The sequence below is a fragment of the Ochotona curzoniae genome, unplaced genomic scaffold (assembly GCF_017591425.1).
Source record: "Ochotona curzoniae isolate NIBS_2020 unplaced genomic scaffold, NIBS_Ocur_1.0 contig_908, whole genome shotgun sequence".
Classification (NCBI taxonomy): domain Eukaryota; kingdom Metazoa; phylum Chordata; class Mammalia; order Lagomorpha; family Ochotonidae; genus Ochotona; species Ochotona curzoniae.
The window spans coordinates 4,975,313-5,117,922 of record NW_024466607.1 but is presented as its reverse complement, the minus strand read 5'-3'; the positions used below and the strand labels follow the sequence as shown (position 1 = coordinate 5,117,922).

At 53.2% G+C, this 142,610-nt stretch overlaps 1 protein-coding gene across 1 annotated transcript; it reads right to left on the bottom strand.

Annotated features, from left to right (window-relative positions):
- Window positions 1-27,725: 27,725 nt before the first annotated feature.
- SLC6A11 (solute carrier family 6 member 11) lies at window positions 27,726-123,169 on the bottom strand. Its single transcript, XM_040994889.1, has 14 exons — window positions 122,875-123,169; window positions 119,845-119,979; window positions 119,598-119,738; window positions 116,213-116,303; window positions 95,389-95,521; window positions 71,614-71,748; window positions 47,516-47,619; window positions 43,499-43,623; window positions 36,166-36,278; window positions 33,950-34,087; window positions 30,915-31,017; window positions 30,254-30,354; window positions 29,538-29,708; window positions 27,726-27,897 (listed from the first exon to the last, which is right to left on the bottom strand). Exons 1-14 carry the CDS (start codon window positions 123,107-123,109, stop codon window positions 27,736-27,738), a joined length of 1,887 nt encoding a protein of 628 aa, XP_040850823.1. The 5' UTR covers window positions 123,110-123,169; the 3' UTR covers window positions 27,726-27,735.
- Window positions 123,170-142,610: the final 19,441 nt, after the last annotated feature.

The following is a 142,610-nucleotide window of genomic DNA, read 5'->3' as shown; positions in this document are numbered from 1 at the left end:
GTCACTGTCCTCCACTGGTTCCTTCTCTGCAGTCCTGGATTCCCCCCTCCTCGCTCTGTCCCATGCTGCCCTTAGCTGGTTGCCTTCCCCTCCCCGTGGTGCAGCCCTACCACCTTTGTCTATTCTGGGGTTCCCCGGAAAGGTGGTCCTCAGGGCTGCCACTCCGAATGTTCACTAAGCTCCTCCTGTGGGATCTGGGAAGGACAGGCCTGGAGCCAGGTGGAGGGGTGTAAGGCAGGCTATCCTCAGACACCCTCTCAAGCCATGTGTGCCAGGAGCACACGCACAGGGCAGCTGGGGTCAGTTGGAGAAGGCTTCCTAGAGGAGGTGCCTTTGGACACCCCCCTCCCTGCCCCATGCCTCCCTGGCACTTGCATGTCTGGCTCTCAGCTTGATACTGCACCATGTAGAAGAACAGGAAGAGCTAGCAGCACTGAGCAGTTCCTGGGGCTCTCGTCCAGGGCGGGGCTGCGGGCTTAGGGTAGAAGAAGCATCGAGAAAACCTGCACAAAAAATCACGAAAGAAACCCATTGTAAGACCGGAGGGGAGGACGGACGGGAGGGAGGGAACTTGGGGAAGGGCAAGGGAAACCCCTGTGCCTATTAAACTGTACCATAAAGCAATTAAGACAGAGAGAACCTGCACAACCCCGTGAGTAAGGGTTGCACTCACCCCCACCCCTCAACCTACATCCCCAACCTGCCTGCTGTGGATACCTCCCTGGATAAGTCCCAGAACCTGCCCATAGTCTCTGGTTTGTGCTCCAGTGTCTTTAACTCGGCACCACAGCCCTGCCTGAACTGAGAGCTTGAAGCCCAAAGCTGCTGCCTGAGCAGTCAGCGCTGTGCACCAAGCTTGTCCTGGTGTTTGCCTTCCCGGAGGCTTATTTCTGGCAAGTAGTACTGGCCTTCCAGTTCCACAATGATGTAGAGTTTCCTTCTGAGATACTCTTATTTCATCTAAACAGAAAAAATATTTAGGTAAATAAAAATAGACACTATGCATGGATGTCTGGAATGCAGATGACTGAAGCCTGAGCAGCCTGATTCATCCGCGTGTTCATTCACACCACGGATGTCCGCCGAGCACCTGCTGAGTGCAAGACGCACAGCACGGCCTGCGAGGGATTCGGCAGGCACTGGGAGCCACCGAGTCAGGCTGGCCAGGTGTGCAGGTGGCTGCAGGGGTGGGGGTGGGAATGAAGGCTGGGCCAGTGGCAAGAGGCGGTTGTAGTATTGTAAGAATGAGGCAGGAAGAGTCTACAATAGGCATGCTCCTCTGAAACACTTCTCGCTGATATCAGTATTAACTTGACTTGGCGGAACTCCTTGGTTATTCACTAGGCATGATTCTTGAATGTTAGTTAAACCCTTTTGTGGGTAAACTGAGGCCTGGAGAGAGCAGCCACTCACCCCAGGCACCGTGCCAGGAAGAAGACGCCCAGCAGTTACACTTCTGATCTCTCACTGCAGGTGGGAAGCAGAGGCACCGGCCTGGAGACGCCCAGGAGAGGAGCTAGCTTGGGGCCACTGCTGACCTGTTCACTTTGCCCAGGGCTCTGTCACCAGCCCAGTTGGCCTCTTCTTGAGCCACAGGCACTGCTGTGGACTTACCTGGGCTGACATCCTTGTCTCTCAGCCTTGGCTTCCTCACCTGTGTGCCCTTTGCCCTTGCTTCTCGGGTCAGCAGGCTGCTTGGCTGCAGCTCAGGAGATGGTCCTGCCCATGTCTGCTCTCCTGCCCTTGCCCTAGAGCCTGGGTGGCAGGAGGTCGGATCTGCCTCTGTCTCCATGACAACACACGGTTTCACCTCTGAGCTCGCCAGGATGGCAGCAGGCCCAGGAGATGCCCCTGTGTCTTCTGTGTGTGTTTTCAGAAAGAGCTACTTGGTGCCTTCACGGCTGCCCGGGCACCTCACACTCCTCCCCTCCCCATTAGCAGGGCAGTCCCTACAGTGCAGTGTGCCGCCACTCACAATAAACCGCCTGGGGGACCACAGCTGCCGTTGTCATGCTGGGCGGATTGTTTGCAGCTGCCTACTTGCTGGGTCTGCAAGTGTTTGTGCCCACGGCTACAAGTGCTGTAATACCACTTCAGGCTGACCCCTGCCGAGGGGCCAACGTCCCTTCAAGGGATGGACCAGGTGCAGCCGCAGGGGCTGAGCCTGCCCCACCTCCCAGCCCCCCCCCAACAGGTGGCCCAACAAGCACACGTCTTACACAAGCAGCCCCGTGTTTTTTGAGCCTTGTCTGCAGAATGGGAGTGCAGATAGGGCCGCTCTTCCCTGGTTGCCAGGAGGAAGCCCACGAATGCCCTGGTGGGTGTGTGGCAGCTGCTTGCGAGCTCTTCACCGTGTTGACCACACCTGCACTCATCACCGGGGGTCCAGCATGGAGACCCAGGGGTCGGACCAATGCCGCCACCTCTGAGAACACTGTCAGCATAGAGTCCCGCTGCCTGGAATCCATCTGCTCTGGAATCCCCTCCCATGTCTTGCTCCTGCCTCTCCAGCCCCTCAGTTCCATCTCCCTGTTGTCCTGCAAAGCCTGGCACGTGGCAGGGTTCAGTGCTTGACTTCCTGCCTGCTCCCACACCCAGCAGGGGATCCTGGACCCTGGATGCCCTACATCTGGCCCCACCTCCCAGGCTCCCTTCCCCTTCTGAGGAGCTGCTTGGAAGCTCCCCATCTCCAGTCCCTCACGCTGTGTCCTCTGCTGGGGACACTGGCCCTGCTCCTTCTAGCTCTTGCAGACTCAAATGACAGGAGCTCTGGGGTAGTGAATTTGGCTTCATTCTCATTGTCAGTTTGGAAAGATCAGCAAGGTGCATGCCTCCCCCCCGACCCCTGCCTCGTTTCCTTCAAAGCAGTGCGCACACACACACACACACACACACACACACACACAGCCTTCTGCTGTCACAGGGAGAGGTTGAGAGCTTACCTGGGGTCAAACTGACCCTGCTGCATCACTAGTTGGGTCTGTACTCAGAAGTTACTTCAAGCACATGAGGTTCATGGGTAGGCCCATCCCGTGGTTCATCTCAGGGAAGTGCCAATGCAGGCTAGATCTTTCAAGCGGAGCTCAGGGGCAGCCACCCTTCACCGTAGCGTCCACTTTGAGGTTGACCTGGATCCGGCTGGCAGCAAGTCTACAACAGGAGCTGGTCACTCCTCTGTGCACATGGAGAGGCTGTAAAAAGGCCAGGGAAAACTGCTCTAGGTCCAAATGCCACTAATGACATTGAGCTTCACCTAGTTGAGGCTTGCAAGAGAACTTGAAGCTTAGAATGTTCTGTAGCCACAGCTGCCATCTGGACATCAGAGTGGGGGGGGGCCTCCTAGGGAGGATAACTTGGGTATAAGCCATGCCAGGAGCACCAGCAGGGATGTGGAAGGTGAGCTAGGACGGGGAAGGCAGCTGGCATGAAGGGGATGGGCAATGGATTCAAACCACATGAGTTCTACACACACACACCAGGTATGAGAGAGCCAGCTGCACAGGTGGGCAACAGAAGGGCAAATGCTGGGAGTCATCCTCTGAAGAGAGAGGGCACTGGGGTCTGGGCACCCTTCTTGCCAGCCCTCAGTGATGGCCACCTGCTCCAGAAGGCAGGGGTCTGTGGAACTGTACACTCCCCAGTGGGCTGGAGTGGGCAGTTGGGGCAGCTGACATGACTACCTCGTTCATTTTCTCAGTACTGCTTTCCAAGAGTGGCGGGCTACTGCAAGTGAGGGGTAGGGTTCATCCTGAGACTTCCTGGCTGGGCCCTGGTCTCTTCTGCTTTGTGGGCATAGCCACTACCATGCACCAGAGTTCACAGGAGGAGTGGACGTTCCCTGAGGCTGTGGTATTCTACCTGCCTTGGCTTCAGAAAACCCAGGAGCCCCCAGCGCCTGCTCCGTTTTCATTGGCAGCCATTTGAAGAGCAGCTAATCCCGGCACTGGCATTTGCAAGAAAGCGCAGGCTGGCACTTGTATCCCAAACGGAAGCTATTGACCTCCCAGAATAGAGCCCAAGAGAGGGAAGCCCAACGGGAAGTGCTCCTTCTGAAACAATGGGCAATCAGGGGCAAGGGAGCAGTGCCAGCCCTGAGGTTCCTTCTGGTCCTCTCCAATAGGAAGCTTGGGGGAGGCGACACTGGGAGGAGAGGAGCTGAAACATGCCAGCCTGGTTCTCACAGGGCTGGGCCGGCTACAAGTGCAGGAACAGGGCACCCACTCAGGGCATCTCTGCACCTGCTGGAATCTATCCTGCCTCATCTCTTTCTCCCTCCCCATTCCTCATTTCACTTACCTTGCTCCTCATCTTCCCTCTTCCACCGTGTCCTGCAGCCCCCCAGCCCCCCAGGGAGCTCCCCGTTGTGAACCCACAGTCCTGAGGCAGCAGCTCCTCTGGGTCCTCGCCTTCTGCCCTCACTCCCCAGAGGGGTGGGCACAGCAAGAACAGTGCATGTACGCCCTCCCCAGCTTGGGGCAGCCAAGCGTGCTGCTGTCTATGGGTGTGGGCAGCACCACAGCCCAGGGCCATGCTACCTCTCTGAGGAGATCCGCATTCAGTGTGGCAATATGCAGACCGCTCTTCTGAACTGAATGTGTGTGCTGTGTGCCCCCATGGTGGGTTTGTCACTGCAGCCCCTCCCTGCCAGAAGGCACTTGGGTTTCCAATACTTTATTTTTAAAATATCTGTATCTAGTTATTTATTTGAAAGGGAGAGGTGGGAAAAGAGATTTTTCTCTCCAGTGGTTCACTCTTTTAATCCAAGTAAGAGCTGGAGCTGGGCTAGGCCAAAGCAGCAGCTTGGTCTCTCCCGTGGGTGGCAGGACCTGATTGTCCAAGTCACCACCGGTTGCAGACAGCAGGAGTCAGCCCTGGCTGGGATCACCACGGCCTTGAGGCTACCCTGGACAGAGACAGCAGGGAGGGATTTTTGCGATGGCCAGAAGGTGACAGGCAAAGACCACACAGGTCTGTGGTTTTCTATTCTGATCACATGTGTGTGTCGACAGGGGTTGAATGGGACTCGAGTGATGCCTCCTCCATGCCTGTTCACAGAAGGGGTGCCCTCTTCTCTTCCTACTTGGGCCTGTATGCCAGCCCCTTGCATCCCGGACTCACTGTCAGAGGAATGGGCCACAGTGGAAGCTTAGAGGGGTCCCTGCCCAGCCCCAGGGAGCAGGTGTGATGGAGACGGAAAGAAGCCTCCTCCTGACCCCAGAGAGCCTGCCATGAGCTCTAGCCCAGCAGTGTGAGTGGCGCCTGGGGACAGCACCTGGAGCTCAGGCCTCTGCAGGGACAGCTAAGGAAGCCCCTGGAACAGCAGCAGGTGTGGGTGTAGGAGACAGTACATTGGGCATGACAGGGGGCTGCCCCTCGGAGCATCAGCAATTCCCCCTTGCAGCTGGCCTTCTGGGGCTGCCACATCTGTCTGGGGGTACTTCTCAGTGAGTCAGGGGACTATGGGAAGAGGAGGCAGAGTAAAGGGGCAAGGAATTCTGACTGTGACCAGGGAGGGTGGTCCTATACATGCCATAGTGATGTCAATATCTGTATGGATATTTATAGTTTAGTGACAAAAGGGCCCCCAAGTGCGCCTCTTTCTCCTTCGGTCTCCCCCCTTTCCATCCTGTTCCTGCCCCGCTGAAATAAACCTCCCAAGATACCTCGTTGTGTCTGGTGTTTTCGGCTCATGGTAAAGAACCTGACTGCGGGTATTAACTATGCACAATAATATCGTAATAAGTAGAACTTAAACTGTTTTAAAATAACTAACACCTCCCCTCCCCACCCCAGCTCTCTCCACCCCGCAGCCCACCAGGGCCTCTGAACTTGCTACTCATTCACCACAGTCCTTTTCTCATGGAGCATGGCATGGCTACTTCCTTCCCTAGGGGTCCCCCCAACCGATTTCCTGTTCCCATGAAGCCCCAGGCCAGGCTGCTCCAGGCTACTTGTTAAGAAGGTTTTCTAGAGGAGGTGATCTGAGTTGCCTGGGCCCCTTTAAGATGGTAGGATCCCCAAGGTTGCTGTGAGTACCCCATGCCTCAGTTTCCCCATGTGTTAAGCACAAGGACTGGTCAATGGGGGGGTTGTGTGTGAAGGCCCAGCTCCTGAGGGGTAGTCACTCAGTGCTGACCAAGGACCAATCTGTGCTGGCTGACCACAGGGACAGGGGCGCAGCCTGGGATTGGGGGTGTGTGTTACTGGAGGTTTGGGAGGTCCACAGTTCTTAGAGACCCCCAAATCCTCCTTGGAAGTGTGTGATCCTAGGGGCGGCTTGGAGACCGGCTGCAAAGCTGGCCTTTGAGAGCAGGATGCAGCCTCCCTGTCCTGCCTTTGCAGTGCGAAGCAGGCCAGGTGGAGCCGGGGAAGGTGACAGATGGCCACAAATGAGGGGTGAATGAGCCGCTAAACCATCAGCTGGGAAATTGAGCATCTCACCTCCTGCGGGCCAGGCTGGCTCCTGCTCCAGCTCAGAGAGCCATGCTGGGGCAGGGGAGGGGGTGCAAGCATGCGGCATTCAGGCAGCCCCTGTGGCTGGGGAGCGGATGTACGTGTGTGTGTGTGTGTGTGTGTGTGTGTGTGTGTGTGTACACGCAAACCCTTGCTTCCTGGCACACACATTCACCCCCCAAGGCTCTTGACACACACAGAAACAACAGCCTGTGCCTGCAACGTGTAGGACAGGGAACCCCTCGGGCAGCTTGGAACACATGTTCTTATGCTCCCCTGCCCCAGATGCAAGCACACACGTGAGCTGGTTTCTCAGGTGTACAGAATCCCAGAGGGTGGTCCCTAGGAGACCACACTTGCCACGCTTGACTCCTGGTCTGGGCCAGGGGTCAGTGCTGTCCCGAGGACGGGAGTGGGAGAGCTATGCATCCTATGGGCACGGGCTTTGTGTGCCAACCTGGCTCTTCTGCACTCTCTCTGCCCCTTGCCACCGTGGGTAGTTGTTCCTGTGGGTCCTGGGGTGCAGGTGACAGTGGGCAGGGCCCTGATGTCCACCAAGTTCACCAGCACACGCTCAGGACTAATCCTCACTCTGTGAACCACCAAAGCCATAACCACTGCTTCCTGCCAGTCTCCTGCCCTAGAGTTTATACAAGCTGGCCTGCAGACTCACATCGGGTATGTGCACATGTTTGCTCACACGGGCATCCACACACTTGTCCAGCCACACTTGGCTGGTTTGCCAGGAGCAGGCAGGGTACAGGAGGAGCAAGCAGACAGGGGTCCCTGCTTCCAACACAGAAGTCTCAGGGGGAAGGATTCCTATCATTTCATCATTTGGGAGGGAGCTGTGAGGACATCTGAGGCCACAGGTCAGGGACAGGGAGGACAGGAAGGCTCCCTGAAGGGTCAGGAGCGGGAACCTCGGCTGTGAGACCTGCCCTATGGGTCCCTGTCAGAGAGGGGACGGACTCTGAATTCACAGCAGGCAGCAGGGCACGCAGCAAGCAACCCACAGCAGCTGTGCTTGGTGAGGCCTGGCTGCCTCCATATCCCTCCTGGAGTCCTCACACGTGTATGCACAGCTCCAGGTGGCTGAACCCCCGTCCTCCCTTTGCCTGGTCCTCCCACCTCCCCCAGCCCTCCACCCAGGAACACCTGGCCAGCACAACCAGAGGTACAATTGGGCGATGATTATAAGCAGTGAGTTCAAGTTCACTTGACCTGGCTCAAGTCCCAACCCATGTCTCTGGGGCTTCGGCTTAATTTGACTGGGCTTCAGTTTTTCTCATCTGTAAGATGGGTATGGTTACAATCAGGTGAGGATAAGAGGAGACGATGCTTGGAGCTGGTCCTAGGCAGGACCAGGTCATGCCTTTTCCCAGGGCGCCTTTCTTGACCTCTTCTTCCCCCAAACTCACAGAGCACTTGACACCAGATGAAAACATCTGTCCCCATGCTGGCCTGGCCTGCACCGCATAGCATATTTCTCTGAGTTTGTTCCATGTTCGGGTCAGCACCTATCTGGAGCAGGCCAGGAACTATAAAGAACAAGATTGTTGCCTGCCCAGACGGGAACTCGCATCCCTGTCCTTCCTTCAGCATGAGAGGAGCCCAGAGCCAAGGCCCTTACCTACCCTCAGCCGCCAGAGGACCCGGCCAGGCATCGCCTGAGGAGGCCAGCCTTTCTTCCGAGGCTTTAAATAGCACGTGGGGCCCATCAGAGGCTGAGCATTAACGAGCCATTGAGTCAGAGCCAGTTTTCCAGCGTGCTGCAATTTTGATGAATTAATCGCTTGTGACAGCGCCAAACGCCAATTCCACGCTCTCCCTGAGCGAGCTTGAGGTACCCAGTGGCTGTGCCAGCCCCCACTGTCCCCTGAGCACATCCAGCAGCTCGGACCAGGCTCTTGGACTTCTTCCTGGGGATCCAGCCTCTCTCCCACTCCCCACCCACCCATCTTCCCTGCTCCCTAAGCCACGCCCATAACACCCAATCTTCCGGCCTCCCTAGCCAGAGCGGTGGCCTGGTCCTCTGTCCCTGTCCTTATCCTCTGGTCACAGCAAGCTGTCCCTCTCTTGGGAGATGGCAAGAGAGGCAGTCAATCTCCCTTTCTGTGTGGCTGAATCTGGGGACCCCTGGGGATGAGGTATCCCCAACTCAGGGTGCAAATTGAGTTCAGAGCAGAACTGGTTCAGCAGCACCAGGATGAGGAGGAGCATGCGGTCTGCGCTTGCCCCTCAGCCTCTGAGCAAGCCCCCAACCACACTGTGACCTACAGGCCCACAATAGGATCAAAGTGACCCAGACCACCTATTTTGGCTTGAGCAACATCTAAACTCGGCCCCATAGAGGCTCCTATGCAGACCTGTACCCTGTCCAGGACCCAGGGGCATCCCCAGTTCCCTGTCCAGGTCCCCAGCCTGACCCAGCTCATGGCAGGGTGGCTGGGGACAACAGGGCACTCAGGGCTGACCAGGCCTGGCGTTCAAAGACAGGAGTGGCCCAGGCAGCCATCCCTCTCCCAGGCACCAGGGACTTTGGGCCACCCACTGATGACCCTGCCAGGGACTAGGCATATAGGCATAGCCAGCGTGGGAACAACTGAGCCCTGCTCTGTCATTGCTCCATCCAGGGAGCCGGGGCCAAAGGCAGCCCAGACCAAGTCCATCTTAAAATCAGACCTCTGCCAGCACACACACACTGAGCCAGAAAGGATGCAAGTCCATTTCTAGCAATATCTGCCAACAGATGATAAGATCCAGGATTCGACAAGAAACAGGTTGAAAAGTGACCCTGTTCTCACAATAGCTAAATGTGTGGCCCTCAGAGCAGGGCAGGCCTTAAGACAAGCTAGTTTTCCAGCACCTGCTCTCCTTCCTGGGGTCAGCCTGCCATGGTCTGGGATGGGAGTGGCAGCCCAGCGGATGGCAAGAAGATCAGAGGAGCTGCCTGGGGATGGCTGGGGAGGGGAAACAGCTGTCACCGGGCTCTGATCACTTGCCCCATGTGAGCCATTGCTGGCCTGGCTGTGATCTTGGCAGCTCCCTGCCAAGCCTCAGCTCCACACTACAGGAAGTGGTCAAAGTGAATTGGTGAGATGATCCCAGGCCGCTCGCCCACCCACTCATCTACTCCTTTCTCTCTTTCAGAAGACTCACTTGCTTACTTGAAAGGCAGATTGGCAAAAAGAAAAAGATTTCTTGTTTTCGTTTACTGATTCATTCCCAAATACTGGGAACAGGTAGGGCTGGGCCAGACTGAAGCCAGAAGCTCATGTGATTCTCCCTGATGGGGAGCAGGGGTACAAGTACTTGAACTCATTCCAGGGATATCAGCAAGAAGCAGGATCAGAGGTTCAGGTAGCCAGGACTCCAACCAGGCTGTCTGATATGGAATGTGGGACTGCTAGGTTACTTAGCCTGCTGCACCACACGCCTACACCCCAGGAGTGCCAGGGGAGGGCAGCGGTTCCCTGTGGCCTGTGAGCACCACCTCAGAGCCAACCCTGTGTCCCCAGCCTCAGCCAATCCCTCTGACTGCTCATGTCCAGGCACTGCGGGCAGACTCTGGCTCCAGAACCTGCTGTTTCCTCAGTTGGGGCCACGAAGACCCTTCTGCCTCCTCCCCATGCTGGGTCGCCCACCTGCTCAGAGGGGAAGTGGCATCTCCCCAGGGGACAGACAGCATGAGGTATCTGCAGCTCAAAGCAAGCTCAAAACCTTGGGCTTCAGGCTTCAGCTCAAAGCCAGAAACCCCTAGAGAGGGGGCTCACTGCCACGGGCACGCCACTAAGAGAGCTGACACTGTGCAGCAGTGTGCAAATGAGTGTATGGCTGTGTGTGCATCTGCTTACATGTGCATACCTCAACATGTGTGCATGTTATATGTGTACATATCTTTGTGTGGTTGTATTGCATGTATGCATGTGTGGGGTTCCTGTGTTAGTGTGTGTGTGTGTGTGTGTGTGTGTGTGTGTGTGTGCTCACATGCATGCCAGGGGAGGCCTGTGGTAGCCTAACACAGTAATTAAAAGAGCTTGTCCAGAGGTCTAGCACAATGGCTCAATTGGCTAACTCCTTACCTTGCATGCCAGAATTCCATATGGGTGCCAGTTCATATCCCAGCTGCTTCACTTCCCATCTAGCTCCCTCCTTATGGATTAGGAAAGCAGTGGAGGACAGCCTTGGGACCTTGTACCCATGTGGGAGACCTGAGGAAGCTCCTGGCTCCTGGCTTCAGATCAGCTTAACTCTGTCCATTGCAGCTGCTTGGGGAATAAAGCAGTGGATGGAAGATCTCTCTCTCTCTCTCTCTCTGAAAAAAAAATCTGCCTTAAAAAAGATGAGTGTTTGTCCATTGGAGCCAGGTGACCAATGGTAGGAGCCTTCTCTCAGCACTGACCATGCACAGGCACTTTGCCACCATCCCACTCAGCCACAGGTCAGGGCATCAGGCAGGGATGGTGCTTGTGTCTGGGAGATAATGCACATTTCACAAAAGGTGCCACCATCACCAAAGGGCAGGGAGGCATCAGTGCAGCCACCCCAGGTCTGGAAGAACCGGGGAAAGAATTCTCACCTGGGTGGGGGAGGGAGGTACATGGTATGAGGGCAAGCAGAGCCTGAGAGACCATGACTTCCTTGGAGGAGTGTGGATACCTGCAGAGACCCAGCTTGGAGGGAGAGCAGGTCTTCTGCCCAGGTCTCCCATCAGACACATCAGAGGATATGGTGTGGCCTTCCCAGGGCCCAGGGTAGAGGGCAGACCTGGAAGTGGGAAAGAGGCACTGGTGGTGAGGGGGTGCTGCTGTGATTTTGGCAGTGTGGGTGAGGGCATCTGCAGGGCCCAGAGCATCAAGTAGATGCCAGCCTCTCACTCAGAAGCGACAGAGGATGCCAGGGCAGCAACAGAGCTGCAACCCAAGGGGATAGAGCAGGTGAGGCAACTCAGGAGCTGTCCAAGGTCCCAACACTGCTCTACGTTTGTAGGGACCTGCGAGTCCAATGCCACCGTTGCTGGCAGGGATTTAGGGACGTCCTCAGCTGCTGCCTCCCTCCTCCGTCCCTAGGGTGTGGATTTCTGGGGTGTTATTCTTGGAAGTCTCAGAAGAGATGAGCTGAGCACAGAAATGAGGGTCAGGGCACAGGGACAATGTTGGGTGGTACTGACTGCATCTCAGTTTATCCCAATCCGATGGCACCAACCAAGCACCTGGGGCACCTCATCCCTGGTTTACTAAGCACTTGTCAGGAGCAGCTACTGCATAGTTCCTCTGCTCAGCCAGGGTTGGCACCTCCCTCACCAACAGCCCATCATGGGTGCCACCCATCAAGCCAGAAATGCTGGCCACTGTCAGGTAAGGGCTGAGCCCAAGTGTCCTCACCTGAGGTTGGGGATAACTCTACCAGGTGTGTTCTACCTGGGCTATCAGAACCCCCAGGACCACCATCCTGCTGCCCACAGGGAGCCCTGGTTCAGTAGCCCCACCTCTTCGTACTCATACTGTTGTGTTCCCTCCCATGCTGCGTCAGGATCGGTCAGCGGATTCCCCCAGGCTCAGCAGAGTTTCATGAGAGACCCTGAGCCAGGACTTCCCCAGCTAAACCCCTGACAGATTCCAGTGCTCTCGGAAGCTTCACGTTATGGTGGTCTTAAGTCTCTGCACTTAAGATACTCTGCAATTGGCTCTGGAACAGCTGATTTGAACTTGAACCTTTTGTTTCCAAGACAGCTTCCACACTCAGACTCTGGACCAAGAGTGCGCCCACCCAGTAAGCAGCAGTACAGGTGCAGCAGTCCCATCATCCTTGACTCTCAATCAGTTGCTGGCAAGGACGGGGTTTGGTTCCCAGTTAGCCTCAGGCCAGGCCCCTTCTGGGGGCTGGGTGCTCGGACCCCACCACCCGGGAGATATTGACTCAGCTGTGTAACGTCCATTTCTCCCCCTGTACCATAGGGCGTGTTTAGAAAGGGGTGTGGTGTGGTGGGGGGTAGTGTCAGGGTACTGCCATGCACAGCAGGTGCCTGCGATGGCTGCTGCACTAGCGGCTCAGCCTTTCTCAGGGTCCAAGAGCAGACACTGCTGCTGGCCATGACGCGAGTCAGGACTCTGGGCAGCCTGACAGATGAGGTCCCCCTCCCTCCTGAGGCATGGAGCTTAGGCTGAGCTCAGAGAGAGGGGAAAAATCCTCTTTGGCAGTAGAGTGGAGGACCAAGGGCTTTGGGAGAGAGGAGTTTTTTTTTTTTTTTTTGGCTGGGAACACATGCTGGCTGCCTTCCCAGCAGGTGCTCTGTAAATACACATCAAAGGGGGTGACTTGGAAAGATGCCAAGATGAGCAGTCGCCGCCTGGAAAACTGGGATGCATTGTGCATAAACTGACATCTCTGGGGGCCACACAGCCCCTCACCATGCACACACACCCCTCCCTTTTGACCTGCAACCCCAAGTCCCTGGCTGAGTGGCTGTCTCTACAGAGTCTCAGAACGCACCTTCTTGCAATGCACCCCCCCCAGAAGGGGGAGGGGACTCCAGGTCCCTTTATTCTCTGATTATGCTAACGAGTTTTTTTAAATAGGAGACAATTATTCCCTTCAGCCTGACAGTTTCTAATGGCATTAGCACTCGCAGCTGCTAGCAGCACGGTGTCATTCAGAGAAAGACAATGAGCGACGTGCAGCTCCCGCAGCCTCCCAGCAGGGGAGGCAGAGGCAGCGGTGGGTGCTCTACAGCCCCTGGCTCTGACTGTGGGAGCAGAAGGCCCCGGCCTGGGTGGGTAAGCAGCTGTGGCTGGTGCCTCTGAATGACAGGAGGCCAGCAAGTTCAGGACCATCCCACCTGTCCTCTCGGGCATTTCCCGTGGGGTCCCAAGATCCAGGTGAAGCTTGCCTGGTACCCACAGGCCTTTGCCCTGTCCATGTAGCTTTCCTTGGTCCTGAAACACCACGCACCAGCAACCCAGAATTCTAGGCTCCTGAATCCTGGGACCTGAGGGCCAGCTATTACTACAGCTCATGGTGTTGGTTTGCTGTGACACAGCTGGTTATGCTGCCGACTGTGACACCACCATCACGTGGTCATCGGTTCCTATCCCAGATGTTCCTCTATCGCTGTAGCTCTCTGCTAATGGAGGATGGCCCAACGGCTTGAATCCCTGCCGCTCACACAGGACACCTGACCCAGAAGAAGCTCCCAGTTCCCAGCTTTGGCTTGGCAGAACACTGGCTTTTGCAGCTATTTGAAGAGTGAACCAGCAGATAGAAAAAGTCTCTATGCTTGTCTGTCCAATAGATAAATCTTAATAGAATAACCTGTTGTTAACATAGGCCTCCATGTAATCACTGCCTGACAACCCAGCTTCTGTGCTCCGACAGACCCTGGCAGGTCTGCCTCTGGACACCAGCTTCTTTGAATGCTCCCCGCCCAGACCTATCAGACCCCATGAAGACGCACCCCTTCAACCTCCCAACCACCTGTGGAGTCTTCATTGCTGTGCTGGTAATCTTCATTTCTGCTTCCCAGAGGAGGAAACGGACAGTAAGCCATAGGTGATGGCTGGCCATAGACCTGGCTGCATAGCTTGGATCTCATTACTCTCCCAGACACCCTCAATCTCAAATGGCCTCCCTGCTCTGTGCCAGGGTCAGTGCATTCTGGCCAATTTCTGGCTGGGCAGCTTGTGGCCCGCAGCTAATGCAGGGCACTGTCTGGAGAAGACTTTGGGAATGAGCTTATTTCCAGTACTGCGATGGGGGCAAGGCCCTGAAACCCTTCCTGGCTCCTTCCATCTGCCCCCAGGCAGGGCCTTGCCCCTCAGGCTTGGGAGAAATGGTGTCCATATCTTGGACAAACAACGCAGCCCCAGGGCCTCTGGGGCTTCATTTGGAGCAGCTGTGGCAACAGAGCTGCTAGGTCATTGGGAGCTAGGACACAGGCCAAGCCACAAGTGTCACCGCCTGCTGCTGAGTGTCCTATTCCCTGTGGCCTCCTCTGAGGCACAGCTGAGCTTATCAATGGGACGAATGGCAGGGGGACGGCAAGGGGAGGCAGCCGACACCTCCCTTTGGGTGAGGGAGGCCCAGCACCCTCCACTGGACTCCTCTGGTAAACAAAGGGATTGGACTAAGCAGGTATTCACCCTGACATGGGTCCTGAGCAAGGAGGGAACACCCTGTGTGGCCTGGTGTCCTTACACCCTCTGCCTGGCCAGCTCCCCATGCCTGGCACACGGGCATACACTCAGACAGAAACACTCAGTTCACCATTTACGGGGATTGCTGCCTCGATGGTGCTTGCTGGCACCGTTTCTTGTGTGCTGGGCTCTACTAACATCATCTCACGGTTGGCACTGCAGCCGTCCATCTCACAGGTGGGGAAGAGGGGATGCAGAGGTGGCATGCAGCTGTAGGGCAGAAGGGACAGAGCCAGGTTGGCCCCAAGGCCTCTGCTGCTCTGCAGTGAGCCTGCATGGGCCTGGGAAGGTTTGAGCAGAAGCGCCTCACTGACTGCACCTTTGCCACAGCCCTCGGTGGATGAGGAGACGTGGGCGAGGAGGGCGAGGAAGCCCCCGTGGCCGGCAAGGGAGGAGGGTGCTGGAGCAGAACTTAACCTGGCTGCCCAGAGCCTGTGTCATCCTCGCCACACCCCACTCCCCCTACCCCAAGAGTCCCTGCTTGAAATAATCAGGACAGATGAGGTCCTGCCTTCCTGCCACATCTAGGCCCAACCGCAGGCCCTTCCCCTGGCCTCCAGGCTGCCCTGGGCTACCCAAGCCTCTTCCTCCCTGCATGGCTGGCTGGCCAAGGGCTGAGCAAGGGTAGGGTGGTAGCATAGGGGACTGGCTTAGGCTGGAGGGCCTGGGGGCAGGGCTGACCCACTTTGGAGTACCAAGCCTCTCTCAGGCTTTGCCTGGCACAAACATTAGGTTGGGAGAGGGATCTTATACCCCTCCCTCAGGGGAGACAGGACCCCAGGCATGTGCCTGGCGCCTGGGCCATGGCCCGAGAGACCTGCCCGAGAGATTCCTGCATGCCTGTCTGAGCAGGAACAAGGAGCAGCTCTGACCAGCAGCTCGCCCATGGCCTGGTAGCAGCTGCTGGCCGGTGCTTCCTGTCATCTACGAGAGATGCTACAACCAACCGTGGCATCACTGGCCACTGATGCAGTGGCTGCTGTGTGCCAGGGCTCGGTGCCCCTTCTGAAGAGTGCACAGTGAGCAGAGGATGGAAGTTGGAGCCGATTCCCTGTGAAAGCCATGGAGAGGGGAACTCAGGCTCACCCAGTCATACCGTGCTTCCACTATGGCTTAAGCCTGTGTTCCTGAGGGCCTGGGCTTGGAATGCCCCAGCCACTGGCAGAGTCAGGACAGAGCTCTGCCTCCCAACACTGGGCTCCACCTGCCACCTTCCAGGGGCATCCAGCAAGCACTGGGCTGTGCCCCTGCATTCCCCCTATTCCTGCGTTCATACAGTAACAGTGAGCACCGGCTCTGGGCACGTCACCAAGGGACCTACTGTGTCCTTTGGGTGAACACAGCCACTGAAGCCCTCTCGCCCTAACCTTGTCTCCCAAGGACTCCTGCTGCTGGGGAGATGGGTGGAGCCTGGTAGAAGGGCTCAGAGCTCCGGTGTGGTGGGCAGGGTTGGGACTGAGGCAAGCGTGGGTGCCTGGAGTGCTGATAAGGGTCAGGGGGAGGGGAGAGTTAGGCATGAAGGGAAAAGGGGAACATGAATGCCTCTGGAGCAGGGACGCTCCAGCACGGGCGTCCATGTGGGAGGGAGGAGGCAGAGAGGACGATAAGGCTGTGGACGTGAACCTCACAGCCATCTCAGTCCTTAGGATACACCCGGGTTGACACCATTCTGGCCAAACTAGTCCTGGGGATGACCCAACTGAAACCGACCAGGGATCCCTGGCTGGGGATGCCAAGCCCTAGGGACACTGGAGAATCCCACTTCACTTTCAGGCACAAGGGTCTGGTCACCAAAGCCACACAGCAGGACAGCCCAGAGCTAAGCCCCGAGGCTAAGTGGCTCACATCTCATCTCCCAGTGATTGGAGCAGTAAGAAATAAAAAGCATGCCAGCTCTGATCAGCTGTGTCAGCTGCCTGCATTATTGTATTACCAAGAGCACGGTCATTGTTTAGCCATGTCTGTCCTGGGCTCTGTGGAGAGCACGGTCATTGCTTAGCCATGTCTGTCCTGGTCTAAGGAATTGCGGACATACCTGTGTGCTCTGTGCCTGCTGGCTTCTGTGGCAGTAGGCTGTTTAATCCCCATCACTAGTGACCTTGTGCAGACTTCGGCCGGTCTTGGAAGCTGTGATTCCCCTCTTGACTCGGGAGCAGTTTCCACGGGCCTCCTTGTGGGGGACAGAGCCAGCTGCTGCTGCCGCCTCACCCTGCTCAGCCCCGGCTGCTACCTCAGCAGCCAGCAGCCATTGCCTAGCAACACGGGTAGTGGTGAGGGGGCTGCTAAATGCAGGGATACGGGCAGACATCCTGTCTCTCCTCCACCTTGGAGCCCCTGTGCCAAAACCATGAGGGTGCCCAGAGCTGGGCCTGATAGCAAGAAGCCAATGGCCCCTCCTCTGAGACCCAGCCCTAGCCCAGCAGGAGGAACTGCCAGGCCTGGGACAAGGGGTGCCCCTTCTGTGTCAAATTGCGTAAATCACCCCAACTTGGGTAAGAGTGGAAGCTGAGGATGAGGGAGTGCGGGGGCGGGGGAGGATGAGGGAGTGAGGGTCCCCTGGGAGCCTAGACCGAGCCAGGTGCTAAGTACCTCACACTCACAACCCCTAAAATAATCATGGCCACCCTGGGAAGCAGGAGTTGAGGCCCAGAGAGGCATGGGATTACAAAGCCAGGCAGGGACAGAGTCAGATTTAGACTCAGGCCTGTGTGACTCCAGAGCCTGTGGTCTCGCACCAGGAAGGCTCCTCCCTGTACAGGGCCTTGAGGTAGACAGGAGGGAGGGAGGGAGAGAGAGAGATTTGAGCAGACAGGGGAGAGGTGCTCAAACAGGGAGGATGTGCAGAGGGGATGGGAGCCGAGGAGCCCACAGGAATGGGGGTGGGGAAGGAGAGGGAGGGGCAGGACGGGGAGTGGACACGTGGGAATGGAATGAAGACTAGAGGTAAAGGGAGTGATGAGGGGTTGGGGTCAGGGGTCTCAGAGCCGCTGAGAGACGAAGAGGTAGAGCAGAAACCCTTGGGAGCCACAAAACCCAGCGACCAGGACCCTGGGCAGGCGATTGTTCCACTTCTCAGAGCTGCCCAGCCTAGGGCCAAGCAGGAAATCCACCGAGCATTCCGGTCTCTGAGCCAGCCCCCGGAAGCCCTACTGCTGCCAGCAGGCTTGGCTGAGGCTGCCGGGGACTCTGGAGACAAGGGCCAGGTCCCCACGGCTAACACTCCCCATACCCTCTGGGGTACAGAGAGAAATCTGGGCCTCAGGCCTGATGCCCACATCTCCCCCTGTGACCTCTTTCCGGGGGAAGGCACAGGGTTTTCTTGCTTTCCTCTCTGCCCAGGGAGCTCACCTCCTGCAAGGCAGTCCAGTGGCCCCTAGGACGGTTCTGGAAGTGAAACCTGATCCTGGCTTGTGAAGGCAGGAGGCACATGCAGAGTGGCTGTCTTCAACATGGCTTGGGAAACAAGACCAGAGGCTGGGACACAGCCACAACAGGGATACAGATGTGAGCCACAGGGAGCCACGGGTAGTTTAAGTGGGAGCAGGGGAGGGCTGCTGCTCTGATCTGCATTGAGAGATTTTTCTGTCTGCTGTGTGGAAAGTGAGGCAGCTTCGGGTTGGGGAACAGGGACCTGGGACTGTGGCTTGCAGGCAGGGAGGGAGCTTTCCCCGCAGAATGCCCACTGACCCACTGACTCCTGACCTCTGAGAAGGAGCCCAGAACCCTGGGCTTCCGGGTTATCCCAAGAGTCAGATCCTCCTGCAGGGCACTGGGGCACCCTGAGCGGAAGCAGTGTCCCCAGGGGTCACATGAGATGAGCACAGTCAGGCTCAACCGCACTGGCAGCTGACAGGCAGAGGAGCCTCAGCGAGCTGCTGGGTGGTAGGGAGCATCCACTCCGGCTGCACACTGACCTTGGCTCAAGTCCTCCCATTGCCACACTGCCACGGGGCGGCGCCAGGCACGCGCAGCCGCTCTGGCAGGTGCAAGCGGTGTGCCTCTAACATGTCCGTGGGGTTTGTACATGTACGAGTGCCCATAGCCAGTGTCGGGCTCAGCAGCAGGACGCCGTGACTGTGACGGCTCCTGCCCACCCGCCGAGGGCAGCTCCCGGCACAGCCAGGGGCATGAGTGCTGTGTGCACATGCGTGTTTCCATGTGTGTGCACATGCATGTGCTCCTCCTGTCACCGTGATGCCCCGTGATGTCCCCTCACGACGGACCACCGCACGTAAGGGCCATCAGTGAAGCCACATGGGCCTACTCCCTTCATCCTGAGTCTAGAAGGGAGGGAGGGAGGGGAAGCCTGGGGAGGGAGTGTGACCTGCCTGGAGCCCAGCACATGGCCTGAGCTGGGAACAGAGACAGATGCTGGCCCTGGGCTGCGCCTCTTGCCTGCTCCTGCAGCCTCGGGGTGACAACACGGGGTGGGGACTTGGAGGGGGAGCAGCTCTGTGCAGAGGCTGGGGAGGGGGCTGGGTGGTGCGCTTGCGGTAATCAAGGCGCAATCAGCACTAATCAGCGCGTTCTTGAAATAGACCCAACTGGATGGGGGAAGCGGGCAGCAGCGGCTGGGTTTGTATAGCGGCAATCAGAGGAAGGCGATTTTAGATCCGCAGCAACAACAGCTCTTTGTCTGCATGCCCAAGGCCTCCGCGGAGCTCTGCTGAGGAAAGAAAAACACCCCCTTAGGCCCACAGCTGCCCTGGCTGGGAGGGGTGTGTGTGTAGGGTCCAGCCGCATGCAGGGTGACGACCAAGCCTTTGGCCCCATGGCTGAGCAGCTACTGCCTGCTGGGTGCACCTCCTGCTGGGAGTGGGCAGCATTAGAGCAGAGGGGCTGGCCACAGATCAAAAGCCGAGAAGGGGTACAAGTCTTGGCCCTGTCTGGTGCTCTAAGGGTTGTGGCACATGAAGTCCCTGAGACACTTTCCCACACGACAGACAGATGTTAATGGACTCTCAAGTCTTCCGTAAAATCTCCAGGCCCGGGGCTTGTTGCTCCTGAATTGTAGAAGAGGCCCAGCAAGGCTCCAGGAGGTCAGGGGACTCACTCAAGGTCAGTCAGAGGGCTTGGGGCAGAGGTGTGACATCACTGAGCTGTGAGCTTCCTCAGGAGCCCAGTCTTGCACTTACATCTTCCTGTCACCCCCTGCCAGCGGCTGCTGGGGGGTTTTGGTGGTACAGCCCCGAACCCCTCCCCCTTCACAGTGACCTCTGATGAGGCTGGGGCTGCTTAGGCTGCTAACAGGTGGAAGATAAGAGTCATAGGTGCTGGTGGGGTGGGCACTGCAAGGGAGGTGGCGCGGCAGGGGCGGGGAGGCAACGGAGGGGGTGCAGAGACTGGGGATAGAGGTGGGGTTGCCCCAAGAATCAGAGGTGGTGGAGGAGCAAGGTCCAGCGACAGCAGTGGGTAGTGAGACACAGTCTTGCTTGGGGTGTCTGGCCCCATGCGTCACTCGCTCTCGATTCCTCCTCATCAGGCCCCTTGCTTCCGCCAGAGAACCACACAGTAACAGGGAGGGTTTCACTAAGGTCAAGGTCAGAGCATGTCCCTCTTGCACCCCAATTTCTGTCCAACTGACCTCATAGTGGTCCCAGCCTCCGAGGACTTCCTGACCTGCCCAGCACTGCTGTCCCATCCGCCACTAGCCCTTGTTCACCTTGCCTTGGCCCTACTGGCTTCCCAATTGTGCTGGGCATGCTGCAGGTCGGAGCCCACCCCAGGACATTTGCACATGCTCCCCCCTCAGCTGCCATAGCCTCTCTAAGACATCCCTTGCCTGCCTGGTGACCCCTACTCCCTCACCCCAGTTTACTTTCAGTCTCATTATTTCCTCATTTTCTGCAGTCCCAAAGCATGCACTGTCTTGTCTCCTTTCACTGAATGCCAGCTGCCAGGGCAGGGCATTGGTAGGCACTCCATCAAGGTGCCATCCATTAAGCCAGGGTGGAGGTGCACTGAGAGGAGCTCGACAGGGCAGACTAGAACCAACAGCTGGACATCCAGAGGGCAGTCAGCCAGGCAGGTGCATGCCTGCTGTCCTCATCTGTACACCAGGCTAATCCTCCCAGGTCCCTCAGTGCAGGAACACGGATAGAAGGACTTGGGGGACAGGACTGGGCCTGCTCAGCCACTGCCAGGGGGTGAGGGTGGCTCCTGGCTATGTTGGCATCCTTTGCTTTCCCTCCTCCCACCCCTCCCTTTCCTGGCACCTTCGCTTTAACCAACTTGCCAGTGGAGAGGACAGAAGTTTTCAAAATAGCTTCCCGGGCTTTGCATTGGGGAATATGAAAGCGAGAGATGTTCTTTGTTGAGAAAATAATTAGATGGCGCAAAGAAAAGAGCAGAGGATGAAAACGAGTCCAGATCTTCTCCCGCGCGGGGGAGGCAGCGCTGCCAGCAGACAGAAGGTCAGGGAGAGGCTGGAATTTCGACCAGTGGTCCTGTGGCAGTGTGGGCATAGGGGCCTATGCTATGGCTGGCCACGTGGTCAGAGCAAAGACCACAACCTGTGCCAGGTCAGTTCCTGGAAGGGCTGGCATCCTGGTCCTCAGGTCGTGCAAAGAGCCAAAGCAACTTGGCCAAGGTGCACCAGCGAGCTCAGAACCAACTGTGAGTCTCCCGGCCACCACCTGGAGTGTGTGAGACCAGGGCCCCAGTGTCTCCTTCGTCTTCTTAGCATCTCTGTCACACACACTGGTCTGACCTTGCACAGGAAGAAAATGGAGTCAGAGTGGTCCCTTGCCCAAGAGCATAAGGTCAGTGAGTAGCAAACTAAGCCCAGGGCTGTCTGGCTCTTAACCGAGGGCTAGGATAGGGTGAGGACAGTTGTCACCCTTTTGTCCCTCTGGGCATCCGAGATGGGACTTTAGGCTCTGTCTCCGGCTTAGCAGCGCCACCTAGTGGCAGATCCGCTGCTGCCCATGTGCACAGGACTGTGGGCCCCTGAGTGGGCAGCGATAAGGCAAAGGGTTCCAGCAGGGCTTCCTTGCTGAAGTCCGGGGTTGAGCCCAAAGCTGCCTAGGGTGGACACCAAAAGGACTCCAGAAGTGGCAACCCTGGCTTTAAATCCCAGGTCAGACTGTGTGACATAGGTGTGGCTAGGCCACCGCCTGAGTCCTTTTGTTCTATAGATAGGCTCAGTGGTTGAGACTTTTTGGGGAGTGCCTGAGCTAGGGGCTCAGCAAAGATGTTCTGGATGATCAAGAAATGACCCCCCCCATCTTCACTTGCCATCTGTTCCCTCTCCACCCTCTTCCCAGGGCTCTCCCCAAACCCTCCACCATTAGGAGGTCCAAGCTCTGCTCAGATGGGGCTGCAGGGGCCTCATCACTCCAGGAACTCAGTTTCAGCAAGTGGTCCTGCACAGGGAATTTCCAGGAGGACAGAGAGAGCCGGTGGTGGCCAGGACCTGGTGAAGGCGTGACATGCCAGGTGGGGGACCAGGCAACCGCTGTGCTCAGACCTGTGACTCCCACCTTGTTCTGTGCCTCTCCCTTTCCTCAGAAGCAGGGGGTCCGTCCAGTGTCCCCAGAGCTGTGGGTGGCCGTGAAGTCCTCCTATAGGTAGCGACCAAGGCCCCAAAACACAATTTTTAACATTTGAGGACCCTCAGAAACACTGTAGGTATCTGTGAGGGCGTTTCCAAGGCACCTACAAGGGCGTTTCTGAGGCGTCTGTGAGGGTTTTTCTGAGGCGTCTGTGAGGAATGTCTGAGATGGTCTGTGAGGGTGTTTCCGACAGTGTCCCTGAGGGCGTTTCTGAGGCGTCTGTGAGGGCATGTATGAGGTGTCTCTGATCGTGTCTGTGAGGGTGGCATCCTGAGAATGTTCTAACGACCTCCATGAAGGTGTCATAGGACAAGCGGAAGGAGTGGCACGGGCGTGCTCCCTCTACTTATGCACACCCGCCTAACACCCTGGGACATGAGCACTCCCAATGTTAGGCCTCCAGGCCCTCCTAGGTCTCAGATAGACACAACTTAGTGGCCACTTTAACAGTGACCTGATCCCTTACAACCACTCCTGCATCTCCAGTGCATGTCCCATGGACCCCAGGTCTGGAGGTGTCTACCTAATGCAGCTGTTCTGGAGACCTGAGCCCCAGGGCAGCCCCTGAAGTGGCGGAGGACAACACTCAGGAGAGGCCCTGCCTGGCCAGCCACACTCACCCCTTCATGGCTCCTTCATTCCTTTTCCCATGCGCCTCACTCATTGCTCATGGAAGGCCCAGCCCTGGCAGGGCCTGCTGCCCTGGGGCTTTCCCCAGGGAGCATGGTGTTCCTGAAGCCAGGCCTAACAGCAGCTGGAGCTACACATGCAAGGGGGATTCTGGCTTCCGTCCTGTTTTCCACCGTGCCGTCAGCTCCTGCATCTCCATGCTCTACTCTGCCCAGGGTGGCTGCATCCACTCTGGATCAAGTGCCTGACTATAAGGCTACACTCTGATGCAGCAAACTGGGATCTAAGCTACCTCCACCTGCCATAGGTGTGCACCTGGCATCTTGGTGGGCAAATTATTTGTAGTTTTTCACTCTGGCTTCCTCACATGAGAGATGGAGTTAGTGCCACTCACCTGTCAGGTTTGCTGAGCAGCTCTGATGGGAATAACATGACAGGACACCTGGAACACAGCAGGGGACTTCACTGACTTGGGAAACAGCGCAATTACAAGGAGAGTTGATGCTGTGTGAAAAACTCCTCACTCACGCCCAAGAAGGGTCATCGGAAAGTTTATGGAAAACACTTGTTAAGGAAGAAGCATGCATGGATTTAAAAATATTTTTTGCACCAAAATAAGCTTCTCTTGAAATTTCTATTCATTTCAGAGGCAGAGAGACACAGAAACAGATCTTCCATCTGCTCGTTCGCTCCCTAAATGCCCACGAAGGCTGGGCTGAGTGTCCGGGACTCGAGTACTTACGCTCTTCCTCCCTGCTGCCTCTCAGAGTCGATCAGTAGGAAGCTGGAACAGGGGTGCAGCCAGGACTTGAATTCAAGCAATTCAATATGGGATGTGTATGTCCTAAACACCTGTGTACCCCAAATTTTTATTTTGTTAGCAATTTGAAAAAACTACTTGTATTTGAAAGGCAGAGTTACCCACACATGCATGCAGAGGAGATGCTGCTTCCCAAGGTGCATTGTCAGGGAGCTGGATCAGAGGCAGGGCCTTTGGGGTTCTAACTGGTGACCACGATGGGGGCAGCTTTACCTGCCATGCTCCAGTGCCGGCCCCTTAGGATCCTCCCAGGGTTCAGGCAGCAGTTCTTGTCCCCGCCACTGGCACTCAGCAAACACTCAGCCCTTCAGGTCTACAGCTCTTAGCTCAATGCACTGCTCATTTGCATAAGTCCCTTCTCCTGCTGGGGCCCCTGACTTCACTTCTGAAGTGGCCTCCTCCTCTGCTTATTTGCAGTGTCTCACAGAGCTGGGATGTATGGCCATAGTTGGCCAGCAGGGGTCCCTAGCCCACCTGCATCCTGTGGGGTTACTGAGGACAGAACTCTCCCCCTTAGCAGTTTCCTGGGGTTTCTTAGCAGTTGCTGCTAACAGCTGCTTAACACAAGGTCCTTTCAGACACCAAAGGGAAACTGCATGTAACAGGTGACTGCTCCAAAGCCTGTGGCCACACGACATTCCACATCAACCAGGGACCTTCTGCAGACCACAGATTTCCTGTTTCAGGACTCTGTGGGCTGTTTTCCCTGGAAGCAAACATTATCACCTCAGAGAGGGCAGAGGCCAAGGCAAGTTCAAATAGATCCCAAAACAAGGAATTTTCAGGAGAGTCAGTCAGATAGGGATAAAGACAAGATGAGAGGATCCTATCGTGCCACGGACTGAATCCTGAGTGACACCAACATACCCCCATGGGTCTCAGAGCTCACACACTGTGCACTGTCACCCTGCACTGGGGCAGGTGCTGCTGTCCCCATCTTAGCATCGAGAGAAGCAAGGCTGGGGGAGCAGACCCAGTACTGTTCACTCTACCTCCCCTGTCGTAGGCCTGAGAGTTTGCCCACTGGGAGAGGGCCTATGGCAGCCATCTCCGCCCCCGTGAGGTGGCTGTTTTCTCTGGGCCTCAAATTGTAAGAAACATCAGGGTACAATGGATCCGGAGGTGAAGCTTTGGGGTCACACAGACCCGAGTTCTCGTTCAGCTGTGTGACCTTAGGCAAGCTGTATCACTTCTCTGGGCCTGTAGAGCAAGTGAGTAAAACAACAAACTTGGTGGAGTGCCCATTCTACAGAGCTGTGATAGCTGAAAGACACTGAAAGCCTTTTTTTAAAAAAAATTTAAATATTTGAAATGTGGAGAAACGGGGGAGGGTCGGGAGGAAAGGAGAAGAGATAGATATGGGAAGGGGGAGAGATGGAAGAAGTGGACAGATGAAAGGAGGCAGAGAGTCTTCCATCCACTTACTCGCCTAAAGGCCAGGGCTAGGTCAGGTTAAGCCAGGAGCCAGGAACTCTGTCTGGGTCTCCCACATGGGTGGAAGGGGCTCAGATGCTTGAGCCATCTTTGCTTCTTTTTCAAGCCTGTTAGCAGAACTGGATCAGAAGCAGAGCCACTTGAGTTCAAACTGGCACTCTGATGCAGGATGCTAACAATACAGGGGGCAACTTAACTCACTGTGCCACAGGCCAGCAGTAGCCTAGTTATTAAGGTCCTCACCTTGAACACGCCGGGATCCCATATGGGTACCAGTTCTAATCCCAGTAGTCCCACTTTCCATCCAGCTGCCTGCCTGTGGCCTGGGAAAGCAGCTGAGGATGGCCCAAACCCCTGGGACCCTGTACCCATGTAGGAGACCCAGAAAAGGCTCCAGGCTCCTGGCTTCGGATTGGCTCAACTCCGACCATGGCGGCAGCTGCTTGGGGAGTGAATCATCGGACAGAAGATCTTCCTCTCTGTCTCTCTTCTTTGTATATCTGCCTTTCCAATAAAAATAAAATAAATCTTTAAAAAAGAAACAAAAAAATTGCATATTTTCTAAAACTTTTTCAGGATCTTCTCATGTGCAATAAGTTCAAAATTGTTTTGCATGAAAATCAATCTATATTTTACTTGAGTTTTCCATGAACTGTCTTAAGTGCCCCCAGTACCAGGCCATGGGGACTTTGTGCGCCAACTGCATGGATGGTGAGGACAGAAGGAGACTGGGCTGGGGCAACATTGCTGTCTTTACTTTGTTGTCACTTGCACTTCACCACCACACCTGGGGCTGAACTGGCTTTGCAGCCACAGCTTGAAGCTAATACGACGCACAGACAAAAAGCCAGCCTGCTAGGCACGACCACAGCATCATCACTGGCTCATTCCTTTAAAAAATGGGTCGGCTGGCAACCCAACGCCCTTTGTCCTTAGGAAAAATGCCCATTATGCAAAACAGTACAACCTTTTTTCGTTTTTTAATAATGCTGTAAATATTTCAGAAAGGATGTATTGTTTCTAATGAATATCAAAAAAGTCATCGTGATGACGAGTTCCTCTCCCCCCCACCCCCCATATGACCCTCCCCGCCCCCAAAGTTGCCCAGATCCTAGTAGGAAATTACAAAACCCCTGGGTGCAGTGCTCCGCCCTCTACCCGCCCCGGGAGTAGTGTTAAGTGCATCAAGGGTTAAATGTCACGGCCCTGAGGACAGCCCGTCCGCCAGGGAGCTGGAGGTGGAGATGATCCTGTAGCAGCAGCAGTGGTGGAATGATGGGATGTGTCCTTCCCGGCACCTACCATGAAGACAGCAAGTCCAGGTCGCCAGAGGAGGATGTTGGCAAGTCCCCAAGGTGCCAAGCAGCCTTGGACTGCGTGTGTGCCAGGGTCCAGTCTGGGCACCCTGGCTTTACCAGGAGCATGAGGCATCACTCATAGCAAAGGGGCCGGGGCAGGGGAGCTGGAGCCTGGGAACTCTTGGGCGAGTCAAACACAAGGGTTTCCTATCTTGGTTTGGGGAAAGCTCCTGTTTCCATACAATAAAATGGGGACCCCAAGAAAAGGGAGGAACGATGCACCCCACTCCTCTGAACAGCTCAGAAGCCATGGTGGAGGCTTGATACAAAACCCAATGAGAAAGGAATATGAGATATCAGGGGGAGAAGGCCAAAGTCAGGCTCAGGGGGACAGTGCCAGCCAGCTTTCTTGCAAACCCTGGGCTCCCACTCATCTAGGGAGCAGCCCCTGTCTGAGACAGGTGCAGCAGCTCCAAAGGACCGGGAAGAAGTGCTCAAGGGACAGACTGAGAAGGAGCAGGGAGGGTAGGGACATAAGAGGAAGAAAAGGGAATCAGGCCGGAGGAGGTCCTGAGAGAGAAGTCAGGGCCCTGGCCAATGGAGGCCAGCTGAAGGAAGACCCTCAGATGCTACAGGTAAGCTGCAAGGAGCAACCCCACCCAGCCCACAGGGTCAAAGATGGCTTGGGAGGTCAGGGGGCAGAGGGCTGGCAGAGGGCCCTGGCATGGTGAGGACCGGCTGCCTCCCAAGCACTGGCATCCCTCCCCTACCCCTTGCCCTTGTAAAAAATGAACTTGGCTTTCAACAAGCATGGACCGGCAGAGGTAGCTGCCACAGGTCTGTAGAAGAAACCAAGATGAGGGGTGGTTCTGCCAATCAGCTGGCCTGGTAGCATTTCTCTGTCATGCAGACTTCTTGTCTGTACACCCAGCAGCCCCTGGGCAGGCAGGCAGGATGGTGGACATGGCAGCTGGGAGTTGGAAGGTGGGAAGGCCAGTTTGAAGGTGCCCAAGGGGGACAGGGGACAGGTGTGACTCCCTGGCTACCAGCCCATGGCCCGAGTATCCAAGTTGACAGCATGATACTCAGCTTCCTAATGCCTAGAGAACAGGGGTTAAAGCAGGACTGCGAGGCCCTGCCTGTCACTGTACAGGATTATCTCATGGTGGCGGATACTTCCGGGGTTGGCGGGCGGGTCTATGGCAGAGTGTATGGTGGCCAGCTGTGAACTACCTTGTTAATATATCCTGTGCACACGAGCAAGGCCCTACCACTAGGAGAAGCACGCGTGTCAGGGGTTCATGTACGCACATGGGGAAGGAGCGAGAGGGGGTACACGGCCTGGCTGTGCCTCAGAAGTGCGTCTCCTTCTCTGTGATGGTGGTGATGGAACCGATGGAGCCGTCGCCTTTGAGCTTAGCATCACAGTCATTAACCATCACCGTCCGTGGGCCTGAGCCAAGCTTGCCTCGCATCTTCAGGTCAGCGCTGGGGACCGTCAGCTTTTGCAGTTTCTGGATGGGGTGGAGTAGAACAGCTGCCTGAGACGGGTAGCCTTGGCCTCTGCTCCCTCCTCCCTGGTGGACCCCTTGGAACCCCAGGTCAGGGCCCAGCCCACTGACCACTTACAAAGGTACTTGGAAAAGTAAAAGGAAAACCGAATTTATGGGATGCTTATTTGGGGGCAGGATATTTAAAAATCCATGTACATCTGAGGGATCTTCACGGAAAATACATCCTGTGGAAAAGCTACATGTGGATTTCCAAATTTTTACACTGAAATAAATGTGTCCTTACGTTCCATTTTCTGTGAGTTTTCTAAAAATCCTACTTTATTAGCTAATTAACTTGAAAGATTTCAGAGAGAGCGCTCTCACCCAGTGATTCGCTCCTTCAAGGGCCACACAGCTGGGATTGAGCCGGGGATGCCACCAAAGTTCCCCATGTGAGGGCAGGGATCTCAATACTCGAGTCATTACCGCTGTTTACAAAGGGTCTGCATTAGTGAGGAGCTAAACCGCGAGTGAGTGCTGGGCACTGAACCCCAGGACTCTCAGGACCCAGGCATCTTAACTGCTGGGCCAAACACCTGCTCCTCTATGAGCCTCCTGAAGTCCCCTCGTAGCACTGTTCCTGACGATACAGTGACCTTCCCTTTGGAAATGGGGAATACAGAGCTTCCAGCCACAGTGTCAGGAAGCGGCAGGAGAGGGGCAGAAATGAGGCCAGATCTCGGCCGCACTGGTGTGCTGCTCCAGCTTCCCTGCCGACAGGTTGTTCTTCCTTTGGGTTCCTGCCCCACCCAGCAGGCCGACCCTAGTGTGTCTAGGGAGGAGTAGGTGCCTCGTAGCCAGGCTCCTGATGCAGGTCAGGGCTTAGCGCGTGGGCTTCCGAGTCAGGTGTCTGCCTCTGCATCCCAGCTCCACCACTAAACTCACGCCAGAAACCTAAGCTCTCGTGCCTCAGCTTCCCACTTGTGAAGGTGGACAGCGGTGTCAGCAGCCCCCAAGGGCTGGCCTGTGTTCAGTACTGACGTGGTGCCTTCGGTCAGGGTAGTCCCAGCACAGAGCTGAGCTCCTGGCCAGCGACTGGCCTCTCCAGAGGCCTCTTGTCCTCAGCAGCATCCCTGCGGGGGCTGAGGCCCACCATGATGAATCCACGACTGTGAGCACCCGCAGGAACCGGGGTCTGGAACTGGGTCACGTAAGGAAGAAGTGACTCAAACCCCATGGCAGATGGGGAAGGGGTGCAGAGAGGCTGAGTATGGCAGGGAGCGGGGTGGAGCTTGTGTTAACACCCAATGTGCCACTGAGCTGCCCGGTCCATGGATAAGCCCAGCACACAGACTCCAGGGGCACAGCAGTCAGGGTGAGTGGCTGACCCCTGGCTACCCTCTGGTCCATGCCTCTGAGTGCTCTTCCTGGACCCTCGTGGAGCTCCCATGGCTTATCCCACTTATTAATGGCTGTTCTCCCATTTCACAGACAGGGAAACGGAGGTTCAGCTCACAGAGCCCCTATAGTAATGAGGTTTGCCCACTGGAGAGCGACCAGGGTATGTTTCCATTGTGTCCATATATAGTGGATGAGGAAGCTGAGGCCCAAAGAGGGTCAGGACCTGGTCCCTGCTCACCAGCTCACCCTGGTGGTCTCACCTCTGGCAGCGAGCCCTCCGTGTTCCACACCTTGATGAAGATCCAGAACGGGATGCACAGCATGGAGGACAGGGCCATGAGCCAGCCGATGCCGTAGCCCCAGGCCGGGTAGGTGTACACATTGTTGTACTTGAGCGGCTTGTACTTGACCAGGAAGAAGATGAAGATGCCCTGTGGAGCAACAGAACAGGTGTCCAGGACACAGCTCTCAGCCCCGCAGAGTCAGGCTGGCCCAGTACCCGCTGTTAGGGCAGCCGTGATTGGGGCAGAACATCCCAGAAGCCAGGGGCTTCCTGCAGCCTCCCCTCTCCCCACCAGGCACCTTCATCGTGCAGCCTCGTCGAGGTCTGACCCAGCTATGGTAGCCTGTGACCCTTGCTCTGCCAAGACAGGCGTTGGAGGGGACAGGCTGAGCTTCCCAAAACCTCCCACTTGCATAGGGTCCTCCGGGTCTGATGTCAGGGTCAAAGGGAGGCCCGAGGGAACCCTGGCTCTGCTGCCTGCATTGCCAACAAAGAAGCATGTCCCATCCACACAACCCTTGGCCCCGGACAGAAGCTGAGGCCTGGGGAAGAAAGACACGCATCTGTGACCACCCAGCAAACAGGCAGCAGGGTGGAGGGATCCTGGGAGGCCTCATCAAGCCTGGAGCCCCAGTGAGATCCCAGCTTCCTAAGCCAGCCTAGGCTGGGGATGACTCCCAAGTAGGTCCTTACCGCACAGATTCCAGGGGTCACAATCTTCCAGCACCACTTAATGAGTGAAATTGGTCGATAGCCAATCATGTCTTCGATGTTGTCGTAGAACTGATTGCTTCCTGTTGGAAACAACGCAATCACCATCTTCCTGTCGGAGACTTCCACAGGAAACATGGGAAGTGTTTGCCTTCCCCTCCCTGGGATGAAGCACTTGCTAAGAGGATCAGACTTGACCTGTGTGAGATCTACTCTCAGGGGAAGGTGCTCTCCCGCCCAGGGCCAGCCGGGGCCGGGGATCCACTGGAGATTCTGCAGCAAGGCTGGCGTGCTAACTCATGGGGCCGGGGTCCTGGCAAACGCCTCTATGGTGAGCCTCATCTATTGGATGACCATGAGCAGCGGTCAGTTAAGGGTCAGACCCCATGCTGGCCACTTTGTTTCCTTCCAGGAGCCTCAGTGGACACTTCTCCATTACCCAGTGGCTCGCCAGGAACGGGGCTGACCCAAGGTCACAGCACCAGAGTCCCGAAGCCCTCTCTGACATCTGACAGCAGTGCGGGAGTGCGGTAGGCAGTCCTTGACGGGAAGAGGAATAAACGGACACAGACAAGGGTCGGGACCCACCCAGGTGCTGGGCACAGAGCTGGCACCTGGGGGTGATGGCTCAGCTGCCACTCACCATACACCCAGCCAATGCAGACGCACTCGAAGATGGCCACGAAGAGAAGGCACATCCCACTGGCAGCGTAGGAGTCAAACAGCTGGAAGACGTACATACCGCCCTGTGGGACAAGGGGAGAGTGACCACACAGGGTCAGCCAGCTGGGCTCGGCAGGGCCCCTGCGCTCTACCCCCGGGAACCCCTGCTGCCACACAGCAGCCTGGCTCCGGACACCCCGACACCGACACTGTCACGGTTCTCTTCCCTTTCCCCCTCCTGTTCTGGCTCCCCCAGGGTCACAAATGCCACAGAAAATGAGAGCCCTGAGGGTGGGCGGCCTCAGCCCCCATTTGTCCCTGGCTGGGCCATCCTTCCTGCCTCCAGGCTTGGGGAAGCTGGCTTCTTTCTGAACATGCGTGTTCAGTCAGGGCCCTCTGCAGTTCAGCTCCCACGCAAGTCCACGGCCTTCGTCCCCGACCACCCACCCGCCAGCACTCCTGGATGGACAAGGAACTGTGTCCTCTGACCCTTTGTACAGACAGTTCAACCCCCACATTTACCATTTCCAAATCCCAACTCTCCTTTGAACTCCGGGCCTCAACACTCAATTGTCCTTGGAAGACAACTCGCCATGAGACATGACTAAGCCATCTTGCTGACATTTAAAGTGTATGAGGTGCAGGGTCCCAAGGCTTTGGGCCATCCTTGACTGCTTTCCCAGGCCACAAGCAGGGAGCTGGATGGAAAGCGGGGCCGCCAGGACATGAACCGGCGCCTAGATGGGATCCTAGCACGTGCAAGGCAAGGACTTTAGCCACTAGTTTATCACACCAGGCCCACAATGAGATTCTTTATGGCACAGCAACGGCATGGAGAAAGAGAAAGGGTGGAGTGGGCACAGGTGAGGAGGTCTGAGTCCAGAACAGCCTCCTGAAACCCCTGTGAACACCTCCTCCATGCTCCCAGAGTCCCCCGGTGCCTCCTGTCACACACCATCTCTGGGGATAGTTTGTTTTGTTACTCAACTAGATCAGGTAAAGGGGCAGAAGCAGGATACAGGGAACAAAGTGGGCCAGTGTGACACACTGCGAGAGCAGGGAGTGGTGCGGGTTGCAGCCAGTGGGAAGTCTAAGGCCCACACCACAGATGCAGGCAGGGTTGGGAGACCTGGGTACCCCTGTCACCATAGCCCTGGGCTTGGTTTTCTGAGTTTAAACCCAAGATCCTCCTTGCCAATTGTTCTCTTGTCATGACCATCACAGGCTAAAGAAAGAATAAAGACAAGCCCAGGGCTGTTTTCACTGTCCCAGCTGTCAGCCCTGCAGGTCCTCACAGGGTATCACAAGGCAGGTGCCAGGGACATGGGGAAACCGAGGTGAAGCCACTCCTGTGCTGTCTAAGGTTGCTCCCGAGAGCCCAACTTTAATCCTGTAGAATGAGGGTGGATGCCCTACAGCAGTGACTGGAGCATCTGAGCTTCCCCAGGCACCTGCTCCTGGGTGTTCCCCTGGGGAGGCGGGACGAGGTTGGCAGGGGAAGCCCAGAGTCTGCTGACTCCTGGTCTCTGTGGCCGGAGGTGGGAGAGGACCATCCCAGGCCTCTGGCAGAGGGGGCAGGACAGTGGGAACTCTGAGCCTGGCCCCCCCCCCCGGGAAGTCCCAGATGCTCCAACCAGCACTTGCTGTTTCCATCCCTGCTAGGCTTTCGTGTGTGACGACAGCCCTCAATTTGAAGGTGACACAAGCCTCTGCGTGGGAATCAGTGTGCTTCCCGTGGTCCTGCTGCTGCAGCTCTGGTCCCAGCTCCCCTGCCTGGAGAAGTGGGCTGACAATCAGGAAATGCTGCCCCATTTGCTCGGATGATCACTCTCATTAGTGTGACAATGACTGGGAGCAGGGGCAATGTCATCCTGGGGCGAGTTGGCTGGGAGGACACAAAAGGACAGCTCCTGTCTTCTCAACTTTGACATCTAATAGGTGGGAGAGGATGAAGTGGGACAAGGATGAAGCTGAGCACAAGGTCCTGGGGGAGTGGCGAGGGGTGGGGGTGTGAGAGAGAAGGGGGAGGCAAACAGAGGGGATTCCCAGAGGAAGTGGAGGCCAAGGCAGCTTCAGCCCAGGTGGGTTCCAGGCTACCTCCCTGTCTGTCAGCTGTCTCCATTGATTCCCGTCTGTATTACAAACCTGCTCCCTGTCCCCAGGCAAGGATTTTTCTTTGTAAATGATTTGATTCGGGGTGGGAGAGGAGAAAGCTGCCTGGTCCCGGCTCTCCCAGACCCCTGAGAGAGCACCTGCTCAGATGCAGGAGACGTGAGTGCAGTTTTGGGAGACTCTCCCTGCAGGAGTCGTGGGGAACATCCCCTCACACCCCACCTGCCTGCAGGGATAGGAGGCCAGGACACACTGAGGCTCAGGGGCCACCCTCCAGGGCACCGCAGAGGAGCCCGCTCAGAGCTGGACACCAACAGCAGGAAGCCAGCCGGGCGCACCTGGGGTTGGGCTGACGGGGGCGCCCAGCATCTACTCCAGCATTACTCCAGGCTCAGAGCAGCACGCTCTGCTCCGGGGCGAAGCAGAGACTAACACAAACCATTTTGCCTTTTTGAAAATAAACACTTAAGAAAAATTAAATTTATTTTAGACAAATGGAAGGATGGAGACAAACAGAGGTCTTCTTGCCAAATGACCACAACAGCACAGGCTGGGCCAGACCAAAACCAGGAGCCAGAAACTCAATCCGGGCCTCCCACCTGTGTGGCAGGGAACCAACGACTTGCGTTACCAACTGCTGCCTCCAGGGTACGCGTTAGCAGGAAGGTGGGGTCAGGAACGAGCCAAGATGCACACCCAGGCACTGCAGCGTGGCAGGAGAGTAACACCCCAAGTGACATCTTCAGCACTGCTGGGTTACATGCCACTTCCTCAGCCCAGGGAGAACTCTTGTTTGGTTCTCACAGTGGCCATCAGGGAGAGGAGAGCCCAAGGTGTCCAGGGCCTGCTGGCTTCGGAGCTGGGGTCCGTGTCAAACCCTCCCTGGTGCTCTGTACCACTCACCTCTGTTAGCATCACGAGGCCCAGAAAGTAGGAGACGATTGACAGGGCCAGGATAAGCAGCTCACGCCGATAGCCCCTCCGAAAGACCTTGGGGTACATGTCCACCACAGCGGTCACCAGGCTTTCCACGCACACAAACTGTGGGGGGATGGATTAGGGCAGGAGGTCAGATGCAAGCAATAGACAGCTGTACATGTTTGCAGGGCCCAGTCCAGCTGTGCAGGCTGTGATGGCTCAAGTGGGACCCCTGAGCATCTAAACAGTGAATGCTGAGCTGACGGCCAAGAATGCATTGTCCATCTAGCTCCTACCCACCCATCAACACTCAACCCAAACAGCCCCAAGCCCCAGGCACCCCCTCCTCTGGGTTCTCACCTCCTGTCCCTCTCCTCCACGCCGTAAGGACACCCCTCACCCGGGGAGCCTGGCTTGCTAGAATAGTACAATCAACTAGGAGCATGAACAGAAACCCACAGCATGGGTTAGGTGGCAGGTTCTGCTGTGAGGGATGACCACGTGCTAATTCGTCCAGCCTCTGCATGGTGAACTCGGTTCCACTGTGCATGTGATGACACTCAGGTGGAGAGTGGCCGCCTTGCTCAAGGCCACAAGTAGCAGATGGCAGAGTCTGATCTGGCTCCAGGCAGAGTTACTGCAGAGACTGAGCTCTGACCACGACACAATACTGCCTCAAGGGAGAGAGGTCAGAGGAGACAGGACTCTGGCTGGGCACTGTGCTGGCAGGCTGCCCTACCCAGAAAACCCTTTCGGTTCTCTAACTCCTCGGGAAAGACAGCGCCATCCTCGCTGGACAGACGAAAGGAAACAGAGCAGAGACAGGTGACGTGACTGCCCCAAAGTCTACCAAGAGCACACAGCACAGCAACCCAGACTGCCCTGCCCATCTGTTCTCCAGGCTGCCCAGGGTAAGGGAGCTGGTTGCTGCAGAGATGGGGCAGGCTGGCCAAGATTGGCCTCGCTGTGCACCAGTGAGTCAGCCTCTCAGAGCCACAGTCTCTACAGAAGTGGGACAACAGAAGGATTCCCCCGGGCCTTGTGGTTACTCTGATGATGGACTGAGACTGCACCCAGGCACACAGCGAGTGCAGCAGGCATGGGGGTGGGCAATGCAGCCATGTGCTAGATCTCTGCCCCGCTCTCGTGCCAGCCAGCCCTCAGTCCAGGGACTTGCAGAGGCTCCCTGCTCCCAGGCCAGCCTGCCTCTGCCAGGCACGAGCTGCTGATCCTTTAAAGTCTCTGCCTGCAACAATGGAAGGGCAGATTATCAGCAGAAGCAGCTGGTGATGAGCAGCTCAGCTTAGCAGATTCTGGGAAATAGCTCAAGAGGAGAAACTAGATGAGGATGGGCTGACAGACAAGCCAGCGCGTGGCTCCAGGCATTAAGTAAAATCACCCAAGGTCATGGGTGGCATTAGCAGGTTCCAGGCTTGTGCAGGCACTATCCTGAACAGGCTCAGCCATCTCTGCCTCAGCTATGAGGCACAGGGGCCTGCTTCCTTCCCCTGGACCACCCCCAGAACTGGATACCCCCTTCCCCCCAGGGCATCTTGACTTCCTAAGAAGGCTCAGGCTGAGGCATAGTCGCTGGGGTGGCTATAAGAAGCTCTCTGGGTCTCCAAGGTGAGTTGGGCCAAGGCAGGATCTGAGACACAAAAGGAGAGCTAGAGTGCAGAGACAAAAGGCAGAGGAGGGCTGGAAAACCACCGCTCGCTCATTCGTTCTGGGGCTGCACAGGGACGGCAGCTGCCCCGTGCAAGGAGGGCGATAAGCACAAAGGCAGGGGTGGGTGTGGGGAGCAGAGCAGGGGGAGCCTGGTCCCCATGGCGGTAAGGTCAGCCCTGAGTTAGGAAGTTTCTCTTCCAGTCCTGTGTCCTGAGCAGTGTGTGGGGGACCAGGACCTGCACGCTGTGGGCCTCAGCCTTTCCCTGGACCTTTCTGCGCTTGGCCAGGCAGTACTGCTTGGTAGTAGTTGGGCAGCAGAGACAAAGTCCCAGGCACAGCTGTTGAAACTTGAACAGAGGGACTGGAAACTCCTGTTGGGGGGCGAGGAACAGAAGTTTGGAAAGGCATGAAGGAACCCAAGCAGACACAGGATGGGCAAGGCCCTGAGTGAGAGGGGTCCCTCCAAAGACAGCATCTGCCTCCTCAACCTCCTCTGGGAAGAACCCCCCCAACCCTGGCCCCCAGTCTCTTACCTGGCTGTCCAGGCCCAGGAAGATGAGCATCATGAAGAATAAGGCGGCCCACAGTGGGGAGAGGGGCATCATGGTGACGGCCTTGGGGTAGGCGATGAAGGCCAGGCCGGGGCCTGCGGGGAAGCAGACGCTGCTGGGTGCTGCCAGTGCCGGGTCCCAGCATTTACCCAGCACTTCCTGTGTGCCAGGTGCTGTGCCTGATACACTCTCACATCACTGAATACTCCTGGGAACCTGGGGCACTTGGCACTGTTCTGATGCCCACTTTGCAAATGAGTCAGTGGCGGCATAGAGCAGTGGAGCAGGGAACCCAGGTTCCACTGTACGCCTAAGCCTCAGGGGAACAACACCCACGGGGACACCTTGATAGTCGGTTTTTACTTTTAGAGGCAGCTTTGGCAAAGGATAACTGGCACACAGCCAACACCTGTTTTAAGAGTACACTTGGCGAATTTTGAGAATGCATGTGTACCCACTCACCACTGCTGTCAACCCAGGGGACATATCCACTGTCCCCTTGGCTGCCTGCTGTCCACACCTCCACCCTGGGCAGCCACTGATGGGGCTCTATTGACCTTGGATCAACTTTGCTCATCATCCAGGACTGGAAAAATGTGTCAGAAGACCACCATGCATTGACGATTCTAAGGCCAGACTGATTTTCAGAACTGTGCCCTTCCACAGCTCCGCCAGCTCTGAGGTTGCCAATGGCTCCAGACCCTGGCCAACATCTCAGCTCTTTAAATGATGTCAAGACATTAAACCATCACCATTTTAATCTGCGTTCCCTGGTGATTAATTCAGTATCTTCATACTTAATGTCCATTCATCTGTGTGTGTGTGGAGGAAGAGGGGAGAGGGAGGGTGACAGAAGAGAGAGCCTCTGCTGATGGCTTAGACTGAGGCCACGAGGCAGGCACTCAATCCAGATTTCCCAAGTTGGTGGAAGAACCTCAACTATTTAAGCTGTCACGTCTGCCTCCCAGGTGTGCCCTGAGCCAGACACCTACCCCAGTCCTTTCATTTCCTTACTGGTGTCTTGTGAAGGACAGAAAAACTTCTCCAACTGCTTGCTGCCAGTCTACATAGAACACACTTGTGCTTCTCAGCTTTTTATCCGATGGCCTTACTAGGTTTCCTTAAATTTTTTAGGTTCCTTGGAATTTTCTATTTAATCATATTGTTAGAAAGACAGTTTTTGTTCTTTTCAATCCTGAATTTCTTCATTCACTCATGTTTGGCCTTGCTGCGCTATCTGGGAACTCCAGGATCAAATGAACTAGAAACAGAAACAGGGCATGTTCCTGCTTTGTTTCTGACTTTTGGGAAACACAGTGAATGCTTAATAACTGGGAAATTAACACTGATTTAACTCCAGATCTCATTCACACTTTTCCCATCTCCCTCCACTTGTTCACTTCCGGCTCTGATAGACAATTTAGGAGTCCACACTGCATTGAGTGCGTGCGTGTCTGTATTCTCCAATCTGTGATCATCTGTCCAGGATCTTCCATGAACTTGACATGTGTGAATAAGTTCCGGTCATCTTTCTGCAGGATCTCTTTTTAGCTGGGTCTGTCTCATGTTTTCTTCTCCTGGGACCAAGGTCATGCATTTTGGGGGCATGAAAGCCGCAGAAGGGATGCCACGTCCTGCTCGGTGTAGCACTTGTCAGGCAGTCTCATCCCTGAGGATGCTTCTCTGGCACGCCGAGTCCAGCAGGTGGCTGCCAGCCCTCTTCACTGTGAAGCCACTGCTTTTCCCTTTGTCGCTATCAGGTATCTTGGCGGGGAGTGGGGAGGGAGGGGGAGTATTCTGAGATGATGAAAATATCTCCATTCTCTTCAAACTTTCACCCACTGAATGTTGCACCCAGCTTGTACCTACGCCGATTGCTGTCTGCCTGACGATGAGCTGGAGTTTCCTGCATCTCTCCCACAGTTACTGATGAAAACTATTCTGTAAGGGTAGCTGTACACTTCGGCTTGTCAGTTGTTCACTTGTATCAGTAAGACTCTTGGTGTTCTGCTTAGGTCACAAGGCAACATCAACATTATCGGTTTTGTTGGTAAAATAGCTCTAACAGTGGCTGTGTGTGTACGCGACGTGTCTCCATTTTTCTCCATGTCTTTCTCTTTCATTTTTCTCTTTGTGGTTACCCCCGACCCCCGCAAACATCCCAGCTACATGGGTACCATCCTAGCACCAAAATCAGCTACTTCTCCAAGGACTTCTGGTTTCTTCCTTGGGAGAAGGGTGTTGGAAACCAAGATGCAAGAGCTGGGTGTGCTCACAACACAGGGTGTCAGCACCCAAAGCCAGGACACCCACGCACATATTTCTGTATCTTGGTCTGTACGTGTGTTGAAACTATAAGCACTGATATACCGTTAACCCCAGTTGTAATAAAGTACATTCTACTGTTTCCATTCACTTTACTCATCCCTTTTCAGACACATGAAAAACTGCTCTACATCTGCCCACTTGTTCTATCCTAAAAACCAGACAGCAGCTACGGAATTGCTATGCCTGGCCCTAATTGCTATACTAACAGCAGTACGGTGCAGTTATTTCTGTCCTTAGCCTTTCTAAAGGTTACTGGTGGCAGCTTCCTCCTGCAGTTCCTCCAGTGTGATCACATTATCCACCAGTCATGCATGCGGTTGGGACTGCTTGTTACTGCTTGTACTCCACGTGGGGTTCCGCTCAGAAAAGGGGAGGCCAGTGACACATAAATAACCAAGATGGACTGGAGAACTATTGCTCTGGGCCCAAGCCAGCTCAGCTACTCCTTCCTATGCCTCCCTCTTCCCCGTCTTCTCCAACTGCTGTGGGGGGGTAGGGGTGGGGACACCATTCTTTTTGTTTCTACTTCATCCTTTTCTTATTTACCTTAGTATCATCTTCTTTCTCATACGATCAGTAGAATAATAAAGATATTTGATTTTTAAAAATCTTTGTATACTCATACCCCATTAAAAAATGTCCTTGAATTTCTACTTCATTTTTTAAAAGCTGTTAATTGATCGTAAGTGCTGTTGAAGACTTCTGCAGAACCCTTGGTGTGTGTGTGTGGTGTAATCTTAACGATGTTTGGGCTGAATCTATGAATGAGGAGCATGACACTGATGTATTTCCCAGCACCAAGCTCCCCCGACCCAGAGCATCCCTTCTGGGGTAACTCTTTCCCAGCCACGTGTGTGACCTTCTTCCTATGTGTCTGCATTCTGTTTGTTGATTGTCTACTTAGTGTCTGTGCTTCGGGGTGCAGGAGTGACGCTGGCCTACGGTATATACGCCTTTACCCTGGTGTATCTGTTTCAGGCATGAACGCTGTGCTTCCTGAAGGCAGTTAGGGGCTCTCTCTCCTGCTCAGCACTTCAGGATGGCTCACTGAGCTCAGGGACAATGTGCCTGCTGGAGGCGACACAGAGCCAGCCTTGGAGACACTCGGTGCTTTCCGTGGGCTGGGCCCTGAGGAACTCTGTTCCTTCATGCCCTCAGGAGTATTACAGCCTTCCAAATCAAATCAAGCAGTCCTAACGCCACACCTCTCTAGAAAAATATTCATCTCCCCTAAGTTTTCAAATGGATGTGTCTAGAACACTGTTTAAGTGCCTTGGGATTTAAACAAAAGTCTTCCACTCCCCTTTTCATATCTTCCTTATTTAGTTAAATTCTTGATCATCTAATAGCGTGTCTATTTTAGTTTAAAACAGGATTTAAATTTGTTAATGATTTTTTTTTACTATTATAAAGTGTTCCTCTTCATTCCAAGTACACTCTTTGATTTAAATTTTACTTGCCTAAAACTAATACAGCTAGCAACACCAGTTTTCTTATTCTCAGTGCTTGCATGGTCCCATATTTTCCTTTTCTTCTATACTTTATCATTCTCTACCTTTAAACATAGAGTATTTTCTTTACACATCTTATGGTTAGGTCCTTCTCTTAAAACCCAGTCTGGGCATCTTGCCTCTTAACTGGCATATTTGCCCTATTTCCACTTCATATAATGTTTGAAATGGCAGAGTTTAAATATACTATTTTGGGTTTGTTTTCTTGCTTTTTGTTTCGTTTAACTCTCTTATGGGGCCCGGCGCGGTGGCGCAAGTGGTTAAGTCCTCGCCTAGCACGCCCGGGATCCCATATGGGCGCCGGTTCTAATCCCGGCAGCCCCGCTTCCCTTCCAGCTCCCTGCCTGTGGCCCGGGAAAGCAGTCGAGGACGGCCCAAAGCTTTGGGAACCTGCACCCGCGTGGGAGACCCGGAAGAGGCTCCTGGCTTCGGATCGGCATAGTATCGGCCCGTTGCGCTCACTTGGGGAGTGAATCATCGGACGGAAGATCTTCCTCTCTGTCTCTCCTCTCTGTATATCCGCCTTTCCAATAAAAAATAATAAAAATAAATCTTTAAAAAAAAAAAACTCTCTTATGGCTTCCCTGCTTTCTTCTAGGGTAATAAATAATTTATAAGTAATTTAATTTTACCTACTGGCTTTTGAATTTTACTTCTCTTTGTCACTGACTAAGCAGTTGAGGCAGCATATGCATACATCTATAACCTAGGAACATTTGCTGAGATTAAAAAATACATCACTCTAAACTTGGACCACATTCCGCTGACATCTGCATTGATAAAGGCTTCAGGAATTGCCCACATCAGTCACTGTGAAATGCAAACAGACAAAACATTCTAATTAAAAGGCAGAGATCATCAGACTGGATAAAAGAGAAAGACTCAATTACAAGCTATTCCACTTCCCTACCCTGACAGAGAACACCATGATTGTAATGAGTATTGAGGGACACATAGAAGATGGTTGGCAATTCTTGGGCTTAATGCGAGAGCCCAACCAGCAGTACCTTCTGTATCCTGAGCCTAGTTTCCAGGGTTTGCTGGGAAGCACCAGGTCCTTCTGAAGAAGGTGGAATGGCTATTCGGTAAGATGTAATCTGGATTTTTTTCTAAATGGCAAGGATCCCTAAATGGGTCTTGGTACATTCCACAGGACAGAGATGCCTTCCCCTCTGGGCACCGGGAGTGACACAGAAAGATGAGGCAGAAGAAGCCAGATCCTGACTGTATCACCAATGGCTGCACATCCACCCTTCTGAGCAGCAGGTCTTCATCGTCCATGGGCATAGCACACCCAGGGCTGATGTGTGGTGGGCAACTGCTGCAGCCACACAGGGCACCGTGTGCACGGCCATGAGAACTCTGCCTGTGTAATACCAGGGAAGATGAGATTCAATTTAGACCATAACATGTGTAGCTACAACCCACACATGAAAAATCCTGGCAGGATAATCCCAATGGACGGCATGGAATTTGGCTGGACTTTGTTCTAGTTTGGTATTTCTGCTTTTTTCTAACACGAATATATCTCCAATTCAAAGTAAAATCAATAAAACAAGACTGCCTTTTGGGACATTTGTCCTTTCCATGTAGGACTCCTCTCTGAGGTTTACATGTAAGATGAAAATTACAATAACAAGATAGGGCTGAAGATATCTTGGCTGTGCCCACCCTAAAGGTGGGAGTTAGGGTGTCCATTTCACAGAAGAAGAATGATTCTCCAAGCCAGGTAAGGCAGCCCTAGAGAAGGTACTTGTCCCTCCTTCTAAGACTGCAGGCATGATCTGTGAAGGGCCACTTGCTCCGGTCATGGCGGGCAGACAGATGCTTTGGTCAGCACAGGGGTGTGACAGCCAGTTTGCCTGGATTAAATCCCAGCTCTATCACATCCAGCCCAGGGGACTCTGGAAAAGTGACCTCACTCTTCCAGGTCTGTTTTTATCCTTGGTAAAATGGAGGTAGCAATTGTGCCCATTCTGAGGACTCAGCTGAGGACCACATGAGGTCAGGTGTGACGGCTCCTGACTAGAGCAGGCACTGGACTCTCAAGTGTCTTGCCACACTGCTCTCTTTGGGTCCAGCTCGGGTCCTGAGGGATCCAGGGCCCAGGAACCAACACCCTCCTCCTAACATCTCCTCATGGCCTGCCACATGTGACAGCCACACTCAGGCCAGTGCTGGCCAGGGCTGGCCTGAGTGTGACTGACATGGAGCAGGTGGGGACCAGGATGTGTGGTGTTGTGATGGGATGTAGCCATTGTCGTATTCCATCTGCCTGTCAGGTTAATTGAGAGTGGACAGGGACGGAAAAAGAGTTTACGCACCCCACCCTTCCTAACCCCTCTAGCACTATTCAAGTTAATTAAGTCTCGAAAAGTACGTCTCGCCCCTCTTGCCCTCCGCACCATTCAGAATAACTGACAGCGTGGAAATCACTCCGGAGGCTCCACGCACCTGGTCCCTCCTACTTGCTACTGTACTAGATTAGGGTAACTATAGGAAAACTTTGGGCTCTGGTAACTCCTGTCTTGCCTGCTGCACATGGAAGTTTTGTTTGTACTACGTGGCTCTAATCTGATAGGAGCAGAGCTTAAAAGCCCCTGACTGTGGCGACTAGACCCAGTGGCTCCTGGAGTGTAGCAGGAGCTGCTGTCACCAAGCTTGGGAAATAAAGACTCCTCCTAACATCCTACAATTAGGCCCAGTATGATCTCACACACGACAGCTCCCTGGCCTTCCCTTTACCAACTTCCCACTAGGCAACCTTGTGGGGGAAAACAGATTCACACACACTTGGCTTAGATCCTAAAGATCACACAAACATCAACCACTCTAGCAACCTTCTCATATGTGGCAAATCTGCCCAGGATCCCGGCACCACAAAAATCAAGGGAAGGAGTTCCCCCATTACACAAATCCATCAGCAAGGGTTGACGCTGCCCAGGAGGGGGTGACACAAACACACGATGTAGATTTAGAGTGGGGCATGTGGGGTTCCAAGCAGTGGGCCTAGCACACTCAAAGGCTCTGTGGTAGCCAGGAGTGAGTCATGTCACACAGGGGAGGGTGCCTGCTGTGGCTGCAAGAGCTGAGCAAGCCAGGGCCTTGGGGCTCTGCACCGTAAGAAAACAAGGAAGTAGCATCACTAGAGATGGACACACTCAGATCTGCAGGGTGAGAAAACCACCCTGCAGAGGAGCGGGGGAGGAGTATAGCAGGTAAGAGTGGCAGCAAGGGTTCCACCGCCATTCTGGTCAGCGGCAATGACAGTCCTCCGGGCTGCTGGGGGGGCAGTGGACCCCATGGTAAGACATTAGGAAGCAGGCCCTCCAAAATGTGGGGCACTTAGGACCTGAGAGAGAGTGATGTCAAGTGGGGCACTCCGAGCCCTGAACCCGGCAAAGGAGCCTGAGTGGAGAGCAGATCCATACTGCAGCCCCCAGCTCCTGCGGGTGTACCTCCTCTGGCAAACTCACCTGACTCGGCCACCTCGGCGATGGGGACGCCCTGCTCGAATGCCATGAAGCCCAGGACGGAAAAGATGGCAAAGCCGGCCACAAAGCTGGTGCCACTGTTCAGACAACAGAGCATGATGCAGTCCCTGGGGGAGGCAGCGGGAGGAGAGGAGTCAGAGCAGGCAGGGCAGGCTCCATGCAGCTTGGCCTGAGTGTGCCAGGGCTGGGCACTGGGGGATGGGATCACGGCAGCCTGGAGGTCAGAATCAGCTCTCAGTCTCCCACCTTCAGAAGACAGAGCAGGTGACAGACCAAAGGCATGGAGAAGGAGAGAGAAGGAGCGAGGCAGGAACACGAGAAAACGCAATGAAGACAAAACTGCACTGTCCCAAACCTCTCGGGGGTGGCTCGGGGGAAGCCCAAGGGGTGGACTTCTCAGGAGGTCAGAGCAAAGCACCCAAGGGAGGTGCTTTGAACCTCACACCCTGGCCATGCCACCCACAGTTGCCCGCTCTGTTCTGTGAGTGTGCAGCCCCTTCACCTCGCAGGGAAAAGTGGGAGCCATGATTGCCCCTGCTCCGGGAGACTCGTCAGCACGGAGCCACAGCCCAAGGAAGCCCAGACCACACAGGACAGAACCTTGTCAGGACCGAGAAGGGGGTGATCCATGTCCCAGCCCCACCTATCCTCACATTGCTGGGCAGAAACTCAGCTTCTAGAAGCTGTGTGGCTGTACCATGTGGACTCGTGCGTTATACACACGAGTGTCCACGCTGCCCTAGCTGCAAGGTGCCAGCAGAGCTTCCCCAGCCTTGTGCAAGGGGCAGGACAGCCTGGCCAGCCACCCTGCCAGTGATAGGCCAACCTCTCGACACATCTGGGAGAGGAGCATGCATGCCCTTGGTGGACGGCCAGCTCCCTCATCCTTGCCTGTAACATGTGACATACCCATCCTGGCCCATCCTTACAGCAGTCACCTGCAGGGCTGGAACTCAAGACTCAAGACTAGAGCAGGGCTCTCTCCTCTTCTCTCAAAGCCATACAATGTATAATGCAGCCAAAGCAGGTGGCCCCTGCTGGCTACCCTGCCATGATCCTGGGACAGTGGACGGAGCAGGAGATGGGCCTCAGCAACCCTCACTTGCTGCATCTTTCCGTTGGGCCTGAAGTCATGGCAGCAGGACACAGCCCTTGGCTAGCAGGAGTTCTGGGCCTGAGCTGATCAAATCCCTCTGCCATGTACTCTCCTCTCTTCCGCAGTCCAAGACTATCTGCCTCTGCTGACTTGGGCTTAGCATCCTGCTTGGCTTTGTACAATGCAGTGCTAGCAGCTGTTGCACGGCACAGGTCTCTCAGCCTGGACCCCACAATGTACACACAGGGAGTGCCTTGAGCCTGGTGCTGACCAGGGAGCGGCACCTGGCCCCTGCCAAGCTGGGTTGGCAGCTTCCTTGCTGAGAGGCAGCCCCAGCAGGCTGTCTGTCACGTGAGCTCTTCCATGACTACTGACGGCTGCTGCAGACCCCTTTCAAGCACCCTCCGGGTGCTGGGAATGTCGGTCAGACTGGAGACTGGGGGACCCTGTCTGTGGGCTTTATTTCTCGGACGGTGGTGTAAGGGGCTCACTCTGCATGCTGAAATTTGCTGGCCTCAGTTATTAGGGTCCAGCCATGTGCCAGGCATTTCAACGACCCCCCAAGAAGCTTGAGAATGCGAGTCGCACACCCAAGGCCTCACTGACAGATGCTGGCTGAAGCCAGGGATATAAATTAGAGCCCGAAGCCCATGCTCTGACCAGGTGAGTGTCCTGAGACCCGAGACTCCCAAATTCTGACTGTAGGGGCAATATCCACAGCCGTACAAACCCCCTTGTTCCACGGCAGCCTGCAGGCAGAGGGACACAGGTGTGCCCAGCCCTGTGACTTGGCTCTGCACCTAGGCGGGCACTGGTAGCAGGTCTTGTGGCGTGGGGATTTTCCCTGCCTGCCCCTCCAATCTGCCCCTTGATGGGTGCTGCACCATGCAACTGAGAGGTTCTGTGAGCAGAGCTTTGAGCCCAGCAGGAGCTGGCCAGGCGCGGCAGGCTCCACAAGCCGCTGAGCTGTCTGGAGGGAGCGTTAATTTACTCCCAGTAAAGACCCACCCGCAGGGAGCGCCTTTCCGGCCTGCGCTGTCTCCTAGGGGATCGGCTTTTTTCTGGCAATGGCAGGCAGCAATCAACTTCTGCTCTTGGACAGGGCAGCGGAAGGGATCCGAGGCGGTGGGCATCCATCACTCTCACGCTCTGTGTGGCGGAGGTGGCCCTGACACGGGCTGGCGACCAGGCCTCCTGGGTCGGATCCCCCTCCAACGCCCGTGGCTGGGAAGCAGACATTCCTGGCAGCAAGACAAAGGGTGCAGGAACCAGGGAGACGCAGGGAGAAAACCTGTCACCAGCAAAGCACGCGCACGCCAGGCCCTCTACCTCCCTCATCTGCACACGCGGTGCTTCCTTTTGTAGGGCCCTGAACAAGGAAGCCAGCACCATGGCAGGATGCGAGGAGGACAGGCTTTTCCTGTCTCAACTGTCCGGCGGAGGTGATACAGTGCTGAGAATCCACAGTGAATACCAGCTCCCTGTGCAGCGGCCATGAAGCTCACAACCAGAGGCCTGTGCTGGTCCCCTCCTGGAACCTTCCTCTTCCTGTGCTACAGCCAATAGTGCCCCTCCCCCACACCCAGACCCATTTTCTCTATGAGCCCATGAGGTGTAGACTCCCGGGGACCTGCAAGCATCCCCAACCTTCTCACAGACACTGGAACCCCCGGCGACACAAAGGATTCTGCAAGTTGTTCTCCCTCCTTCCTTCTCCCATCCCTTTTCTTCACTTATTTGAGAAACAGTGAAACAAAGATGCAAAGACAGCTTGTATCTGCTGGCTTGCTCCAAACTGTGCCACGCTGAAGCCAGGAGCTAGGAACTCAATCCAGACCTCCCACGTGGCTGGCAGGGACCCAACTACTTGAGCCATGGCCCCTAGGACCTGCGTTGGTAGGAGGCTAGATTTGGGATCAGGAGCTGGGAATTGAACCCAGACATCTTAAATGCAAGAACTGACATCCAGCCCGGGAAGGGGGCTTTAAGCAAAGGATTTCGAGACCACACACACATTCAGAGAAAACATCCAGACCTTCCAGCCCCACCCTGCACACTCAGCTCAGGGTGACATGTGTCACACTGATAAAAGAGCTACACACATTTGGAAAGGCAACTGCCCTAAGGCTAGGAATAAAAAAAACATTGATTTTAGAATGGAAGCAAATGCAGAAGACACCAACAGCAAAGATCAAGAATTCAGAAAGGGATCAAGAGAGAGGTTGGTTCATAGCAAGATGTGTAACTTCTAAGAGGTGAAAGAAAACCCTAGAATGCCACCCCTAAGAGCTACCTGAGGAGAGTGGCACTGGGGGAGGTGGGGTGAGGCAGGGGGAGGCACCCCGCTCCTATCCACCCCTCCAGGCAGCTTGGCAGTTTTGCCAGTTTGGTCTTTCACTCTGGGTGCACACTGCTCTGATGATTAAAATTCATGACGCCCCCCACCACCTTTCTCATTCAATCTGTCATTGGGGATATTTCCACTCTCATCATCCCATGGTCTCACTAAGACCCGACAAAACAGCCACTACTGTGTCCCAGACATGGAGCTCGAGAGTGACTCACAGACAGGACACTAACCCGGAGTCAGGGGCCAGCAGCACAGCTCAGCGTCGGCCTTGCCCACCATTGAGCCCATGACCTTGGACTGTCCCTTACCCATCCTGGAAGAGAACTGGGGCACATGGCGGCACTGAGGCCTGGAGGAGATCCTGTAGGAGGATTCCTTCACAGCCTGCAATGGGCCCCACCACATCTGCTGCTGCTCCCCCAGACCCACTGAGACCCCCTCTGGAAGCCTGAGGCGCACCTCCTCCTGGCACCAAGATGGGCAGATGCATGCAACAGAACCTGGCAGCATGGAGGAGGGCTCTTGAGGAGCGGAGGAGAGGGGCAACACTCACCTGTAGCAGTTGTTGTTGTAATTGTTGTAACTCCCCAGCGCCGTCAGACAGCCCAGGCAGATGGCATAGGAGAAGAAGATCTGCGTGCCAGCATCCACCCAGACCTGCAGGTGGCACAGAGGAGCTGGCATGAAGCGGTGTCACCCGTGTGCACATGTGTGTACGCATGTGTGTGTGTGTGTGCATGTTCATTCAACACCAAAGCCGGGATGTTTGGGACCTCAGCCTCAGCTGTGTTACCTTGGCAAACTGACTTAACCTCTCTGAGATCCCCCAAAGGATCCAGAAGGATATATGTAATAATGAGTGTGAGCCGCTGGGGTCCAGTGCAGGCTCCTGAGTCAAGTTTTACTCAAAACACTGGCTTCCTCATCCTGGTGAATACCATCCTGTGAAGGGTTGCTTGAGATTCGGTTGGTGCAGGCTTGGGGTTGGCCAACCTGGGCCTGCATGAGAGGAAGCAGGCAAGGAGGGGAGATGGGGGATGGGGGTGCTCGTTCTGCCTTCATCACCTTCCCAAACAGGTCCCCGTTAGGTTTCTACATGGTGCATATGGTGACTGGCTTTTGAACTGCCCAGTACCCTTCTGACACAAACTGCTGTAGACAGCATGACATGCGCAGTGGGAATCACAGTGGCTTTTCTAGCACTTTCCCCCAGGCTCTTGATGAACCCAGCTCTTGTAAGCAACCCATGAAAAATCCACAGCTGAAATCCAAATGCAGCTGACAAGACTCATGAGTGGGCATCCATGCCAACTAGAGATCAGGGCCTGGTCCTGAACACAAAACAGCTGGTGTTTGGTGAGCACTTGGTGTGTTCCAGGCTCCAAGCTGAGCCTCTGAGCACTCCCAGAAGAATGGTCTCTGCTTGATTACTGCTAGCAACGGGCAGTTCACTACCTTCCAGTATAGTCCCTTTCTCCTTCAGAGCATGTTTCTGAAAACAAAGTCTTCCAGTGCCCTAAACTCTGGGCTCACCCAGACCCCCATCCCTCTGCTCCTTGTGCCAGAATTGTAGAGAACTGAAGAAAGTGCTGGCGACTTCTGAGTCAAAGGCCTCCATTGTCTCTCTTGGGGATTTTTAGGCCAAGCAGAAGCAACTCCTGAAGGAGCTGAGTGCATCAAGGGGCAAGGAAACTTCCCAAGCCAGGAACACCTGGTGACCTTGGAGCATCAGACAGCAGAGTTCAGTGCTCTCTCTCCTTCCTGGCTGCCCCAGCCACAAACAACAGAAGAAAGCTTCACTAACCTCAAGGCTATCTTTGCTGAGGTCAAATAGACACTCATGCCATCTGTGCAGATCAATACCCGCCATGATGACACATTATAAATTCAAGCATGCGCAAACTGAGGAGTTGCCACCTACCCCATTCCCTATAGCCAACATGTATAAAAGCCCAGTGCTACATACCCTGGGTGGCCATTTCCCTCATGGGTCACCCTGCCATGTGAAAGTGGTCCCAGGCTATCTCCCATCAGAGAGTGGTCCATCAGACACACACACACTCTCTCTTTTCACCACCTTTCTCTCTGCTATTTCCTCCCCACATCTCCTGGGTGCAAACTCTCTGGCCTACTGTCTGTACTGGATCAATAAATTGGGTACCGGAACATCCCCCAATAAAGCTTGTTTAAAGCAGAAATCGATTTTGTATGGATTTCTGGTTCTGAACACGAACTCCAACCTTACAGGGATATGATACCAAGACAAAGGTCGGAGTTGCCCAAGTTTGCTTAGGCTGCCCGTGGACCTGAGACCTGCATGGCGTCTTTCCCTTCCCATACAGACTCACTAGGTTCAGAGTCTTGGTGCTAAATGAGGAGCCTGGACAGGGCTGGCTCAAGAGGCAGAGGAGTAGGCAGTGGCAGCAGATCACGGCAGGGCAAGGGGAAAAGCAAAGGGGACAAAAGGAAATCTTTAAGAAAAAATTGCTGAGAATTATTCTGATGACAATACATGTGATGCCCGCTCCCACACTTGTGGGAATACTTTATTAGTCAATCTAGAAAGGTTCATCAGAATAGTTCCTGGTTTCCTGCTCACAGCTGTTCACCTGTGATTTTCAGATTTGAACATTAGGTTGGATGTATCTAGGACCTTTCTTGTCTTCCCTGAGTATCTTGACTGCACCGTTTGGTGATCATTTGCTACAAAGTGCTGCTGTACAAACCTGTGCCACTTTTTAAAGCACTTGTTCTTTTCGACTCGACATCTCAGCTGGGTTGATTTTTCCTGGATCACAGTGTACTTCTTTAAGATGCAATGTACAAGTGTCCTTTTCATTTCAAGGAATTTCATTTCAATTATTGTTTTTAGTATCTTCCCTTCCTTGACCTCGGGCTTCTTGGGGACTTGTACATCTGTTGGATCATCTTGTGCTCTTTTAAAAACCTCTTTATTTTCTTCTTCTGAGTACCTTATGGCATTATCTGTGAGCTCTATTTACTGTTTTTTTCTTCTTTTTATATTTCCCTTCTTATCTGTGCTTCTCGTCAATGCTCTTTTCGAATCTTCTTTCTGTCTGCTGCTTCACATGGAGCTATTTGTGTCATGGCATTTGCTGGTTTCTTAATTTTTAAGGTTTACTTTGAAATATGAAGTGTTAGAGTCCCACTGCTTTGTGGAATGTATCCATTACCTACAGGAACGGTGTTCAAGCCCTTTCTCTTGAAAGAGCACCTGGCAGGACCCGACTACAGTCCTCTTCCACTGCCCACATGCAGGTGAGAGTTCTCCCTGCCCTCTCAAGAGGTGAGTATTCTCATGCAGAGGCTCGGGGTGGCAGACTCCCACTGGTTATTACCACACAGTGCTTTAAGCTCTGGCTGGGCAGACAGCACTTTCTTAAATCCCCATTGTCTTCTTCCTTCCTTCCCTCTTACACAATGTGTCTTAATTTCCCCTGGTTTCTCTGTCATGCTCAGTTCAGACTCTCCTCCAAGTGGGTCCCAAGGACCTCATCTCTACAGTGCCCTAGGTCCAGATCTCTTTCAAGTTCCGGCATCCTGCCCGCTCTCCTTCAGGGCCTGACACCTGCACGGATCCCTCTGTGTTTTGGCTAATGTTCTTAGAGGGGTCCTCCAACCACTCTTTCCTAAAAAGTCCTTTTCTAGTATACCTAAGAGCTTTCTGATCTTCCTGGGGCCTCAGCCTTCAAAGTTCCCTTTGCCTTCTTCCTCTCATCTCACAGCACTGATCATGTGTACCCTGTGGCTGCAGGCAGTTAGTGGTACCATTTGTGTTTCGTGGCTCGGAGTTGCTGAGGGTAAGCTGAAGGTGTCTGCCCCTTTTATTATACCAGTTTCCATGCTTAGCTGGGAAATTTAATTTCTCAGAAATAATTTTCTTTTTCCCCCGTGCCTATCTTGTCTCCTTGGTTCTCAAAAATTCTTGAGGAGACAGACTAAAGGAGTATGTCTGGGGTGGAGGGGAGAGAAGAGTATTAGATGTGAGCAGTGTCAGGGAAGGAGCTGTGACTGGAGAAAGACCCAGAGGCTCGAGGTGTGAGATGGGTAATGGGTAGGTATTTGTGTAAGAAGGTAAGTTTGAACATCAAGCGAGATGTTCAAGAGACAGGTAGAAGTCCCGGGCTAACCACAGAAGGCTGGGCTGGGCACACAGGTGTGGAAGTCACCAGGATTTTGGTAGTTACATAATATCCCCCTTACTCCGCATGCAAAATGTTCCCTGCTGGTCTTCCCACTGTCCACGCTGAGAAAGGACAACAGCTTGGTGATATGAAACCCGAGTCAACTTTGCTGAAACCTCCTGTGACCTCAAGACTGTCAGGTACATTTCAATACCTGCACAGGTGTCTTGTCAGTTAAGAATTACCATCTCCCTCTGGACAGGAGGGGGAACAGACCTGCAAGAGGTCCGACGACTTCTAAAGGACACTGTCAGGTGGAACCTGCCAGGGTTTGGGAGTGGTTTAAGGGTTAAGTATATCTTCCAAGGATTTGCGCATGGGAAGCCCAGTCCCAGGGTGGGAGAAGGTGTGGCAGCTTTAAGTGGCAGGGTTCAGTGGGCCGTTCTTCTCGCTCAATTGGAGGTGTGGCCTCAGAGCAGTTGGGTTTCCGGCCTGGGGATGCAGTCTCACCACACTCCCACTAGGATGCATCCTGGTCATGGAGGTCTCCCCAAGGCTGACCCAATGGGCCTTGGACTTGGACCTGCAGCCTGAAACCCTGAACAAAGTAACCAACCTTCTTTGCTTATGACAGGTCGGCCTGTCTCAAGGTATTTCGCCACCAGATTGAAGCATGTTCTCAACTGGACAGTGTCGGGAGAAATTGGGGCCTCCTGCTGTGCTGAGTGGGCCTGGGGTCTCAAGGGACATGGAGGACCATAGCTAGGAGACAGGCAGGTCAGGTAAAAGCGCGCCTACCCTCCAGCCCCTCCCAGGAGGCTGAGAAGGGGGGCAGCTCAGTAGAGAAAGTTCTTTCCATTTCCCAATGCCACTTTTAAGAAAAACTGTCTCAACAACAATAAAAGAAACCCAAGGAAGCTGGGTCAGCAGCTGGGACGCAGGTCACCCTGTGTTCTGTGGCAATGAATGGGGGGCGTTCTGGCAACAAGGCTTGGGCTTTCCACATTCAAAAGCCGAGAAGACAGATTTACATGGGAATAGGGGAGCATAGCCCCTGGAGGAGAGCAGGCCCTGCCCCCTGGTGCTGGGGGCCAGCTTACCTCCTTTGGCACAGGGAGAGGAAGGGGGCAGGGTGTGACCCGCAGGCCCCTAGCATCCAACAAGCCCCTGGTATTTAGCAGGTCCCCAGTGAGGCAAGGACATATTCTTTCCCACTCACACTGGAAAGTCACACTTGTGACAACAGATGGCCAGTCTGTAAGGACAACACGAGACAGTTGGTCTATGAATCTGTGTGAACCAGGTCTTGCGTGCTGCATGGCGCCAGGAGGTGGGCACTGTCCACCCCAGGTCAGCGACAGGCCTTCCTGTGAGGTTTGAGGGAGGTGTTTCCAGTCCTCTCGCACCTCCTGGTGGGGAGCTCAGGCCATCCCATGGATGTGGCAGACACCTGTCTCCTTCCCCCTCACACCTGAGACACGATCAAACACATGGGAGTCTGGCCTTGGTGCGGGGCCTTATTCCCGGAGAGCACGGAGAAGAAGAGCACTTCAACCAGTTCATCAAAACACAGAATTACAGTCTGGAAATCCACGACTTGCTGGGCAGCATGCATTTTCTGTATATTATGGAAACCTTTGTACCAACATTTGTTTTCCACATTCCATTTTGTACGAGCTGTCAGAAGTGAGTGTGCCCTTAGATTTGGTGTGCTGGAAACTGTGCCACAAGGTTTTAGGATATCCAGGGGCTTGGTCAACGCTCATTCCTCCAGGCATTTCCCACCATTCCAATCTGGAGAGAAAAACTTGGAAAACAGGAAACATTATCTTCCTTTGCTTCCTGAGCATCCACCATGTGGTCAGCAGAGTCCCCAACACTGAGGACATGGGGGATACGGAATTTAACAGGGTTGCACCTGCAAGCGGCCTGCAGTCTCGTAGGCTATAGGGATGCGGGAGACACCAAAGCAATTTACACCTGCCTCTCCTGGTGTGAGGGACGGAGGGATGGCAGGAAAGGGCCAACATCTCTTCACTCAAAGGTTCCAAATGTCCTACTGCCTGGCCAAGAAAGATGCTGGAACCCTCCAGGCCCAACAACACACGGCACTGGGCTCCTGCACTCCAAGTTGCCCGGCCAGGGCTTGCTGGCCCTCCCAGGGCTCAGGACCCACGGCCCTTCCTTCCCCACAACATTTTCTTTTCACACACACACACACACACACACACACACACACACACACACACACACACAATCTTTGTAAGTATAGTCTTCGATTGAAGCAAAAACATAACTTATATGGCTCGGCAGAAAATAGCTGAATTAAGCTCTTTCTTTTCGCCTTTTATTTTGGGGAACGATTTTGAAAAGATTAAAAGTAGGTTAGGAGAATAATAAAACAGCTGTGTTTCCAGTGTGTACCTGACAAGGGCTTTTGTCGAAGTGAATAATTACATGAAAATCACTTCCTTCCACCTCTTTCTCAGCCTCCCCTGCGTTGCTAGGCGCCCTCTCTGCTCCCTTCGGCCAGTGCCACATACAGACGCTGGTGAATACAGTACGGCCTTTATGAGGTGGGGAGTCCGGGAGAAGGCTCCCAGCGTTCCTCCCTGGTGGCTTCAGCTGGGGGAGAGGGCTTTGGAGGATGCACTCTGGGGACATTTAAATGCTAATGTGCTGGGCAGGCAGCATGGTGGCCAGCGTGAACGGTGGTGGGAAGGGGCTGGAGCGCAGGGCCTGGAAGCCCCACTAGAAACACCTCCTCCTGCGGTGCCAAGCCCTTCCCTGGGCAGCCAGCCTTAGGGCCAACCTGGGCCAGCCAGTACAGTGTCACAGGGCCAAAGGGCAGGGGGAGTTTGGGTGTACAGGCTGACCCTGATGGACCTGTGTGTACAGCATGCAATGAGGGGGTAGTCACTGTGGCTGGGCCTTTGCCCGGGAGGCTGGACTGCTGCATCCCAGGCCCACAGAGTAGAGGGCGAGAACGGGCGTTGTGCGGACGGCATGACTCCTCTGCAGTGGAGCCCTGGGGAGCTGAGCACTTCAGCCACCTCGTCACAGGAGATGCTTACTGGAGGAGCTTTGCAGCTAGAATGAGTGTGAGTGAAGCCAAGGCTATGCCTTGTCAGCCCTGAGCCTGTCCAGTGGACACAGGGGCTGCATAGGAGGCCTCGGTCTTCACCCAGGAGGTGGCTGCTTGCAACAGGGATCACGTGATTTGTGGTTCCACACATTGAAGGATGCTCAGTTTCAAGGGCTCCTGCTCTCCAAACACTACAGGTGCCCTCCAGTCACTGTGGATGCTCCAATTATACTCCCATGTATTTCTAAAGGACCCCTGGGCCAGTAGGCCCATCTGCACCTAGCAGAGGGCGTGGAGGCAGGGGTGGCCAAAATTGGCAGCAGTGATGGAAATAAGAACCCATGTTCCCTGGGCCAAGGTTCCTTTCAGCTTTTATACAAAGCTCACCTGGCAAACCCTGGGGTCAGTTGAGCAGGCAACTGGAATGAAAGCTCATCACCTGCCCACTGTGCTAGTGTCTCTTCCAGTAACTTGGAATTGGTTCAGAGGCAGAGAGCCAGGAAAAGCAGTGAGACCTGGGATGTTCCATGCAGCAGGAGCCAAGGGGAGGCACCTGCAGCAGTTGGAAGGTGTGGGGAGCCCGCACACAGAGACCAGACCCTCCCCGCCCCGACCACTGTGACACAGTCCTGTTTATTGCCAGTCTGCCCAAGCAAGGATGAATGCTCTGAGAGAGAGGGAACCACTTCTGCTCCTTGGCTCCTGCCATCCTGGCCTTGCACACACTGCCTGGCACATGAGAGGTGCTGCTAGCTGAGTGCCCACAGCACATAGAAGAAGGGATATCCATGGCCCACTGCAGAGCCCATCTTCCGGATACCCACATGTCCCCCAAGACCCCTCTCCATTCTCCTTAAAGCTTTCCTGTTTTCCAATCAGTGCATGATGGAGCATGGTTGCCAATGGAGATTTCAAACACAGGGGTAAGGGGTGAGTTCACTTTGGTGCAAATGATACAAAAACCCACGCACAGTTTGTTCATAGCACACATTTCCCAGGAAGCTTGGAAAGATCTCTTATGCACTGTGGGTACTTTCCCATTGCTGCCAATGGCAGGCATGGCTAATCAATCACAGCACTCATCTGCCCCCTGTCCAGCAGTCATAGGAAAGGTCTGAGCCAAAGCCCAAGAGTGTGAAAGTCCAGAAGACAGTGGAAAGGACTTCCAGAGGAGCTGATGCTTGTCGCAAATGAACAACAGCCCATTTTGAAGTACAGCTAAATCCAGCTGCTGAGCCAACGCAACATACGCATTCTCTTCTTGGTGGTGGAGACACTTAACACGCACTCTGAACAGGTATTCCTGCCTCCAAGGTCCTGCATCACCTGAGGCCACCAGGCCGCACGGCAGTTCTGAACTCCTCTCCCAGCCTCACTGCCATGTTATGGCAGGAGCATCTCCAGGATCTTCCGCTCTGCTGAAGGAGCTCCCCTTTTCCTTGCTTGGACTCGCTCTGCCCCGCACCACACCCCATGGCCACACACGCACAAGACCCTGAGGCACTGGGCTTTCCTGTTCTAAGCACTCCCTCGCCAGCCAGAAACACAGGCCCGAGGTGCATGGCCCCAGGGCCTGTGTCCAACCCGGGCACTCTGCTCCCCACAGTCTGGCAAGGCACATGGACTGTGCTATTGTTCGCCACCCACCTTCCACCTCAAATGATCCTTACCAGTCTTCAAGGTCACGTCACCACGTGCTCATGCATGGCCTCTACCCTGCGTCCCTGAAGCAGACCCTTGGGAATCTGACTGACGAGCAGCCTGCCTGTGGCCCCGCGGAAAGTGGAAGCAGCCGGGGCCACCCCTACCCACAATCGCTAATGCAGTGAAGTCCTGGAGGGCGAGCCTACAGGAGGGAGCCAGCCTGGGAACTGCTGCACTGTCCGCGCCCACAGGATGCAGCACGACACAGTGGCCTCAGCCTTGCGGCAAAGCCCCAGCGTGTTAGCGGCCAAGCCAGCAAGTGGCTGTCTTCATCACTCGGGTCTCCCTCAGTGACTTTCCAGGGCACTGGCTCGAGCAGGAAGACCAAGAGCAATCATTTCCAAGGCAAATGAAGAGATGAGAGTTGACATGTTTGGGGGTGAAGCATGCTCGTGCCTGCAGCCTCCCTCACATCAAAAATAAACTGAAATAGATGGATGTGAGCAGGCAGAAATGTAAGGTCCTGGGGTGTGGGTGGCTGTGCCCTGTGCAGGCAGAACTTATGCAGCATCTGTGGAGGGCAAAGGCTCTGCAAGACTCTTCACAGGGAAGATCTGTGCTGTTTCTAGTACTTCATGCTCCTTTGCAGGGCAGGCTGTGAAAGGCGTGAGTCGGGCATGAGCCAGGGGCACCAGCAGTCCTAGTCAATGTTTAGGTCCTGGACTGGAAACCCAGGGATTCCTGGGATTCAGCAATCCCCTTCTCACCTCCAGCAACACCCATTTGCCATTGGTGCAGTTGGCAGAGCAGCCCTCAGCGCTCACTTGGCCCCAGTGCTGTCTGGAGGACGGAGAACGAGGGAGGAGAGAGGGCGAGGTGCAGGCTTTGCAGCCCCCACCTGGCAGGGCTTCCTGATCTTATTCTGAATTCTCTCTTTCCCACCTCATGTCTCCTGCAGCTGCCACCTGTGCCACCCGCTTTCCCAGGGAGGTGCATATCTCTAAGGAGCCGGCTGCATCCTTGTACAGTGGGCAATATGCAAGCCACAAGGGGGCAGTAGTCGTAGGTGTGTCTGCCGCCCTTTACCTAGCCCTTACAGAACCTTGGGAATTCTTAACATAACACTGACCTGTGACCTCGCGCACATGCAATCCCCTACTTTCTGATGATGGACAATATGAGGATAAAACAGCCAGCATCTCCCTCTGGGCCTCAATACCCACAAAGGACATATTAAAGGACCATTCCTGGCCATTGCCAGCTGCAATGATTGGATACTCAGGGCTACAGGAACTTCCTGTCTGCATGACACAGCCCAGAGTGGAGAGTAGGAAAGACCGAAAACTACTGATTTCAGTCCACTTCACAGCTGAGGGCGGCAGGTGACTGTTCTAGGTCAGGGACGCACGGATGAGTTGTGCTTGACCTCCTCATGAATGCCAAGTGGGACACAGCGCCTCTCTGCAGGCCTCCCCAGGGCCGAGCTTGCGTATGAGAAATGAGAAAGCAGAACATGGCATTCGCACACTGGTCAGTTTGTAGGGAGAATAACGTCAAGTGTCACAATCCCCACAGACTGCAGGGTAGCGAAGCCCTGTGCCCGTGTGACTGGGAGATGGGAGAGACCCCAGCCCTCTTGCCAAGCTGTGTGGGGTCAGACGCCATTGTGTTTGCACAGCATGAAGGAGTCTGGCCATGGAGGAGCCGCCTCTGCAGCTCTGGCCTTCCTCAGAGCTCCACTGTGCACATCAGCCTGGTGGACGTCTGCCAAGCAGCTGGGCTCCAGACAACCCTGTGCCCAGAGCCACAAAGTGAGAGAGTCTAGGCTTGTGCCCACACCTGCCCTTACCTCATCACCTCACAGATGAGGCAGGGATGGACGTGGGAGAAGGCCAGCAGATGTCAACCAGGGGGTCTGCGTCCCCCTTTCCATGGGTAGTGGCTCTGGGTAAGCCATGTTCTTTCTGTGGGACTCAGCTACTCACCCCTAAGAGAGGCAGAAATAGACGCTTGCCCTCAAACCCATTAAAACTGCAAGTCAATGAGTTTCCTGGGGCTCTCTGCCTCACCGTGGTGAACATAATTTGACTCTGTTTGAAGGAAGTGAATTTACTGTCAGAAACTATAACCACGGACAGCATGAAGGATTAACTCGCCACTGCAGACGTATGACTTTATAAGAAAAACCGAGCTGCTGGTTTCAGCGAGTGGCGAACTTGCTACTTGGACCGTCTACATGCCAAGTTCAAGGCTACCAGACAAACAGAAGCAAATGCTGATGAGAAAAGCACACATTACAACATGTAGCTAGCATTTTACACTCACAGCAAGGCTTGAAAGGAATATGGTGGATTCTCCTGGATACCAGAAACAAGAAAAGTCAACCATGAAAGCTGAGGGAGAGGAAGAGACCGGCAACCCACCGGCACCGCTGAGCGAAGCAAGGCCTGAGAGGCTGGGGCTTCCATGTCTCACCCAGGATGCAGTTCACGCCTCAGCTCTAGGCATGGCCAAAAGCTACGTGGGTTTGCTGTGAAGAAGGAAGGGCCAGAAAGGAACCGTCTTACAGGAAATGAGGTCCTGCCCCTCATCTCAGGACTCAACAAGGGCACCCACATCCAAAACACAACTTACAGGTCAGCATTTTAGAATGCCATACCCAGCTGAACATCTCAAGGGAGCGTGAAACAAGTGTCTTCTCAGACATTCACAACTGAGACAGTGTGGCCCCGCCAGGCCCTTGGTGAGAGAACTGACAAAGGGTGCACTCTGGCAAGAAGCAAACATAATTCTGTAGGAAGAAAGGAAAATAAGAGGGAGTAAGAAATCAACAAATCATGTAAAATCTGACACTGGGGCCCGGCACAATAGCCTAGTGCCAAAGTTCTCACCTTCCAAGCACCTGGATCCCATATGGGCACCAGTCTATGTCCTGGTGGCCCCACTTCTTATCCAGCTCCCTGCTTGTGGCCTGGGAAAGCAGTCGAGGACGGCCCAAGCCTTGGGACCCTGCACCCACATGGGAGACCTGGAAGAAGCTCCTGGCTTCAGATTGGCTCAATTCTGGCGATTGCAGTCGCTTGGGGAGTGAATCATCGGATGGAAAATTTTCCTCTCTGATTCTCCTCCTCTCCATATATCTGACTTTCTAACAAAAAAATTTAAATCTTTAAAAAAAAATCTGACACTGGGTCTGTTTTTAAAAGATTCAATTATTATTTAAAAGCCAGAGAAACAGTGAAAGATAGGAGAAAAAGATTTCATCAGCTGGTTCACCCCCAGGACAGCTGTAACAACTAAGTGTGAACCAGCCAAAGCCGGGAGCTTCACGCGGGGCTCCCAGAGGGTAGCAGGGATCCAAGCACTTGTGCCATCTTTCGTTGCTTTTCCAAGGAACAGGAAGCTGGACCCAAAGTGGAGCAGCCAGGATAGTATCAGCATCCATATGAGAAGCTGGCATCACAGGCGGTGGCTTTATCCACTGTGCCACGATGCCAGACCCGAGACTGACTCTTAAGTAATAAGTCAGAATTTAGAAGCAGACACTCTCGGGGACGGTGAGGGGACGATGGCATGTGAAGAGGAATTTGTGTCCCAGGATTTTGCTTGTTTAGATGGAGGACAAGCCGGTTATGAGCCCTGGTGAGCAAGTCGGCTCCAGCACCTGCTGTGGGAAGCAGATGGCAGCTCAGTGCGGCCGCAGGGCTGCTGTGTGAAAAGAACCATTGGCAATAAGGCTGAGGCAGCAGGGTGCAGGCCCCTCACTAGGAAACATGACTGCCACACTAGGTCCTAGAGTCTACTGAGTGTGAGCAAGGAGCTGACCAGGGTGACAAGAGCTGTCACCTCAGCCAACTCGGCAGCAAAGAGGACAAGTTTCATTGCCAAACAAGGCTGCTGCCAGGGGCTGCTTGTGCCCCGACCCTGGGCAGGAGACTCATCCACTGTCAGTCTAGTTTCCTGCCATTAAAGCTTTGATAGAGCAGGGTCCTATCAGACGAGATCAGGTGCATTCAGGGTGGTATGAATGAGCAGGGTCCTATCTTCTAACTTTCCTCTCACCCCTGAGCTGCTGTGGTCAGATGAGTGGGAACACACTTGTGTGCACTTCCGTGTGTGTGTGTGTGTGTGTGTGTAGAGTGAGAGAAAAGAGAGGATCTAGAGGGAAAGACCTCTGAGAGCTAGAACCCAGTGGCAAGGGTGTGAACTGCGAGGAAGGCACCAGCCTGCTGGGGCTGGGCTGGGGCTGGGGCTGGGGCTGGGGCTGGGCTGGGGCTGGGCTGGGGCTGGGGCTGGGCTGGGGCTGGGCTGGGGCTGGGGCTGGGACTGGGGCTAGGACCGGGGCTGGGACCAGGGCTGGGGGGCTGGGGCTGGGGCTGGGGCTGGGCTGGGGCTGGGGCTGGGACTGGGGCTGGGCTGGGGCTGGGCTGGGGCTGGGGCTGGGGCCGGGCTGGGGCTGGGCTGGGGCTGGGACCGGGGCTGGACCAGGTCTGGGGGGCTGGGCTGGGGCTAGGCTGGGGCTGGGCTGGGGCTGGGCAGGGGCTGGGGCTGGGCTGGGCTGGGGCTGGGCTGGGGCTGGGCTGGGACCAGGGCTGGGGCTGGGGCTGGGCTGGGGCTGGGCTGGGGCTGGGACCGGGGCTGGGCTGGGCTGGGGCTGGGCTGGGGCTGGGACCGGGGCTGGGACCAGGGCTGGGCTGGGGCTGGGCTAGGACCAGGCCAGGGGAGGAGAAGAAACCACAGCTGAGATGTGAGGGGACATGTGAGCTTGCTTTGCTGCTTCCAAAAACACAGGAGGCTTCTCAGAGGAAAGAGCATGGTGGAGCACCTGGGGGCACTCAGGGGTCCAGGAGGAGGAGTACAGCAGCCTGCAGAGCACAGCAGGAGCCAGTGAGGGCACTGCTCACCTGGGCTTGAGGCTGGCTCAGGAGATGTTTACCGCATGCCTACTCTGAGCCAAGGGTCACACCAACCTCTGCTTTCTAAACAGCTGGCCCTTTGCTGTCACTGTGGGAGCCATGGTGAGAATGAGTCGCACACGAGTCCTGCTTTCCAGGACACAAAGCCATTCAGTGGGAAGGGACTTCAAAGCCTCTTTCCTGCAAATGAATGTGTCTTAGATGAGCAGGGTTTGTTTGTTTGTCTGCTTGTTTGCTCTTTTAGGCATACAGAAAATACAGTGCTGCCATGACTGCTAGCAAGGAGCATCCTGCAGAGGAGCTGACACGGACATGCGGCGATTTGCTCAAGTCCACACCTGACAAGGGACTCCCTCATGGTGCTGAACAAATGTGCCAGGTCACAGACATACCCGCATGAAACCACGCAGAGCGATGGCCCTGCCCTAAAAGTCCCCTGTGCTCCACTCCCTAAGCCCGAGCCTTTTTCTGGCCCTGTAGTGTGGTTTTTTCATGGATCAGCTTCTTTCACTAAACCTCACTTCTCATCTCCAAGGCACCCCCATCCCTCCCAGTAACGTTTGCCCACTTCCAGAGACCCAGTGCAAAGCTGTTCCGCCAGAGCATGCACCTAGTAGTATTTGCATGCCCACGAGCATCTGAGGTGGAGGGTTGTCACACAAGTCAATGGGGATGGGGACTGCAGTCACAGGACACAGAGGTCAAGGGACAGTAGTTCAAGGAAGGAGGATTTCCTGAGTCGGGGGCCATCATTTGCCTCATAGCCACATAGGGGCAAGGAGACGTGAAGGATGGTCCCAGGTTTCCTGCAAAGGGGTAGAATGGGTTCCCTTCAAGGATTGCCCATCCTCTGGAGCTCACCTGTCCACAAATTAAGGTAGACAAATACTTCTCTCCCTGCTGCAAACTCTTTGGACAGTAGTGTTTTGGGGGAGTCTGTGGAAATTGGAGTTCCCACTGCACGGAATGCTTGGAGATGGTTGGGAGTGTCACCTAAGCTTCCTGGGGATGTGCCATCAGCCAGGTGGTGTCTGTTCTCCATTCCCAGGACCTGCTCACTTCCAACTGAAGCATGCCCACTGCAGCTTCAGGAGCAGGACTGGGGCCACAGTTGTCTTGGCTAAGGACAAGTGAAACAACGTCTGACATGTGAGCTGCTGCACAAAGCTGTGGTTATGAGTCTACATGTTTCATAAAGTCTTCCGCAGGAATACAACTGTGGGTATTCACCTACCTGTGCAACCACCCACCTGTCCATCACTCACCTGTCTGTGCATCCATCCACTTACGTTTCAAGTATCTGTCCTCTTGTCCAGCATCCATTCATCTGCTTGTCCATCATCCACCCACCCATCCACACATCTATCCATCTACCTGAGCATCACCCATCCTCCCGCCTACTCCTGTACATTCCATCCAGCCACTTGTCCAGTTGTCCATTCATTCAAGCAGGACTGACTAGAAGCCTACTTAGCACCAGAATCTGTGCCAGGAAGTGGAGAGTCTTTAGTGGGTGAGTTTTTGTCTCACATGAAGCTGACATTTCCACTGGGGAGACTAACAATGAACACAGCAACAAACACACGTGAGATGACTGCCAACAGCCATGAGCCCCAACCTCCCCTCAGACAAAACTAACATGAGCTTTATTGCAGGCATGAAGTTCAGTGGGCAAAACTTGATCCTTACTCGTCCGAGATGACCTGAGGTTGGAGCCAAGACCAGCCAGAGTAGAAGAAAGCCCCTATGTCAGAGCCAGAGGGAAGAATGACCAGGTAGCTGTGAGTCAGAATGAGCCTGGGATAGCCAAGGCCATGTGGGGGAATGGGAGTCAGATCATGGAGGGTCCCTTGGCCTTGGGAAACAGGCTGGGTTTTGATTCTTGGGCAAGGGTGAGGTAATGGAAGACTGGTAACCTGGGAGTCTGATCTTGCCTTCTGCTGTGACACAGGAATTAGGATCAGAACAACCCTTCCACCTCAGCAAGCATACGAAGCAACAACGCTCAAGAGGCAACAGTGTACCAGGCAAGGCTGCTATTCCCGAGGGCTTCTGGGAGGGGTTCCTAGGGTGGCCTGCAAGACTCACTGCCTGGGGACCATTGCCTGGAGATCACTGGCTGGGCATCGGAGTTTAAGCAAGTGTCCCTCTGAGCTGAGCAGGCAGTCGAGACAGCTGGAGTCTAGGATGTGGATGGCAGGAAGAGGAGCTGGGCACCAGGGGTGGGACATAGTGCAAGTAGAAGGCGCTGTGCCAGGTGTGGCTAACAGCTGGGCCACAGGCATCCAAAAAGAGACCACCCGCGGCTTGGTGGAGCATGGTAGAGACAGACCATGAGGGGAGAGGTGTGCTGGGGGATGGGCCCCACCCTGCCACAGCAGAGAGGGTGATGACCCAAGTTTTCACACTTGCACCTAACAGAAAGACACCACCCTGGGAGCAGTGACCATCCCCTAGGGTGGAGCTCTGCCTCAGCACTTCAATGCTGGGGCCTGGTCACTCTGTTGAGGCTGCTGACCTGGGCACTGCAGGACACTGGGTGGCACCCCTATCCTCTACCCAGTGGATGTGAGGAATATCTCCCAGTTCTGAAAATCAAAAATTCTCCCTGCCGTTCACACGTGCTTCCTGGAGGCAGGGTTTTCTGGACTGAGCAGCCATTTGGGATTTCAGGGTTTTGGGCCAGGGAATGCTCAGCCAGGAAAGCCCATGCAACTGTTCCACAATCCACAGAGATCTGGAATGCTAAGCACTTCTGCTATGTGATGCTCGAATCTGCACAGCCTTGCACCGAGACCCAGAAGACATACGGAGCTTAGAAGTCCCGCTGGGTGCAAATAGGTTAGAGCAGCTGAGAAACCAGCCTAGTATGTCCACAGACCTACACTAGGCTGAGCCTACACAAGTTCAAAGCGATCAACCAGCAACACAACTCCCTATGAAGATAAAACCCACACTCTTCAGAGGAAGGTAGCAGATTCCAGTGTGAAGAAGACGTCCGCAACATGCAGGATTCTGCCAAAACCCAGCAGACGTTCAGAAAAATGGGCAAATATCATCTACTCCAGAATAAGAAAGATGCAGGTCAAAGCAGCTACTATAATGACATCCAAAGAATTAAAGGGAAATGTGAGGGCTTCATCAGAAAGTTCTTGGAAGGAAAATTGAAAATTGTCTATTGTGGAAAAAAAAAAACATTGAAAAAAAAAACATAGTCTTTTTGCATCCAAACTTATCTTTGAATTCTGTTTTCCAGCAACTCACTGAATTATGCTCCCACATTCAAAGAGAAATGCCAGGAAGGTACATGACTGGGGTCTCATTCATGAGCAGCTCCTTGGGCCTACTGTCTAGGGAGCCCACCTGAAGGTTGCTTCACCAGCCCAGGGAGGCCACAGGGGCCTCTGTCCTTCAGGCTGCCCTCCCTGGTGGGCACTCAGAGTGCAGCCCTGGAAAATCAGAGCCGAGAAGTCACCAGAGTGAATGACTGCTTCAACAGTGAGCCGGCGAGAGGGGAGGTGGTGGTGGGGGGGCCTGTCCCAGGACCTGGTTACTGCCGGGGTTCCTGCAGTGGGTGGGGACCAAGGCTGTCCAAAGCAAAGATCTTAGGGCTCCTGCATAAGTCTAGGACCCTCAGAGTCTGGAGCAGCAGGACAGCCAGTGTGGGGCTGGGCAGAGATAGGAAGAGGGTGGGAAGGCCATCGCAGGGAGAGTCTCTACTGGTCCCAGTGCTGGGTCCAGCCTCCCAGAGCCTCAAACCCCTTGTCCGGGAAACCTGGAAGAGCCAGCTTCTGAAATTCTTGTGAGCTGGAGGCAGGACTTGCAGGACGCTCAAGGACTCATCTAACAGAGATGTTTACTCCTCCACAGCAGTCAGCCCTCTGCCTTCAAGGGGGAAGGACCGGCTGGCTGGCTGGCTGGCCAGCAAGGCCGTATAAAGCCAGCAAAATCCTTCCCTCTAGTCTTGCCAAGCCAGCTGGAGGCAGGACTCAAAGACCAGTCAATCCACAGCAGGCTTCTTTTTCAAGGGGACGGTTTTGTAGGGTCCATGAACAACGTGATAACTATCCAAACGGCGCCTGGTAGAGGGAAAGCTCCCCAGCCTCCAGATCAAATCATTTTGCTCTTCGCTGATGGATGGGACCAACCAATGGGTGGGCAAGCGGACAGTGCACAGGATCGCACGGAGTCAGCTGCCAAGACACCACAGCCAGGAAGGCCGCTCACACAGGTGCCTCACCATGTTGAATGTTGCTTGGGTAACGTCTACACTGGCGTTTTGGTCTCAAGATCCAGGAGCTGAGAGATCTTCCTTTTTATTTTATTATTATTATTTTTTAAATATGCAGTTTCTGAGATGTCCTCCCCCTTTTTTTAATTCAACACTCGATTTAGAATCCGAGTACACCACCAGCAGGTGGCAGCAACTCCATGGTCGCCATCTGCCTGGCTCGGCAGGTAGGGGTGAAGAGGAAGGGACCCTTACAATCTGGGCATCCTTTCCCTCAGCGCCAGGGTTTGGCCGCCGAGGGGAGGAGGCAGGCTGGTGGAACTGGCACACCGGCGCCCTGGGAAAGCAGAGCCCACAGTGTGGATTTGGATCTGCGACAGGCCTCTCTGTCCTCGCTCTGAAAACACACTCGAAACACAATGCAGAGTGAGAGGGGGCCAGGAATCTGGGGCAGGGACAACTGGATTTCCCGCAAGATGACCTTGGCTCCCCCAAAGAGTGAAAACACAGAAAACAAAAATTTGAGGGGGAAAAACAGAGTGGAGTGTTTCTTGCCTGGGAGTGAACACGGCTGCCAGGGAAGACAGAGAGATTTACAGAAAACCCAATAGGCCGTGGGCATAGACTTCACCGGGTCCTGGAGGAGAGGCTGGTCTTGTTGCACTTGCAACAGCTGCACTTGGTTCTGAGAGCAAAGCCCCTCCTTGGACTGCAGGGTCGAGCTGGCGGGCAGAGAGCAGGAGAGGGGCTCCGGAAGGGGCCCTGTGACCACCCTGTGAGGCCATGGTCTCACCTCAGGTCACAGTTGACAGCCCCAAGGCCACAGAGCAGAAGGATACCTAGGGTCACCCAGCGGTCAGTGGTGACATCACACAGGTGACTGTCCTGGGGCCACAGAACAGAAGGGAAAGCTAAGGTCACCCAGCGGTCAGAGGTGCCAGATTCCCTTCCCATGGACCCTACTACCTGTAAAACTCCTCTCTAGGAAGTATTTCCTCATGGCAATGCTATGATCTCCCAGAGTAACAGAGGCCCTGGCTGGGTGGTCCCCACCCATGCCTTCCTCACTCCCTTCCGGAAGTCGCCCCTGAGCATCTGCTGAGTTGCAGGCACTGTCCCAGGGTTGGAGGTCTGAGCGGTGACCCCAGCAGAGGAGTTCTCCATCCCAGTGGTGCCTGCAGGCCAGGGATCACTCAAAGCGATGGCATCTAAGAGGCTGCTCAAACGAGAGGCTGGCCAAGACACGCCAAGCATCAGGAAGGGTAGGGACTTCGAGCTCCGCTGTCAGCGAGCCTCTGCAGAGATCACCATGGCCAGCATACAGCCAGTCAAACTTCCAAAGCCAGGTTCATGGCTCCAAGGTTCCCAGGAGACCATGAAAAGGCTTACCTTGCTCCTTGTCTCTCTGGTGCCCACTGAGCTCCCCAGCCCCGCCAGGTAAAAGGCAAGAGGAGGCTGTCCACCATCCTTCACATTTTCCTGGAGAACCCCTCACAGAGAACCCCTGGTCTAAGGCCCCAGAAGCTGCGGTCTGGAGTCCCTTCAGAAATGTGGGTGACACCGCAACAGGTACCTCTGAGCCCCAGCAATGAGGGGAGGGGCCTGCTCAGGAATAAATGGGGTTCTGGGATCAGGCAGAGGCTGCGGGGCTGAGTTCAACTGCTCACCTCCGAGCAAGCACGACCTTTAGTGCGGAAGTGGGAGACCCATCTTCCCCCCATGAATCCCACAAGCATCTGTAGGAAAGCCAGCTCCAGCCACCATGTGCAACCAACCCCACAGCTATCACTGCAGTGCCAGGGTACATCCCCAGAATCTGGAGATTATTATTACTAGAATTATTAATTTAAAAACTCGAAAACTCAGCAATCTAGACTTAGCTGCAAGGAAGCCACCATCCACAGCCAGGAAGGGGGCCTCTCACTGATCTCTGATGAGTGGCAGCTCTCCCAATCACCACTCACCTTGAGGCTGGGGCTTAACTGTCTCTGGGGCAACCCCATTCCACCTGCAGTCCTAATGCCACGCTAGAATGTGGCTCAATCCCAGCAGGGCAGGGCCATACCTTCCACCGCCACTACTTTATGCCACAGCCATGCCTGTTTTGGCCTTTTCCAACAACTGCCTTGAAATTGATCTCACTTTTTACCATGTATGTGATGTTTATATACATACAGGTGTGTGTGCACACCTGAGCTGGATCTACATGAGAGCTTCAGTGTAGCAAACACATTGACGCAATGGCTTTGTGGAGGAGGATATTGCTGTTCTGGTGCACTTTCCAATGGAAAAATAAACACATTAAAAAGGATATAAACTGCCTCTCCATTGAGTACAGTGACCTCCGCTGGGTCATTGCACTTGACCTTCACACTGGTTGGTTGATCATTCCAGGGCAGAAGAGAGAAGCTTTCCTTGCAGCTGGCCACCAACGGCAGGAGGTCAGGACAGGAAATAGTACCCTCCTGTTTCTCCATGGCCTGGGGTATTCCCATCAGGACACAAGAATCAGGCCACTTTGGGATACCTCCTGCAATACACCTCAGATTCCCCATGTCCCAGAATTTACAAAGTTCTCTCTTCTGCTGCCTCTTGGGGTTGGTTGCTCTGTTTATTTTTATCCCAGACAAGCAGCATCACCTTCTGGGGACACATACTCACACATTTCCTAGCCATAAGTGACAGAAGGTTCAACCTATTACAACTCACAGATCTGGTCACCTGGAGGTGACTAAGAGAAAAACAGCATCTTTTCTTTTAAAAAAAAAAAAATCCAGAGAATCTACCTCTTAAAGTCCTTTAACAAGCCTTTTATAGCGCACTTAGTGTGTACCAGGCAACAAGCCAGGTCAGGAATCCCACAGGGGACAAGGCTGATGCAGACCTGCCTCCAAGCACCTTCCCCATGGCCTTCCTGTTGAAAATCAAGCCCTCCAGTGAATCCTAACTCCCATGCCCCATTCCCTCTCCACTGCCACGGGCACCCGTCATCGTCTAGCAGAATCTAGACGACTTCGACAGACAGAGCAGACAGGTGGCAACAAGCTGTTGAACCAATACCTGGACACTGAACAAATAAAAACTATTCATATGTAGATCCTTGCTTCACTGGAAAACCAGCATGAGGCCCCAGAAGTGATACCTGGCGAGCTGTGAGCAGAGACTTGCCTGAGAAGTGAAGTTTGAGCTGAGTCCTAAAGGATGAGTGAACACTAGTCAATTAAAGCAGGGAAAGAGGGTCTGGATGGGGTGGGGAGGGCAGGAGACAATTGCTCCGGACAGAGAAAAAGCATGTGCAAAGGCTCAGAGGCAGAAAGGCTCTGTGAACTTGAGGCCCAGAAAGGAAGTAACTGTATTCAATGGAGAAAGAATAAGAGAGAAAAAGAGGAAGAAGAGAAAGACGACTAAAACAAAGAAGGAGACACAACACAGAGTCGGCCCACAAGCCACCAAGCCCCCCGCCCCACACATCTAGATCTGACTCCAAATGCCACAGCAAACCCCAGAAGTGCTTGAAGCAAAGAGGTGGCCTACAAGTGCCAGGACCCCATACGGGTGCCAGTTTGTGTCCCAGCTGCTCCACTTCCCACCTAACTCCCTGCTTGTGGCCTGGGAAAGCAATGGAGGATGGCCTAAAGCCTTGGGAACCTGCACCCCCATGGGAGACCCAGGAGAACCTTCTGGCTCCTGGCTGCAGATCGGCTCAGCTTCAGCTATTGTGGCCACTTGGAGAGTGAACCAGAAGATGGAAGAACTCTGAAAAAAAAAATTCTCTCTGTACATCTGCCTTTGCAATTAAAAAAAAAAGTGGCCATGAGATCTGCATTTCACGCAGTGTGGCCTGGAGGGGCCACATGTGGTTTCTGGAAGATAATTAGGGCGTTTCAAGTGGTGGCCTCCACCAAGCAGGTGGCAGCATGGGTACAGCGGTGGTCAGGAGAAGGGGAATCCGTCAGCTCGGTGTCACATGCCTCCAAAAAGGCTCAGGGCAGAGGTCAGCCAATGTTTACTAGATAGTCAATCAATCAATATTTGAGGATGTGCACACGGCAGGCCGCTGTTGTTCTTAGCAGGCGTCTGGGGACTAACTTTTAAGGTGGTTCTAGGAAATGTGACCCCAAATTCAGGCTGATGCCCATCCCACAGCAGGTGACTCTGCAGAGGATTGCACGGGCTGTGGCTGGCGTGCAGTCAGAGTGGCCCATCCCACAGCAGGGTGACTTTGCAGAGGATTGCACGGGCTGTGGCTGGTGTGTAATCAGAGTGGCGGCTCACTGGGCAGTTTCTCTCGGAAGGAAACTTGTGGCCTCTGCCAGAACCGGGTACAGAGATTCTTCCACACTGACTGGCAGACTCCCCTGACAGGCCTCCTGCTCTCGCTGATGATGGAGATAAACTTTCTGAGGAGGGCTCTGAATCCTCCCGGGGAATCACAGTCTGTGTGTGTGGCCTCGACCCCTAGCATGGGAAGGTACGCGGTTTCTGTCACACTCCAGCAGCTGCAGACAGGGTGTGGACAAATGATATAAAGGTATTCCAATACAATTTTATGCGTAAAAACAGGCAGAGGGCTGGGCTTGGTCTGCAGGCTCCAGATTGCTCACCCACGTGGCATGAAAAAGTTGGAGCACCCTGACTTTCCTTGGAAAACACCATCAACTCAGAAACTGTAAGGCCTGGAAGGGGAAAGACAAAGAGGACTCGTCCAAGGTCGAGGAGAAGCCACAGTCCAACTCACAGCCCAGGCTCTTGCTCTAACCTTATGGAACGGCGCTGCAGAGACGTCTTGGGCTAGCAATGAAAGGCAGGCTGCAGCTGGGAACAGCCCCGCTTCGTGCAGGGGAGCTAAGAGGCTCACTGTCTGCCGCGTGAGTGCACATGCATGCGTGTCTGTGCAGCGCTCAAAGGTTGCGGTGTCAAGCAGATTTTCCCAACCTTCTCAGAGCATCAGGACTGCCTCCGAACCTTCTCAGAACACAAATGCCCAGGTACCACCCTGAGGTCCCTCCTGTGGCCTGCATTTCTAGCATGTTCCAAGGTTTTCTGATGATGAGCTGTATTTGGAACCTCAAGGGGTGGGGTGCTCCATACCTCTTGAGGGACCACCCTGAAGGCTAGGAAACAGAAGCCCACGAACGAAGGAAATAAGTTGGAACAGGTTACCCATTCAGGGTCTTGGCAGAGAGTAGGACTAAAACATGCAGGTAGCAGTCTTGGGGAGAAGTTCCCCAAAACCGTTTTTCAGCTGAGCCTCTTCCTTCAGGAGCTGGAGCCTGCGAGGTGCACCGTCAGGAGCTAATTTCCTTCTTCCTGGGGGTTCAGCCTGCAATTCAGGCTGCGCTGAGCCTCCAGGCCCTGCACATTCCACAACCCACACTTCCCCTCTGCTGCCCACTCCATCTGGCCTAAAGAGGCCCCTCTGAGCTGCACAAATGAGCCACTACACGTGCACCTCCGTTCCAGCTGCTGGGACCCGGGCCACCTAGTAGCCACAGATATGGAATTTCTGGCCACCCTTAGGCTCTACGTGAAGACAAAGTGTGAGTTCCACAGAGCCCCTCCAGGTTTTGATAGAAAATAAAAGGTGCCTCTTTCCATCTCCACCTTTTTCCTTCTGTACACAGCAAGTGCCAGGGGCCAGCAGGTGCCCCAAACACCTAGCACCGCTTCCAATGCCCTGCCCTGAACTCCAGCAAGGATTTCCCACTAGCCCGTAGTGGAGGAGCTCCTGACGCTGGTCGCCAGGTTCGACCCTGCTGCCAGGCAGCCCTGCTCTCTGCCACCATCCTCCCAGGCCTGGCGCCGTGTGCCCACTTCAAGAGGCTTAGGCATATACAGGCTCTACTCACTATTCAGAACAGACGGCACCTTCCCAAAGGCAGAAGAGAGGCTGCCAGCTTCTCTCCTTTCTGTCAGCTCCCCCACAAAGAACCCCATAGCCAGCACAGTCCCTGGCCCCCTCCTGGGGACGCACCACACACAGAGAGGAGACCTGGGTGGGCAAACGGCGTTGTTCCATGTCATCACAGGTGTTCAACTGTAGCCAAGTTTCCGCATCCACAAACTCCAGCCCTGCCCGCAGCAGGAACCCCAGCAGCCAGTGTAAAATCACCACACGGCCTGGGCATCCCTCATCCCTAGAGATTCAAGGGCTTCAGATTCGAGAGCCTCTGAGAATGGACACGACCACACAAATGGATAATTCCACATCTCAGGCACAAAACCACTTCAAATAGCGCAGAAACTGCCTACTGTGTATGTGAAAACATTACAGAAATCTGAACAAAAGATCTGAAATCTCAAATGCTTCAGATCCCATGGCTCTGGGAGAACGGACACTGAGCCTGGGTCAGAACTACTGCCGGGTCCTGCTAAGTCGGACACTGGCAAAGCAGCACCTATAACACCAGGTACAAACTTCTTTTTCGAAACGCTCCAGTGACTGGGTTTCCATGTATCTGTCTACATAGCTCATTAGGGCATTCAAAATTATCATTGTGAAATCGTGCCTGCAGACTTTCAGCTGTTTAACTGGTCACCAAGCCTTATAGGCGGAAGGCTGGGCTCTGTAGTGGGGTTTCCCGGGAGTGGCCGGTGACCCCACTCAGTGACTAAGCACGTGGCTCTTACCTGTGGGTCGGAGAGCCGTGAGAGGTCAGGGTACAGGTAGAACTTGACACCTTCAGAAGCCCCCGGCAACGTGACCCCTCGGATGAGGAGGGTGAGCAGCATGATGTAAGGGAATGTAGCCGTGACATAGACAACCTGGCCAGAAGAGATCAAAGCATCAAGAGGGGTGACAGCAGCTGGCTTGGGTCACACAACATGACAGCGTAAGGCTCAACCTTATGGTCCCCTCTTACAGGATGCCCTCCTTTAGAAGGCTGACAAGTACGTCCATGGAATATGTGGCTCATGTTGTTTTTACCCAGTTCTCTGTGGGAGCCAGGCACAGAATGACAACTTGACAACAAGAACAAGGATGGCATAATATTTACATGGATGGAAAGCGGGGCATCCAGGACACAAACCAATGTCCATATGGGATGCTAGTGCTCACAGGTGGAGGATTAGTCACTTGAGCCATCGTGCTGTCTCCCTAACTCCTTCCTTCAAAAGGAATCCCAGTCAGTCGGTCAGTTAACATGGGTCTCTGTATAGTGTCCCATGGAGGATGTTGGCCTGTCATTTCCATTTACCTGTCTCCACTGCTGTCCCAGATGATGACACGTCCGGAACGACCAGGGTCTGCCCCCTTTCACATTCAGGACATTTCCCAAGCTCGGCTATCTTACCCCTTAATGCCTACAAACATTGTCATGGAAAACTCAGGAACAGCTGGTGGTCATGTAAATGGACCCTCCACCACGACGCCACTCACCACTCAAGCTGCCCGTAGCGCTCTGGCCACATGTCCTAAGTCCCTGAGCGGGTCCTGGACAGCATTGACTCAGGTGCCCTGCATGAACTAAGCAAGAGGACTTCCAAGGATAACAGAAAACAGGACTAAAAGACACTTGCTTTGGTGCATCAAGCTGAAGGTCTTACCCTGTGCAGGTCGAGAGGGCAGGTGCATTGCTTCTCGGTCTTTTGGCTAAGATCAAAGGTAAGATGGCAGGTGCTGGGCCTAGTATGAGGACAGCCCAAAGCCTTGGGACCCTGCACCCGCATGGGAGAACCGGAAAAAGCTCCAGGCTCCTGGCTTCGGATTGGCTCAGCTCTGGCCATTGCAGCCACTTGGGGAGTGAATCAGTGGACAGACGCTCTTCCTCTCTGTCTCTCCTCCTCTCTGTATATCTGACTTTCTAATAAAAATAAATAAATCTTTTAAAGACTAAGGCAGGTGCCTCCTTGAGCACCAGGCCCTGGGACCATGCAGGCAGCATTCCCACATGCAGCGGAACACATGTTTCCCAGGAGCTCTCCGAAGCCCTTCTGCATCTAGGGAAGGCTCTTTGGTGTCAGCTGTGGCGTGACTCACAGCGTGGCCCATGGCCATGGCGTGATTCACAGCGTGGCCTGAGATTGTTTTCAGGCAGTTCTGCTTATAGCCTGAGTGGACACCCTGCCTGTACTCTAAGAGAACCATGCTCCCTGCACTGGCACCCATTCTCACTTCACACTCCTGCTGCAAAGCCACAAAGGCAGGGAAACCTTCTCAGGAACAGCTCCAAGCCCTGAGAGCAGACAGGGCAGACAACAACGGCTTGGCCTGGTAGAAGGAAGCCACGGGCTAGCAGGTCAAGGTCTAGAAAACCTCCTTCCTAAGCTAAGGTTTGAGAGCTTTGAATGGACATAAAAGGTGGCCAGGGGACATCATTATGAAATGCACACAGCACATAGGGTATGAAAGCACAGGACCGAGGACAGCCTGTAACTGTCACTGCCCCAGGCGTCCTCTGAGTCCCTTCTAATGTCCACTCTGGGCCATGCCATACAGCTGGTCATTGTCTTTGATTTTCTCTGACATCAGCTGTCGGCTCTCAAAGTCATGCAGATCTGATCTAGAGAGTTTACACAAATAACGGGAGTACTGCCAACCCCCCTGCCTATGCTCTTGCCAGACATCACTAATTGATCCCAGCACTGTCTGCAGCTAAGCCTGCTGCTGCCTTGGAACCCTGCACAGTAGTCCAGGCAGCCCCTGTGACCAGCTGGGATGGAAGCCATCCATCCTGGATCTAGCCCATGGCTCATTTAGGCTGCTCAGAGCATCCCGGGGCTCAACACAGTGGTAGGAACTGGAGCCCTGTGTTGTCTACAAGGAAGAGCTGCTAAATGTGGCAGTACACACCTGAGGGGCCTAGGACCACGCTGCCACTCATGTAGGGTCATGCAGGAGAGGAGGTTAAGGAGATAGGTGGGAAAAGTGTTTCTGGGTGCTCCTCAAGAGGGGATTTGGGCCCAGCGCTAAAGTCCTCACCTTGAAAGCACTGGGATCCCATATGGGTGCCAGTTCTAATCCCAGCGGCTCTGCTTCCTATCCAGCTCCCTGCCTGCGGCCTGGGAAAGCAGTCGAGGACAGCCCAAAGTCTTGGGACCCCCCTGCACCTGTGTGGGAGATCTGGATGAGGCTCTGGGCTCCTGACTTCAGATTGGCTCAGCTTTGGCCATTGTAGCTGCTTGGGGAGAGAATCACCGGATGGAAGATTTTCCTCTCTGTATATCTGCCTTTCCAATAAAGATAAATAAATCTTTAAAAATTAAAATAAAAAAAGAAGGGTTTGGCCTTCCTCTGCCTTGGGAATGTGGGTTAAAGGTGGACCTCCACGGACATGTAGGATGGAAACTCGCCCTGGGTGCGGAAATGGGCCTGGGACACTGTCCACAACATGCTTTGGGGCCTCCAGGGTCCATGTTGTGTGCCCAAGCTAGAGCTGGCCCTACCTCTTTCCGCTGCTTCCTCCTCACTTCATTAGTGACCACCTCTGCCCACGTGGCCTCCCACTATGTGCCCGAACCACAGCTCTTCTCTCACCACTAGGCCCTTCGTCACTTTTCTTCTCATCATTGACAGCTGCACACTGTCCAGACTGCATCGCGGGGCGCTTGATGTCACTTCTCCAGGGCTACCATCCCCAGCCCCACATGCAATGGTGTGGGAGGGAGGTTTGAGTGACACAACCCTGGGTTCAAATTCCAGCTCTCTCTAGACTTCCTGGGTGACTTGTTATCACCCAAGGCTGGGTGAGATCACCTTGAAGTTGCTCAGCCTTACCACAGGAGCCAGCCTCCCCTTACCTGACAATCTGTGTACTACCTGACGAGATGGTGAACAGGGCCATCCACTGGGCCCCCAGCACACACTCACCCCTGGAACCGCTCAGAACGTCCCAGGACTGAGAGCTGTTTTCCAGCATAAGTTTCTTTGCCTTGGGAGTTTCTGATTTGGCAAATAAAAGGAGTTTCTATTTTGCATTTTTCTTGCTGTGCCCGTAGCGCCCAGGACAGTGAGTGGTGCATGAGACACGCTCCGTCGTCCTCAGGTGTTGGGTGGATGACCAGAGACTCAAGCTGGGAGCTGTAACAGATTAGAGCATGGCTCCTGGGAACACAACTGGGGGCTGCATCCATAGGAGATGCCGGAGTCCTGGAATCAGATCTCAGGACTGCTCACGATGAGGACAGCCTAAGGAGTGCTCAGGTGCAAAGATCTCTCTGCCCAAATCCAGGGTCCCTTTCAAGATGTCAGAGGCCCTGAGATTTGTCTGGAAGGTCCAGAGGCGGCACAGGCTCAGACATTATGCTAAATTATGCAGCACCTGATGACAGGCACAATAGGGTCTCTGACAAGGTACCATCAGGCTGGGCTGTTCCTGGCTGCTGCCATCGTAGCTCAAACCCCCGAGAAAGAGAAGTGGGCGTGGGGAGGGTCTTGGCTGTCAGACCACTCAGGTCCTGGGCTAGAGGCCTTGCAGCCCAGACACACCCCTTGGTTAAAAAGGTTTCAGGGATTTTTTTTTAAACTATGGTTTAAATCCCTCTTAGCAGGTCAAGTCCTTCTGAATATAAAGGTTAGCACAATTGGTGGCAATTATACTGTATCCTGTCTTAATTGACTCTAATTGCTCATTTGCATCCCAATACAGGGGTTGTGGGGCGATCCCGCCCCCCCCTTCTAGGGCACAGCTCTGTGTTTCCTAACAAGGGGAATGTGATCCTTGGGAAGGCCCCGCAGAGTTGCCCAAAAACATCCCAACCCCTGGCCTATGTTTTTCAGGATCCTGGGTCTGTTGGGAAGCTAGAGGTTCCTCAAAAGGCATTGGGAAAGTGGTGAGGGGACCAGGACCCAGAACCCAAGGGCCAGAGGGTCTAACATGTGGGGGCAGCACAAGATGGCTCCACACCGTCTCTTGGCCAGCATTTTCCCACCTAGGCAGAGACAGGGTAAACCCAACCAAAGTTCAATGAATCTTATACTATTTGTGTGATTTTTTTGGTCTGTACCCACATATCCTACAAATTACTGATGCTCTTATCTAACTGCATGCAATGTGAGTGATTACTCTAAGCAAAAACTTGTCCTTTGATACTATAAATATGAAAATAAATGCTGTGTAGATGAGACGCAATTAAATTCTCCAGCCAAAGGCTTGGGAACTGAGCTGTGCTCTTTGTGCAACAGCCAGAGTCACATGTTGGAGGGGCACTGAAGACAAGCCTGCTCCCCAGGGCGAGGTTCATTGTAAGAGATGCAACAAGGAAGATACTTCCCACAGTGTGCTCTGAGACAGATGGGGGAAGAGAGAGAGAGATCTTCCACCTTCCATCACGCCCCATATGTCTGCAACAGACAACACTGAGACCCCAACCCAGGCAGGGACCAAATCATTTGTGGAGCTGTCATTGTGGCCTCCCAGGGCACGGATGAGCATCAAGCAGGAATCAGGAGCAGAGTCTGGACTCAGTCCAGCACTCTGACCAGGGGTATGGGTAACGCCAGCAGCATCTTAGCTGCTGCACCAAGCATCCACCTCTTGTACCCTCTTTAAGCCTGTCTTCTCTCTCCCCACAAGCAATAGGAATTCCTTTTGTATTCCTGGGAGAAGGTACATGGAGGACTGACTCAGAGTACTCTAACAGAAAGCACAGCACTTTCCAGAGGACCTGGAGCTCTCCAGGGTCCTGACGCCGACTGGGCCTAAAGTTCTATGTCTTGGCTGCCAGAGCTCAGGATGGCAGGGCTGCTAAGTGGGTACTCTGTCTCCTGGTTTTCTCATGCTGTGGACAATGAACATCCCTAAAGCCTTAAGAGGGAGCTGTCCTGCTAGGTCACAGCACTGGAAACACTCAGGAGACTGCACTCTTTGCTTTCAACTCCTATTTCCTCCAATACCTGTCCTCACCCTTGAGCACCTGGCCTGCCTAGACCTCAGCAGCATCTAATCACCATCCACTCCCCTGGCTAGGAAATCAACAAGCAACCCCACACCCACTCTCCACATTTCCTCCCAGCTGGTCCTGCCTCTGTGTCAATGGTCAAGCTATTTACTCCATCCTTAACATGCATCACTTACATAGTCATTTGTTTATCAACATATTTCCCTCCTCCGAGCTTCCAGAGTTTCCAGGAAACATCTAAACTTTGCCTGGCACCATGCCCACTAAGACAGTGTTAAGTTTGGGGAGTGAGATGCTAGGAGCAAGTAAATCTGACAGAAAGAGGTCACCATGAACACACAAATGGGCCTCCCTGCAATTTCCACCTCCGCCAGGGGATGGTTCTGTAATATTTGAACAAAAACAATACCTACAGAGAAAGCTTTCTGTCTTCGGCAGCACAGCCCACACAGGCCGAGTCACATTTTTACCAGAGGACAGTGATGTGTCCTCAGTAGGATGGTACAACCATGGAGCCACAGGTCTTGTGATTTTTGTGTAATGATGAGTAGTTCAGCATTTAGCTATGAGAGTTACCTCCATGTGGAGCCTTAAATCATACAACACTGGCTTGCCTTGGATCATGCATTATGACTTCATTCTTGAGCTGAGAGGGGAGTAAAAGAGGGAAGGGTGCAGTGCATTAGGCAGCTGAGCAGATGGGGTAAGTAAGCTCTGGCTCCCATTCTACCACACTGCAGACACCAGGAACCTCCCAGCACCCCTCTTCTCCCTCTGCTGCGGGAGTAGGCACCCCAGGACTACTACTACTACCCCCACTACTTCCTGGGGTTCCCTAGCTCTTGATTAGACCCAAGGCCACCTAGATTGAGGAAATGTCCAACCTCCTTTGCAGATGGACATGGCCGCAGGACTATACTCTGGCTAATAAGTTGCAAGTAAGGGTATTGTGTGCAGCTTCTAGATCATGCCCTCAAAGGTAAAAGTTGTACAACCTTCCCATTCATGCTCTTCATGAAGCTGAAATGAACATCAGGCTATAAACCCTTGAAGGGTCACACCCCAAGAGTGACAGAACAGGAGTTTGGGCCTTGGGATCAAACAGCTCACACACAGAGAATCTTTCAAGAATTTTTAAATGTATTTGAAAGTCAAATTTACAGAGAGAGAAAGAGAGAATCTTTCTTTTTGCTTGTTCACTCCTCAAATGGTGGCAACAGCTGGGGCTGAGCCAGGCTGAAGTCATGAGCTTCTGCCATGTCTCCAACGTGGCGGCAGGGGCCCAAACACCTGGGCCATCTGCTGTTCTTTCTGGGCCATTAGCTGGACTGGAAGAGCAGCTGGGACCTGAACTGGTGCCTATATGAGATACCAGTGCCACAGGTGGCAGCTTTATTCACCATGCCACAACGCTTAATCTGGCAAAATAAATAAACTGAGCTATTTATATAACTGCCCTCCAAGGAGTCCATTGTCAGGGGTCAGGTATGTAGGCTACTTTGCCAAGATCCAAGCGCAGTTAGGGCTTGGGGCAGGTCCTGCTCCCACTCTCTGAATCAGTTTTATTTAAGTACAGCACCAGCTCAGGTGATCCACTTGCTTCATCCCACTCAGGCAAGACTCTGAGGGATGACCTGAGTGCCTGACACTATTTCAGTATTCCCTCCAAAAAGTGACGCCCCTTCTACCCCTAGACACAGGCAGTCACGGCAGCAAGTGGTCAGGAAGCATCCAGCAAAGTCCAGCAGTAACGTTTAAGGAGCAGTTGGAATATACCCAGAAGGGATGCCCCCACTTCCTGGGGTTCCTGAACCTTCTCTGCTTACTTTAGAGAGAGCCTGATGGAGTACCACACTGGGTATGCACCCATCTCCAAGGACACAGTGTAGGTGGGAGCACCATCTGCCTCACGTGGTAAAACTGGATGATGCTTGTGGACACGCCAACATGAGGTGCAGTGCGCACCATCTAAGACACCTGACATCAGAAACTCAGCACCCAGAACCACCAAGACAGCCTGTGCCAGCCACCCCTGGGCAGTAGGTGAGGCCCCTCTGCCCCAGTGGACTTGGCTAGCAGAGAGCAGCACAGCTGGGCATTCTCACGATTGCAGACAAAGGCTGGGCGTGGGCACAGGAGGAGCCTTCAGAAGAGGTGACTGGCAGTTGGGATAGCAATAGAAATCGGGTGTAGTGGCTGGAGGCTCAAGAGGCAAAGGTGCTGGAACTCCTCAAATGCTGCCCTCAGACCTGATAGGTCCTAAAGGAAGGGTCAAGTCACTGGGGCATATCCGGGGGCTGGGCAGGAAGACAGATGTCTGGGACCCCCAGGGCTGGTGTGACTTCTCTTCTCAATGACACTTGGGACTGTGGATGTCCACAGTTCTATTATCTAGTAATCAGGAACATTCTACTTGGAAGCATAGGGCTGGAGAAGCACAAGCTCAGGAAACATGGACAAGCATTTGCTGTCCACTCCACTATATTATTCCTATCTTATCTGATCCTATCAAAGGCAACCGTCATCACCGAGGTGGGACTAAGAAATTGAGTGTGAGGGGCCAGGTGCGGTAGCCTAGTGGCCAAAGTCTGCCTTGCACATGCCGGGATCCCATAGGGCTGCTAATTCATGCCCCAGCTGCTCTACTTCCCATCCAGCTCCCTGATTGTGGCCTGGGAAAGCAGTTGAGGATGGCCCAAATCCTTGGGACCCTGTACTCGAGTGGAAGACCAGGAAGAAGCTCCTGGCTTCTGGCTTCAGATTGGCTCAGTTTTGGCAGTTGCGATCATTTGGGCAATGAATCAGCGGATGGAAGATCTTCCCTCTCTATTCATTCCTTCTCTCTGTAAATCTAACTTTCCAATAAAAAAAAATCTTGAAAAAAATGAAATCAGTGTCAGGTCTATAATCGCACAGAAAAAAAAAAAAGGCAGGATTCAGCTCATATCTGGCCAACAGCAAAGCCCACATCCAACCAGACCCCCTCCCGAGTCCTTAGCATGTCCTCCTTGCAGGCTTCACTGCAGCCCCACCCTTCACCTGCCAGCTCCTCTTCTCTCTCCACTTGGTCACACCTTGCCAAACTGCAAGACTAGGTTCTTCTCTGCTGTCCAGCATTGAGCATGGGGCCATTCTGGCAGAACATATTGCTCCTCCCAAGCCCAGGACACACAGAGCGGCACAGACAAGGGGACTGCTCTTGATATTAGGTCAAACCCAGTCTCTGCGTACTTGACTGACCCTGACAAGAATGCCTAAATGCCTTGTAAGACCTGAATACTCTTGGTGCTGGCATCCCATAAGGGGTGGTTCAAGTCCCAACTGTTCTGCTTCCAGTCCAGCTCCATACTAGTGTGCCTGGAAGAGCACCGATGATCCAGGTCCTGGGCCCCTGAATCCATGTGGGAGACTCAGAAGAAGTTCTGGGCTCCCAGTTTTGGACCAGCTCAACTCATCTGTTGCAGACATTAGGGGAGCTGAACCAGTGAACTGAAGGTTTTGCTGTGTCTCCTTCTCTGTAGTTCTTTCTAATATAAATAAATAAACAAACAAATAAATAAATAATTTTTAAAAATACCTTGATATTTTTTCTTCTGTAGAGTGGGTATAATACAGGGCATATTAACACAGTCCATTTGCGTCCTAGGTTCTTGCTGTATGAAATGTGGATACGGGTCTGCATCTCTCACGGTGAGTGAGAGTTAAACGATCCAATGTCCACACAACCAATCAGCTTCGTACTTGCCCTGGGTCCTCTCCGGCCTTGTAACATACTTGGCTGTCTACACACCTGGCTCTGCCTGTGGCAGTTATTTACTCCAAGCCCAGGGCCTTATTCATCTTTATGGCTCTGAGACGCTTCCCCCTAAAAGGTCTGGACTATAAACAGATGGCGAGTGAACAAACAACCCTGTCTAGCCTAAGAAAAGTGAATGGAACAAAACGGGATATGAGCCCAAGCTTTCTATTTAACACAATTCACAGCCAGGCACAGAGGCCTCTGTGGGCCAGGCCTTGCTGGACCCTGAAGGCATGTGATGTCTCGATCCTGAAGGGACAGACTCAGGGTCAGATGAGTCAGCTCGGGGACAGGCACCTGTGATGCAAGTTCAGGGGATGGTGGCCACAGCAGTTCATGGGCATGCCCCGTGAGGTGGGAGAGAGCAGCCCAGAGGCTCGGCTGTGCCAGACGGCTCCTTTTGTGAGTCCAGATCTAGAAGGTACTGGAAAATACTAGACTGTACTAAGTCCTTGAAGCAAGAATAACTCGGGACACAAAGCAGGGAGAACACCGCCCCTTGTGAAAGTGCCTGGTGCTTGAAGAGCAGCGCTCATCACGATGGCGGAGATTGTGTAAAGCCCCAGCCTCTAGATCTCTGGATGGGGGAATCTGGGGCTTAAGCCCATTTCATGGTGAATTAAGATTAGCCAGGGAGTCAACATGATTGTTTTTTTTTACATAGGTCTACCATAGAAAGATCATAAAAATGGAAACAAATCAGAAAACAAGCCCCCATGATATAAGCATTCCACACAGAGTCCAGGCAAGTTCAGGATGGTAGCAGGAGCTGGGACTAACTGCCCGGAAAATGCACTTGGTACCTCAGCTAATGATGATTTAAATTGCATTCATCTCTCTTGAGTTGGAAGACTGGAGCTACCTTGACAACCAACAGCACCAGAAAGCACCCAGGTCCCCTTGCGCTCTCCAGGGCTGATGGAGAAATGGACGTGGAGGGGAGAGGGCTGGTAGTCAGGGGAGAGAGTGGGTCTCACCTGCAAAGGAGACAGCAGGTGCTGCCTGCTTCCTGCCAGGTTTTTCCCTTCTCAAAGACAGACGGTGCTCTGTCCACCCATGGCCAAGGGCTTAGGTTCCTCCTGGGCCCTTCCCTAGTGGCCCTGAACAGCAGGGATCCCTCCCAGGCCATTGATGCAGGCTGTCCCATGCTGTTCCCCAGGAGCTGAGTGTCTTGGGAGAAGAGTCTGGGTTGGCCTCTCCCTACCTCAGGGGAGGGTGCTCTGTTTGCTACACAGGGTCACTCACAGCCCAGTGGGGCTTCTTGTGCTCCTCCTCTTCCTCTCCAACATACACGTTTCCATTTTATCACTTCCTTTCTCTATGCTTTTGTTGAGTGTCTTTGCATGTCCATTTCTCCCTGCTGTCACCGAGCCCTGATGCAGCAGCTCTTAGAAGCCTCTGCTAGATGCCAGACACCATGCAGCACAGGAGCAAGCCCTGCAGTTGTCATAGTGGCAGCCTCCCCTCTGTACCTTTTTTCCTGCTTTTTGCTGGATGGCCAGCTTTCTCCCACAGTAGGGTCTGGGTGTGCCCCCAAGAGGTTCAGGTGTTGGGAACTCAACCCCTCTCAATGGTGTCTGCATGTGGGGCCTTCGACACATGACTAGGGTTAGATGAAGTCATGAAGGTGGGAGGAGACCTGAGCTGGCCCATTCACTGTGGCTCCTGCCACGTAGAGTGCAGTGAACGGACTTCCAGGTGTGGCTGCCCTAACCTCCACACAGTGAGACAAAGCTCCACTCCAAGTAAGTCATGTGCTCTCAGGCACTCTGTCCTAGCAAAAGGAAGTGGACTACAATATTTCCACTTCTGTTCTCTGGACATGTTCTCCTGGGCTCCCTCTCCTCTCTTACGGTTTATCAGCTAACAATGTGCTGAAGTTTGTCAGTCTCCCTCAACAACCTGGTGTCGTCCCTCATGTGGGAGAACCACATTTCCAGTTTCCTTACTATACACCCACCTGGGTTTCCAGCAAAGATCCACAATTCCTACAATATCAAATCATCACCTTATCTGTCCCCTTCTTGGATGACAGTGCCACCTAAGCCATAACCCCAATGCTCCTCTTAGAGCGCAGCACCATGCCCTACCATGAGAAAACAGAGATTTTCAGAGAAAAGGAGGAACACACCGTCTGACTTTGCTCCCCCAAGCCCCAGTGTTTCATGGAAGCTGATCTCACCAGTTAGGGCCATTCTGTGGACACTACTGGGCCATACCTCTCAGTCTCCCTGCCCTGTCTCCTCCAGCCTCACTAGCCTGCCCTTCTTAGAGGGGCCCCATGACTTCCTTGGCAAGTTCCTCTCCTCCAAGTCCCTTAAACGCTGGTGCTTCCCAGGACCCATTTCTCCTCTTCCCCTCCTCTTTGCCTCATCCTCCAGGTGTCCCATTTGTTCCTAGAACTTTAATTCCTCTGCTCTAAGATGTTTGATTTTTTAAAAAATTACTTGCTACACCGCCTTTGAAGTCACAATGTCCCCCAGGTGGCAGGTAAATGTAGTTCCAGCTGCTACAGTTTAAAGGGTCTGAAGTCACAGCTCTTCCCATTCCTCATTACAGTCATGTTATAGTGTTACAGTCAAGGTGGCTTGAAATATCCTACATACACTTAAATCAATTGGTGCTTGATAGTTAGGAAGCCCTTAGAAACATTCTACTCTGGGACTGTCAGGGTGTAAACAGGTTAATCCTCTGCCTGTGGCTCTGGCATCCCCTATGAGTCCCAGTTTGTGTTCCTGCTGTTCCACTTCCGATCTAGCTTCCTGCTAATGGCCTGGGAAGATAGCAGGGGCTGGTCCCAGGCATTGGGCCCTGCACCCATGTGGGAGACACAGAAGGAGCTTTTAGCTTCCAGCTTCAGATTGACCCAGCTTTGACTGCTGCAACTGCTTGGGGAGTGAACCAGTAAATGAGAGGACACACACACACACACACACACACACGCACACATGCACACACATATATGTTTAGAAAAAGCACACTCTGCTTCATCAGAGGGTCACAGAAACACTCAGGCATGAGCCCTCACAGTGAAAAGCCCATGGGTTAGAGTTACGAACACAGATTGAACAGATTGTCTATTTTCTTACCAAAAAACAACCAAGTAGTCATAGGATTAAAGCAAAGCGAGGTGAACAGTAATGGGCCACTTCCTGTTCTCCGACTACAGTACAGGCCAGATCACATTCCAAATCCCACCATAGGACACAGGAGACTTCACCCAGCACTTCAGAGGAAATCAAGAAACTGACTGGTGAGAGTCTGGTGGGACGATGTCTCCCCTGACACAGGGTCACCCTGGAGTCACCAGAGCACAGTAGGCTGGCTGAAAGCATCTCAACTTCTGCCAAATGCCCCCTTCTTGGTAAGCATCTTGAACCTTCCAATATGTGAAATAACGATGCAACTTAGACATGGTGCAACAGAGTCTAGCAGAAGCATCTCATTTTGGGAAGTCCATGTCTGCCATGGACCTAGAAAAATAACACCCATTCATACAATCCTGTCTTTCCTATACAATACCATGGGTGAACACAGCCCTTAAAGCAACCACAACCCATGTAAACAGGCCTGCATCAGATGCCAAAGGCCCCATCCTACTTGCCACCTTCCTGAGCCCAGACATCCCCAGCTAATGTTCAAATATCTCAGGGTGCCACAAGCTCAGAGAATCCCCAGAATCTTTCCCTCAACTCCAGCTGAACTTCCACGGCCTGTCCCATGTGCTGCCCTACCCCCAACAGCCCCACCAGGCCTGCACACAGGTGGGGACATGGGTCTCTCTCCTTGCCTCCTTCACTCTTTGCACTCACATGTGGGGATGACGCAGGCCTGCACATTTATGAACCCTGCCCACACTCCTTCTGTCTGAAAGCCAGAGCTGCTGCCCACCTGAAGGACTACTACTGGTGCCCCAGCCGTGCCATGACGAAGGAGGCCTGCTCATGTTGCCACCATCCTCCCCTCTCCTCACGGGGACTCACCCGCTGGTGCTTCAGGAGCTGGCCCCTGCAACTAACCTAGCACCTGGACCTGCCTGGACCTGCCAAGTTTCTTCCACCTCTCCTTTCCTGGGTCACATTTTCTTTCCCTCCACATTCCTTCCCAATGTTGTACAAGAACCAACTTTGATATGGTTGCCTCTCCATCTCCAGGATTGGCCAGGAAGTGCTTAAAAAAATGCATGCTGAATTGACATAAAGACACGAGGATGCACAGAACAATTATACAGTCTGCAGTGAGGCAGGAAGCAGACAGGTTCTAGACTCAGCTCCATTACCTGGAATAGGTACTGGTGCCTTGCCAAGCCTCAGTGTATACACCTGTAAAGTGAGGTGAAGACACCTCCTCAAGGGGCACAACACATTGGTGGTTGCAACATTCTCTGAGAGGCAAGCTGATTGCATGTGAGGGCATGATGTGCCACGTGGAACATCAAGAGCCCAGGAATGCTGTGATGACCACTGCACACGGCACAATTCCCCGCACAATCCAAAGCTTCCCCGGGTCTTATGACCTTCCACTGGCCATGGTCAGGGAGCAGTCTGCAATGACTGGACCTGGATTTTCACTCTGCTTCACTTTTCACCTCCAAGCATGATTTACATTATTTTAATAAAGACAGAATCTTCCAGAACTGCAGTGACAGCACCAATGGCAGACACTGCTGCCTGCTCCCTAGTAATTCTCCTATTGCTGCTGCTCACTTCTGAAAATCCCAGGATCAGAGGCATGGCAGCTACGGAACCCTGGGTTCAGCCTGTGTTTGCAGCTGTGATTTTAGAACAAGAGATAGAGTGTGGAGAAAAGTAGACAGCACCCACAGAGCATTATCTTTCCTGTCCTGAGCCTGGTCATGCACCTGAGCTGTCCTCACTCACATTTTCTTGTGTGCATGGGCAGCTACATGCTAAGTACCTGCAGGCTGTTTCCTTCTGACAACATACCACAGCACTGTATGAAGCTCCTTGACGCTATCTGTGCAGGTGGGTTACTTAGGAAGTGCATTTCAGAATCTGCATCAAAATCAAGGGTGTTGGGTGTTTGTGCAGCATGACAAGCCTGGGGTTTTGCATGAGCCCCCGGCCTAGGGCTGGCGTAGCATCACTCCTTGTGTCCTGGTTGTAGAAACTGTCACTGGCATCCTGGGCCAGCCCCAACTGTGGCACAACTTAATTGTGACTCAGGCTAATGAACTCATCTGTTGTCTGCAGAGAGAATTACTGGCTGGCTCCAATGTTCTCACTGGGGGGTTGGAGTTCATTACACATGGGGGATGTCAAACAGGAAGGAAGACAGCTGCTGCCGCAGCACATAGCACAGCGTGTGGCCTGTTGCTGCCACCTCTGTGGTCCCAAAATACACTCCTGCTCACGAACCTTCCATGGCTCCCCACTGCCCATGTGAGTCCTATCTGGCACTCAGGCTACCCTTCCCCCTGACTCTGAGATATGTTCTCCCAACCTCCATAGACACCCCAGGCTTTCCTCACCTCACCTCCTGCGCCACAGAAGGTACAGCTCCAGCCTCCTCCTGACAAGCCACCACTGTAACTCCCAGGACCACACCAGTGTTCAGTAGCAAATACTGATGATAGAATCACACACTCACTCTTCAGGAGAGTGAGTTCTGTCTTCCCTACTGGATTGAGAACACTAACAAACTGCAGAATGGGTACACAGAAACTGCAGCAAGAACACAAAGATAAGAGTGGTGTACTGGGCCCAGCACAGTGGCCTAGCGGCTAAAGTCCTCTCCTTGAAAGTGCCGGGATCCCATATGGGTGCCGGCTCTAATCCTGGCGGCCCTGCTTCCCATCCAGCTCCCTGCTTGTGGCCTGAGAAAGCAGTAGAGAACAGCCCAAAGCTTTGGGACCCTGCACCTGTGTGGGAGACCTGGAAAAGTTCCTGGCTCCTGGCTTTGGATCACCTCAGCTCCGGCCATTGCAGTCACTTGGGGAGTGAATCATCGGATGGAAGATCTTCCGCTCTGTCTCTCTCCTCCTCTCTGTATATCTGACTTTGTGATAAAAATACAATAAATCTTTAGAAAAAGAAAAAAGAGTGGTGTACTGTGTTCTCACAGCAGGCACCTATTAGTTCAACCCATCAACAAACCTGCAAAACTCTCGTGACCCGATGCAGACCAGAGGCAGGAGGCAACAAGCAAGAGCACCCTCAGGGCAGAGCTGGGGTTAGAATCCATGTCCAGGCCCAGGTCTCTGCTCTGGTCACCTGCACATAGGCCAGGTGGGCTGATGCGTGAATGTCCTTCATGATGAGGACAAGGGCCACTATAGGGCAGTAGATGCTTTTATATGTCTGCTTTGGGTAGGGGGAGGAGTCCACCTCAGCTGATCCAGCTTAAACTCCTGACTCCACCTGCTGTGTGACCCTACGAACATCTCTTGCCTCTCTGGGTTATCAACAAAAAGACATTGGCAACATCACCTGATACAAGGCAGGAGCTCTGCAGAGGAAACCAGGCGAGATGGGTGAGGATAGGGTTGGAGGTGTAAACCCTGAGCATCCGGGCTGGGCTATCTGAGTCTGCCCACTGCGATACACTATTAAAGAGTTCCCTGTGGCACACACCTCAGCTTCCTGGAGCAGATTCCACTCAGCTCCCTAAACACTCCCACCCCTCGGCTCCCTCTCAGCTCCCCCAGACCCCTCAACTGCCACAGATCCTCCCCTCAGCTCCCCCACACCCCTCAGCTCCCCCAGACCCTCAGCTCCCCCAGACCCTCAGCTCCCCCAGACCCTCAGCTCCCCCACACCCCTCAGCTCCCCCAGACCCTCAGCTCCCCCAGACCCTCAGCTCCCCCAGACCCTCAGCTCCCCCACACCCCTCAGCTCCCCCAGACCCTCAGCTCCCCCAGACCCTCAGCTCCCCCACACCCCTCAGCTCCCCCAGACCCTCAGCTCCCCCAGACCCTCAGCTCCCCCAGACCCTCAGCTCCCCCAGACCCTCAGCTCCCCCAGACCCTCAGCTCCCCCACACCCCTCAGCTCCCCCAGACCCTCAGCTCCCCCAGACCCTCAGCTCCCCCAGACCCTCAGCTCCCCCACACCCCTCAGCTCCCCCAGACCCTCAGCTCCCCCAGACCCTCAGCTCCCTCAGCCCCATCAGCTGCTTCAGACCGCCCCCCCCCCAGCTCCCTCAGTTCCTCCAGACCCTTCAGCTCCCTCAGGCCCCTCACACCCTCTCTCAACTCCCTCAGACCTTCTGCTCAGCTCCCTCACCCCTCGGCTCCCTCAGATCCCTCAGACCTCTCAGCTCCTCCACACCCTTCACCTCCCACAGATCCCTCAGCTCCCTGAAACACTCAGCTCCCACAGACTCTCCCCTCAGCTCCCTCAGACCCCTTAGACTCTCCCCTCAGTTCCCCAAGAGTGCTTAGCCTTGGCTTCTACTCACCCCTTTGAGGTCCCCTTCCAGCTCTTTCCTCAGCTCCCCTCTGCTCAACACCCTGAGACCACTCCCCTCAGCACCCGGGGGCCCTCCTCTGAGAGCCTTAAGACCTCCCCTCTAGGGCCCGGTGCGGTGACGCAGTGGCGCAGTAGTTAAGGTCCTTGCCTTGCACGCCCCGCCCCGGGATCCCATATGGGCGCTGGTTCTAATCCCGGAAGCTCCGCTTCCCACCCAGCTCCCTGCCTGTGGCCCGGGAAAGGGACGCTGCACCCGCGTGGGAGACCCGGAAGAGGCTCCTGGCTTTGGATCGGCATAGCATCAGCCGTTGCACTCACTTGGGGAGTGAATCATCGGACGGAAGATCTTCCTCTCTGTCTCTCCTCTCTGTATATCTGCCTTTCCAATAAAAATAAAATAAATCTTAAAGAGAATAATTTATAAAAAATAAATATAAAAAAGACCTCCCCTGGCTCAGTGTCCCGCCCCTCAGCTCTCTCAGACCCCTTCCCTCAGCTCCCTGAGAGCCCCTGCCAGCTGCTCCCTCAGGCCCCCACTATTAGCTCTCTCACCCACCCCCCCTTATCTCCCTCTGACCCTTCCCCTCAGCTCTCTGCCTCCTCCATCCCTGTACCCAGGCCTTTGTGGGTACCCACCCCAGGCAGATTAGCAATTGCTGGTTTGCTCTACTCCCACAGGAGCCTGTAACTGTTTTTGCAGTTGCTGTCTGCAATTCCTGACAAGGGACACTGTCCATAGTACACACTTAATAAATATCCGTCTTGCAGGATCAGCAATCTGTCGGAGGCCACAAACCTGCCAGCATGAGATATCAGAGGCCAACACTGGTAGCCGGAAGCTGTTACCCACGAGAAGGATCCCAGGAGCGAGCAGAAGAGGAGGAGGAGCATGGGAAGAGTCAGTGCGAGAATGTGGTGGGGGCTTCCTGGAGTAAGCAAGGCCACAAAATGAAGGATAAGGAAACAAGCAGCTTTGCTCTAAAGCCACTGGTAAAGTCCTGCCACCAGGAACTGACCTGGGCCTGTGGTTCACATTATAAGACCTCAGTTTTCCACATCTGCAAAATGGGAATAACTGGTCCCTACTTCATAGGGTGCTGCCATCATTGAGAGGCATTTTAAGTCTCATTCCAACCCTATGAGTGAATTAAGGGGTCTGAATCTGTTCTTTAGTCATTGTCCACCCAACTACCCAGCCCATCCACTATCTACTCACTTGCCCACTCCAGAAGTCCATACTTACTCCCTATTTACCCCCTGCCCATCTCCACGCCTACACCCACCCACTCCCTTCCCACCATTCTTAGTGAGCATCATGCACGGTGAGAGGCACCTGGCCTTGTCTGCTGATGGGACTGACATGTGTGCAGACACACAGGTATAAAATCACTCAACCTACATCTTTCTGTCTCTCCTTCTCTCTGTAAAATTGATCTTCCAATAAAAATAAATAAATCTACTTAAAAATGCATGTAAAAGATGAGGTAAATATGCAACAGTGTGCATATAGGTAAATTACAGTAAAACTATAAGCCCATCAGCCAGGCACAAGGCTGTTTATTACCAAGTATCATGTGTCCTGGGTGTATTTACATCAGCATCACCATCACCACGTCAGTAATGATTTGGTTCTGACTCAGCTACTTTATGATCTTCTGGTCGTATACCAAAGAGTCGGAATGTGGCCCTATGTCTCCTGCTGGATCTGTTTGCTGCTTGGCCACTGACTAACGCAGATGGCGAGGGACCTGTCAGGTGCTTTGGCATTATACCACAGCTCCCATCAGTACTGCCCACATTGGGTGAGCCAGCCCATCACCTGCAGGTGACAGCACATGCATCCCTCTGTAGCATGCTTGTTGTGTTTTAGCCATTGGTCTACAGTCGCCTGTGCTCACGTCAACTGCTACTGTCTCCTTGAACACCCCTGTGGACCCCTGCTCATCATTGTTCCTACCACACCTGTCAGAACCAGTTATCTACTGATCCCTTGCTCCTGACCTCTTGGACATGTTGATCCTGCGCTGTCCTCCCTTTTTGTCTGGCTGTTATACTTCCAAACACTGTTGTTTCCCAGGGCTCCTTCTCAAAGTAGAGCCAACACTCCACCTATCACAGTACCTGCCATGCCATCCTTGATGGAAGAAGATGGGAGACCCAGAGAGCTGAAGTGATGTGAACTGCACACAGCTGCACAATGGTGGGTAACAGAGGGCTCCAGGCTCCCACCCCTACCTGCTCCCTGTCACCATCCCCGCGAGACCCAGAGAGCTGAAGTGATGTGAACTGCACACAGCTGCACAACGGTGGGTAACAGAGGGCTCCAGGCTCCCACCCCCACCTGCTCCCTCTCACCATCCCCGCATCCATGCTCATTTGCCTCAGTGCTTTGTATTTTTTGGAGAGGCAGAGAGACAGAGAACGAGAGTGAGAACTCTCGTTTACCAATTCACTCCTCAAAAACCTGCAACAGCCAAGACTGAGCCAGGCCAAAGCCAGGAACTGACAATCCAGCCCAAGTCTCCCACATGGATGGCAGGGGACCAGGTACTTGAGCCATCACCACTGCCTCCCAGGGTGCACATTAGCAGGAGACTGGAAGCCGCAGCAGAGCCAGGACTCAAGCCCAGATACTGCGGTATAAGAATGCTGGCAGCCCAAGTGGCAACTTAACCCCTGTGCCAAATGCCCTCCCCTCTGGGAATGAGGGCAGGAATCGTGGGAATTACTTCTCTTATCATCCCATGGCGGCCTGCCCTGTGCTGGTCCTTGCTCACTTCCAGATGCACTTGGCCTCAGGCTGATGGCAAAGCCACCATGACTCTCCTGTGTCTGACTGGGAAGGATGGGGGTGGTGGGTAGAGGAAAAAAAGAGAGGCCTCCCATCCCCAGGGGACACCCAGGCGTGGGGATGGACTCCTGGAGCAACATGTGTTGGGAGGTGCTGGGGAAGGGTTAAGAACTTCCACCTCCAAGGCCCTCTCTGAGCTCCTTGAGGCTCTCCCAACTTGGCCAGCTCTACAGAACCACTCCCCCCCAACTGGGCAGTCACCGGGACTTGGGGGGCCTTTGTGCTCTCATAAAGACGGTATTACTGAGTCGCAAAGCTCCCCTCCGCTCCAAGCCTGCTAGCTGCCAGGGTTCCCGCTAAAGGTGAAGCCCTGTCACTCACGGCCAGAGAAAGGGCTGAATCGAGATGCTGAGCTCTTTTGACTTAATGTCACAATTTGCTGCTCTCCTGAAGCACCGTGGTGGGAGATGGGCTCATATCCCCGTACAAAAGGCCTCTTGGGGCAGCTTGGGGAGCCCTCGGCTTCTGGGGGCTTGGACCAGGGGCCGCCCAGGGCAGTGGCTGGGCACTCTGCATGCTTCTCATGAACGCTCTAGTTTCCTCTCTGAATGCAGACATCAGCCCAGCCGCCGCGAGGGCCCCACCACCAACGCACTCTCCTGCTTGCCTGGGCTGCAACAAAGGCCACTTGAGGGCCCAGGGACAGCGCTGCCCAGTTCCCTTCCCTGGCTTGTTCTCTGGGCTTTCACATCATCTCTTCCTTTCATTCCCTGCCCCCTCTACTCTTGCTTCATGCCTCATTGAACCCATTAGACACTTTATAGGGTGCTCCTGAAGAATAAATGTTCTGTGTGGGGCTCCTGATGATTCCCCCGCTGGTGGATCCAACATGTCTGGGTGGGTTGGGGGAGAGGACAAGTCTCCTGCAGCCCTTGAGGCTGTGCTGCCATTAGGAGGGGCTGAAGCAGGTGCAGGTACCTGCCCAATGATGGCCCAGGAGCCAGGGACCTCACCCACTGTTCTTTGGTCCAAGGGACTCCGACACCATCCCTCTGTGACTCCTTGACACAAACGTCGGCTTAAGCTCTGGAAATTCTGTCTTCTCATCTGTGAAATGGGGGCCATGGCCATGCTGTCCTGAGGACTGAGCCAGAAATCCAGCACAACCAGGCATCTGCTCTACGACCGCCCCACCCGCACAGGCTGGCCATGTGCCCTTGTGGCACCTCCAGGGCCTCCACTTGCTGGTGAATGAAGAAGGGAAAGAAAAAGACTCAATGCAAGGCTCTTTGCAGCTGTTTCTGAGTGAGTGTGTCTGTCTGTGTGTGTGTGGAGGTTGGGGGGTTCTCCCCCTGCCTTGGTGTCCTGGAGCTTTGAAAAGAGTAAAAACAGAGCCCGAAGGCAGTGAAAAGGCACGATTCTTCTTAAACCCAGCTAATCCCGTAGCTTCCTCTTACAGGAGCAAGGGCAGGAGGCGGGGAAGGGACCACAATTGTTTTTGCACAGCCCTTGCCTCCCAACCACTGCTCCTGGAGACCAGGAAACGAGGGGGAAAAATCCATAAATCATCCACCAAGAGGAGGACAGAGGAGGACCCGGGCTAGGGTAGAGGCCAGGAGCCAGCCGGAGAGACGGAGGGGAAGTCAGGAGGGATGCTGGGATAATTTGGAGGGTGAGGCAGCGCTGACAGAGGGCATAGTGTCCAGACAGGGGTGACCAGCCACCTCAGTCAGGAGCCTGGGGATGTGGAGGTTTCACAGCCTCCCATGACTTCAGGCCCACAGGACAAGTCTGCCAGCCCAGGGGGTCTCTAGTCCCTACCCCAGTGCTACCTCCAGCCCCGTCATCTGCATGGAGCGCCCTATTCCTTTATCCCACTCCCAAAAGGCAGCCAGTGCCAGCTGTGGACATAGAAGCATACCATATGCCCTGTTCCCCAACTTCCATCACCAATTTTCTGCTCATCAGCTCAGGGTTGGAGCTACTCACGGCTTAGTACAAAATCACAGCCTTCAAGGCTTGAGCCCAGCCCGTTCTCCTGTTCCTCATTGATGCTGCTCTCACTTCACTGAGCCTCTCAAGGTTGCTGGGTGTGTCCCCGGTAGGGACGTTGCTCATTACCATCCTTCCCATCTCCGGTGAGGCTGCTGTCCAAAGGATGCCATCCCTGGGCTCTCAGAGGGGCCACCATATGCATGCTGGTTCCTGCAGCCTTTCTGTGCCTGGTTTATTTCCCATCTCATTCACGGTCTGGTTCATTCACTTTTACGAAGAGCCACCTGTCTGGTGCTGGGCATGCACAGCAGTTACACAGTAAACATTGGACAGATGGAGAACAAACGAATGAATGAGCAACAATACCCCTAGCAAATGAGGGGATGGACACAGGAGCCACCAATCTGAGGCTGCAGGGCGGCAGGGACCAACATTACCACTGGTCTATCAGTGCCTGGAATGGCCCATACTCAGGTGACAATATTTTCCTGTTAGTTTCCTGTTAGGTAGGAAACATTGAGTAGCAGAGTAACTCATTAGGCCATAAGCCTCTGTGCAGGGCCAGATCATGAAAAACAGGTCTGGGGACCACTGACCCAAAATGCCTGGGAACTGAAGCCTTACAGAATCTGGAACTCTGGACTGGGGAGTATCACAAAACATGCATTGAGCCATGTGAGGGTAAATGTGGAATCCATGTAGGAACTATCAGGAAGTGGGAAACATCTGGCCCATAGGTCAATCTGGTACACACCTGGTCTGCCCCTGTCAGAGCAACTGCAGGTGGTACTCAGCGTCAGTAACTCCACAGCGGCTCACTTTCGATAACTCTGTAGGGTCAGCAAAGGATGCTGTGAATACCCAAATGGGCCTTGGCAGAAAAAAAGGTTCCCCATGCACAATACACACACTAAACACACAGCCATATATGAAACAATTTGTAAATGAACCAAGTTTGCAGCATGGAATTTCCACAAGCAGCATCCTTGGTACTCACAAAGTTTCAGATGTGTTTTCAGAGGACAGTGGCTTCACCTCCATGTTGTTTTTTTTGTGGGCCACCAGGTATCCATCACAATTATCCATTTGTGCTGTCACAGTAGCAAGAAAACAGCCATCAACACACCAAAGAGGCAACTCACGGCCCTGTGACCAGCACAAAACACGATTGACAAACAAGCCATGTGCTGCTTGGGACCAGAAGCTACCATAGGCCCATCATGGATTAGAACAAGGCCAGGCAAAGCCACAAGAGGATGTCATGTAGGTGGTGAAAACCCTTTTCTGTCTTCAACAAACATGGATGGGGCTGCTAGGAAAGTGTCACAAATCATTAATGTTGCTGCTACTACATGATGGCCAGATCAGAGAGTGGGAATAAACCCTCAGAATATCTCAAGGAGAATAAGGCACAGGATTCAAAGCTTTTCAGTTGTGCCACACGGCAGGCAGCAATGTGTGTGTGCAAATGGAACTCATCAGTGTGTGTGCAAATAGAAACTCGGTGTGTATGTACAAATGGGAACTCTTACAAGTTACTCTCCCTTGGGGAATGGTGGCAGGGGCTGACAGTGCTCAGTGTGGATGGTGGAGAGACAGGACAGACAAGAGAAGTTGGCTCCTTCACAGAAGCAGGCTTGGTTGGAGAGATGAAGTCCTGCAAAGGGACTTGCTGGTTTCAGGTCTATGGCATGGGCAGGAACAATGTGTTGGATTAACTCAAAAGGGGATCCAGGACAACCACAGACAGCTGCACATCCTGGTCTGATTTCAATCCTCTGTCTCCCAGTTATCCACGGGACCTGTTGATCGGGAGGTTTCCCCAAAGACTCCTGTACTCTAATACACAACTAAACCAGGTGTTGTTTTAAGACTGTAGAAGATCTCTAAAACTCCAAACTGTACCTAGAAAAGAAGTAACTGCTGGCCACTAAGATCTTAGCTATCTTCCTGAGGTGGGGAAATAAACCGCTGGGTGAATGCCTACTTTGTGCTTGGAACAAGAACGAGGCGTTTGTCTTGAAACCGAAGGCCAAATGAGTGGAAGAGTAGGCATAGGGGAGGCAGACGGGTCCCATGTATGCTGCTTCTAGGAGTGGGGTTCAGAGCAAAGCTTTGGGCACATACTTCCCTGATCTCCACTTCCTAACTCAGAGAAATCAGGTTTCAACCTGAAAACCAAGCTGCCTCCTAGCCCTGACGTGTGCTGTATTCTAACATGGGCCAGTTCTCTTCAGTGTGAACCTCCAATGTTCAGACAGGTCAGGGTCAGGTTCACTTGCCCAGGGCAGACAGGCAGGCTTTGCTGCTTCCTAGGTGAGCACATTGAGGTTCAGCTTATGAAATGGAACATCCCTAAGGTGCATGGCAAGTCACGGGAAGAACAGATGCTCAGCTCCTACGTGCGCTCTCCGGCTGGTGCCCATTCTGCCTCCGATCCAAGGAGCTGGCTCAGACACCACGCATTCCGGCGTCATGCGTCACTGCAAGCCTGTATGAGGACTTCTTGCACCTCCCCAGCGCTCACCATGGATTGCTTGTCCCTCTTACCTTTCCCGTGGACTTGGTCCCCTTCCAGATACAGAAGTAACAGATGGTCCAAGCTGCCAGGAGACACAAGGCCAGCTCCCAGCGTAGGTTCCCGATGTGCTCGATCCCATCAGAGATGGCCAGGACCCGGCGCCTGCAGAGGGAGGGTGGGGTGTCAAGCCACACTCACCCAACTGAGCCAGCACTCTTCATGTGCCTCTGGGCTGGGTACAAGGGCAGAGAGGCAGCCCCTCCTTGGAGCCAAAATCAGGAAGTTAGTAGAGCTGCAAGGACCAGGGGTAGGGGTAGTGATGTAGGGAAAAGACCACAAAGTACCTACCCACTATGGGAATGCTGTGGAGACCAATCTGCTGCCCACGTACATTCCACAACCCTCCCCAAAGAACCACAGGACCCTCTTGGCCTGCTGGACTCAGGATGGCCTAAGGACCTGCTCTGGCCATTATGTGTCCAGCAATGGAAAGGGTGTCGTGTCCGACAGGTGCTGCCATCTTCCGTCTACGCATCCTCTGCCACCCGTATCAGATCCCCAGTGGGAACAACAACTAAAGTGTCACAGGGAGCTTTGGGCTCTTTGGAAGAAGCTGTGTTTGCTGTGGTTTGACTCAGGACATCTCAGCTGCCTGGAGGAAGGGCTATGTGTGTCAGGCTGTGAAGGATCAGTGGACTTCAGCCAGGAGGAGGACGAAGTGCATGCAGGTCTTTTGGGGTTTTGAGAACGGCACGGGCAAAATCCAGAAGATGGAGTGTGGCATTCAAGGAGCACAGCCATGTGGATCCTTGCCCTTGATAGTGCAGGGGCCCTGGAGAGGGAGGTGTGGGTGCACCGAGCCCCTGCCCTTCCCTGGCCTTCCTCTCAATGGACTCAGGCCTGGCTCCTGGAACCCCTGCCCAAGGTTTGTGCTCCTGGGAAGTCAAGTCGCCACACTCCACATGGAGCAACGTGACAAACCCCCTCCACGCCTGCTCCATGAACCCTAGGCCACTGCCAAGCCACCCAGCAGACCATGCCAGTGGCCTCTGAGTTCTGGGAATGTCTTCTGAGTGGGGAGCCCCCAGCCCAGCCAGCATGAAAACCACCCTCAGTGTCCGTCTCCCTGGGATTCCGCGCGGAGCCTGATTCTGCATTAATTACTCAATGACACCAATTAGCACGGGTCCGTGGGCTCCCTCCAGGCCCAGCTCCCCCCTGAGAGCTCAGGCAAGCCTGCAGACAAAATTAGACCCAGTGCAAAAAGGATACTGGCTTACAGGCTGCCACCGCCAGGCTGGAAAAGCGGCACCAGAAGGGTTGGCACCCACAGAGGAAATGCCTCCTCTAGCCAGGCAAGGTGTCAGGAGGTTGAGGCCACAAAGTAAGGCCCAGTCAATTTCTGCCCTTCAGGAGGTTCAGCTGGACCAAAAGGACACCCAAGACACAGTGGACAAAAGGATGGCACTGACAGCCCTGGACCTGCTTCTGAAGTCTCAGCCATCTCCAGCTGTGACTGGTCGCTAGAGGCTCGTACTACTGCACACCCTCCAGCCAATTCTTGTCCCTAACACAGCGGCAGCCCCAAAGGTGGCTGCTGGGGCACAAGTCAAAAACCCAAACTTCCTGTGCCCCATTATAGACCACTGAGTTCCAACCCCTGCGGAACAGCACCTGAGAACCCCCCATGCATGGTGGGGCATGGGCATCACAGAAGGAAAGCCAGGGCATGGGCACTGGCAGTGGAGGGATGACCAGAAACTCTTACTCATCTAGTTTTGGAGGAGGAATGTGGAGACATCACTGAGAAGTGACTGAAAGTGTGGCCATTCTCCCAGCAAAACGCTCTCCCCATAAAAACAAAACAAAACAAAGCAAAAAACATTGCAGGGACCTCTGTTGAGTTCAGCAGCGGCCAGAGTCTCACAAGTTCAGCCCAGTGGTTAGCAAACGAGAAGGGACAGCTCAGAGCAAGGAGATGCTGGGCCTGGACCACAACACCAAAGAAACTGACAGGTGCTCAACTGGCAGAGGTACATGGATGGATAGACACACACACTCACACATGCGTGTGCACGCCTTCTTGCTGAGGTCGCTAGTTCTGAGCGGGGGATGAGAAAACTGGAAGTCTCACAGTGACAGAGGCAGAGAGCAGCGGCAGCCCTGGCAGGAGCGAGCTGGCTCGGCTCCCCTGTTGCCCACATTTTGGATGCTGCGAGCTTCTGGGTCGTGCAGCCTGTGCTGGCTCCCTCGCACTTAATTGAACAATCTGAGTCTTCCACAGGGAACAGATGATGGAAGGCTACAGAGGATGAACTGCTCTTTTGTTCCACGAGATGCAGTTTGGAAAACATCCTCCAACTATTTTCTTTGGGTTGTAGCAACTCTGAACTTAACCAGGAACGCTCCTTGGGGGAGCGCCGAAGGGGCCCACGGGGGCTGTGCTACCTCCGGTTGCTTGGTTTTCAACCTGGGGCAACTGGGTGGCCGATGGTGACATGGCAGGAGGCATGGCATCAAAGCTCCTGAGATGGAGGCCGGGAGAAACAGGGTAGACGAGGCAGGGGACACCCCTTTTCCACGGCGAAGAGCTGGCTTCAAGACCTCCCACATCTCTCCTCGGAAACAGACGTAGGTGCGGGGCGGCTGTGGAGGGGATCGCATAGGTGCCCCCACCGTACCCCCTACTGGTTGTGCTCAGTCCTCATGGTAACACAACATTTGCCAGGGCACTACGCACAGGGAATGGGTCCCAGGACCTCCCGCCAGTCCAAAGATGTGAAATGTCGGCAGAACTGCTCAGGAGGGACGCACACCCTCTCTGCGATGACCAACGACACCTGAAGGAACAGGGATGCTGCAGGCACAACCAGAACAGAGGCAATCTATCCTCCCAAACAGCCCAGCCTATGGATGTGGCATCACTTGCAGATGCGGGGAGCCAACAGCTTGCCCATCCTGCAGATGGGGAAACCGAGGCCTCTGACTGGTCCAAGCTATTATCTGAAACTAGACTTTTCAGGTGCTAGCACCCCTCACTCTTGCTCCTCTCCAAGGGTCTCACACACACGGGGTGGGGGTTGAGTCTACAGCCTCCTACCTAAAGTTTCCAGTCTCCAGAACAAGTGCTGGTCAGACTGGGGTGTGGAGCCAGAGAAGGGAGGTGTAGGCCGAGCTTCCCCTGCCAGAGGGCTTGGGAACGGCCCTAGCCTAATGGGGGCGGGGGGAACTTCATCTTCATGCTTTGCACGAAGCTGGCAAACAGATCACCTTTCTTTAACCTGCCATGGAGGACAGCACTGCCAGGGACACGGAGAAGGCCCTAAAAGCTGGAACGGAGGGCTAAGTTATAAACAGCCCTGCCAGTCTCCCAAAGCAACAAACACACACGCAGAAAAAGGCCCTGCTCTGAAACAAGTGTTTTCTGGGACTCCAGGGAGCACGGCAGCACCACTGGGTGCTGTTCTCCATGCTCTGGGAAGAAAGAGGTGTGCCCCTAATTCTCCCTGCGCACAGGCCGGAGTGGGGGTGCTGCTTCAGAACTCAGAGGGCAATCCCCAAAACTTAAAAACCCAGCCGGGCTCTCTTCGAGCAAAAGGCCTCTCTGGATTTCAGGTGTGCCAGTCAAGCATTCAGCAGACAACACACAGATCACCCCAAGGCCTGGGGTGATCCTGCAGGGCGACCCCCCCTCCCCCACCCCCGCTCAGAGGTACAGCGGAAAAGACTTGAAGCAGGACAGCTTGTGCCTCCCGCCAGTCTGCCCCTAGAGGACCCAGGCCATCGTCCTGCCGCCACGCCCCAGCCTCCTCTTTCCCACATTACAGTGGGAATGTATCTGATAAGGTAGTGTTTGTGAGACACCCAGAAGCTCGAAGAAGCCTTGATGAAGCCATCTGCACAGCTCCGGCCGACCATGTGCTGTCCCATCTCGCAGTCTCCCTCACTGAGATGCAAATCAAAGCCATGACAAAATGCCACTTCACACCAGCCAGGACTCACAGGCAGCTGTACTGGCTTGGACCTGGAGGATTGGGGCCCTCCTGAGCTGTTGGCGGGAAGGCAACACTGTACAGATGCTGTAGAAAATGGTCTGGAACTTCTTCACCAACATTTTTATCCACACCAACCACTGGGAAGATACGCCCAAAAGGACGGAAACCATGGGCTGGGAAGAAGCGTACATAAACAATGGGAGTGGCACTGCACACATGGCAGCACCCCCACATGGCAGGACTTGTGCAGAACCGCCAAAATGAACACAACACTGAGCACACTGCCACCTGGGGACAGCTGCGCCACAATGACCACAGGTCACGGGACTCTGAACACACAGCATCCAGAACAGGCAAATCTGCAGGGAGCGTCACGGAGTGGCTGTGCGCAGGGGAGCCAGGGGAGGGCCCCCAGATGCTGAGGTGGATGATGGAAGCTTCCAGGCTCACGCTGTGGTGATGGCTATACATTCACCATGCTTACTCAAAACCACTCAACCGTACATCTTAAAAGGAGTAGGTTATACCCCAGTAAACTTGTCAAAAATTTAAGGAGGGGTCTCTGCACACCATGTTTCTGCTTTTCCAAAACACCACAGCACCCCGTTAGCCTGTGACCGGCCATCCTCTGAAATGGTCAAGCAGCAACTCCAGCCACAGGCCATCGGTGTCCCACCATGTCCCTACTGTATACACTTCCTCCTTCAGGTTACTCAGTGGCTGCCTTAGCTGTCAGATGGACCACAGTCCCAGCGTCATGGTGCTGGTGTTCCAGCAGTTCTCATTCCCTCTCTCTCTTACACACACACACACACACACACACACACACACACACTTAATAATGGCCCCGGAGTATAGGAGTAGTGATACAATTTTATTGCAGTGGAAACTGTTACAGTTGTTCTCTCTTAGTGCTGCTGTCCGAAGTTCTTGGGCTGCCCGGTGTGTAAATGAAGCTTTATCCCAGGCACACATGTCCAGCACAGAGCAGTACACCCAGGTATGGTACCACCCATGGTGGCAGGTGTCCACTGGGTCCTCAGAACACATCTGGACACCGCACTCCTAGCACGCACGGTGCAGGACAGGTGCATTACTTCTGCTCCTCCTTGGCTGTGGGCGAGACCCAGAGGAATATGAGAGTGGGGAGGAGCAGGCAGACACCCCACAGAGCAGCAGACCAGGCAGCAGAGGGAAGAGCCAGAACACACAAGAAAGCAGAGAAGTAGGAGGGGACGCCCTGCAGCTGAGAACGCTCATTTGAGGGATGCAGAGCCTGGCCAGCAGAAAGGGCCTCACTGACCCCACAGCTCTGGCCCCACAGCCCTCGCATCCTGCCTCTTTGCCCCTTGCAGCAGGACTCAGGCTGTCCCCAAGTGCTACCGAAGTCACCCCCCTCCACCGCCTCTCTGCTCCAAGGAAGGCAGCTCTGCATTAGCGAGCCAATGAGAGTTCAAAGACACCCTGGTGCACCACCTTCACCCCCATCCCCAATGAGGTGTTCCAGTTTAACATGGATGGACAGAGGTCAGCAGAGTTCCCTGACAGCCCTGGATGAGGAGGTCATGTAGGGATGGGCTGTGCTTCCAGCTCAGGTGCAGCCCACCAAGAGGCTACCATCTGAGATCCAAAATGAAAGCAAGTGTGTTGTGCATTGGGGGACGGGGGAAGGACCCAGAGGAGCAAACACTAATTAGTGATGTCCCATTGTCCATGACTGGCCAAATACCACCATCTGCAGCTCTAAGTGAAGTGGACAGGAGTGCTCTGTGCCTTATGATGGGTTAGGTCAATCCAAAACATCCAAAGCCAGACCATCTTGAGCCCACCTAAACTACAGAACACCAAGCTTCATAATCCAGCACAACCCCACAGTGTCAACCACATCCCCTCACAGCCATGGGACTGATGGGTGGCTGCAGCATCCAGAGAGCTGGGTGGTACAGCACCAGCTCGGGAAAAGACCCCCATCCACAACTCCCAGGTTTCAATCAAGGGAGGTGCCTTTTCATTACCTTGATGTGGACAAGGTGTCTCAACCATCCACTTTGGGACAGGTGTGCAGTTTCCCTGATTCAGTCGACAAGGAAGGCAGCTTTATAATTACCTAACCGGGGACCCCACTGATGAGGGTCATAATCAAACTGCCCCAGCTCTGGAGCTCCTTCCTATGCTGCGAGTCTCGCAGCTGCTCCACACTGCAGGTGCACAGGTGAGGTGTGTGTGCACATGTAGGAACGCGAGTATTAAACCTAGACAGTTGTATACTTATACCTTCTCAAGGCTTGTTTGAAAACACCTTGGAAAGGAGATGACAGCAATCTGCAAACAGTCACTTCCAAGCTATTTTGGTCCTGACCCTGAATAAGAATCACTCATTCAATAATGCAAGAGGGAGGGAGAGAGGGAGGAGGGACAGATAGCACTGAGCCAGGCCAGAGTCTGGAGTCGGGAACTCAGCCAGGTCTTCCCTGTAGATGTCAGGAATCCAAGTCTTGAGCCATCAGCAGGTGTGCGTTAGCAGGATGCTGGAAGCAGAACTAGAGCTGGGAATGCAGTCCGGACACTGGGATACAGGAACCAGGTGGGCAGTGCCATAATTGCCATGCTGAACGCCTGCCCCAAGGTATTCTGGTTTTAAGTTCCGGGCTAGTATTTGGTTTTGTCTCTGTCCCACATTGTAGTACCCAGGTTTGAGTCCTAGCTCTGCTCCTAATTTTAGCTTCCTGCTAACGCAAACCCTGAGAGACACAGATAATGGTTCAACCCGTTACAATCCTGCACAGGGCAAGGGCACACACAGTGGGCACTCAGTAACTAAGGGGGCTTCTCTTGTGCTAACAGCACATAGTCCAAGGCCAAAGGCAGCTCAGACAAAACGCTGCCAGTTCAGTTAATGCTGCTTCCTAACGACACCCCATCTGAAGGCAGGGAACTATGATCCTGGGGAACGTGAAACGCGTTCATTACAGGGTCAGGAATGCATAACAACAGACGGCAGCCATGCAGTACTTCCCAAGCCCAAGCACTATTTCAAATGCACTAACAGTATTTCCATTTTTCAGACTAAGAAACCGAGCAGCAGCGAGATTTAAGTAACATGGCCAATGCTCACAAGCAGAAGCAATCAGATTGCAAATACTGGCTGGCTCATCCCACAGCCCAGGCTCAGGGTACCCTTGCTGTATCATGATGTTTTTAAATAGTACTTAAACCACTGCACACATGAGCAGCACCTGCAACCCCAGGCTGGAGCTTGTGGGGTATTGCCCAGATGGCCCAGGTGTGCGTCGGTCCTGTGGCCAGCAGTTGATACTCGGGGCCCGAGCTTCCTGCAGAGATGCGACTAAGATGAGACTACGACAGAGATGCACACTAAGCTCTGTCTTGGGTATGGGTGGTAAAGAACAGCTTCCTGCTGCTTGGCTGACGTGGGGCCTGGCTGGTGCTTCAGGGGCGGCCCTGGGGCTTGGGAATGGAGGCCACAAAAGGCCTGGATCTGCCTACATCAACAACTCTGAAGTGGAAGGCACTTTGTGTGCTGTTTTTTCCTGTACTCACACAGATGGTCTCTGATTTCAGGCTTTCTGACATGGAGCAAGCATTTGGCATTTGGCATCGTGGTGAAGACCCTGCGATGGCCACACCCCACATTGGGCAGCCTAAACTTGAGTCTCAGCTCCAGTTTTCTATTCCAGCTTCCTGCTCACAGGCACACTGAAAGGAAGCAGACGATAACCCAAGTACCTGTGCTGGTGCTTCCCAGAAGGAAGACCGGCTTGGAGTTCCAGGTTCCCAGGTTTAGTCTGGCCCAGTCCTGGCTGTTGCAGACACTTGAGGAGTAAATCAGCAGTTGTGAAAATTCTGCCCCTTGCTCTCTTTGTTTTTAAAATAAATTTTTAAAATGTTTCTAAGTGCCTGCGCGGTGGCCTAGCGGCTGAAGTCTTCACCTTGAACACGCCAGGATCCCATATGGGTGTCGGCTCTAATCCTAGCGGCTCCACTTCCCATCCAGCTCCCTGCTTGTAGCCTGGGAAAGCAGTCGAGGACGGCCCAAAGCCTTGGGATCCTGCACTCCTGTGGGAGACCTGGAGGAAGTTCCTGGCTCCTGGCTTTGGATCGGCTCAGCTCTGGCCATTGTGGTCACTTGGGGCATGAACCATCGGACGAAAGATCTTCCTCTCTGTCTCTATTCCTCTCTGTATATCTGCCTTTCCAATAAAAATAAATAAACCTTTAAAAATGTTTTTTTTTAAAGTTTTTCTGAATTATTGACAATGTCAGAGCATGTCCATACAACCATTCTGTTTTACAATTTTTTTGAAAAACATGTATTAATCTATTTGAAATGCAAAGTAGAGAGACAGGGAGATACAGAATTTTCATGCACTGGCTCACTTTCCCAAAAACCACAACTGCAGAGGCTGGGCCAGGTTGAAATCAGAAGCCTGAAACTCCATCTGGGTCTCCCGTGTAGATAGAAGCAGCCAAATACTAGGGTCATCGGCTGCTCTCCCAGGAACATTAGAAGGAAGTTGGACTGGAAATGGAGCAGCCAGAACTCGAACTGGTGATCCTGCGGAATGCTGGCTTCGAAGGCAGTGGCTTAACCCACTGCATTACAACACTGGACTCTGCTTTACACTTTCAAGGAAACACTTTACACTGTTACAAAACAAGCTTGTGTGAGATGGTTTGGTCCAACTCCGGGCAGATCTAAATGTTCTGAGCACATTTAAAGCAGGCAGAGTTAAGTAGCTTACCTCTATTACCTGCATTTTTACCTAAAATATTTGCAACAGAAAATGGGTCATCAGGCGTTAACTACATCATGAGCTGAGAAGTAGCCACACTTCACACATTTTCTGTATAAAGATACAGGCTGCCTATTCAGGAAGGTAGTCAGATGCCGCTGGAGAACACGCCTCTGTGAAGTACACCGGCCTAGAGGGCTGGGGGAGGACTGTGAACCCAGGAGACAGGCAGCAGGGAGGAAGAGAGAACTCCCAGGTCAGGGCTGGAGTTCTTGGGCACCCTGCTCCCCTATCGGTGTCGCTGGGTTTGATACCCAGCTTTGGCTCCTGACTCTAGCTTCCTGTTGATGCAGACACCTGGAGGCAGCAGGTGATAACCCAAGGGACTGGGTACCTGCCACCCCTACAGTGGACTGAGTGCCTGGCTCCCTCCATCGCAGCCTTGGGTGTTGCACTTGGAGCGTGGACCAGCAGGTGGGGATGAAGCCCCTCCCTAGGTCAAACAAATAAATAGATGTCCATGGAAATACTGTCCAAGCTGAACTGGTAACAGAGTTGTCTCTTAGGAGGCGGGGACAGGAGAAATAGATTTAGGAGTTACATACAAACTGACAGTGAAGGCCCAGAGCGATAGCTTAGTGACTAAATCCTCGCCTTGCATCCACTGGCATCCTGGCTGCTCCACTTCCATCCAGCTCCCTGCCTGTGGCCTGAGAAAGCAGTAGATGATGGCCCAAGGTCTTGGGACCCTGCACGCACATGGGAGATCCGGAAGATGATCCTGGCTCCTGGCTTCAGATCAGCTCAGCTCTGGCCATTGCAGCTACTTGGGGTGAACCTGTAGAAGGAAGATCTTTTGGTCTCTCCTCTCTACATCTGCCTTTCAAGTAAAATAAAATAAAATAAACCTTTAAAAAGAAACTGACAGAGAAATGCATTACAAGTATCCAGAAGTGTTTCACTTTTATATAAAATGTATCGCATTTAATTCATTGTTTTCCACAAGCAATTACACAACACTTAGAATGCAAGGGCACCCTGCTAGCGTGGTAAAAACACTGACGTGAGGCTTGTTTTGGCAAGTCTGGGACCTCTCCAGCAGTACCAACTCCCCACCCCTCTCCCCTTGCTGCGTTCAAGGGTCCCCAGACTTCACGAGGGGAGGGGACGCTGAGCAGAACCACTAGCTGTCCAGGCATTGAAGTCCTCTCTTCCCAGAGCCAAACACACAGCCAAGGGTTATTGGGGGGCTGGCTGTGCAATGCGGGTACATAAGCCAAGGCAGGTTTTCAGTACCTCCAAGACCCTGCTTTTCTTCTGCCTACCTCATAGGGATGATTTAAGAATCAAATGAGAGGGCCCAGCGTGGTAGTCTAGTGGCCAAAATCCTCACCTTGAATGCATCAGGATCCTATATGGGCATCAGTTCTAATTCCAGCAGCCCTGCTTCCCATCCAGCTCACTGTTTGCGGCCTGGGAAAGCAGTCGAGAACGACCCAAAGCCTTGGACCCTGCACCCATGTGAGAGACCCTGAAGAAGTCCCTGGCTCCTGGCTTCAGATCAACTCAGTTTTGGCTGTTGCAGCCACTTGGGGAGTGAATCATCGGATGGAAGATCTTCCTCTCTGTCTCTCCTCCTCTCTGTATATCCGCCTTTCCAATAAAAATAAATAAATCTTAATATTTAAAAAGAAAGAATCAAATGAGAGACTGGCACTGCCTGTCATGCCAGCATCCCATGTCAAAGTGCCAGTTCTGGTACTAGCTGCTCAGCCTGAGTCAGCTCCTTGCCAGTGTGCCTGGGTAGTGACAGGTGACGGTCCACTGCTTGAGTCCCTGCACCTAGGTGGCAGACCTGGAGGGAATCCTGGCTCCCGAGCTCAGTCTGGCTCAGCCCTGGCTGTTGCAGCCACTTAGATCACGAAGAAACAGATGGAAGATCTCTTCCCCTGTCTCCCCACCCATTTTAAATAAGTAAATAAGCAGATCTTTCAGAAATGATTGAATAAACTAATATTCACCTGTGGAGAGTGGAGCCGCGCCTCAAAGATGGCGCTTGCTGACCATTGCTTCGTGGCACAAAGGTGGTAAACAGGTTTTGGGAAGTTACTGAGGATTGGGCTGAGCACGCAGGGAAGCTACGTGACCTAAGTCATGATTGGTGTGCTTATCGCATGACGTGAGGAGCTGTGTATGGATTGGTTTGTGCTATGTAAAAGGTTGTGGGTAAGAAAATGGTTAAAAAGGAGATTCCCCTGGGCACGCTTCAAGGTTATGCTGTAATCGCTTCACTGTAATAAATCTTACAACTGTTGCAACTTTTTCTTTCTTTTCTTTTCTTTGCCACTACGCTTGAAGTCTTGACCAATAAACTTTTTAAAGAGTCTTTACCGTATAGGGGTTTTGCTCGCGGGACGAGGGACCCCGATATTCACCAAAAATGACATGATAAATTAATAAGTTATTAAAGATTAGCAGGAAGAAACCCAGCCATCAACCAGATTATTCGAATAGGAGGGGTCATTATAATGACAGCTTACAATGCAAATGCTACCAAAAAAGAAGCACAAAGCAAAAGTGAAACCATTTCTCTCTGCGCCTCTTACTCCTCCCCATATTCCTCTGCAGGATCTCTTTAAAGTTTCCTTTGCATCTTTCCATATAAGTGCTATTGGCATAAAGCCATACAGATATACTTAGACATATTGTACTCCAAGTTGAGCAAGCCTGATTTGAAAGTGTAAAACTCAAAATTCCAAAACTGGAAACATTTTAAAAACATTTGTTCTTTCACTTGCCTACTTAAAAGGCCAAGAGGGCAGTAGGGCAAGGTTACCTTCCATATGCTGGCTGACTCTCCTGCTACAGCTGGGGCTAGGCCAGCCCAAACCTAGGAGACAGAAACCCAACCCAGGTGTCCCAGGCAGGTGGCAGGAGACCAACTACTGAAGCCAACAACCATTCTCCCAAAGGGTGCATGAATAGAAAGCTGGGATTGGGAGAGGAGTTGGAACTCCGGCCTGAACACTCAGACGTGGGACTGCTGCATGGGGTCTTAAGCATCATGCCAAATGGCCATTCCCAAGTCAGAAACATGTTAGAAGTTGAGGTGACACCACAAGTAAAAAAATCCCATTCTCAACCTCATGTGACAGGTCAAGGTGAATCTTTATGTACATACAAATATTCTCAAATTCGAAAAAAAAAAAAAAAAGGAAACACTTCTAGCCTCAAACATTTTGGACAATGATCACAAACTGGTTCCTCGCTATCTTATCCCTCTTTCAGTTAGGTGGATCTTTGAAGCATTTTCCACAGAAGCACACTCTCTGCCTCGCCCTCTCGGGGTAGGTGTGGTGTAACCAACAGAGCCCCTGTTGCATGCAAGAATACTTTATGTATGTTCCTTTTTCTTTAACCTTCACAAGCAGGTCATGGCCACGCTCAAGTTGGTGCCTGCCAGTGTATTCACACTGCAGACAAACTTTGAGAAGTGAAATTTGGGGACAAGCACTGGTGCACCCATGTGCTGAGTGTTAACTGTTCATTTGCTTGTTCCTGCTGCCTAAGACAAGAGCCCTGAGCTTCAGGTAAACCCAGAGCCTCTAGCTGCCCATCAAGGATGTCTGAGGTCAGATGACAGCATCTTCCAGCAAGTGGTGGCTGCAGAAACACTAGCACATCAGCGCACAGTTCTCATAGCCGCTTCAGCGCACGGCACAGCCCAGCCAAGAGCAGCACTGTCCTCCAGAGCTGCCTTCCCCAACCTAGCATCCTGGACCCCAGCAAGTTCCTCCACCGCACCCTTGTCCCCCATCCCCTCACCTTCAGAGCTCCTCCCTTCTCCCAGCTTCTCTGGCCGTTCTGTACTCAGCTCCACCAGTGGCCTTGCTCCATGCTGCTGCCCAGAGCCTCCATGGATCCTAGCATACAGCAGGTGCTCAACCACGACTTACACTGAAGCTCCTTCCCATTCCCATCTACAGGGAACACATTCCCATACTCCAACACATGTCGGAAACTGCAGGCCGTGCAGAGTCCTATATAGACTCTGTTTTCCCCTCTGCCCACAAGAAAGTTTAATTTGTAAACGAGCTCAATGGAAGAACAGCAACACTGTAGCTGTGACCCAGCATACCACCCCCCCCCTTTTTTACTCTTTCTTTATTAGATAGAGAACTTTGACCCTTTCACTTAAAGCAAGTTCTTCCTGGCTTCTTTTTGGCATTTCTGTTTCACCAGCGTCATTACCGATGTGCTCTGAGGACACTGCCAAGTGCAATGAAGGTCGCCTGGACACAAGGACAGCACACCGTGACAGATGACCTGAGGCTGACGCAGCCGGTGAGTGATGGCGGGTGGATAGCAAATACCACATGGATACACTGAGAGCAAGATACTTCACATCCTGGCTGGGACACAACAGGATGTCGCAAGGTTTCGTTATGTTATTCAGAAAGGCATAGGATTTGGTACTTATTTTTTCTAGAATTCCATGTTTTGGGCCTGTGGTTGATCACAGGCGATTGACACCATGGGGAGCAAACTGTAGAGCAGCAGAATGACTTCAAGTGAACAGATGCTCCAATCCCTGTCCTCTCCCGCAGACCCAGATGCAGGCAGCATACACACACACACACACACACACACACACACACACACACACACACACACACACACACACACACGCTGGGTCTCTGTGTTCCCACCGAGGCTCTTCCCACCACCTGGCACCTCAGCAACTCACCCAAAATATCCATCAAGGGAAGAAAAGGCACTGCAGGCTCACCCTGTGGGCTGGGAGGGGAGCCCAAGCCTGGTGGATGAGGTTTCCCCACAAAGAATGCTGCAAACAAACCACACTCTCAGGAAGCTGGGTAAAGCCTGCCTAAACGGAGCATTTGTCAGGTGCTTTCTAAGCACCATCCCACCAGATGCTCTCAACAATCCCAAAAGGTGGGCACAGCCATCCCACTGTCAGGAAAGCAAACAGGGTCTCAGAGAAGCTGAGCTGCTGGATCACACACTTGGCAGGTGGCAGAGGACATCTTAAATTATCAGAACTGGCAGACCAGAACTTGTCTGCTCAAGTCTACACTTGAGCCACGTGGGGGTGATGTGTTAGGGATGAGACTTCGGGTGGGTAATCCAAGCTGGGACAGTTACACGGGGTCACCTTGTGTTCAGTGCTGACATGGGGAATGGCTTTGGGGAGCAGCCCTAGCCCTGCACAGGAAACAGGTCCAGCCCAGGTCACGGCAGGTCCGGTCCAGGTATGAACCTGCACCTGCTGAGTCAGAGGCTGGAGCTGGACATGAGCCTCAAATAACATGAAGGAACTCAGGCACCCCACTTAGAACCCACTCAGATCCTCAGAAAAAATCATCTCCCCTAATCCTCATGGCAGCCTGGAAGGATTGGTGAAGCAACCTCCATTTCACAGAGGAGAAAACCAACCACAAACTACTGCAGTCAGACCTTTCTGAAACCACGCTGGGCACAGCAGAGGTTTCCTTCAATCCTCGTGTCAGCCTTGCAGGTGGAAATGAGCCTTTCTTGCTGACAGAGAGACCCTCAGCCCAAGGGCTTTGGAAACACTCACTCATTCACTCCCTCCCTCTTCCATCTTTCATTTGCACAGATATTTGCTGCATACCACAAATGTGCTGGCAGGGCAATGTGAACAAAACACCCCCATCATTGCCTACGTGGGGCCTACATGCTAATCCATTAGAAAGAACGAGAAGATGCAAGTAAACAAAGGCACAAGGACTTCAGGTAAGAACCATGTGGACTTAAGCCAGAGCAGGGGCAGAGTTGGGGCTGGAGTCCTGACTCCAGTGGGCAGGATGACAAATGGAGTGAGAGGCCATGGTAGGAAGGGGCTGGACACCTGCGGACACAGTGAGCAACCTTCCAGGCAGAGGGGACAGCAGAAGCCAAGAAGACATTCAAGCCCAGAGCACCCAAAGGACTGAAAGAAGTCAGGGTGCAAGAGGGCAAAGGGCACAGCAAAGAAGCCCCCGAGAGGGAGGCAGGAGGTGCCCCATTCCACCTGAAGAGGCAGCTGTCACTCTAGCTTCTCCTCTCGAATGTCATGTCCAAAGACTATTAAAATGTCCACCCGACTAAAAATTTGAGAGCTCCTCCAGTGAAGACAAACTAGAAAGATGAAGTGTCATTATTCCAAACAAAGAATGCCCTTACATCTTAACAAGGACTCAGCACCCAACATGCTGTTGGTCGTGTCTATTGACTGGACACCCTGCAGATGTGATTCTGTGTATGCAGTGAGCATGGAGGTGTTCAGAAAGCCCTGGGCCTGCGGAGGCAAGTCACCAGCCATCTGACATCGCAGGGCTGGCTGCACATCTGCTAACACTGCATTCTCTGCTAGAGGACATGAGCTCAGGACTGCAGCTGAACAACTGTGCAAAACAGGTTCTGAAGGGACACCAGAACATCCAATTCTGAAGGACGACTCGGGGAAGACAACTGCCTCTCCCTCACAGACGCCCTGCCAGTCAGAATCCAGAGCTGATCAAGGACCAGGGTGGCCCTCAGTAGCCAGGCCACACATTTAAATCAGACCTAGAAAAGGCAAACAAGGTACTAAGAGTGGGCTGGGTGCCCAGGGTTGAGGCAAAGCCACGGTGAGTCACATGCAGGAGAACAGAGCCTTGTGAATACTGTGGGAACCTGCAGGTTTCTCTCAATGACAAGCACCTCCTTTTGCACAAATGCTGCAGACAGTCAGAGATTCCTGGGGTGGACATCCTCCTTGTCCAGGTAGCATTGGCCAGACTGAGCATCCTGGAGGTGAAGGCAGCATGGAAAGACAGGAGGAACAGCATGGAGATCTGGCAGCAATGGAGACTGGTGGGCCAGCCACACAGGGGAACAGCAGAGAGACACGGTGAGGACACTGGCTCAACCCTGGAAGGGCTGCCACACAGAGAAGGAATTAACCCTCAAATGTCACAAACTCAAGATCAACTCTGAGCTGAAATGAAGGCAGACCTTCTTTAAAGCATAGTGTTCTCCACTGTATTCAGTGGACACATTTGGGGGTTGGAGGGTACACAGGGCAGGGTAAGTGACAGAGGAAAGATACCAATTTATCCCATAGGAAAAGTGGCTTAAGGGACTGGTTTCATCCAATGTATGTGGACACAGCTTCTGGCCCTTCTCATAACTTGTGCGAGCTTATTGGGCTCAGCCACAGCACAGAATAAAATAGCTATGGGAGTCCTAATGGGAACTCTGCAGGGCCTACCGCTCAATGTGAGGAAACACAGCTGCGTTAGGACCAAGCCTCCCTGCCCATTGGCATAGTATATCGCTCAAGTCTGCTACAACACCTTGACCAGTAGACTCTCCTTGCACAGCTCAAAGGCTTCTGGCAGGATGCTCTAAACATCCCACATCTTGGAATCTCTAAATTCCAAGCTCACCTTTTGGGGAGGAAAAAAAAAACGGTGAATGAGAGCCGTCTAATAAAAGTATCTGTAAAACGGTGTCTCACCTGCCTGTGAACACTTCCAGGACACAGAACACAACATTGTGTGCAGCTATGGGTACAGAGGCTGCCTGAACAGAAACCTAGAACTATTGCATTCACGTCCCACCAAAGCTCCCTTGGAATGATTGGTCAGCAGATAAAAAGGTCCTTAAGTGTGAGGACCCAGGAGAGCTGTTCCTTCCTGCCACTCAGTGTCCAGGAAAAGCGAGCAACAGATTCTGCACAGGGAGTCTGGGAGTGACCAATGCTGCTGAGTGAAAAACTGAATGACAGTGTGAGTCCTTGCCAAGCCCTTTTGGCTGTTCTCATGAAGAATTTTCTCAAGTAAGTCACCTGCCTACCTGCCTTCCCCACCCATCCATCCATTCTGAAAATGTTCACGGAGGGCCTTCCATAGCCTGGCAGGGGGTGTAACACCAGAAGAGGTTCACCTTCACCACAGTCCATGGGGACACAATGAAGAAACTCCCCGAGCGAACAGGAAAGCCACAAGAGCTTCAGGGCAAAACAACAGGCACATACACAGGAACCTGGTCCAGTCTAGGATTTCAGGACTAGCTCTCTGAGGGCCAAAGAGACTTCATTTTCTACCAATATGCAATTCCAAAGCAGGTCTCCGTAAACCACCGCAGCCCAGGAAACGATGGCCCAGCGGATCAGAAAAAAAAAAAAACAAAACAAGACAATCTCACCCAGCACAGAGACCCCCACCTTAGCACTTACGAGAGATTTAAAAGTTCACACACACACACAAAAAAAAAATGTTTAAAGAAAACTATGCCTGGATTTCAAGATTTTTTTGTACCCAAAGAATCTCCTGTTTTAATCTATCTATCCTATAAGCATTTTGAAGTTCCTCCTATCTTACAGATGATCTATCTGTGACTATGATTTGGGGTCTGTGGTTGGTAATGAGATAATATGAAACTTTGTGACCCTAAGACCACAGTTCAGCAACACTACTCAACAACGCATCTTACGAGGCCTCAGCAGACAGACAGCTGGGTATATCGTGCTCATGGACAGGAAGGCTCCACTACAGATGACAAGCCTCCTCGAATAAACCGGCCGTGAGGAGTGACTCAAACATTGGCCCTGAAGACCCCTGCCATTTTAAATACCTTAAATATTTAAAATAATTTAAACATCTTAAGTATTTAAGTATCATTTTAAATAGCTGCTTCCCCTAGGTCTTGGTTTCCTTACGTGCCTTTTAGGTCCAAATTTTGTTGTCTGCCAATCCACTGTAACTTCATAACCCTGTTCCCACCAATCCACTGTAACCTCATGACACCTTACCTGACGGCCATACCCAGTGGTCCCTCCCCCTAGTCCTTGTCCACTGCCACACGTAGCAATGCCCTGCAGCCCTGACCAATCCCTCATAGCCCATACACAGCCATGTCCACCAATCCCTCATTGCCTCCTGATGCCCACTCCTGGCCATAAAGGCATACTGCATGCATGCCACCTGCTTCTTGCTCCTCCTCTCTCTCTCTCTTCCCTTGGAGCCCCCTCCTGCCACTATGGCAGGAGATACCCCTTTCCCTCTCTCTGCCTCCACTCCCGCCCCCGTGGCCATTTTCCCTGCTGGAATAAAACCTCCTGAATGGCTCACTGCACTTAGTGTTCCGGGATGTGGCAGCAAATTAAAAAGAGCTTATATCAAAAACAGTTGACGCTGAAAGGACCTAACAGCTGCGGTCTCACCAGACATCCCCCCACAAATCACCACGGGGTGGCTTCGTCCTTGAGGTTACCGTTGGCTAACTGACAAGGCTGGTTCTTAAACTCACTTGGAAGGTGTTTCCTTACTAGCTCAAGGCTGATAATGAAGCTGTTGTTGGTATCAAGGGAGAGACAGACAAAAAGAGTAGTGGACCAGAGAGCCCAAAAACGCCTGTAATTCTAGGGGGAAAAAACTATTCTTAGAAGCTGAGACTATAGTCGGTTCGGAGAGGCTGATCCATAAGCACCACTAGAGAACTTGGTTATTTACATAAAACAACTGGACTTCTACCTTCCATTAAGAAAACTAAATTCCAGATAGATTAAATTCCTAAACATGAGAAAATTAGACTTTTCTTAGAAGACAATATTGTACAGCTTTGGGGAAAGGATATGTCTTTAAGTAAGACAACAACAGTGCCGATCATGAAAAACCAATGGAGGTAAAATGTGGGACTGCAAGTCAGATGCCAGTCAGGATGTCCCACACTCTTCCTCTGGTTGCTGTCTTGAGCTTCCCGCTCAAGCAGACCTGGGGAGCAGCAGTGATGGCTCGCATCACCCACAAGGGAGACAGACCTCCCCACTCTGGCCTGGCACAGCATTTGGGAAACGAGACAGTGGGTGGGCACTCTCTTCTGTCTCTTAGTCTTTGGGAAAAGCAGCAGGAGCAGCAGCAAGAAGCAAAGGTTAAGACTGACACATCTTACCTCAATAAAAACTAAACCTGTTTCATGTCATTACATAATAAAGAAAAGCCACATGCTGGGCAAAGACATTGAAAGAACAAAGTATCTAGGGTGTGGCAAGAAAGGACAATCCAAACTCAATAGAATGAGTTTAATTTCATGTTCACAGAAGAGGAAAATCAGAGAACAAAAGGCAGAACAGAAAAGGTGCCCCTGGTCCACAGGTGCCTCTGGCTCCCCAGTGCCCACGGTGGAGGCCTGCTTATGGGAGGTGCCTGGTTCAGCAAGACTCAGGCCTCAGGAACAGGTTCATGCTACAGTGGAGGGGCAGGGTCCCAACAAGAGGGTGAGTTCCACCTGCTTCCTCTCTGCTCCCATCCAGGGACCAGGCACCTTGGACTCCCTATCCCGCACAGCTCTAGGAAATCCATCTGTGGTCTGTAACAGACGGTCTCAGGTCCCCTAATTAACAATGAAAGGAACAGCCTGGAACTTCACTCTCAAGAGCACAGGCGGGGCTGTCGTCATGACATGGGCTGTAGTCCCATTCAGACCCTTCAGGTTCACCCAGAGGATCCAGAGAAACGCAGTGTAGAAGAGGCCAAGGAAATGGTATTCAGAAGGCAGGAGTGTGGAGCTGGACAACAGAGGATGAAACAACTAAAGCTGTGTCACCACAGTCACCCTCCAGACCAACAGTGAGCAAAGGTGTCACAAAGCATGCAGATAATGATACACTGTGTCAAGAAGGCATCCCACCTGGAGGCCCACCCCATGCAGCATGTTGGGATGAAGGGCGTGAGAGGAAGGTTTGCACTGTATCTCAGGAGTTCTCCCTCCCACTGGAATGAATGAGCTAGCATGGGAGGAGTTTGCTTATCCTTCCATTTCCCCCTCCCTCATGTATGTAAGTACACACATGCACACACACACCCATGCATGCAGCCTCTCTATATCACAACCCCCTCCTGGCCTTTCTGCTGTCCACCAGGCACTGAAGCGCTCACAGCCATTGAGCAGATACCTAGGCCGGGGTCCTGGCCTATCCCAGCCTCCAGATGGTTAGCTACAACCAACCCCTGTTCTTTATGCACAGGGACAGCCATTTCAGGAACTCTGCAATAGAATTAGGGCACAGGCATGGACAGCAGGTACATGCACATTTTCAGGATGCGAGAGATGCCTGGGTACCTGGAGCACAGGCACCTGCTAAACAGACTCAAGGCTGAGCTTTGAGGATGAGCCATCTAAAATCAACAGGGTGACCTTCTGAGAGGGAAAGGGAAACAGCAGGCCTCGCCGAGGACCCACACTCTGGCCCTGATGGGTTTGGCGACATCTTCAGCGAGCCAGGCCTCTCAGACAGGAAAGTAACAGGAAGTGACAGGTCCCAGGATACTTTGATCCAGACCTGGAATGCAGCACTCTCCAATCCCCTCTACAGGAATGTCTAGCTCATGGCCACACCACAGCACCCGGGAGCACATAACTCCCGTGGGTGGGTCAGTGTGCAACTTATATAACCTTTTGTGGCAGCCTTGGGAGAGTCATGGGTCCCCTGAAGCCCTCCTAAAATCATGTCCACCCCTGGAAAACCACCCATCTACACCAGCCCTGCCCATGGCTTTTGGGGGTGTCCCTCCTGCTACTGCAGTGCGCCCTGAAGAGTCCCTCCACCCCCTGAACACCCTTCCCCTTGGTGCTGAGACACCTGCCTCTCTAGAAGCCAGTCCATTAGAGTCCATCTTTCTGCCCATACTCCACTCCAGCTGCTGCAAGCCAGCTCACCTGTGCCCCTGGAGGCTTTGGCCTTCCCGGTTCAGCAAGCCCTCGACTCGGCTCCCAGCAAACGCACTCTGGTTTCTCTTTGGCTCATAATGAATTTTTAACGTGTCCAGCCTTTTACCAAGCACTTTCTGCCTCCTACCAGCAGTACGCACACTGACTGTTATCAAGAACCAAGAAGATAGCAACTCTAGCAGCTGCCCTTGGGGGAAACTTCTACCCCTCTTAATTCTCTCTCCTGGGGCAGGGAGATGCACCAAAGGCAGGATGCACCAGGCTGGGGGGAGGGGTGCCCAGTTTTTCTCCAGACCACAGAAACAGAACCAGCACAGAGTTCCCAGCCCTGGGAGAGGGACAGCAGCTCTTCCTTCTCCACTTACTCCCAGAACTCCATGACCGGGGAGGTGGCATTCTGCAGGGACACATGGCTGTGGTTGCTCATGTTCAGTTTCTGGAACTCCACACAGCGCTCTGCAGTGGAAACAAGACAGAGAACACGGGAGGGTTAACCTGGACGAGGGCCGAGTCCTGGAACGGGCCCAAAGCTGATGGTGCCCAAGGCAGTCAGCCGTGGCAGCTCCACAACATCAACAGGCCTGAGAACACGGGGCGGAGGGATCAATATTGCGCAAATAGCCACAGAGGCACAGTGGCATCAATACAGAGGCACAGTGGCATCAATACAGGGTGAAGGTCTTGGGGGCCAGGGATCTATTCTCGGCCCTTCCCACCGGAGCTGCCCTCTTGGACCCCTCCAGCTTGGTCCCCAAGCCTTCGCTTTCCCCACTTCCCCACCTCGGGCCCCTCCATGGCACTTCCCCATCTTGCTCAGTAGCCCCTGTGGGAACAGAGAGACAACAGAAGCTGGTCATTTGTGAAGTCACATGGGCATGGATGCCACCTAGCCTCGGTTTCCTTTACACAATAAGGAGCTAAAATGGCAGCTGATGACAAGATGAACCTGCTTGCACAGGGAAGCCCAGAGCTCTTCAGATGCTCTGCCTGAATTTATTCATTTCCTAATACTCAGAATTCTCAGCTCAAAACATGCGTGTGTTCATCCTTCAAAGCCCAGGACCACCCATGTGGAAGCCTTCCCGCTCATTGCTCCTGGAATTCTAAGCAGGATGGATTTCACAGCCTCCCTAGGGGCTGGCATTGTGAATACAGCTGCAGCCTATCATGATGACATCCCATATGGATGCTGGATTGAAGCCTGGCTGCTCCTCTTCCAATCCAGCTCCCTGCTAATGTGCCTGGGGAAAGCAGTGGAGGGTGGCTCAATGTTTATTAGATCCCCGCTAAAGACATGGAGGCTTGGATAAAACTCCTTTGACCTGACCCAGTCCAAACCATTGAGGTCACCTGGGGAGTAAACCAGGAAACAAAACACCTTTCCCTTTCTGTCGTTAGACTCTGGTTTTCAAGTACATAAATTCCCGAAAGGAATCACTTCTCTCGCATCCCTTAACTTGGAAGAGGAGAAGCGTGAAGTTCAGAACAGCAGGGTTCAGAAAGGTACCCTCTCCCTGTTCTTCCAAGTCTTCAGCTGAATTAACAGCAAACTTCAGTCAGCATTCCAGCCCTGCGCACTGTGGCTGGTGCCCAGTACTGTCCACCACTATGGATGCAGGGCCCTCGATCTACAGAGCCAAACGTGGCTCCCTTAGGTCAGGAGCCCAGCATTTGCTTCCTGGGAGCCCAGGTACCAACCTTCCTCCAGGCCCCTATCCCTTCCCATTTATTGATGAGCCCTCTCGATTGCATCTGTATTCTCTGGGCCAGGCTTGTTTCTGACCATAAGGCAGGTGTCACCTGCTTTTAGAGATGAAAATTTTGCCCAGGGAAAAACCCTGATTGCCTGCCTCCTTTCCACACCCCTGGCAGGTGCCAAACTAAACCCTGAAAGGAGCTGTCCAAGGCGCACGCTGAGTGCTGAGGGGCACTGAGATCAGAAATTAGAGCAACACATCCTGATGTGTCCTGATCCCTTCTCTTGGATGAAAAGCTCTCGGATTTTACTGGGTTCCCTAAAACAGCATTTCACGAATTGTTCTCCCAAGAACCAAAATAAATAAATAATAAAACAAACAAACAGCAAACAAACAAAAAACCCCACAACTTTCTCAGCCGCCCAAGTTTGGCCAGTTGCTTTTGTGAAAATATTTAATTGTGCACAGATGAAATGAGTAGCAAAGTCTTCACGGTGGCACTACTACAACTCTAAAAGTCATATTAAGAACGCTAATTAAACTCCAACAAAAATATGGAAGCAATGCAATTCAAAGTAACACAAAAATGCCACCAGTTGAAATTCAGTTGCTTTCCTAACAGAAGAACTGAGCCAACCAGCAGGAAGTGGTTTATTCCTGGCGAGGCTACTTCAGACTTGGTTTTGCCACCACCTTCCTCTGCAGCGCCCTTTTCCTCCCAACCGGCTGATTCTCAACTGGCCTCCACTGAGCCCCCTGTAGCCCTCACCAATACATGCCGGCTCCCTCCCCTCGACCAGCGCTGTCCTGTGGTCATGCGTCTATGCATCCACCCTTCACTGTGAACAGGTTTTACAGAGTCCGGTGCAGTCACAGGAGGTTGTGCAAACAGCCAAGAACATGTGCGTGTTTATGCAGCATCTTCGGATCATACATATACACACAGCTGCACTCGCCCAGGAGCCCCTCAGAACACATCCTGAATCCTAACTGGACGCCTGTCTTTTTGTGGGCTCTGGACAAAGCAAGGCTAAGAGCCAGAGCCCTCACGAAAAGGGGGTCGGGTTTCCACAAAGCATGCCTGGCAGGGAAATGGGGTGGGGGGCTGAGCCTGCACTTCCCAGATCTAAGGTTCTCTGCTCCTTCCTGGGTCTACACACACAACCGGCAGAAGAGACGGCATTGCCATTCCCCCAACCATGCCAAGCCCTAGGCCCAAGGCTATAACTCCCAGAGCACATCCAGCTCAGGTGTTCTAGTCTGTACTATCAATCATCCCTCAGGAGGGGCAGACCACTTCCAAGCCTGACCTAACCAGTGGGGGATGGCTTATAGTAAGCATACCGTTGCCAGTCTGAAGGCAGCAGCTGCAGGCATGAGGCCTGGGGGGACTCAGAGGCCAAGGTTAGACTCAAATGATCAACTAGTTATGCTTGCTCTGCGCAGAGCCATCTGGGACAGGGCTGATCACGTTTGCCTTCCCTAGAATTATAAACCTCAACCTCAATCAGATGACAAATCAAAGAGCAAACAGAAGGTCAAAATCAAAGGCAATCTACTGAAGTGCTGAGGCCTGCTGGGTCAAGCAGGTGAAGCAAGTGGTTAAAGAAAGCTGGGTGGGACCTGTGGCAATGGGAGGGCAGAAGCCTCAGACAACAGCCGCAGTAACTTTCCAGCAGCTGCCATTGGGGACAGGCAATCTTATGGGCTAGGGCTCATGGGAGCTGTGCATTTCTCAAAGCATCTCGAGGCTTGGGTTTTTACATGAAGTCTTCTGTCTTGTACATTCTGACAACCACACCCTTGCTATTCATAAGCACAGGGAACAACCCACTGTTGTCCCAGCTCTGCCAGTCCTAGGGCTGAAGGCTGCAACTCCCAGAAGACCCCCAGACTCGACCCTCCACCCGCCCCCAAACTCAGCAAGGCCATCCCAGGAAGCTGGACTTACAATGAGAGCCCAGAGGCCACAACTGGCCTTGAAGATAGGGACTTGGCCCCGGTGCCACGGTGCCAGGCAAGAGCAGCAAACACCCTCCCCAGGGAGCCATACCTGTGTTCCACTCATGTCCACAGGTGGCCCAGGGCAGCTCAGTGGTAAAGCAGTTGCTCAGGTAGAAGATGGCCCAGGCCAGGATAATGATGTAGTACACATTGAGGTGGGCCTCAATCACCTGTGTGGCATAGCCAATGCCTGCAAGGACAGAGCGTGAGAGGGTGTGTGAGCCTCCACCAGCCCACATGGCGGCCCGCAGTGCCCAGGCAGCATTTCCTTCCCATTCCCAGAACACGGCCCTCACCTTCAAATAGAGGGCAGATTTTCCGCCAACACGTGATGCCACCTTCACTGGTGAACTGGCCCAGGGCTGTCTCCAGGAAGAACACTGGGATTCCACAGCAGATGAAGAACACCACGTAAGGAATCAGAAAGGCCCCTGTGAGGAGACAGAGGACTGGCATGAGAACCACATCTGGCCATGCAGGAGGTCAGTGAGGAGCACCTGTCACAGGCCACACAAGGCATCCTCCAGGCACTAACCCCAGTTCCCACGGTGAGCCCAGAGCCAGAGCACAGCGTCTCGTATGTGCATCCGAAGTTGGACCATAAGGCACCAGTGTACACCCTAAGCTGGAGTACAGGGTGCCTGCCAATGTGTGTACTCCAAGCCAGAACACGAGGCACCAGTGTGTGTGTCCTGAGCCAGAACACGAGGCACCAGTGTGTGCGCCCTGAGCCAGAGCATGAAGCACCAGTGTGAGCATCCTGAATTGGTGCATGGAGTACCAGTGTGTGTGTGCTGAGCCAGAGCACAGTGCACCAGTGTACATGCCCCAAGCCAGAGCATAGGGTGCCGGCTTGTGTGCCCCAAGTTGGTTGGCCTCAGCTTCACCACCTGCTGAACAGGGCTCTCACTGCTAGACTTGTGACAGGATGGCTGAGCAGCTTGTTTGCTTCTTGGATTCAAATGTGTCATTCCCCAGCACAGGCCTCTTGGTTGCCTATATACCACATCTGTTCTTTCAAAGTCACCCCAATAAACCAGGCAAGAGGGGGTCTCCTTCTTCTTGGACAATGACTTGCATAAATAAATGAATAAAGCCCCACCGTTTCCAGGAGAAAAGTATTCTCAGGGAACTCCTCAACAAGCACAGAGAAATAAGTGGTCCTTGTGTATGGTCCTCGGGATCTCAGGGTGCGGGGGGGGGGAAGCCCTCTCCTCTGCCACACTCCTGTCTCATCCTGGCTGGGGACCTTTCTGGGAGATCAACTGGATGACAGAAGCGACCAGAAGGTGACCTTCTCCAAACCTTGGTCCTCTTGGTACTGGTGACAGAACAGGGAAACAAACCCACCACTCCTCTGCTATCTGGTCTCACAGACAAGGCAATGCCTGAAACCGCGCCTGGCCACAGCGAGGACCGACCAGGAGCTGCGATGCTGATGGCGTCCAACAGCAGGGCCGTGCGCGCCAAGTTTCCTGAGTGACTCGGCTGTGCTGGGCCACTGACCAAGCGAAGACTTCATGGAAAAGGAAGAAGCAGCCACTGTGGTTGGCGCCCTGAACAGGTGTCTCTAAGGAGGTGGACAGTCACTAGGCTGGAATCCCACGACACCAGGCAGCAAAAATTGTGTCCGCTGAGTCAATCAAAATCTTGAGGATCAGAATTAATTGTAAGGTGCTGCCCTAGTCACCCCATCATTTCCCTGTGAGACCCAGAGCCTAACCTAACCAGATGACGCGCACGTGAAAACCAGCGTCATGCAACCAAAGTGTCTGTGCACCCACTGGAGACTTGGCAGGTTTGAGAGGGAAGAGAAAAAAAAAATACAAACAAAAACTTGACTGTAATGACTCACTTTTAAACTTTACTCACTACAACCTTTCAGTATTAAAAAAAAATAAAAAATAAAATCTGTGGGAGAATTTGTAATTCACCAAGCTTATCCTGCTTTCAGGAATGTGTCCTGCTTTGCCTTAACAACTTCCCATACCAAAAACAAAAACACAGGTGATAGCACAGCTCTGGCTTGGCCCTGTCCCAACAATGGGAGGCCCTGCGATGTCTTCCAGTGGACATCACAGTTCAACAGAGGCTGACTTTGCAGAGAGACGCTGGCCTCCCAGCCCAGGACACAGGACTGTCTGGGCCCTGTGCGCTCTCTGCCCCTTGCCAAGCCGCCAACTCCCGCAGCCACTTGGTTTCCAGTGCAGGGCAGCCTGAAGGGAGGAGTCCAGCCGCCTCCTTCTTGCTCTCCCTGCAACTGCTTGTTCAGGAAGTCCCACTCAGTCCCTGCCAGCCGACTTCTGCGTCCCCCTTTCTACGTTGTTGGTGTTGGTGGGTGTGTGTGTGTGTAAGGACTTCTTGCAGGGGTGCAGGCACCATAAAGAATGGAGGGGAACACACAGATCTGGACATTTCCGAAGGAAATAATGCCACTGAAGACTGACAAGATCGCGGCCAGTGGACCTGCCGGCAGCCCTGACGATGAGGAGCGGGGCTCAGTGGAGAGCTCCTTGGGCCAGACACGGCTTCTCAGAGCCAGGGCCCTGGCCCGTTCCCGTAGCATCTCCTGCCAAGACTGGGCTCCCATCACCTCCCTGTCCCTCTCCCCTCCCACCATCTCTAAGCGGCTCATCGGCATGAAGTCAGCGCTGTTGCCGTCGTCGTGGTGGGTGACTCGGGGGCCAGGAAAAGAAACTGTTGGGTGCCAAGTCCTCCACCAGAGAGGCCTAAAATATCAGGCCTGGAAAGGGTCTTCCGAGAGGAGGCCGGAATCAGCAGCAGGCGGGCCCAGAAGTTTGCCCCTATTGTCAACGCCACTCCAGTTTATTTACAACAAGGCCTTGGGGTCAGGATCCCAGATACACCACAGGTTAAACAACTGCCTTCCCCGACTCTTGGCTTGCTCATCTGCCAAATGGGCCCGCTACTGGGTGCACAGGTTGCTAGGAGGAGGCAACGAGAACAGTTCAGTGCAACAGACAGAAGGCATTCCCGGAAGTCCTGAGAAACCGCTACCTCTCAGAGCACAAGGGCCCCTGCCCTCGGGTCATCCGCCTCCATCCTCACCTTAGCTCCTAACTGAGGAATGCCTGCGCTCTGGCAGGTGGCATACTCAGGCGCGAAGCAGCGATGCGCACGCGCACTGGAACACGTGCGCCAGGCCCAGAGGTGCTCCCAGGCACAGGTGGCCCGAGCTCAGGCTCCTCGAGCAGGGTCCCGCTTCACGCAGGCGCGGGAGGTCTCGCGCGCGCGCGCCCCCTCGCTCCCCGCCCCCAACATGCCAGGAGGGGAAGCTCCCGCCCGCGCGTCACGTGCCGGCTCACCTCCTCCGTTCTTGTAGCACAGGTAAGGGAAGCGCCACACGTTGCCCAGCCCAATGATCTCCCCGGCCACGCTCAGCACGAACTCCACCTTGTTGTTCCAGTGGCCGCGCTCCTGTACCGCCTTGTCCCGCAGGTCGCGCACGGACGCCGTGTCGCCACCGGCCAGCGCCTCCGACTCCCGCGCCTCCTCAGCAGCCTTGCCATTGCCCAGGGGCAGCGTCTTCTCCGCAGTCATGGCCGTGCTGGCTGCCTCGTGCGCCGGCCCGGCTCTGCGCCGGCGCCCCGGGCGGGCAGGCTTTTCAGGAGGCGCGAGCGGGCGGGAGGAGGAGGCGGGGGGTGGAGCTGAGGACCGGGCCGGGCCAGCGCGGAGACCGGACTGGGGACTCGGCGGCCCGCGGGGCGCCCACGTCGCCGCCTCGGTCCGGCACGGCCGGCCGGAGAGCCGCGCGCACCTTGCGCGCGCCCCGCACCTAGCGCGCGCTCCAGCCCTGTCTGCACTCCTACCCCCTGGCCTCCCACAAACAAGATAGGGAGTGCCCGTTCCGGCCTAGGCAGGTTCCAGACCCCAAACTCCCAACTCTCCCAACTTTGTCGTGCACACCACAGACCTGCGGGGCTGGTCAGTAGCAGCACCGTGCGATCGGCGGGGGCCGGAGGGAACTGTGTGTGTGGAGTCTGGCACTTATGGCCACCCTAGGTGATGCTACTAGTTCTGGACTCTGCAGGAGAGGGGAAGCCGGCTCGTACCGCCGCTGGACACCTGCAATGGTGGTGAAACTGGAGCCAGTCGCCTGACCTCTCCGTGCCTCAGTTTCCTAGTCTGCAAACGGGAAGACGAAGGGTGGTCCGTTTCCGAGGTCTTGGTCCTTGAGGAAGGGTTTCGAGGCTGCTGGGCTCCCTCCAAGGGACAGCCCCTCCCCTCTGTCCTCCAGCCCTCAGACCCCTGTGTTCAACTTCCCCCTCTCACTGTGGTCATCTCTGCAGCCGCATTCCCCCCAGGAAACCCTCTCTTTCCCCTCCTCCTTGTCCTCCCCCCCCCCCCCGCCCCGTCATATTTCTTGAAAGAGTAAATTGACTTGCTGCCGGCCCTGTCTCCACCTCCCACTCATTTCTCAGCCCACAGCAATCTGGCGCCCACCCCCTCCACTCCTCTGAAAAGGCTGTCTTTACAGGCCAGGAGCCCTCCTGCAGACGGCACAGCACAAGGCTCCTACTCTCCTCCCGCCGCGGCCCAGCCTGAGCCCGCCCCTCCACTCTCTGCACCCTTAGTCCCTCCCTTCTTCAGACTCCCGCTGTCGTGGTTTTCCTGACCCTGCGGCCTCAGCTTCCCTCGGGCCTCCCTCGGCCTCCTGTCCTTCGCTTGACCCACCTGGCTGGACAGCGACGGCCCTCAAGCCTTGGTTCCCATTTGTTGCCCGGGGATGTCCTGCAGCTTGTTTGGGGGTGCAAGTGACCAGAATTCAGACAGACACAGCTTGGCATCTACAGCCTGCAGCCCCTCGCCTGTCGGGGAAGGTTCCCATGAACCTGACCTTGTCCACAACGCAGATGTGAAGATTTAAAGCAAGTGCAGGGAGATGTTGAGCAAGTGGGACGGGTGTGACGGCATCCCACTGCTAAAAGCCTCCCTTGGCTTCTCCTTTCCATGAGGAATAGGACCACACAGCTGACCTCCCCAGTCACCCAAAGCAGCCATTCCTTATCAGTTGAGGCCATTTTTCTCCCACACTGAAATGTGGGGGTATTTTCATCTTTCTGGGGACCTTCAGTGCTGTCTAGAGACCAGTTTGGTGGACCCTGCACACAGCAGGCACACAGGAGCTAACAGCCCGGATGTTCCATGAGCAGCTCCACCCAGAGCTAGGGGTAGGTTTCCAGACTTTGCTGTTTCCAGATGTGGCTGGCCTCCCAGAACCTGTGAAGGCTCCTTCAAGTCTGCTAGCAGCTTCACTTGGCACTGGTGTTCAGCAGGGTGAGCTCCGGGCCATGTCTCCTCTGAGCCCCAGGTACTCTGTGAGGAGGCTGAGCTGGCACGAGAGACCCAGCTAGCACCCAGCTGGGGTAGGAGCAGGCTGGGATCTGCTGTCCACGGGGCCTTGGTGGCGGCTACTGACCTGTCTGAGCGTGGGCGCCTTTGTTTCCTTCAAGTGGGTCTCAAGGTAGTCTTAAAGGTGGCAGAGACCATGCAGCATGGAGGCTGATGGATGCCCTGGGCCTTTTCCTCCCCCTTCTCAGCATCAGCTAGGTCACTCTGCTCTCATTTGCTGAGCTCATAGGTAAGGTCTGTGCCCCGGCTTACACCTTGTGCCTCTTACAAAGCCCATGTCTTCTCCGTACCTGGCAGAGCTCACCTGCCCTCTATCTGGACTGTGGCCATGTTATCCCTCCTCTGGGGAGGTACAGCGGCCTGAAGAGTACACTGCCAGCACCCATGGGTGCTCCTGCCGGAGCCTGGACACAGGTAAACACCGTGGTCTTCAGTCACCCTTCCAGGCTCAGCCTCCTCCATGAGTCACCTAATATCTTGGTGTCTCGCTTTCTACGTCTGAAAAATGGGGTACCAGTGTCAACGGCAACAGCCAGCTTGCCTTGTTTTCTCTTTGTCAACGGAATAGTGAGTTATGGTTCAGAGGGGCAGAAAGAACAAAGCAAACATGCATGTCGTGTGGCTTCTGCCCTCCTGGTTTGGGACTTTTATCCCTGAGGGATGAGGGGCATTGATGGGTGAGGTGGCTGTGCTGCTCCTGATGGACATTTGTGACTGGCGTCTAGGAGATCTGTGCCTTCGTGCTCTCTGCACACGTGTGGCTGGACACCAGAATTTGCTAGATGCCAGGCTCCTGTTTCCTCCATGAGTTAAGCCACCAAGGGGGTGGCTTGGGTTGGTCCTGACAGAAAGCACAGGCCTCAGATTCACCCCCAGAAGAGTGTCTCCTGGCCCCTTTGCAGTTCCTCAGCTCTGTTTGACACTAATATTATCTACCTCCTAATTTTTAGAAGTAAGTGGATTCTTGTATGTGAAAGGCTAGAGTGGTGCAGGTGCCAATGTGTTGGTTAAATCACTGTATAAGCTGTGTGCAGCCAACAGCAATACTCTCAGTCCCGTATTCCTTTCTTGGTGCAAATGTTCAAAATCTTTCATCTTCTGGAAGGAGCTGTTGCATTCCTGGAGGCCCATTTAAACAACAGCTCTGCTCATCCATTGCCAGATCCTTCTGGCTCTTCCATTATTTTCCAAACGTGATAATGAGTCACTGGGGAGCAATCCCTGCCTAGGATGATGTGAGACCAGCTTGCAAGAGCTCACAAGAGGGAATTCTTACCTTTCCAGTGTCTTTGCCAGCCACGAGTGCCAGCATTGCAAGCTCTGTTGTGGGAGGTTGCATTCATAGCTCAGGAAGCTGCAGACACCACTGGTGAGCACCAACTTCCCCATGCCTGAGTGCCAGCTGCCATGGCAGGGCAGTGCAGGAGGCGGGAGTGGGCCAGCAGATGCGGAAATGGATGGAAGGTTGGAGATGACGGGAGATGCACGCAGGCAAGACCCATGATGCTGGGAGGCTTCTAGAGGATTCTGACTACACTGGGGATATTAGGGCAGATCCTTGAGCAGTGGACACCTGGATGGAGAGGGGAGCAATGAACACATGAAGTGGGGCCAGTGGTCCCCAGTCCTAATTCTTTACCCTTCCCAGGTAGTTCAGCACGACCCTCCTGGTGGCCACTCCCAACAAGGTGAGCGTGATGGACTGCTGATCTCTACCTTGGCCTTCTGCTCCTGCCATCACCTGAAGATGCCCCTGTGTGTGACCGCTTATGGCCTGCATCTCCCTGTGTTGACACCTGACCTTCCACATGTCCTGGCATCACCTGAGGATGCCCCTGTGTGTGACCACTTATGGCCTGCATCTCCCTGTGTTGACACCTGACCTTCCACATGTCCTGGCATCACCTGAGGATGCTCGCAGGTCAGTCTGCTGGTCCAGGAGGAAAACATGACACACACATGCACAGAGCAGCCTGGCCGAAGGTCCCACTGTCCTACCCCAGCTGAAGCAGAGGTGTGAGCAAGCCCTGGCCAGATCCACCAGGCCTCAGCCTAGTGAGCTACAACTAGGGCAAGGATGGGGAACATGATTCCTTCAGATATTTATACCATTATTAACAGACCATACTGAATGGTTATCTTAAATTAGCCTAGGGCCAGCGTTGTTGGTGAGGTCACTGCCTATAACTTGGCATTCCATATGGGTGTTAATTTGTTTCCTGGCTGCTCCACTGCCTACCCAGCTCTCTGCTAATGCACCTGGGAAAGCAGCAGAGGACGGCCTGAGTGCCTGGGCCCCTGAATGCATGTGGGAGACCCAGAAGAAGCTCCTGGCTGTAGTCTGGTTCAGCCCTGGCTGTTATGGCCATCTGGGGAGTAAAGCAGTAGAGAGAAGAATCTCTCCTTTTCATTTAACTTTCAAATGAATAAGTATTTAAACAAAAAAAAAGAAAAAAGGGAGAAAGAAAAACTCTGTCTCCTACCAAAAAAAATGGGGGGTTGGAGGAAAGAAGTGGGTATCTGCCTTAAGTAGACTGAACTTTGAGACCTGCCTGCAGTTGCCTTGGCAGGGATTCTGCGGTCCTGACCTTGACCTAGTGAGGTAACCTTGTGCTGTGGCCTTCCCCTCTCAAGGCTCCTCTTTGCCTCTCTTTTGTCCAGTGGCACACCCGGAATCTCATGCACCCCGCTGCAGGTGACCCCCCACCCGAGCCCTCGGGCAGCTGGCCGGTGGTAAGGCTGCCCCCGCTGCCCCAGCGCCGCAGGAGTGAGAAGGTGCTTTATTATCACATGACGCTGACATTTGGATGTCACTGGGCTGCCCAGGGTGATGGAGCAGGGTCTCCATCTGGATTTGCCACGTGGGTGCAGAGGCCCAAGCTCTTGTGTGAGGAGTCAGGGAGGCTACTAAGTATTTACAGCCTCTGATCCCTCGTGAGGTCACTTTTTGAAAATATTAAGTCTTTCTCCTCCCTTCCCCACCCTCCCCCTCCATTTTTGCCTCTGGAGAGAGGCATGCCTCCAGACTTCTGATTTTACCGTAAGAAAGTGACTGAGTTGTTAGGTGGAGCCCATTGGGGTGTGAATTCTGCCTCCTTGAGTTTTAGTTTTACCTGAAATTGAAAAAAGGTGAGGAAATTCCGTTGATCTTTATCCACATCAGAGTGTCTCCCTGAAGAAGCCCTGCCTGAGATTTCAGCTGATCATGAGAACGGGGAAGGGGGCAGCCAGCACACCTTCGGACCAGGAACAGGACTGCTCACTGAGTGAGTTCCACCACTGCCTTTTGACTATTTGTTCCCTCTCCCCGAGATGGTGCATAAAAGACCACTGCCACCAGTTTCTCTGGTCTTTCCTCCCTTGGAGCCCACCCCTGTCACTGTGGCAGGAGACTGCTCTCTCACTCTTTCTTAAATAAATCTTACTTTGCACACTGAAATTACCTGCACGAAAATTCTTCTTTCATGTGAGATAAGAAACAAGGCTGCTGTTGTCTTTCACGTCAAATTGCCCTCCATACTTGGGCCATCCTCCACTGCCTCCCCAGGTGCACCAAGAGGAAGTTGGACTGCAAGTGGAACAGCTCCACTTACACCCATACGGATACTGGCACTTGCAGGCAGTGGCTTAATGCTTTATGCCACAGTGCCAGCCCCTGTCTTCAGTCCTCTCCAATCCCTTGGTTTTACCCAGAAGCCTTTGTAACTCCCTGTTTGCTCTGGTTGTAAAAGGGGCTGACAGAGGAGAAAGTTCATGTCTTCCTCTTCTTTTAAGGAGAACAAACCCAAAAGTGTGAGTAATAACTTTATCACGTTTTCCAGGATGTCCGCCTGGAACAGGAAGCCTTCTGACCCAAATGCCAGCTTCACATTTGGTGCTCAAGCTGCTGTCCTCCTCAAGCGGGCAGCCCCTGTGTGTGGGACCATGCACTTCCTTAATGTCCTGCATCTCCCCGTGTTGACGCGTGACCTTCTGCATGTCCTTGCCTGCTGCCTAGCCTAGGCCAGCCATGCTCACTGGCCTGCAGGCAGGGCAGGGCTGGCAGGAGCACTGGGTTCGCCACGTGGGCTGTGCAGATGGACTCCAGGACCACCATTCAGGCGCTTCCAGGTCCTAAAGGGCTCCTGGAATTGTGCAGCATGGGGTCCTGAACTTGTTATCAGGTCAAATGGCATGCCCTCCTCTTCTCCTACCAACCCCATGAATTTCCTGGGGATACAATGTCCCGTACCCGTGTGTAGTCCCCCTCTTCTGAGAGAGCTCTGCCTTGAGACTCCCAGGGGGCTAACGAAACCACAGAGAGTACCAAGCCCTGTGCACTGTGCTCTGTCCTGACGCACACTATCAGTGGCAGAACTAAATGTAGATATCGGGCTAAGTAGATTAACAGCAATAGCAAATAATAGAATAATGGCTAAAATATCCTGTAATAAAATCTTTGTAAAACTGATGAATGCACCAGCCTCTTTATATTTAAAAAAAAATGTGGCTTTCAGCACACTTCCAATTCCTGCCATATTTGTATCCCTTTACAATTCCCATGTTGAAGTCTTATTTGTGAAGTTAGGGTCTTTAAAGAGAGTTCAATGAAGTCAGGTGGCTGGTGCCTTGAATGGGAGAGGAAGAGGGGCTGTGTTGTGGCACCTAAGGCGAAGCTGACACGGCACCCGTGTCAGTACCGGTTTGAGTCCAGCTGCTTGAGTAAGAGTCCAGCCTTCCTCTTGACATATCTTGGCCAGTCAGTGTTGGTGCACTGAAGTGTGGGATGGCCACACTGGCGAGTCTGGTCACATTGGTGCCCACAACCAGGTCGGAAATTCTCATGCCCGTGGACCAGGCAGAGAAAAGGACAGTGTGAGAAGACTGGGTGTTGTGCAACAGCAGCAAGAGGCACTTCTGTGAGCTGTGCAGCAAATGGCAGGTGTGTGTTTGTATGCACATGCACGCTCATACCAGCAAGACAGGCTAAGATCCAAATACATTTGCCAGGTCAGTGCTCATTGCCGGAGATGTCTTGTGAGCCACATGAGTGATGTGTTAGCCCACCCACTGGATGGGGTCTTGGGATACAAACAGGATTCTAAGGCTGGAATCCAAAATCAAGTGCTGGCAGAGCCTCTCTCCTTGGCTTCCAGAAGGCTGCCTTCTGGCTATGCCTGCTTTGTCTTTTCCTGTGCACATGTAGTACTGGTTTCTTCCCCTTTATTCTTTCAAGATATGTTTATTTGAAAGGCAGAGAGACAGGGAGGGTGGAAAGGAGCGAGAGACGTTCCTTTTACAGGTTCACTTCCCAAATGACTACAACAGCTAGGTCTGTGAAAGGCAAAATCGAAGAGTCCAGAACTGCATCCACATGTTCCATGTGGGTGTCAGGGTCCCAAGCACGTGTACCGTCACCCACTGTCTTCCCAGATACATTAGCAGTGAGCTGGACTGAAAGCAAAGCAAATTCGTGCTGCAAACCCCACCTGAGAACCAGATTCCAAGCAAACAAGGTCCTGGCTGGGTATTTCCAGGTGTTAAATGGAAAATAGGGTTGAGTGCAAGTCTGATGGACTCTGGGTATTCAGCCATGACTTAGAAATCAGACCCATTGAGTGGATGGGCCATTTGCTTCTCCTTCAGTTATGAGTTCTGATGCACTGTGCCCACTTCTATCTGCCCAAGGGTCCAGGTCACCTCCCACCCCAGAGTTCACACTGCAAAGGACTTTGTATTGTCACGATCCCAAATTGACATTTGAGGAAACAAATACTGTTAAGAATCTGAAGAGTTTGTCCAGATATTGGAAGGGTTTGGAGAGCTTGAACTTGAGTCTTTTGATACCAAAACCATCTTTCCTGTGCCCAGCTTGGCCTGCACCTTCTCGTGGCACCTGTCTTCCTGTGCTCCGGGCATGAGCCTGTATTAAAGTAATGCTTGCAGTTGTAATATAGAATGCCTGCAGGCTCAGTGGTTTAACACAACGGAGTTTGTTCTTGCCTCTATGCCCAAACTTGTACACATGATGAGAATGTAGCCAGATTGGCTGGGTGTGCTGTCATCAGAAGGAACAGAAGCAGCAGCTGTGGTGCCTCAACTCAGAAGCTGCTTGGGACAGCCCATCCCCTATCACAATGACTGGCTCACATCCCTGCCCCATTTCTGTTTCCAGCTTCTTGCAGAGGCACCCTTGAGCGGCAACAGGTGATGGTTTGGTCACTTGCCCAGTAAGCTGACAAACACCAAGAAAACCTGGATTGAGTTCCTGGTCCTGCCTTCAGGCCTGGCTGTTGTGAGTGTTTGGGATATGAACCAGTAGTTGTAACATCTCTCTCTCTCTTTCTCTCTCTCTCTGCTTTTCACATATATATAATTTTAAAAAATACGTCCTGACTTAGCCTCAGGACAGGTTTGTTCTCAGGCGCTGAAAGACAAGCCCTGCGCATTTTCACATGTGGAAGCCGAGAAGTTGACATCGCAGATGCAGAGGCTGGAACAGGGGTGAGCCAAGCCGGGACAGTGTGGGCAGGGGTGGATGGAGAGAAGGTGGTTGGGGGCAGGAAGGACGGCTCCCAGTGTCTTCTGGTTTGGCAGGCAGCTGCGTTGGCGACAATTCCTTGGAATTTGTAGAACCGCTGAATGTTCTCATTGTGACACGATGGTCAGTGTCTGAGGCAACAGACATGCCAGGTCCTGTGATCCATACACACATGTGTGTGCAGGAGTCACATGTCACACTGTGTCCTACAGACGTGTACAATTATTACATGTCAGTTGAAAGTAAAAATACATTTAAAGCAAACTTTGTTGTTCTTGAGTGCATCATTTACCTCTTGGAGGCAGTATCCCGTGTAAGAGGGGGAAAATAGCATTCACTTCCTAGGATTCTGAGAACTGTTGGTCTAACCTGGCATTTCCCAGACATTGCCAAATCTATCTCCTTTGTTTTATATCCACGTGCCTTCTTCACTAGCCCCTAATGTTTTCGTTATATAATTTACAATCTACCTACTTCAAGAGTGCAAGGCAGACTAAATAAAGATGGAGACGGCGGCGGCCAGGGGCAGGCTCCCCTCACGGGTATACCCGTGTGCATAGCTATCCCCAGGCCACCTTCACCAGAGCCCGGGAAGCCAGCGGAGAGGCCTCACCGCCATCCTCAGGAGGGTGAAGCGAAGGAAGGTCCTCAGGAGGGTGAAGCGGCCCTGAGGAAGGCGGGAAGGGAGGAGGCACCGCCCCATCCGCGCCCGCTCACAAGCTTCCGGTTTCGAGGCGTCCCGGGGCTGAGGAGGAATGAAGGGCTGGCCTTGGACCCACGGCCAGGCCGCCACCGTCCGAGCCGGCCAAGCCCCGGGGTCTCCCCAGCCACGTGCCCAAGGGCCGCCCGGGCAGGAAGGGTCTGTGTGCCTGAGGCTGAGGCGAGGCGCGCTGGGCCCGGCTCACAGCCAGCGCGCAGCCCGCACCCCGGCGGGGCCGACTCCTGTGCCCAGGGCCCCTGCCAGCCTCCTGTGGCCTGGCGTGTCCCTCAGGCTCCTCAGGGCTGGGGAGAAATCCGGCACTGTGCAAACCCGAGTGGTCGCCGTGCCGTGGACGGAGCCCTGGACTGGCCCAGGCCGGCGGCCTTGCGGTGCTCCGTGCGCATGGGCAGTGGAGCCGCCGCTGCTCCCGCTCTGCTCCGCCTGCCGAGCCCCGACGCGAGGCCTGCCCTCCTGGCCGCAGGGAAGGAGCCCAGGATGGCTACCATGGCGGCTCTGATCCTCCGCGTCTGGACCTGGTGCCCATAGACTCAGACCTGCCGTTTGCCCTCTCCCCGTCCCCCGCGCCTGGCCACACCAGCCTCAGCTGCTACGTTGGCTCCCAACGGAGAATCCTGCAATGACTTGGCAGAACGTACCCAGGTATGGGGTCGCTGGATCGTGTTTAATTTTTGAGGGAGCTCCCTGTGGATTTCCCAACAGCCACAGCAGTTCGCTTCCCGACCAGCGTGTGCCTTCTGCACGGTGTGTGGTGACCGCCATCTCTGCCGTGAGGTGCTGTCTGCTTGGTCCTGCCCGGAGGGGGCGGGGACCTCCTGGAGACTCCCTGGGGCCTCAGGTGCCACACGGGGGGACTGGTGGGCAGAGGAGTTGTCTATCAGCAGCCACCCTTCGCCCCTCTTCACACTGGGACCCCACCCCAACCCCGCCTCCCAGGCCTTGTCCACACATACACGCATCTCTGTGAGGGTGACTGCCCAGGTCAGCAAAGCTGACGACCCCTGGGTCATCTTTGACCAATGCAGTGTTGTAACCTGAAGTCATGGCTTTATGAGAGGTGGTGGGAATGGCATGGGAGGTAAAGCCCAGGTATGCCTTTCCCTCGCGGTGTGACCCTGGGCAGTTCAGCTCAGCTGGGAGATCCTCAGTCCTGTCACGTCTTTAGGTCATGGGGACCTGCAGTGCCCCTTTCAGCAATGTGATGAAATGCAGTATTCTAGAACATGGGAATGAAGAGATGGCACAAAAACGGCTTAGTGAGGACAGAGCTGGGATGCAGGGCAGAGGACTGTGTTAGCCCTTGGTCCACACTGCCCGGAAGCTGGGAAAGAGGTCATGTGGGAGCCTCCAGTGGTCAGCTGCTTCAGGATCTGTCCTTGTCCAGGTCCTGGCCCCCCAAGTGGAGGTGCAGAGGCCCGGCCACTTTAGCCATACAGGACATTGCAATGGTCAGGATCTGACCCTTCCTCGGGCTGCAGCCTTCCCCCTGCCCTTCCCAGAAGCTGATCCTTCACCCGGATCCTGCCACCCAGCTCCACATCAGTGTCTGCTTGGGAGAACCCAACCTCCCACAGCTAAGAGCTCAGGTGATAAGGTGGGGCTTCGAGCTGGGCACTGCCTGCTTTGCTGGACATGAGGTGCCCGTTCCTGAGGTGAACAGAGGGAGACAGCCCCAAAGTTAAAATGCCTGCCAGTGGAGGGTTTGCTCGAGTGATGATGGTTTGGAGTAACTGGGCACCTGTGGGTCTTCTCTGGATCCTGCATTTGGAAATGCATGCGTGGGTATGAGGCAGGAAATGGCAGCCACAGAGGTGAAGTGGGATTGAGCGGATGTCGCTGAGCTATGAGGATACGTGGCCACCATAATGGAGCAGATTTTCACAGGGTGAGTGATCCTCTGTACCCAGCACCCAACCAAGTAACAGAGCAGAAAGAGCACCCAGGACACCTCCAACCTCTGCCACCACTTCTTGCTTTGTCTCTGCATTGCTGTTCCCAAAAGGAGCCGCTCCCTGGATTCCCACCAATACTGACCCCTCTTCGTGTGAGCGGGTCATCGTGCCTGGGCCCTTCCCTAGGTCTGTGTCCAGTTCTAGGACTTGGTGGCAACTGGCTGACCTCTATCGTGTGTTTGTGGTTGTGTTTGCTTCCATGGAGTGACGAGAGCGCAGTTCTTGGCCAGCTGTTGGCCCATGCTGGCTGGTGGTTAGGAATGGCGCTGCAGCGAGCAGCTTTGCGTGTGCGCACACAATCCTGGTGGATGCGTATCTGAGGAGTGGACACGCTGGGTCCCAGAGAGTACATCTGGTTCCACAGATCCTACGTGAGAGTTCCAGTGGTTACGCACCCTTGCTTCTGCCAGTTCTGCCTAGGGAGTTCTGTTTGCCCCGTGTTCTTGCCCACACTGGCTATTGTCTGTTTTTTAAATTTTGGTCCTTCTGGACGTGTCATGAGATTACGTTGGGCTTTTGTTTACATGTTGACATTTCCCCCAGTAAGTAGTGTTGTCTGGCTCTCTGAACCTCTGTTGACCATTCAGATGTCCTCCTCTGGTTCAGGTGATTTCCCCATGTCTGCCTTTTTAATTGACTTTTTGCAAGGATTATTATTAAATTACAATTAAATTAAGGTTAAATTCTGGCTGCGAATCTTGTGTGATATAAGTATTGTCAATGCTTTCTCCTATTATGTGGCTTTCTTTGTTTTTCAACATTTTAATACAGTTTAGTGGAACGTATGTGATTTATTATCTTCTTCAGCTGTGACACCAGCATTCTATATGAATGCCTGCTGGAGTCCTGACTGTTCTGTTTCTGAGCCAGCTCTCTGCTAACACATCCAGAAAAGCAGTGGGAAGTGGAGCAAAGGTCTGGACTCCTGCAGCCATGTGGCAAATATACACGGAGTTTCAGGTTTCTGACACTGTCCCTTTGTGGAGTGAACCAGCAGATGGAAGATTTTTTTTCTCTCTCTCTTTGCCTTTCAGATAAATAAGTAATAAAACTTTGCAGATTGCAATTTCTGCTTAGCTTTCTTAGGGTGGTCACACAATGCTCCCTCTCATGTGTCAATCCAGGAGCCATCTAGGATTTGCTTTTGTGTGTGCTGTGAGCTAAAGGGCAAGATTATTTTTTCCTTTTTGAAAACACGGATGTCTAATTGCTCTTACAACATTTTTTTAAAAACAAAATATCCTTTCTCTAGTGCATCTCCCTGACAGTCCTATTACACCACAGATGTCTGCTTCTCTTTATGCACTCTGTGTTGTTCCATGGGCTTATTTTATCTTTGTACCAATTCCATGCCCTCTTAGCTACTCTAGCTTTTTACTGAGTGTCAACGTCTGGTAGCATAATGGCTCCAGGTTTGTCTGATTCTAGATCCCTTGGGTGTCCATGTAAACCTGGAAAATCTTTTTTCAATTGCTGCTTTAAAAAAAGTGGGATTTTGCATTTTTAAAATTGTTATTCATTTATTTTATGTATTTCAGAGAGAGAGAAATTCAATGCCCCCAAACCCACAAGAGCTAAGGCTGGGTCAGGTCACAGTTGAGAGTCAGACATCCAGTGGGGATCTTCCCTGGGGTGGCAAGGACTCAGCTACTGGATCTGTCGCTGCTGTTCCCCAAGGTGCATGTTAGCAGGAGGCTGGGGTGATGGGGAGGACGCAGACCCAGGCGAGCAAGTCTCCCAGCTGGTGTCTTCACAGCTGACCACGTGCCCACTCATGCTGGGGCTTTGACTGCTGCTGCGCGTAATCCGTGGGTCACCATTCAGAGAAGCGACAGCTGGACAATACTGCGTTTTCCTACTGTGACAGGGGGGGCCTTTCTCCATTTATTGAGGTCCTCATTGATTTCTGTCCATCATGCCTCATAGTGCTCAAAGTGGACGGATTGCATAGCACTTGCTAGCTTTCTTCTTAGATATCTGAGGCTTTGGGTATTTTTATAATGAGGTTTAAAAATATTTACCTTCCGTTGCTAGTGGCTTAGCACGGGACAGTTCAGTGAAATGCATTGGTTGTGTGAACCTGACCCTGCCATGAAGACAGGGAAAGAGCCAGCCACCCCAAATGTAGCCTTGAGCCGGTCTCAGTGCCTGCCATTCTATCCCATGTGTTACTCCAGGTTTCCAGAGTGGTTCCTTTTTGGTTGCTAAGTATTTGTTGCATGGATACAACAGCGCTCTCGCCCATTTGTCTGCTGATGGATAGTTTGGGGCTATTACAAACCAAACCGTTGTGAACAGTTATAAGTGTCCAAGTCTTTCTATATAGGTGTCATTTTCATTTCTTTTCTCTCAAGTAAGTCACTGGAAGTGACGTGGCTGGTTCCCATGCTAGGGGTTTATTTATCATTTTAAGAAATTGTAATGTCTTCTCCAACGTGTTGTCCTCCCACTAATGGGCTACAAAATTTCTAGGTGCCCCATATTTTCATGAATGTTAGCAATTCTGCTGGAAGTGTGGTGGTGTCTGTGTCTGCATTTCCTCCGTAGCTGATGGTGTTGAGTGTCCTTCTATGTACCTGCTTGCCATGAGGGGTCTTCTTCCTCCAGTGTTTCAGTTCACACCTTTCACCCAATTTCCCTTCAATGGTTGTAATTGACAAGCGTGTCCTTGGTTGTGTATGTTGTGTATATTTTCTTCTGGTTTGTGGTGTGCATTTTCCTCCTTGTAACAGTATTTTTCTTTTTTTTTTTTTTAAGATTTATTTTTATTATTTTTTCATTGGAAAGGCGGATATACAGAGGGGAGAGACAGAGAGGAAGATCTTCCATCCGATGATTCACTCCCCAAGTGAGCACAACGGGCCGATACTATGCCGATCCGAAGCCAGGAGCCTCTTCCGGGTCTCCCACGCGGGTGCAGGGTCCCAAAGCTTTGGGCCGTCCTCGACTGCTTTCCCAGGCCACAGGCAGGGAGCTGGAAGGGAAGCGGGGCTGCCGGGATTAGAACCGGTGCTCATACGGGATCCCGGGCGTGCAAGGCGAGGACCTTTAACCACTTGCGCCACCACGCCGGGCCCCTGTAACAGTATTTTTCTGAGAGGAACCAATTGCAGCTTGGAGCCAGTTCATCTATCAAAATAGAGTGGACCTTATGTGTCCTTTTTAAAGAAACCTTTGCCTGCCTTTCAGGCCCAAAGAATTTCTCTCACAGTTTCTTCTGGAGTTTTGTAGCTGTATCTTTGACGCCTGGGCTGGCAATCCCTTTAGAGTCAGTGTTGATGTAGATGAGGACTTGATGAGAGCCTGGCTCGTTTTTGCTTTTGAGAATTCGTTTATTCCAAGACCGTTGTTGAAATGTATCTTTTTCCCATCGTAGTCACTTTGCATCTTGCTCAAAGCCAGTTGATCTGGTGTGTCTTGACATCTTAATATTCAGCATGGACTAGTACGTTTCTGCCTGTTTTACGTCTTCGTTCATTTCTGTCCACAGTGTTTTCAAGTTTTTGGTGTACAAATCCTGTGTATGTATCTCTTTTTTAAATCTATCACTGAGAATTTTTCGTTTTTACGGTATCATTTAATGGTATTTATACAAATTCCATGATCAGAGTGTTTCCTTTTGGAATGTAATAATACAGTTCATTATAGTATGTTAAGTGCATTGTGTAGCCTTTCTACACTTATTTAATTCCAGGTTTCTTGGGGGGCTGGGGTTGGTGCTTAAGAATTTTCTACAAAGACTGCAAGTAAATATACTGTTTTCAAACCAGCTGCTTCCTTGCCAGACCATCTGTCTCTTTATTTTTCTTGTCTTATGGCAGTGGATCTCCAGATTAATAATGTCGAATGGAGGCTGTGAGAGAGGACGGGCTCACCGCTGTTTCATCTTAGGGAGAAAGTTTATAGCCTTTCACTCCTGAATATGGTGCAATTAACCGCAGTTTCTTTCTTTCTTTCTTTCTTTTTTTTTTTTTTGATGCATCATCATTCTTTCTTCTTTATTCATTCTTTTCTATTATTCATTCTTCTTTCTTTATTAATATGGTAAAGTAATTTTTTTTTTTTTACTTTAAAAACCAGCTTTGCATTCCTGGGCTACACTTTCCTCAGCCACAGTATTTTCATATATTGAAGTTGTTGTTAATAGTTGATGTGTTTGTACCTGTGTTCCTTGCGATTGTCACGTGAAAGCTGACCTCACAGAAGTGGTTGGGAAGCGGCCCTTGCTCTTTGGCTTCCTGGGAGAGTTTGTGAAGAATCGGAATTATCTGAGTTAAATGTCTCATAGCATTTACTGGTGAATCCCTCTGGGAAGCATTGTAACCATGGATTCAGGTCGGTGGCCAATACATGGCAATCATGGGTGTTCATTCCGGGCAAGCTGGGCTGTTGGCCTCTGCTGAGTGACTTGTCAGTGTCATCTTGAGTTGCTCAATCAGTTGATATAAAGTTGTGTTCCTTCATTAAATTCTTGCTGAGCATATCATCTATGGAGATGGTCCCCTCTCTCATCCTGGCCTTGGTAATCTATTTCTGCTCTTTTTTCTTCATTTCTCTGACTTCAGATTTACTGAATTTATTAATATTCTTAACCAATTTTAGTGTTTGCATTTGTTTCTGTTTTCTATTTAATTGACTCTTTAAGAAAATTTTATCATTTTTTCTGTTTAATTAAAAATTTTTATTTTACTTAAAAGACTTGTTATGAGAGAGATCCTCCATCAGCTGGTTCTCTCCCCAAATGGCCACCAGAGCTGGGCCAGTCCAAAGCCAGGAACTTCCTCTGGGTCTCCCACACAGGTGCTGGGGCCCAAAGACCTGGACCATTCTCTGCTGCCTCCCCAGGCCATCAACAGAGGGTTGAGTTGGAAGTGGAACAGCATCGTCCATACGGATGCTGGTGCTACAGCTGGAGGATTCGCGGGCTGTGCCATTGTGCCAGCCGCGTAAGGTTTTGCTCTTACTCTAGAATCATAGTGTTATAGTTCTGGGTTGTGAAGTCTTTCTTCTTTTAAAATAGAAGCTTCTTGTTCGTATAAAGGTTCCATTGGGACGTTTTAGTGGCCTCCCACAAAGCCTGATGTGGTGTGTGTTGTCACCATTCCACTCTTGACTTTCCTAATTTCTCCCTTGGCGTATGGGTTAACTGGAAGCAGCTTGTGTGGCACCTGTGGGTTCTCCTGATCCCTGCGGATTATTAACTTCTGCTTTAATTCTGTTGAGTTTTAACAGAGCATCATCTCCATGATTTAATCCATTTCTGGTTTTTGGATTTGGGGGTGTGGGACATTCTGATCCTGGTCTGGGCTACTGGACAGGCTCACTCAGATGCTGGGGTTGCCTGTCAGGCATGTGGGCGGCCCTGTCCTGCTGTCAGCTGCAGGCAGGAAGAGGGATTTGTCATCAGGTCTGTCTGGGGGTGCCGTTTGTGGTTGCGATCCCCGTGAGGTCCCCTTCCTGCCCTGGTGCTGAGAGGCCTTAGCTGCGAGCTGCAGTGGATTGTGTCCAAGATGTTGACACCCTCCATCGAGACACAGTCCTCGTCTGTGAATGTGGTGAGATGCGTTCCTGGACATCGCGTGGCCAGTGACATTTGCATTTTAGAAGCTGAACCCTGCTCAGTTATGAAGTGCTGTTGTTAGTTCCATATGCCACTGTGTGCACCTGGCTAAAGATTTGTTCTGATTGTTCCTTGCCAGTCTTTGGTCTCTGGGTAACGTTGGCCTCAAAATAAAAAGCGGAGAGAACATTTCCTTCTTTTTTTATGGGCAGATGACGTAGGACAGTAATTTAATGTTTGTTTTTTGTTGACAAATCATAATTGTATATAGGTGTGGGGCACAAAGTACTAGTTTGATAGTTGTATAATGTAGAATGATTAAATGAAAAAAGTGAGGACATCCAGGGAAGGGTGTGCCATGCAGCACTGACGGCTCAGCTACCGCCTTCCCTGCGGGATAGAAGATGAGCTGTTTCCAATTCATCAGTGCGAGTGCTTGGGCCTCTGCACCGTGTGGGAGACCGGGGTGGGGCTCATGGCTCTTGGCTTTGGCATAAACAAACCTTGTTGCAGTCATTTGGAGAATGAACCAGTAGAGGGAAGAAATCTCTCTCTCTCTCTCTGAATCTGTTTGTCTCTCTTTGTCACCCTGCCTTTCAAATAAGTACAAATATCCTTTCCCCAAAGCCACACCTGTCACTCTCCTCTCTCTCACTGTAATGGTGAGGCATCGAGTTGTCTGCATTTTCCTCTGTGACGTTGGTGGCAGGGCGCTGTCCCTTGCCTCACGCCGCTGCTACCCTGCATATCTCCCAGCTGTCTCGTCCATCCGTGGGTAACGTTGCCAGCTGGAGGCTTTGCCCTGGGTTCACCAGCACCAGTGGCCGTCCTGGCACCTCCGGGGAGAGGGCGATAGTGGTCCAGGTGGCACTTTCATGGTGCTAAATGTGCATTTACCAGCTGCTAGAGCACCCAAGGGCATCTCCTGCTCACCTGCTGTCCAAACTGGGTGGAAAAAGTTGCTTTCTGCGAGTCACCACTCACAGGAGTTGAGCTCCTGGGAATCGCTTCCTTCAGTGTCCCAAAATGCTGCAGTTGGGGACTTCCTGGGTGCTGGACCAGGAAGGGTCATGCACGGGTCACAAGCCGGGAGCCTTCTGCCTTCACTGGGTGTGGATCCTGCAGTATGGGCCAGGCCGTGAGCCCTGAGTTAAGATCATCTCCTGCTGGTGGGCCCTGGGACTTTGGCCAAAAGCTTTGTGGATCCTTTGTCCCGTTCTGCTGACTGGGGCCTCTCTTGGGCTCCCACAGCTGCCCACTGAGCTGCCCTGGGCACCTGCCAGTAGTGTCAGAGGCCCGCGTGGTGGCTCAGAGCTGACTGCCGTGGCTCTCCCCCAGTCCCTGATCTTGTGTCTGTTCCCTCTGAGTGTTCTCTCCCTTCTCATCACTCCTGTCCATCTCTCTCCTCCACTCCCTTCTGCCCACCTTACCTCCCTTTGCCTTCCCAGCCACAGAATAGGACCTGGGCAGTGGTTACTAGGATACGGGACTCCGACCGTCACAGCTACAGGCAGGCCAGGCCATCCGATCCTTCAGACGTAACCAGCTCTCCTGATTTGGGAAGGAAGGACCCTTGGCGCTCTGCTGCTCCTGGCCGTAGGACATACAGGAAACCAGAAATCTTTGTCAAATCAAAACCTTCATTGGGGCCCGGCGCAATAGTGTAGTGGTTAATGTTCTCACCTTGCACGCGCCAGGATCCCATATGGGTGCCAGTTCTAATCCCGGTGATCCTGCTTCCCATCCAACTCCCTGCTTGTGGCCTGGGAAAGCATTGGAGGATGGCCCAAAGCCTTGGGACCCTGCACCTGTGTGGGAGACCCAAAAGAGCTGCTGGCTCCTGGCTTCAGATCTACACAGCCCTGGCCATTGCGATCACTTGGGGAATGAATCATCGGATGGAAGATCTTCCTCTCTGTCTCTCCTCCTCTCTGTATATTTGACTTTCCAATAAAAATAAATAAATCTTAAAAACAACAACAACAAAAATCTCCATTAACCACAACCCTAGTTGCCTTTTTAAGGAGCATGATTCTGCAGTTATGAGAATGGCCACTAGAGGGGGCAGTAGTGAGCGCAGGTTTGAGTCACACTTGATGCACTTCATAAAGTTCATGGAAAATGGAGTTAAGATAAAGATTTATTTTGGTGCAGAAATATTTGGAAATGTGCACATAGGAGGAAATATTCAAAAGGTCCATGGGAAATGTGTGTTATGGGGAAAAACATGCATGGGTTTTAAGCCTTTTTGCATCCTAAATTTCCATTTTCTGTGCATTTTTGGCCTTATCATCATTCAGGTTTATTTATAACTTTCCTTTTAGGAAAGCTTAACTCAAAGCAACGACAGTTAGCATCCAGCTACCATGCAATCCATCATGCTGATGTCAGACATAGAACAGCATAGGGAGAGCCTGCTCACCGAGCTGTGCCTCGTGCAGTGGGAGCTCCATGCAGCTTCTCCTCGGGGTTATGTCTGTGAGGGCTTTGGGGGACCCGAGTTCAGCGGCTGGCTGCTCTGCCTCGGGTGGCCGCTGGGCTATTCTGCCCACCCACTCCAACAGAGGTCCCTTAAAAGCTAACCTTAGAAACCACATACCTTGCCCCTGGAGTTCCTGGACCAGAGCAGATCCCCAGGCAGCCATTCTCACCTCTGTCCTCACACCTGGAGCTCCTGGGTCGGGGGTCCCAGGCAGCTAGAATCACCCCCATCTTCGTAGCGTTCTTCACCACAGAGTTGCAAGTGGCAGAGGGCTCGGCAAGCTGCTTGTGGGACCCTCCATCCCAACCTTAACATTTTCTGAATATTTAAAACCCCTACCTTGAAAACACTTGACTCAGTGTTCCTGTGGTGCATCTCCTGTGATTACAGATTGGAGATGGAGGTGGAGCTGTCCAGGGCTCCTGGACAGGGTGGAGTGCTCATGCGCTGAGCCAGC

Coding starts and splice junctions, on each gene's coding strand:
- SLC6A11 (XM_040994889.1), bottom strand. CDS start 123,109: ATGACTGCGGAGAAGACGCTGCCCCTGGGCAATGGCAAGGCTGCTGAG. Junction 119,980..122,874: donor GTGCTACAAGAACGGAGGAG/GTGAGCCGGCAC, acceptor GTCTCCTCACAG/GGGCCTTTCTGATTCCTTAC. Junction 27,898..29,537: donor CGGAGGGCTCGCTGCCAGAG/GTGAGACCACCA, acceptor CACCCCATCCAG/AAACTGCAAAAGCTGACGGT.